Source organism: Arachis stenosperma, chromosome 5, assembly GCF_014773155.1.
Source record: "Arachis stenosperma cultivar V10309 chromosome 5, arast.V10309.gnm1.PFL2, whole genome shotgun sequence".
NCBI lineage: Eukaryota > Viridiplantae > Streptophyta > Magnoliopsida > Fabales > Fabaceae > Arachis > Arachis stenosperma.
In genome coordinates, this window is record NC_080381.1 from 118,460,379 (window position 1) to 118,604,557 (window position 144,179).

The window sequence follows — 144,179 nt, forward strand, 5'->3', positions numbered from 1 at the left end:
AGGAACTTTTAGTATTAACAGAAATCATAATAATTAAAACTAAAAAATAATAACCAGCAATCTACATCAACTTAAAATTCACTAAACAACAGGAGTTAAGTTTCAGAAATTTTTAGCATTAATAGAAATTATAATTATTAAAACTAAAAAATAATAAAAATTCAATTGAACCCACCTGTTCACATTTATATTTGCCTAGATTCCCATTGCCTCTTCCAAATGAACTCTTTGCTAGATTTATACTCAAATTTTTTAATACATTCTTATTTGCTATTACTTTATTTTTCAAGAATCTTTGTTTTCAATTAGTCTATATTTATCTTTTAATCTACTCAATTAAATTTTATTTTTTATCACCACCTTTAATTCCTCTTCTTTTATATTGGCTTCCTCCACATAAAAAACTGAATAGCTATCATAAGTCATAATTCCTTCTAAAATCATATCCCCTCTTATTTTTTCTTGGACTACATCCCCCATGACAGATACCAATTAATTCCCCCTAGATAGTAAGATACCCCAACGACAAAATTGAATATATCTATAACAATATATAATAATAATATATAAGTTTGGTGTCTAAGATTTTTTTTTAGTAATACCTTTTCTATTAACTTTTCTACTACTTGACCACTTTAACATAACTTTTACTCGTTATCTGATCTTTCAGTTCTCATCTGTTCCTCTCTTCTCATCTCATTTCCTATGGGTATTATTTATTGAATACGGATAGAAATTTTTTTATTTAATTTGCTTTTAATCCAATTTATCTTTTTTTAAAGATATCATAAACAGAAATAGACACATACCCAAAATTTTTCAATATTTTACTTGAGATACTCTATCTAAATTAATTATTATAAATTATAAATAATAATATTTTCGTTTAGATCTATGTTTTGATTATTACTATTATATTTTTTTTACCCTTAGTAGCTATGATTCATATAAAAAATTACTTTATTTTTAGTAGAATTTAAAAATACATTAATCTCATGTCAATAATATATTTATTTTTTAAATATTCAGATACTCAAAATAATAGTAGAATTGGTCTAAATCTAAGTAATAGATGGAACAGTAATAATATTAGTGAGTCTAAATTGTCATTTTTTAAAAACTTTAATGCATAATTAGTAAACTTTTAATTATTTCTAATATAATATGTTACATTTGTCTATAATACAATGTGTTATGATTGATAATTGTTCACTTAAAAAATTTACACTATTAATTTAATATTTAAATTTTTTTTATTATGGTACTATTTTAATGTACTCTAGATTTTTATTATGTATTTATAATTTTAATAAAAACTATTCTTAGAAGAAATATTAATCTTATTTCTTAATTTTTTTGGTCCAGGCAATATTAAATTATTTATGTTAAAAAATTTAGATAATTCAAAAATATTATTTATATGTTAGTAATCTGTTTTTTAGATATTCAAGTACTAGAATTAGTCTAAATAATATACTAAATGATGATAACATTGGTTAATTATATATATATTCCATTAATTTTTTAATTTTATCTTTTGAATTATTTTTTATTATGGCAACATTTTAATGTACTCTAATTTTTTATTGTGTATTTATAATTTTAAAAATAATCATTTTTAGAAGAAATGTTAATTTTATTTCTTAATTTTTTTAGTTCTGACAATATTAAATAATTTATATTAAAATATTTAGATATAGGAGTTTGATGTTCAACTCTTTTTTACTATTCAATGAGTTTTGTATAGCAGTTGTTGTATAAAATATTTATTTAAAAATATTGTAATTTTTTATTTAATTTATGCAATAAATAATATTTTATGTAATTTTATTTTATTTAATATCTAACAAATTTATATTTGATTTTCTTTTATTCTTTTCGACATGATTGAACTGAAATAGTACCATGGTATGATTGACCAGGGTGAAGGGCTAACATGTAAAATATAACTAAATAGAGAAAAAAATAAAATTAGGGAAGGGCCAAATTATAAAATTAGAAGACTTTATAAGTAAAATTTATTTATTTGGGAGGGGCCATTGCCCCTTTCATGTATACTAAGCTTTGCCCCTGTGATTGACAACTTTGATTTCTATCATAATAACTATTTTTTTTACTAATTTTTATTTACTATTTTTTTTAATTTTTATCATAATGACTATTTTTTATTTTAATAATAATTGTTCCATACAAAGAAGTGCACCTAGAATTAGAAATAGAAGTAAAAAAATAAAACAAATTAAAAGATAAATTAATAGAGTAAAAAGTTGAAAAAGAGATTACACATGATTTTTCTACAACTTTGACCGAAATACAGATGAAAATGAGATAGAGAATATGAGTTGTCATTCACTGTGGAGGTGGTTTCTTTATATAATGTAATTGATGGAGGTACGAGAGAAGTTATATGATAAAAGATAATATTAAAACTTAAATTTGGACACTAAAATTTTAAAGTGAATCATGCTATGTAAATTATGTGCAATTACTCTCACGTAATCGTAACTATTTTATAAAATATTTATTTATTTATTTTTAAAAATATAATTTTTTTAATCCTAAAAGTATTGGTATTTTTTATTTAATTTATAGTGCAAATAATATTTTATTTTATTTTATTTAATATCTAATAAATTTATATTCAATTTTTTTCACATGATTGAATTGAAAGAGTGCTAATGTATGATTGACAATTTTAATTTTTGCCATAATAACTATTTTTTCCTACTATAATAGTACGGATGAAATATTTTTTAATTTAATTTATACTGTAAATAATAATATTTTATTTCATTAGTTACCTGATAAATTAAAAGAGATATAAGAGTTTGGTATCCAATTATTTTTTTTCATTTTACTTCTATCACTGTAATCCAAAAACAACCGAAACACTTATTATTTTTTTTTACTATCATAAGAGCAGCCCAAAACAACTCATGTAGTTATTATTATTTCTACCGTCATAAGAACAGTTTATCCTCGTAGTTATTGTTATTTCTACTATCTCATATATTGTTTTGTACTCTTTTATTATATTATTATCGTTATCTTTTTTTTTTCATTTTTATTCTCATTCTTTCTTGATATTTTTTTCATTTATATTGACGTAATAGATGTTTATTATAAAAATACAATTAATATTCTCATTTTGTCCATAATTATGTGTTTCATGAACGCACCAAACACATTGAGATTGATTGTCACTTTGTTCGGCAACGTATTCTTATTGATGATGTTCGTCTCATTACTGTTAGAACACTGGATCAAACTGCTGATATCTTCACGAAAACTCATCACCCGACTCGTTTTCAGACTTTGTTATCTAAACTCAAACTGTTATTTTTAGCTCCCATTTGAGTTTAAAGAGGGATGTTAGAGAATCATTAAAATCAATTTAAATCAATTAATATCGTTTATATTTATATAGCATATATGTATATTAATTATAGAATTTTATACGTTTATTACTTTAATTCATCATCTAATACCTATAGATATCCATTATATATTGTACTTTTTATCATATTGAATAATACACAAAAATACTTTCTTTAATTTAATCTCGTATTTCTCACAATCATAAAACTACAGATAATAGCGATTATCAAAACATCTGTCTGCAGATATTTTTCATTTTTGTGGTAGTGGATAGAAGTGGGGTAAGATTATAGTATTAAAGTTGAGAAGAAGATAAAAATAATAAAAGAATAATTTTGAAAAATGTGATTCTTCTTTTTGTTTTATTAAATTTTTTTAACCAATTCGTTACTTATTGGCTAAGTTATTAATTGAATGGTGTTGATTCATAAGATTATTGTAGGAATAAATACTTTGAGAGCGGGAAAAGTATATATGTCACGTTATCTATCATTGCAGATACGACTGATTACGTAAAGTTGGTGGATATTGTCACATATTTTATTATTTATTTTTTTTAACAAAGGAAGTTTAATCTATAACATCTCTGGAGTAGAAGCTAATAAGGGCCAAGGAAGAAAGAAGAAAAAAAAGCTATAATTTAGGAAGCAATATATGTGTGTCACATGAGTGCATGACGCATAATTGATCGTGTATTATTGGTACGTAAAACTTTTGATTTAAAAGATATTAGTACATACGTATATATTTTAATGAAAATATATTTTAATTGTAGCAGATCCATGATGCTTTGAAGCATACATACATAACAAACATCCACATAATATTCATTAGAAGCTTGACTCTAACCCGAAAAATATTTAAAAAACAAATTTGCAAGCTTACTCATGAAATTTGCAAGAAACTATATAAGATAACATACTTTAGGAGACTTCAGGCAAAACTATTGGTTGTTTACAAGCAATAATTGAGAGGAACCACTCAATAATTTATATAAAGGATCACTTCAATAAAGACACTAAAAATATTTTTTTTAAAGATGTTTACATGTGTCATAATATTATTGGTCATTTTTATTAAACTGATTAATAATTTATTTTTTAATAAACTAAAACAAAATCGATTTATTATAGTAACAATAATAAACTCAATTATCCACACTATAGTTATTAGACTTGATTTGATCCGAGCAATTTATACAATTTAAATCGAATCATGTTTAAATTTTTTTATAAAAAGACAAATATATCCCTAATTTTTGTTTTAAAAAAAAAAATAAAAAAACCATAATCCAGTGGGTTATATAAATTAGTTGGTTCGATCGGATCTGATAACAATTGGTTTATTGTTATTGTTATAAAAAAATCGGTTTTATTCTAATCTGTTAAGAAATTTAAAAATAACAAGTTTATTAATACGTCTAATAATAATGCGACACATAAGTGCCTTTACAAAAAGACGTTGTACGCGTCTTTATGGGAGTATTCCCTTTATATAAAACGGGTGCATATATAAAATTTGAGTTTAATTTCTGGTAATTAATCATATGCTAAATTAATTAAGTTAGTTCCTCACATATATTTTGGGAAAGGACAAACTACTAGTCTTTATACTTTTTGTTTTTTGTCTTTTTGAAAAGGAAGAACAAATTAAACTAAATTGTAGAAAATTTCAAAAAATAATAAAAGCTAATTTGTCTTTCTATTTGTGACTTTCTTTTTTTTTTATCTAAAGACTAGTTTGTGTAATACAAAATACACTACAATAGAATTGCTAATTTGCGGCGGTTTATTTAGGGGATTTACCACCAAACGAAATTTCAGCGGTTCCACAAGCGTTGCCTATTAGGGGGTTGAGATTTGATTTTGCGGCGGTTCCAATGAACTGCTGGCACAACCGCAATAAATCAAGTTGACGATTTTGCGGCGGTTGGAGAATCACCACTATTTTAGTCAATGGATTTAAAAATTGCGACAATTTTGAAACTGCCACAAATTTATGTGGGTTTTTAAAAATAATTGCGACGGTTTTGAACCGACGCAATTTCATATACGAGCTTAAAAAAATCCGTCCAACTACAATAGTTTATACTATTTTTCTTTTCTATAACCTATTTTCTTTACATCATATTTATTAAACTTGAGATATTAACATAAAAAATACTAAATAAACAATATTAAACTCAGATAATTTCAAAACGTTAACTAAAAAAAACATTTATTTGTAAATTATTTACTCAAAAAATATTAAACAATACAAAACTACTATGCTAAGAAAATTCTATTATCTCCAAGAATCCCTGCTATGAAGTAGATAATAACAAGAAATCATATTTTTACACCTACAAAAGAATAGAAAAGGCCAAGTTCCACGTGCATGGAATTTGTAAATGTTAGAATTTTTATTCTAACTTTTCAGTACTCGAAAATATTCTTATTCTATATCTCTAAAATAGTAAAATGACCTTCACCCTTAATCTAAACTGTAGTGACAGCTACAATGTTCCATGTTAGGCACAAGGTTAGTCCTGCAAAATCTCACTTTTTATGAATGGCCATGGACTACATATTATCCTTACAACTTCATGGTGAAATGATATAACATGACATGTGAATAAATATAATAATATATATCACAGATACATTCCACAGTGAACCATGTCTTATCAAGTCATTATTTTACTCAAAGGATGGAGAAAATATTTGTTCAAGTCTGACATGTTAACGGTTTTGATTACTCATAAAACTAGCTTATCAGTACCTAACATCTCTACTTTGTTTTTTTTATTTATTATAATTGTTCATTTCAAAAGATTTTAAGGGCAAAAGAATAAAATATTCCATGTTGCCAGCAAAAAAATATTAAGTGATAGCTAATGACAACAACTTTAGAAGACTTTTTTCTTTTCGTTGGGTTCAAAAAATATTTCTTTCTTTTTCATTAAATTTTATATACAAAAAATTCCTAGAACAGAATCTTCTTAAAGAATGGAAATGAAGTAACAAGAAAAATAATAATAATAAACATGCATAAAACACCTTCAAATACTCTGGCAGAGAGGGAGAGAAAGAGAAAGAGAGGAATAACATACCTAACAACGTAGTAAATACAACATATTGCAGTCTTTGAAGATGATTGGAATTTCATTAGCAATATCATGACGGATAATGGGAAAAAAGGTAGCCAATTCTTCTACTCAATAACATTTTCAGCTGCAAAACAGAATCTAATACATGAAGCGCAAAATTTGAATAGCAAAAGAAACATGGAGTTTTTAAAAAGGATAAAACATGGAATTTAATCCACTACCAAAAAATTCATCACTAAGTTTACAAAACAAGCAAACACAGGCCAAAACATTAAATACAAGATGCCTCATAGTTGTTTATTCCAGTAATTTAATCCAAATCAGCAAACATTAAGGTCTTCAAAAAACGGTGCCATAAAAAAAACATATATATACCTCGAGCTCGTGCAACTGCTTCTTCTTTTTTTCTCAGTTCCTATATTTTTGATACATCAAATGAAATAAGATGCACGTTAGTTCCCATGTTATCAGGTTATGGTTACCAATCATGGAAACTCCAAACTAAGTAAAACCATCAAACATCCAGGTATATACATGTTCCCATCTTCTCAATTCAGCCTCCTTGGATTGGAGTTCCTTCTCCTTCTTTTTCATATCCTAAATTTGAAATAGATTCAGAAAAAAACAATCAATCCTAGAAACAATACACAAAATACACATATAAATGAAGCAGGATTTCAAGAACCTAAATACAAACCGTCGATGAATCAAGAGGTACATCGATAGTCGCACCAAAATCATAATTGTAATCAGCGGGTTCCGACTTCAGAGGTGGAAGCCTTGAATTTGTGGCAGGGGCAACAGTTCCAAGATTCTGACAATCATCGAATAATAAGACAGAGCATAAGTTGGGAATTGTTTGTTTAGAATTCTACCCGCAAGTAAAAGCATCTAACAATTACACTCTCCAAAAATAAAGTTTGTCAATAAGCTAGAGATTATATTCCATTCCAATCAAAGATCAACCATACTATCATACAGCTTTAACCTGCACATTTTCAAATTTTAGTTTCTTTGCAGTCTCACAGACTAAATTATTATCATTAGCTTTATAGTTAATACTCAAGACTAATTGGTTTAATATTTCTTTTCTTTCATTAAGAATGGTTTTTGAAAATATCTTCAAAACCCTACCTCATGCATATGGGATGATTACTTCATATTGATTCAATAAAAAAACATCAGTCACTATACCCAATTGCAGAGATAGCTTCATAATCCAAAACTAAAAATGGACATGGATCAATGTCACTTTTTCTCGAATCACTATCACATTACCATACAAATAGTTAGATAGATCATAGATATGTGAAGAAGCACAGACTTCAATGTAGAAGATAGAGGCATAAAGAACATTGGCCTGAGTAGTTTAATCAACAAAAAGGAAAGGAAAGGATCTGAATTCCAATTTCACTCACAGTTTCATTATATATGCAATAAACCTATCACTAACTATTGGTATGCGAAGTCTCTATTACTAACACAAAACAAAACAGTAAATTGATACCAAATAAAGAAGAAAAGGATTAATGTAGACCAATTTGAATTTTGAATCCAAAAAAAAACAGAACAAAACTGAAAAAGGGGTTTTGTACATACTAGTAATCTAAACGAAGAAGTTGATCGACGATGGACCCACTAGCAACGGGAAGCACGATCCAACTGGAACGATGGGTGGAAAGGAACGACGGTAAGGATTTGTGCACGAAGGTGTGTTTCGTGCCTCTGCCCCTTTTGTGTTCGAGTAAAATCACACAAATGATGAGATAGAGAGCTTCAATCACAAAATAATCTAAGTTCATCCCATGACAGGGATGAAATTGCCACACAATGCTAAATGAAACTTTCAAATTATAGAAACAAAATCCAAATTCTATTGGAACTGTTGTCAATAAAATAATAGTTAATTAAATTGAAGGCAAAATCTTCGATCTAAAATGGAAGTGAATTGAATTAAAAAAATAGGGAACATGATGATAATATTTGGAAGGAGAACTATAGCATCAAGAAGAGAGAATAAGAATACATCAAAGACCTCAAAGCAGAGAGTGTCTCTTCTATTTTCTTCTACTTTGTTTAATTTTCTAAATCACAGTTTAGCTTAGCCTCCAGAAAAAGTTCAGCTCACACATAAGGAAAAGGAAGAACCTGTGATGTATGGTGGAGGCGACGAGGGTGACAGCGACAGAGGTCGGAGAAAATAGTGGCAGATTCGAACCACGCACAACGTATGAGGAGATGGCGCTCAGATATGACTGAAGAGACGAAACAGAGGAGCATGTTGTCACAAATTACAGAAGCAGCATTGATGATGCTCGGGAAAGGAGGGTTAGGGTTAGCAGGGTTTGGGGGCTTTTTTTCGAAGGGGAAAAATAGGATAAAGGCGTGTGTAACGAGGCTGATAGCAACAAAGGTTCATAAGACAGTAGCAAAAAATATGGCCATGAACAATGCAAGAGGACTTGGGGAGGAGAAACAAAGATGGTGATGGGAGCTTCTGAAAGAGGAAAAATAGAATCTTAATTGAGAGAGAAGAAAGTGGTCGAATCCTCAGGGTAAAGTTAAATGCAGGCAGATTTAGCATTGGCTCTTATTCCAACCGCCGACAAATCGAGGCATATAGCTGCTCTTTTTAACGCTGTCGCCAAACTACGATCAAATAGCCGCAAAACTGACAGATAGTAGCGCTTTCACTAACCGCCTTGAATTGATCATTGCTATCTGCCGCGTCTCTTGTAGTGATACAAAAGAAACTATTTTAAATATTTACTCTTTTAATTAATATTTACATGATTGATCAATAATATTTTTACTAAAACTCATCACTATTAGATTACCTTTTATAATCATAAAGCCTTTTATGACAAAAAAAATTCTCTACATATTTGTTACCACTACAAAAAAGGCGGTAGATAGCAGTGGCTATTTAGCGGTGGTTGGTCGAGCCGCAACTATCTCTCGATTTTGTGGTAGTTATAGCGGCAAATCTGCTGAACGCTGCCGCACTGTCTCTCAGTCATATTCCCTTTTCTTTCTCAAGACAAACCAAACTTAACCCTAACCTTCAATCATTCTCTCATCCTTAAACCTTCAGATCTTACCAAATTTAGGTTCTCTGTCAGAACCACGAAACCACCACCGCGAACAACCACTGCGAAAATTCTTTCTCTCTTTCTCTTCCCATGTCTCCTGCCTTCTCTGTCTCGCCACCGGCTACCATCCAACGCCGCTGTGACCATCTTCTTCCCTACCTCACAACCCCGCAGTGTGGCTCTCTAGCTCGCCCCTGCCTCCCTCATTCCCAATCGCATAATCAGAATAGAGCCACTCTAGTTCCAGCGAGTTCAGTCACAGCAGCAGCTGGTCACTGCCACTGCATCCCTCTCTCCTGAGTTCTTACTCTGTTCTTCGACTCAGGTTCTCAGATCACCTTTTTTTCTCTATTTTAGTTAATTTAGGATTAGTTATATGTTGATTCTAGTCTTAATTTGATTTGGTTAGGATTATTTGCTGCTGTTAGTTGAGTTTAGGTTAGAATTAGGATTTTCTGATTAGAATTAGTGTTAGCTTATACATAGTTAAACATGCTGTTAAGAGCTTCTTGAGTTTGAATTTCAATCTGTTTGGAATGATTGACTGATACTTTACTGAGTCACTGCAAAATGCTGCTGATTTTTCATGTCATTGGTGCTGACTTTTGATTTGGTGTTGCAAGAATGTTTGTTAGTGCTATTTTGTGTTGTTTATGCTTTTGCATGCTAAGTGCTCGACAATATGCCAAGTGGGGTTGTAGTCAGGGATGCTAATAGATTCCACCACTTCAAAGATGGTGTCTGTTCTTGTGGTGATTATTGGTGAATTTGAATGAATAGTTGTTTATCAGTTAAACTAAGTGGAGCAGAAGCATAACCTGAGCTTTTAGTTTCATATTTTTTACCTTACAATAATATGACGTGGATACCCCACTTGAGCAGCATGACACTGAGTTGATCACTTGAAATATTTTTGAAGCAAGTTAAATTGAGTGATATCTAGGTTCTATTGGTCATTGTATCTTTTAGAGACACATACTAGCATTGCATTCTTTTTGTCCATGCAGGAGGCTGATATCCTCCTTAGCTGTACTATTGTAACAGAGTTGATAGTAAGTTACCATGTTTCACTATTTATCTAGTCATCAAGTGTTCTCAATTTTTTAATTTGCTATTTGGAGTTGCTGTTGAATATATGAAATAATTCTAACAAATTTGCAACCAAAAGAATCTTTTCTTTTCCTTATATACTTACAAAATTAAATATTTTGCTCAGTGCTTCTCATTTGTTTAATGAAGGAAGAAAATTGTTGCTTATAGAAAGTTGTTGCTTTCTGATAAAGAGATTCATGTAATCTTAAACCTATTAGAAAATTTATCAATTGATGTTCAAGCTCAAATCTTCCATGGAGTGAATTGATTCACATGTCGTTACACAACTACAAATCCTGTAGGGCCTAAATCATTCAGAACCAAATCGTAGATCAGGTATATTTGCTATTGCCTTTGCATTCTATTTAATGATTGTGAAAAAATATATGATTATAATTCAATAAAAGATCGATGTGATTGAAGATCAGCATACTACTAATTTGCATGATATATCGGTAAACTTGTAAAGTTCATTTTCCAATTCTTGAGCAATTTAAGCCAAAACATAAGGCTATATGTAGTACATTTACAAAAAACGACAAAACTGCACTTACGCTTGCACTTACGCTTGCACTTGATAGCTTTCAGTCTTTCCTTATTCCTCCATGTGCATCTACATTCATTGGTTAACAAATTATACCTTAAAATCAAGCATTTTCACACACCATCAACATGGTTACCAAAGAATACTATGAAGGGAACACTAATCTTCAACAGTTATTAAAGCTTTCTTTTTAATATTTTCTCACCAGTTCTTGTTGGATCTCCTGTATGATTTTCTGTTGGCATCTTCTAAAAATGATACAAAAATTATATTTGCCTATGTTTTGGACTTGATTATTTGATCAGTATGCTTTTGACAAACATACATGATCCATAGCTAAATAATTTTTACTACTTCATCCCTAAACTATTCACTAGAGCTTGATTGAATTTGACTAGAACCATGCATCCTATAGTAAAATTGAGGACATCATATCTATTTGTTCTATCAAATCTTTAGCTTTCATAATTTTCATTTCTTTGGAAGATGTTTGAAACAATACCTTTTTCTGAAGCTTCCAAGAACTGCAGATTGCTTTTATATATTAAGTCAAATTTTAACAAATTAGTTGTCTGGTTTATTTATTTATACATTAGATCAGCTTGGTAATATATCAATCTAATTATTTGATGATGCAGGTCCCAAGAATAGAGAAAAGGGTAAACACGGTGGCAAAGCTAGGCTACAGAACTTGTGTTGTACCAAAGCAAGCTAAAAAGGTTTTAGAAACTGAAGTTCTAGGAAATATGACAGTTATAGGTTGCAATATTGAGATATTGAGATGTATGAGGTGGAAAGTGAAGAATTCAAATTTTTGTAATGCGTTAAGTTTCGAAGATTATGTTTATATAGATGTTTTGTTGATGTGTTAAGTTAGCATTTTGTCTGTCTTTTGTTGATTGTTGTTATGTAGATAAAATTCATAACCTTTCTAGTGTATGAGGTATTTCACCTATAAAAAGGGGGTTATTTCAAAGTGCTTTGACTTTCAGAATTTTTTTTATAATCATATATAGCAAATTGTGGCAGTTTAATTTTTTTTAAACCAGCGTGCAGGATAGCGGCGGTTAAAAATCGCCACAAATTTTTTTTAAAAAATATTTACCAAATAGCGGCGGTTTTGCAACCGCCGCAAAATTAATTATTTGATTTGCTGCGGTTGTGCCAGCGGTTTTCCAAAACAGTCGCAAAATCAAATCTCCACCCCCTAATAGGCGACGCTTGTAGAACTGCTGAAATTTCGTTTTACGGCGGTTAAAAACCGCCACAAATCCCTAAAAAAACCGCCATTATTCGGCGTGTCTCTTGTAGTGTACATTACAAATAAAATCTTCAGGATTACTGATGAATTCAATGACCGATTTTTCCAATTGGTAATTAGCGAAAAATTTAGACCAAATATTAATGAAAAAAATGAAAAATTTTAGCTACGAATAAAGTTTTAACCACAAAAAATGTTGCTATATCATATCATGCCATATGGTGGAAGCTTTAAAGCCATCTAGTTAGCGACATATTTGATACTAAACTGTCAAACTCAAATGATGTCTTGTAATATTTGTAATAACGAAAAATCTATTTTAAAAATCAGTCTCTAATTAGTTGGTGCCAAAATGCTGTGTTTTCTAAAAAATTAGTAACGAAAATTCTAAATTTCCATCACTAAAAATCCATGGCTAATGCGGTTAAAAGATTTTTAAGAAATCTAATTCAAATTAATAACTTGGGATTTATTTTATTAATTTAGGAACTGTCATATTCTACTTTGGCCTATTAAAGACAGTTAAATCTGATTTATTATAAATTTGTTTAATTTATTATAATATTGATTATTTCATTAATAACTTTATGTTTTATAAAATGATTTTTTGTTACACAATTAAAGGATTAAATTTTTGTAATAAATTAAAAATTTGTTTTGGCTCAAAATTGAAATTCAGAAAGATCATTTTATTCTTATTGCCAGTATTTGTTTTCCCTTATTAACTCTAACCTTTGTAATTGTGAGTTATGTCATAAAATAATTTATTTTAAAATATTAAACTAATTATAGGATCACTACAGGATAAGCGAAGGATAGCGGCCAAAAAATTCTGGCTGTTTATCTAACCGCCACAAATATCAGAGATTGCAGCAATTGACATCATGTGCCGCAGAGTCAGATTGATTAGCGGCTATTTCTTGAACAACCGCCCCTAATCAGGACCTTGATCCTATTATTATTATTATTATTATTATTATTATTATTATTATTATTATTATTATTATTATTATTATTATTATTATTAAAATACTAACACCATTATATACACTACTCCCCTTTCGAAAAGCACTCACGGCGCTCTTCTCCTTCGTTATACACTCCCCACCAGCCCTAACCCTCAACCCTGACTCCCTATGCCTTCCAGCCATCGAAACACTCGCCTCTGGAAGTTCTCACCTTAAGCAACACTCGCCGTCGAAGGTCTGCGTATCTCCTTGCGTCGCCAGAAGGTCGTTTCGGAGTTGCTGGTCGCGATGCCGTCTCTTCCCTCTTCGTCAAGCCCAGACCTGTCGTCGTCGTCGTCGGTTTGGACCGGCTGCTGGCTCGTCTTCTCGTCCCTGGTAAGCGCTCATCCCTAATTCTTCAGTTGTTTTTTTTCTTTCCTATTTTCTTGGTGCGAACAGAACGGGAGCAGAGGCGCTAAACAAATCTCCAATCGTGAATCCTTGCCGCCGTGTAGCACCGCCTGGCAGTACCAGTTGTGTGGCGCTTTCCCCTACTGGTGGGTCCACCGCCGATCTGCTCTCTCCTCCCTTTGGTCACAATCCTAAGTATGCCCATACTCTTGGTTCAGATTATTGGCATATGAAAAATCCCCCTTAATTTTGGTTCACATTATACCTTTTCTTTTTAATTTGGTTTCAATTTAGCCTTCTTCTGCTTATTGCTTGGTGGACAACGCAGGACCAGTAGTAATGCAAATCTCAGCTCCTGTTAATAAGCAAAGGTCATATACGATTGTTTTAAATAATTAATTTTGATAATTTTCTTTTACTTTGATTCTTTTCATGCATGATGAGAATCGCACTTCCCGGTTAGATAGGTTTTCTTTTTTATTATTATATATACTTGTTCAAATGATGATGGGTTTTGTCCTCGTGAGATATAATTGATTAATAAATGGATTAATGAGGTTGAAGAGTTGATGATGGAGGCTTGTCATGGGATTTAACCCACATGAAAAGTAGAAAGCTAGTAGGATATTGTGGCTGTCACTATAACAATAATCACTAACGGAGCTTTTAACACTAATTAATAAGTAAGCTTATCTTTTCAATTAGTACTACTTTTCACACAAAACCACCTGAAGACTCATGTTCTATCAATAACTAACTATACCAAAGAGATATTCTCTTGTGTTTATTTGAATTAGATTTAGATTTATGAGATAACTAATCAACAAAAAGTAAAAAGTAGTTATTGTTGTTGTGAAACTTGTTCAGGAAAAGTCAGGCAAAGAAGTCGATTTGTATTCCAGCAGCAGCATCACCAAGTAGTAGACAAGGTGAGGAATTGTTCTCTCTAATCTATGGGCTTGGAGGAAATACGGTCAAAAACCCATTAAAGGTTCTCCATATCCAAGGTAATTAACTTATAATTAAAAATCTGATCTCTCTTTAATCAATACTTCATTATTATATAGATTTAGTTCACCACAAGTTAAGGTTGTTAATAATAAAAAAATTTAAGTACTTTATTTTATATTTATATTCAATAATGAACAAAATTCACTCACCTTAAGCAAGCAATTACTTTTTTTATTGGGAGGTGTTTGGGCATTAATTTATTTTATTGTTGTGTATGTGTTGTAGGGGTTACTATAAATGCAACAGCACAAAGGGTTGCCCTGCAAGGAAACAAGTGGAGAAGAGCAGAACAGATCCAAACATCACTACAACAAAAGTGGAGGATATCTGCACTGAAGCATAGTTTAAGTTGGTACCTTTTGTTTTCGATATCTTGTTAGTATAATATTCAAATTTTGAGAAATTTTCTGATGATGAGGTTTGATCCCTCAATTTAGAAATTGGTCCACAAAATAGATTCTTTTCTCCTTCTCTCTATGAGGCTGAAACCAAAGAAATTGAAATAGAAATGAGTTCTGAAATAACCTTTTTCTTCTTCTTGCAAGCCATTGTGAGATCTCAATTATAACAGACTCAAGGTATTGTAGTTACATTGTTTAGTAAGCTGCAAATTTTTGTATGAGTGAAAGTGGCATAGAGCCAGACCAACTCAAGTCCGCTAATCAAATTTAAAGACTTTTAGGTACACAAGGTGTTGGAGTGCTGCTGTGCGGGTGAATTTTTTCTCCATTATTCTTATTTATATTATTGAGGTGTCACAGACCACCTACATTATCTTTGTACTTGAGCAAAATTTCGTTCAGGGTTTAAGATAGTTGCAACTTGCAATTTTGCAATAAAAGTTATTCCATAAGAAAAGGTTTGATAACACACGCAAATTTGATGCAAAATTTGTTATATATACTCATATTTTCTTTAACATTAAATCAATATTTTTTTCAATATTTGATTAGGTCTATATATTACATGATATGAATTTTATACCTTATCTAATATTTAAAAAAAAAGAGTGTATCAACTCAATATATATATATATATATATATATATATATATATATATATATATATATATATATAAAAGAGAAATGAAAGTGCACATTGGAGAGCAAAGAAGGATGGCGATGGGGCCATGGTCATCACGGGCACACTCTGATGCATAGTTGGCTGTGGATAAGTCCGATCTAAAGTTGGCGTAGAATAGAATGATTGAAAATGTGTGTGTCCATAAGGTTTGTTGGATTTGATTATTACTTTAATTTCTTGGAATTGAAGTAATCTTAATTGGTTTGCCTTCACAACCCACTTAATCCATCATTGCTTCTTATGGTGAAAGTGAGACCCTTTGCATGATAATTTTACAAGTCCAACCCTGCTTATATTTTCATGATAATTTTGCAAGTCCAGCTCCTTTCTAAATAAACCTGTTTCTTTTTTTTTCCTTTTTTTCCCATTGGCAGGTACAAGGCCTGCTGGCTGTAACTACAACTATAGGACCTTGACAAAAGGTAACTACTTTTATTTGGCTTATACTTTATTGAGATCCATAGTAAGGGGTTTGTTTGCAAATTTTCTTATGGCATAAATGTTTGTGTGGGTGCGTGAGCAAAGAGAAAATATAGAATTTACATCCTTGTAATTTTATCATTTATTATGGATATTTTGTTAATATTCACTTCTAGTTAGTTCTTTTTGGTTTGATCTATTTTGAATTTTCTTTCTATGAATTTTGAAATTGGTCTAGCTCATTTTTTGTATCCATTAATTGTTTTGCTTCATCGATGAAGGAAAAAAAAGCTCAATAGAAAATCTGTCTTGTATATCTCCATTAGTAAGTTATATACCATGATGTTGTTGTGTTATGTTTTGCGCTGCTAAATTTTCATTTCAAAGCTTATGAGATTGTGTTGAATGTAGGACATTGGACAAAACTATTTCAAACTTGGATACGGAGTTAGCTTCTGCAAAGGTAGTTCAGGAGTTAATTCGCAATGGTGCTCCTCTATCAGAAGATATAAAAGCAACTTAATCAACTCCTAAGAGAAGGTATGTCATGGTCATAGGAATCAACACTGCTTTTATTAGCAGGAAAAGAAGAGACTCCGTCCACCAATCCTGGATGCCTCAAGGTTCATAATTTGATCCATCAATTCTAGTATTCTGCCACTATTTTTGCAAAATTCATTGTGGTTTCTGATTATCTATTCTTGTCGTAACAAGAAAATATGTGAGAGAAGAAAGAAGCTAGAGGAAGAGAAAGGCATTATCATCAGATTTGTAACTGGTTATGTGTAAACCATCTCATTTCTATGATTTTGTAATTGGTCATAGGAAGAGAAATGCTTAAATTACATCATGATTGTAATTTCTAATTGAAAAACTAGAGATTGTGTAAAAGAACATTTTGTGGATTGATTTTGTAGGATCATGTTGAAAGATACCTTGAACTATCAGCAAACCAAATGTATCTTTAAAATTAAACAAATAAAAAATTTGCGTTTTTTAAAAGGAAAATCCAAATTATTTTTTTAAATTTTGTATTGAAATTAGCGGCGGTTTTATAACCGTTGCAAACAGTTCTAATAGGAAAAACGTTAGAACATTGCGGCAGTTTGAAACCACCGGTAAAAAATGAACTAAATTCTAATACATATATATATTGCGGCGGTTTAAGACCGCCGCTAAATTAATTGCTGCAAAATACTGATTCAACAATAATTATACCAGCGGTTGTTGAAAATTGTCGCAAAATCATCTCCCGGTATCAATATCCATGGCGGTCTAATAAACCGCCAAAATTTGATTTGGCGGCAGTTTAAAACCGCCGCTAATAGAAAAAAAAAACCGCCGCGATGTAGCACCTCTCTCGTAGTGGATATCTCTAATAAGTTGTAACTACTTGCTTGTGTATATAATTCTTTTCTACTAAAGCATACAAATTAAATCCATACTTATAAAACTATGTTGTGCTAATCGTTATAGACTTAATGTCATTGAAAATTCAGTACAGAAGGGGTTGAAATCGATTGTTTATTACGTGTATACCGAGAGATATTAGGCATCATTATTAATATTTAGTGTGTACGATAAAACTTTGAAGCCAAGTAACAATAATAACCTCATAATATTTAATAACTGAATTCATCAGTAGCCTTTACGTACTCAATTAATAAAAAAAATTAAAATTGAAAAAAAAAATTCAGCAGCCTTAGCAAGTGACAAATTAAGTTGATGATTATATTGTTGGTCAACGAAAAGATTATTATAGTAACTAGTAAGTGCATGGCGGCGTGAACGTAATGTCTCGGTCACGGATTAGTAGTACTGTTAGGATTTTTTATTCACTTAAAATAAAATAAATTTTTTTTTTATTTTTCATGGTATTCTTTAAGGAAAAGTCTAGGGGGCCAGCAGTTTTATTGAATTTTGGCCAGCATGTAATCAGCAGAGGAAGGTGAGCCATTGGATGAAATTTCACACCAATCTCACACCATCAAATTATCAATGATGGCTAGTTAATGGCTAACAATCACAAAAATTGCTGACCCCCTAGTATTGCTCATTTTTTAAACCAACAGATCAAGAACTAATTCATCACATATTTAAACTCTATTAAAAAATTTATCACCAATTAATTACTATATGCACAAGACAAAATTCAAATTCTTAATATTTGTTTAAGTAAATTAATAAACTATCTGCTAAATCAACAAAAGTTAGTTAAAAAAAGACTTATTATTTATCTTTTTTGCAAATCACATCATTGATGATAAGTATGTTTCAATTAATTAGAATCTGAAAAAAAAATCTTAATATTGATTGTTATAGTTTAGGATATTATAAAACCATTATTCCAATAGTTATATATTAGGAGTTGTTAGCACTATCTAAACATTATAAGTTAGTAACCAATTTAAAAAATTTAAAATAATGTGATTAAATAATAAAGAGGTAAAAAATAAAAAATTAAAAAAAAATAGCTTTATAAAGAGCTAGGTAAAATAATTATAAAAAAGAGGCAACTTATAAAAATTTGTTTATTATATCAAGTATTCTAACTTCTAAGTCGTGAGTTATCAATTCTAAATCACCACTTGTAATATATATATATATAGTGTTATGTCAATTTAAAATAGAGAAAAAATAAATATAATAATGAATAGAAAAAATAGCATCAATAATTGGACATCCCTCTTCCTATTGTATGTTGCATACATGCAATCAAGTTCCATTTTCTTATAAATACAGCATCAATTTCCTTCTTCTGAATATATGAAAAACATACACACACACACACAAAATATTCGTTATTCTGTATATAATTATATATCTCTATATTTAAAAAATGAAGTGGGTTGTGAACCAATTCACCTTTGCGTTGATTATTATTGCAACAATAGTGTTTTCAGCCTTTTCTTCAAGCTGTAGTGATGAACATTCATCAGCTGCACCTAACAACTCTGATCCTACCACTTTTAATGTCTTAGACTATGGTGCCAAAGGTGATGGTCATGCAGATGACACTAAGGTAATTAATAAAATTATTTTTGTATCGAATGTTACGTTATTATATGTTCCTCATTAAATTTCATGAGTTTAATTTTTAGAATAAACATATTTTTTATGACGGCTTAATAAATGAAATTTAATAAAATTATTAATAAACCTTTTTCAATACTTCGTTTGAGATAAAAAAAAATTCTATCTATTAATATTCTTTATTATAAAGTTAACCGACATTTCTATTGTAATACCTGGTCTTGTTTAATTTGTAGCAATTGTATTGGTTACAAAAAAATATTTAATGCTATTAGTATTATAATACAAGTGAGACGAGAATTAGCGACTTTTTTAGAATTTTACAGTGGTTTTAAACTAAAATTGTCGCAAAATGGACTACCAATAATTTAAGAATTGTTATTCTTTAACGCGTGAAAATTAAAATTTTTATGATAATTTTTAGTTATTACTGACGTAATTGCCGTAATATTAGAATATCCTATCCGTTTGTAAATAATTGAAGACAATAAATAATGGAATAATCATTAATTAAGAATATATGTAAAAAAATATTTTAAACATGTTAAAAATTAAAAGGAGAACTATTGTATTTTTTTAGATTAATATCTTTTCATATATAGTTCTAGTTTTTCTTTCCTAGTACATGTATATAATTATAATTTAAAATTATAAAAATATTCATGCAAAACATATATCCTTAATCATATATGTTTGCCATCACTACTAAAATTTTGCAGAACAAATTATTTAAAAATTGCAAAAAAAGTCTCATTGATTAAATAGAACTAATTACAAGATTTAGTTACACATGATAAAATTACTAATATAATTAAAAAATTCTTTATAATAAAAAAATATAATATAAAGTTTAAAATTTTAATATATTTATTGTGTATGTCTTAAAATAAAATATTTAAAAAATTTTATTGTTAACAACTTTAAGATGTGTATTTAAGACATATATTAGCTAAATCTTTAATTATATAATGTATGTATTATAACATATATTTGTTATCAATCCTCTAAAATAAAATTATTTTTTAATTTATGGTTAGTTACAAAAATATTCAATGTTAATTAAACATAATGACTAATTTCTTGTTATCTTATAATAGGTCTCTTGATTTAAAACACAATTGATCTGAAATTTTAAAACTTTTTCATACTCAAGAGGCCAGGAGAATCGAATCATCATCAATGCCTGATTAGACTAATAATAGCATCAGTCAATGGGTTAAAATTATATTGTTTAAATAGTAATTTTTGTTTAATTTACAAATAAAACTTCTCATATATTATAAACCATATATTAATAAGTGTGGCATAGTTATTCTATTAACTATCAGTCAACTTGGTATTATTACCACTCCAAAAAAAAAGGCCTTTGAAGATGCATGGGAAGCAGCTTGCAAGATAGATTCCTCAACAATGGTTGTTCCTTCTGGCAAAGTGTTCTTGATCAAACCAATATCCTTTGCAGGCCCTAATTGTAGACAAAACATTGTTTTTCAGGTGATGATTGATGATGATGAGTTACTTTATTACTTTTTTCTGTTGTTACAAATGTTTAAGGTAAAAACTTACATGCAGTTATCTTTATTATGTGAAATTGGTATTTAAAAACTGTTAGATAATTTGATAAATTTGACTAAATTACGGTCTAATTAATAATTTTTAACCATCAATTTTACATAAAAATAACTGCATGTGAACCTTCACCATTGTTTCAATCCTTATTTTAATTTTATCATATATGTAACCCATGCATATTTAATAATATTTCTTTTTTTTTCTAATAAAAAAATAATGAAGTTGGATGGGAAAATCATTGCACCCACAGACCCTAAATCTTGGGGCTCAGGGAGCTTGAAATGGATTGAGTTCACAAAGCTTAATAAGATTACAATAAAGGGTAAAGGTGTCATTGATGGTCAAGGTTCAGTTTGGTGGAATAATGATGATGATTCATCCGTAGAAGAATCAACCACATCTCCTTTTTCGGTAAATAAATTTATATAAATTTATAAACTAATCAAAATTCAAGAGAAAAAAGGGTTTCAACTATATATTGGAACCAAGTTGTAAAATCACATTTTTTAATAGTTAAAAACAAATCCACCCCTAAATATAATAATATGTCAATGGTTAATGTATAAAAAATTAAAAGAAGAAAAACCCTGTCATATATCCTTATTCAAATTATTACTTCACATATAGAGTAATAATATAAATATGAGTTCTTTAATTGATTTCTGGAAATAAATTTTATGATTTTTATAATAACAACTCCATCCGCTCCTTTTGAATTGTCTTTATCGATCTTTCTTTCAGTTTTAGTACTTTTTACTGAATATTATATTAATAATCGCACAATTATGTCAAATAGGTGCTTCCAAGCAGTGGAAAATTACCAAGCACTAAACCAACGGTAAGCATTGCACTTACAATTAACCTTTTTTTTTAAATGGAATAAAAATCCTCATAATGTATGTCTTCTATTTCTTTATATATAATAATAATGGAGGCAGCTAGAGTATATATATTATTATAGAGTTTAATTTGTTGCAAGTTTTATTTTAATTGGGGTTAGTTAGGAGGTTATTATTATAGAAGTTCATTGCATTTTTTATATTCTCTTATTTTTAAATTAATTTAGACTGATTGAGTGATTAATTTATTCATATTTTTAAAAAGAATTAAGAGTTTGAATTTTATTTTGTACATGTAAAATTTATTATTTAGTGATAAATTCTTAAATAGAATTTAAATTCACAATAAATTAGTCCTCAATAATTAAGTTTGTATTTAATCTATTATATTTCTCTTTCTTTCTATTTATTATTTTCAACACATGCATGCAGGCACTTAGATTTTATGGAAGCGACGGTGTAACAGTGACAGGCATAACAATTCAGAATAGTCAACAAATGCATCTAAAGTTTGATTCATGCACAAATGTTCAAGTTTTTGATATCAAAATTTCATCACCTGGTGATAGCCCCAACACTGATGGAATCCACTTGCAAGAATCCCAGAATGTGGTCCTCCATAGCAGTACATTTGCTTGTGGTAATTTTCATGCATTCAAATATTTTAAAGTGTATATACTATTTAAAATTGAATAATTTTACGTAATCAATTTTTTTCGACCAATATTAACTAAGTTTTTAAAATTAATTTATTTATCTTAAATTGACTAATTTTGATTAATTAAAAATTAATTTTTTTTAAATTTAGGTAAAATCTCTAGCATCTTTTATATCTTTACGTGATGAGGATAATTCTAAATATTTTTATCTAGGTTCTTATCCCAAAAATAATAATTTTTTATTTTTATTTTAAATTATTAATTATTTTGTTGTCAATAGTTCAAACCTGCATTATTTTACTCTCTAAAGTACTCAATAACAAGAACTTTAGAAAAGGCATATTCAATTTTCAGTTTTTCATCATGATCCTAATAATAAATTAAATGTGTTATTACAATATAGTTAATTATATTTCAGGAGATGATTGTGTGTCTATACAAACCGGATGTTCCAACATATTCATACACGACCTCAATTGTGGACCAAGTCATGGTATCAGCATTGGAGGCCTAGGAAAGGATAACACCAAAGCCTTTGTTTCAAATATCACTGTCCAAAATATTAATATCCAAAATTCCCTAACTGCTGTCAGAATCAAGTCATGGCAGGTATATATTAATTAATTAATTAATTACCATATACATGCATATATACATAGGTCATTCTATTACGACTATATTACGATAATTATGATATTTTAAAAAATATTATTTAAAATAATATTACTAAAATATAAAAAATATAATTTTAATTTTAATAATATTTATATAATCACTATAATAACCGTAACACATTCATACTAAAATCTACCTACCTACATACATACCCTAGCTTAGTTAATTGAGTGTATATTATTTAACCGAATTTGTTGCATGAAAACCACATACATATATATATATGCAGGGAGGATCTGGGTCATGCAAAAATGTAATGTTTTCCAACATCCAAGTTTCCGATGCTGAGACTCCTATAATAATTGATCAATACTACTGTGACAACAGCAAGTGCAAGAATTCCACGTCAGCAGTGGCAGTATCAGCAATAAACTATGTTAATATCAAAGGAACATACACAAAAGAACCTGTCCGTTTTGCATGTAGTGATAGCGTACCTTGTAGTGGCCTAACACTTGATAACATAAGCTTGGAACCTAGTAAAGGGGTTAAGGATAGTGCTCCATTCTGTTGGAAAGCATCTGGCAAATTGAACACCAAAACGGTACCTCCAATTACTTGTCTACAGCAGAGTAGCAACACATTCAAATTAGGGATTCATATGTTAACCAGCAAAGGTTTTAATTTTCTTAGAGAATTATTATAAAGTATTATTCGTATGGAGATTCGTTTTTACATGAAGATGAAGAATAGTTTTGTATTTATATTTTCATCAAATTTTAACTCATGTTTATGAATAATGTTGTGTATTAAGCTCTTTTGGTATATATACTTTGGCTACTTTATTTTCTGTTGAATAAATTTTAACACAGTTTTTATTTATATAAAAGTATTATTTATATACTAAAATTAATTATTATGTATTATGTATAAATATATATGTAATTTAATTTATTTTTAATATATATTTTATATTTTAATGTATATACTACACTATGATTAATTTTAGTATGCATCTGATGATTGTTTATAAATGTATCTTCTCATTTTAGAGTTGCCAATATTGTACTAACAAGTACCTTAAAAACAATTGTTAAGGTTATTTAAATTAGAAGTTATTATTAATATTATTTGTAATAAATACACTATTAAACCATTGTAAACTTTAAAGTTTAGATTTTCAATAAAATTCTTATAAAATTTACAATAAAATACTTTATATTAGACACCTTAATAAATACTCTCATAAAATTTTCTTTATTTTTATGTACCACAAATAATTCTTATTCGCCATTGACAAAGAAACAATTTATAGTCCTCATTTCTTTCTAAAAGCTAATTTTGTGGATATCAAATTATAAAAATTGTTAGACAAAAAAAAAAAAAAGAAAAGGCTTAATTCACTCTCCACCTCACTTTTCACTCCTCCAATTTTTCCCCAAAAAAGGAATATCATGGATAATAAACCTTTCACTTTTAAACCAAACCGGCCCAATCCCAAAGAAACAATTTTTGTGAATTTTTAGTTAAATAACACAACATATACGAGCGTTTCTTTTATTAAAAAAAAAAGAGATATAGAGAATCAATACCTTGAACCAAAAAAATAAATTTGAGTTGGTTGGATAGTCATTTATGTGTTCGTTCAAGTATTAGAAGTTTGAATTCTATCTTAATAACAATCTATTAGCTAGTTACAAATTTTTAAATAGAGTTTAAATTCGTCACGGATTAGATTAGAGGATACCGTAAGCAAGGAAAAAAACTACCTTCATCCAAAAAAGAAAAAAAAAATCAATACGACGGCGTATTACGGGCAATTGTGATTCACTCAATTAAATAGCGGTTTTAAAGAGAAATTCTCTCTCTTTCTCGTTGTGTGTTTTTCCGTATCTCGAATCGCTCTTCTCTGCAACGCCAAAAGCTCCTTCGAAAACCTCGACTACGAGAAGAGTGATTGAAGCTTTGAAGGGATGGGGTTGACGTTCACGAAGCTGTTCAGCAGGCTCTTCGCGAAGAAGGAGATGAGGATTCTGATGGTTGGTCTTGATGCCGCTGGTAAGACTACAATCCTCTACAAGCTCAAGCTCGGAGAGATCGTCACCACTATCCCCACCATTGGTCAGTTTTCTCCTTTCACGCCGTTTGATCTATGTAACCGATCCCGCCTTTGTTGTTGTTCTTTGTGTGTTTCTGCATCGAATGTTATAGATAGAGAAAGTTAGGGCTTTAAGAGAAATGATCATAAAATTCCTACAAATTAAAAATCTTGCTCACATCTATTAAATAAATAGGTCATGGATATTGTACAAATTACAACACATGCTGTTGTTCGAGTGGAATTTTGAATTAGGTTAGGAGAATTATTGTTAGGCTTAGCATTAGGGGAGGCTATATCAATATTCAATACTTGTACAGGAATAAGTTATATCTCATACTAGATCTATCATCCATCTGGCATGAAAGTGGAAACTTATTAGTTGTGATGAATACATGTGCTTAAGCTAAAGTATCTTATAAAAGATATGGCCTCTGTGGATTTCTGATTAAAATTTGCAAAAGATTATTTACAATTTCCTGATGTATGGGAAAAAAAAATGAACTGTTTGATTAACATTATGGTAGACATTGTTGTATTATGTTTGTTAAAGCAGCATTTGCTCTTGGTAGATAACTAAGGTTGCCAATGTTAGGCTCAAATATATAAGCCTAAAGTAATTGGGACTCATTTCTTTTCTCTCTCTGCAGGATTTAATGTTGAGACCGTGGAGTACAAGAACATCAGCTTCACTGTGTGGGATGTTGGTGGTCAGGACAAGGTATAATGGCTTTCCTTGTCTACTTACCATTTAGGCTTCTTAGTTCCCTCTGGTGGCAGAGAGCTTATTGAAGTTATGTGTTTATGATTTGGAATCATAAACCGTCTTTAAGCCTCTGTTTGATTGTTGAAGAAAATTGAGGATTCTATGCCAATTTGAAGCTGGTTTCTCTGTTTCTTATCAAGATTTGGTCTGGGTGGAAGTGTATTGCTCCTTTATTATTTTGGTAATGCATATTGGGGTTTTAGGCATGGGTATGTGTAATTTGCATGTTTTAAGCCTGTAACTGTTATTGAGTGACAAGGTGAAGAATAAAAATCGAAATGGAAGGGGAGTGCGTCATGGTCATTCATGTTGTGATTGCTTTAGTTCCACACGTTGCTTAATCATATCAGTCTACTAAGATGATGTATGCATTTTTCAGCTGATGGTGAATATTTATCTTTCCAGCAAGTTTTATGCATTAATTATGGATGTGGAATGTTTGCCTAGTGTTATAGTACCAATTTGGAACAGTTTTAACCATGATAGGCATTATATGATTGTTGAATAATATTATTTTCTATCTGTAGATCCGTCCATTGTGGAGGCACTACTTCCAGAACACTCAGGGTCTTATTTTTGTGGTTGATAGCAATGACAGAGATCGAGTAGTTGAAGCAAGGGATGAGTTGCACCGGATGTTGAATGAGGTATATGGTTTTGATAGCTATGGTTTTGGTGCCATTACTCAATATTATCCTTTTTATCTATTTATTTACTCAAAATTATCCTTTGTTATCTATTTTTTCCAATTGTCCTTTTATGCCCTTGCAACTGATGTGGAATGGGGTATATATGGTTTTATGGCCTTTAAAGCTTGTCACACACATACAGACAAAACAGACATTCTTTATCGGAATATTTTGTCACTTGTTAAACTTTGTCCTAGAAATGATTTTTTGGGGGAATTTATAACATTGATGTGTGAATCTGGTTGTTTTTGTTTCAGGATGAACTGAGGGATGCTGTTTTACTTGTTTTTGCCAACAAACAAGATCTTCCTAATGCAATGAATGCTGCTGAAATTACTGACAAGCTTGGACTTCATTCACTCCGCCAACGCCACTGGTATTGAGATCTTACATTTTCCATTTAAATCAAATGTGTAATTCCAAGGAATCACAATTGCAATTCTTACAATCTTTGTTATTTTGTCGGTGTAAGGTGTTTGACTCTGCTCAAACCCTCAAACTGTTGTCTTAGGTTTAGTTTGGTAAAGCTTTTACTTTTTAAAAGTAGTTTATAAAAGTTAACTTTTAAAATATGGCTTTTTTAAAAGTTGTAGCATTTATGTTTGGTAAATCAAATTAAAAATAGCTTTTAATAAATACAAGCAACATCAATTGCATTTGGTAAAATAGCTTTAAAATTTAAAAATACTATAATAGACATAAATGTAAGCATTAAATTTGAAAATTAGTTAACATATGAGGTTATATTAGACTTTTAAATTTTGAAAAGTACAAGTCAACTTTGAAAAGTTCTATCTTAGCTACTTTCAAAAGTACCTTGATCTTTTAAAAGTTGCAAGCATAAACACATGGTTTTTTTTGTTTACCAAACACAAAATAAGGAGTTTGAGCTCTTAAAAAGCACAAGCACCTTTTCTAAAAGCTTTATCAAACCAAGCCTCAGAATGATGATTTTGCTATAAAGTATAAACTACTCATTCTCATGCAATGACATTATTCATTTCAGGTACATCCAGAGCACTTGTGCAACCTCTGGAGAGGGTCTCTACGAGGGTTTGGACTGGCTTTCCAACAACATCGCCAGCAAGGTAAGTCACATTGCTGTAGTGCAATCTTATTAAGATAGAATTATTAACGGCATATATCAATAGAATTATCGGTATTCTCTTGGAAGTTTGTGCTGTAATTGCTTTAGCAGTAAACTCTCTCTTAGATAGTTCGTAACATGATGAGTGATGACTGCTACTCTTATCCGTTAATTTTTGTAGGCATGAGACTTGAAAAATTTTGGTGTGGTCTGGTAATTCCACGCTTGTGTGGCGGTTCTTGGAGAAGGATGGTGTTTACCTTTCAAGTGAATGGATGTAATAGCAGAATGTTTTGTTAGAAATATTATCCACTTCACTCTGTAACTTGGGTTTGTACCTTGTATGATTGCTTAAATTAGCTAATACTTTTAGCTATAATTGGAACTCTTGCAATCTCATTTGGCTACCACCTTTCATCGTCTTTTCATTTGTTAGTTTGATTATCAGTTGCTTATTTCTGTGTTCTTGTTGTGTTGCTGGCCAAAAATAGGATGCTTTAAATGCTCTCGTATTGGGTCAACATCATAGATTAGAGAAGCCGAGTCGCATCCAATGTTATCTTAGAGTGGCAATTTCATTCTTTATATAACTTTTATAAAAAAAGCAATTAGATGAATTGTCATTTCATTCGGGTATCAATACTCATAAATTGACAAATATCTCATATAAAACCCGTCTCTCTTACCAACATAACACACTCTTGAATTGAGTCATCCACGTATGTTCATCTTTCTTTTCCTTCTCTTTTTTCCTTCTTTGCCAACGCCGCCGTATACACCAACCATACTCCTCTCTCATCAAAGTATAGAGATGGTAAGGGGAAGACAGTATTATGGTGTGCTCTTGTTTGAAAATAGCATAATTATCAAATGTCTCTCTTGAAAATTGATATTTTAAAAGAAAAATAATCTGTTGACAGTATTAATCAACACTTTTTTTTTTGTTTTACATTTAAATTAACACTAACTAATCTTCTCATTTTTATATATTAAAAGTATTCGTTTCCTAACATTTTCCATCTTAGTGTACGATGGAATCATGGACATGAGTTGGAAAATGTTCATTTGAAACTTAAAAAGGAGCTAACAACAAACAATTATAAGGGAAGAGAGTGGCAAAAACAATTCCTGTTAGCTGTTATAATTGAGACAATCGCGATTCTTTCACTACTTTTGTGGAAGAAGGTTGTCGATTCACTCGATTGTCTCAATTATTCTTTTTAAAAAAAATGCTATTTTGGCAATCAGATACTACAATTCATTTTATAACATTAGTCATACGAACATGCATGTAAGTTAGTCATTTAACACATTACTTTAGAAAGTTTGTAATATTAATAAGTAAAAGTCTGTAAATTATTTAATAGAGCCTCTTCCATTCAAATTTACACAAACCCATGTAAAGTTTTTTATCTTGACGACCGTACAAACTTACACAAGATAAGCCTTAGGCTGAACTTGTCGAAGTAAATTACAAAACTCTATTGTCAAAATATCCTTTTCCATTGTTTAAATAGCATAGCTGATTCACAAAACTATATAATATCCAACATTTACATCACTAATAGAATTACATAAAAATCAATCCTAGTTTTTCACTTGCTCCTATTCTTATGTTTCGACCTACCCCACGGACACATACTTTGTTTTCCAGGTCCACATTTCGCCACCTATTTCTTTCTCCTAACCCTTGTTCCCTATTGTTACAAAACAGTACTTCATAATATTTTCAAGCGTGAGTGCCTAACTTTTCATTCATATCCCCTTAGCCTTAAGATTACTATTACTTCGAATAGAAAATTAATCTTACTGTTTATCCATGGTATCCCTCAACCCGGTAGACCAATGACTAATCCGTTGCAGATCGGAACTCTATTTAATTTTTCATTGGCCAATAAATTGCTGCATATACAAAGCATGATTCAAAACTCCAATACTTACTTAAGCGGACTAATGAACTAACTATTAAACTAACCCAAATTAGTTAAATTAAGCTTATTGTTAATATACTTTATGCATGCAATATTATGCATGCTAGTAGCTAGTGATCATTCGTATACAAAGTATATCACAAGATTCATATTTCCCAAATATATAATCTAAAAATAGTTTATAAGTAGTGTGAGATAATTCTCACCACTTGAACCACCTTTTGGAGTCAACCGAATTAAGTTCACTCAATCTTAATTCTAATAAAGTTGTTCTGTTAATTATTTTACATCCCTAGGAAATAAATAATTATAAAGTAATGATGTATTTGAACCATCAACCGATTTTGTAATGTAATATAAGAAGAAGGGAAATTAAGAAAAGCAATTGTAAACAAAATTGAAATAAAATTTAACCCATCTTAGTGGCCCCAAAATATGATTTCGGTTCTATCAAAAATCGAATTTGAACCTTAAATTTATGTTATATATGCTATTCAAATACCTTAATTTATCAGTGAACTTTTTTTGGCTGAAGTATTTTTTTTTCTTTTAAAAAAAAATAGTCCTGAATAATCCCCTTCCCAATAATGAGAAGAAAGTTCAATTAAATTTTGTACGCTTTCAGATCTTATATTTTAATTAAGTAATTTCAAATAAAATTTTCTGTATGTATATATCTGATTTTTTTAAAAAATGATTCTATATATAAATTAAACTAAACACATGAATCTACACTATGAAACACTAATTAGTGCTATCACTACAAAGCATGTGGACCTATCATGGTCTTTTAAACTTGAAAAAAAAAAAAAATCAGTGATGACATCTTACTCTATTGGCCACAAAATATGTATGTGGTTGGGAATTAAGGGCCTCTAATTAAAAGGTTTTAAGCCCTAATATAATTAGTGAATTGTAATTTCATTAATTAGTTGTTATCACATGTGAATGCAGCTACATAATTAAGATCCCAAGCAACAACAACAATAATAATAATGGGGACACACTCCTCCAAAGTCTTGCTAGCCACTAATCCCATGTTATATATCTTTTATGCCAATTAACATTTAGAAAGGGAACTAAATAATTTCCAAGTAAAGGAACCCCATTATGGCTCTTTAGCAATGTTTTTGGACTCTAATACTTAAATGATTTGGAATCTCAATACACTAAAGAGGCTTCTTAAATAGCTTACGCGATCTATGGACCAATGCAATAACACAATCCATCCCTTGCTTTTAGAATAATTTTTATACATTCATTGATTAGTCACAATGCAAGATCATGGTACCGAATTTATTTATTATTCAAAGTTAGAATTTAACTTTAATCTTATGCACTGCTAGGTGCTAGCATAAGAATTGTCTCTTAATTAACGTTTTTCCTCCTGCTATTCTTCAACATGACAGATAAGAATTAATTTATGGAGGATCGAAGTTTTATTTAAAGTTTGATTCTAATTAATGTGTTGCTATATACACAATATAATATTTGAACTTTAATATTTACTTAAACAAACAGTAAGTTGAATATTGAATCGATCTAAATTAATTATCTTTTAATTAATGTTCGTGTCGTCATGAATCACCTTTTACAAAAACTGAAGTAATTAATTAAATAGAATTATATGAATAATTTTATATATAAATTACACACACATATACATACGAAACATGTCAGAGTAACTAATGGAGCGAAACGATCATTACCATACATATCCTATATCCAAATAGAAATATGCAGGTTTTACTTAAATCCATCCATACTCGATCAACTGTTAAACAGGACAAGATAAGTCAATTTGAATCGATTTAAATTGTCATCCCTACTCATAAATTCAAACTATAGTCTATGACAAATAAATAAGGTGGTTCATCTATTTTAGAAACCATATTGTAATCTATTTATTTTTAATTGATATATTACTTGAACATTTTGGATCCATGCATACAAAATGGGGTAAAGTGCATGCGCAAGTCCAAAAAATTCTCAACGTCAAACTTGGGAGTGTAGATATTGAAAAATAAACAATTATATTACCTTGTGTCGAAAATTCAACTTTTACTTAGAATAATGGGGATAATAATGATCCAATTCTAGACCTATCAATTTTACAAAAAATGCTACTACAATAACAACTGTCATTAACAAATATATCAACAATTAGAAAATAAGTAATGTGTATGTATAAGTATAGTATATTCTAGAATACATGTGTATGTGTATTTCTCCTTTTTTTTTTTTAAATTGTTGATGTCGTAGTTGTTGGTGGTTGTTGATATATCATTACCCTAGATTTAAAGACTATTTAATACATACCACGTTATAAATTGTTTCAATATATATTTGTAATTTCCAAATTTTAATATAATATTTATTGAGTAGCTTTTACTTTTATCCTCTATATATAATATGAATAACAAAATATTTACACTATCAATTTATAAACTTTTGATTGAGTTTTTAATTATTTTTTTCACATTTTACATAGGACTTAAAATGAACCAAACTCGTTAGGTCAATCTATTTACTTATTTAAATGGATAAGTTTTGTCTCTAAAATTAAATCAATTTAAATTTTAAGCTAAACGGACCGAATCCAATTAACCCAAAAAATGACGGGTTAAACAGGCAAGTCTAAGGACTAAACGAGTAGTCTGTTTATTTTTTTTTTTACGTTTTTTAAAAAACAGTAGTACTTTTAGTCAATATTTTTTTTAATTCGACTCACAAACTAAAAAAAATACTATTTGTTTAAGATTTTTGATCTAAAAGTGATATTTTTGTTAAAATATTTTTAAAAAATAAAATAGAAAGGTAAAGGAGTTAGCCCATTTAACCCATTGGACTAATTATAAACGGTTCAAACTAAAAAATTATGGCTCACGAATGAAGCGAGTTTAAATGAGCCGGATCTAAATTAAATGGATTGAACTAAACCGTTTGACAGCCCTATTCCACAATATTCCTTAATTTAAAAAGTCAAGACTAATTCACTGTAGATTTGAGTTTGATTTAAGAGTTTGTCAAAAGTCAATGAATTACTTAATACACAAAGTAGAATTAAAACTCTAATATCTATTTAAATAGACAAATAAATGAATTAATCATTCGACTAACCAAATTAATTATTTGAGTTTTTAATTAGGGTGTAAATGAGGATGGAATTAATTATAATAACTTATAAGATAGGTAATCCCATGCGCTAGGGAGAAATAGTACGGGTTAAATAGAATCATTAATTAATTTGAAGAGGTACACTCAAAATGAAAACCCAAAACATGGATTTCCCAAAGTAGTAATTCTTTTATGCAACTTTACTTGGTGTCTGAACTAATAAGTGATGCTTATAGGTGTGAAAAATTTAAGGAAGAAGACACACTGATTTCATCAGATAATGAGTGGCTAATACTTGATTCAAGTTAGGCATTGGTCTATTAAAATCAAAGATTATATTTATTTTAGTCTAAACCATGGATCATGATTTGATATACGGCCACTATACTTTTCTCATCCTTAAAGCCACACACGATCTTATATTATTGATTAATAAATTATATAAACAATTGTGGCCACATTTTTCATTTAATTATTCTAATAATCTAATTCTAGATTATTATTTTTGTGGACTTCCTTCCACACTTCTAGAAGAATATCTTATACTTTCCCTTAACTTGTGTTAAGGTTGCTATTAAATATTAAATAATAGAGGATTAAATAAAGGCTAAGCTAAATTATTATAGAGGGTGATGGAACTTATCATGTGCGTACGTGCTAATGTGATAACAAAAAAGCATTCGTCATTCAATTGTCAATCTCTGGTTAACAAAAGGACCAAAAAGAAAAAAACTACTTTTTTTTTCTTTATTATAACTTGCTTACTACTACAACAACTACTAGTTTACTACTACTAAATAAAAAAATTTTAAGGTTAGTAATTTTTAGTATTATTGGTCATTAGTTGATTAGTATAAATATTAAATTATTTTTAATAAATAAATTTTATTAATTTATGTGTATAAATTCTAAAAAATATAAATATAAATTATTTTATTTTATGTACGTAAATTTTGATAAATATAAATATAAATTATATATTTTTTTATACAAAATTTCTGTAAATATAAATATAAATTATTCCTAACCATATAGCATTGCTCCTAATAAATTCAATATAAATTCGAGTGGATATATTACAAACATTTTAGCCTTTTACTTTCATTCATATCAAATTGTGAAAAAGTATTTGTTATAAAATAAAAAAAGACAATAATTTATAGTTTGAAACTTTGATTCATCGAAATTCTTTTTCTTCAGAAAAAAAAGGAGTGGTCAATTATTGAAGGAAATTTTCAAAATTAAATGAGGAGAAACTAAAAATGTATATTTTCTTAGGAACATATAAAAATGATTATAATTGGCCCGTGGGGCCTAAAGTGATATATAGAATGAAACATGAAAGAAATTTTCAATACGAAATTAAAAAGAGGAAGAAGTTTTATAGATGAGTCATGATTAAATGTGTTGTCAGTTTTGTCGTTGTTTTCTAGAATACGTCGTTAAGAGCATTCTTCTTGAAAATATAACGGCAACAAAAAAAATTTTGTTATTCACGGTATTTTTTTGTAATAGTACATTCAAATACTAATTTATCACAAATTTAAATTTTATTTAAAAATTATTATTAATTAATGAGTTGTTACATACATTAAATAAAATTTAAATTATTGATATTTACTTAAATTAATGACTCAATTAGTTCAAATTAATTATGACAACAAAATTATTTTAACAAACTTCAACTTAAAAAATATAATAACCAACAAAATAATTAATAAACGTACTTTTATTCTTAGAGAATATAAATATTCATCAGACTATCTCTATTATAAACATTAAGACAAACCACGCTAATATAAATATTTAAATGAACTACCAACTCAATTTCTGTTTATTTTGTAGAATGATAAAATAACTCCTAACGAATAAAGTAATCTACTTCGGTCTCTGTTCTATATTTTTGTGACACAAGATAGTTCCTGTGGTTGAATCTTTAATAACTATGAATGGAAAATACTGAACTGTCATGGTGAGCATGTGTTAGCTTGCTGATGTGGATGAATGCTGCAGACGTAGACATCTCAAATAGTCAGAGAGTTAATTGTTCCCATCCATGTCAACCAAAACGACCTCCCTTTACTATCTTCGCTCAACTGCTACGCCGGAATGGAGGAACCGCCATCACCGCCCACCTCCGCCATCTCCAACGCCCGCACTCGGAGCTACTGGTGGTGGAGTAAGCAAGACTTTTTCTGGAGCCCTCATTCTGGAGCTTCACCACCTACCGGGCCGCCCTTGCTTCCGCGTGCCCCTGGCTAAGGGATCGCCTCCTCAGCCTCTCTTCTGACAACAATGAGCTCAATGTCCTTCCTCACGCTAGTGAGAATCCCATGTGCCACTGTCTCACCACCTGGGACCTCACTTGGCTCGCTTTCGGCTCCGTCGTCGGCTTCGGAATCTTTGTAATCACTGGCCAGGAGGCCCGCACCAACACCGGTCCCGCCATCGTTCTCGCCTAAGCCATTTCTGGCTGCTCCGCCCTCCTCTTCGCCCTCTGTTACACCGAGTTCGCAGTCGACGTCCCCGTCGCAAGCGGTTCTTTCTCCTTCCTTCGCATCGAGTTTGGGGACTTTATTGCCTTCCTTGCCGCCGGAAAGATCCTCCTTGAGGCCGTTATAGGCACTGCCGACCTCAGCCGTTCGTGATTCTCTTATTTTGCCAGTATGATCAAGAACGATCTGAATTTTTTCCGAATCTGGGTGAATTCTTTTCAAGAAGGGTTCAACATGCTGGACCCAATCATCTTGCAACACGTGGCATTAACCTACCACGTTATCATACCACGTGGTACTTAACATGATACGTTATCATCTAACTAATGGAAGGACCAATTCCACTTATGTTTTATTTTTTAAGAATTAATATAATTAATTTAATCTTTCGAGAACCAACTTAAAAAACAGATAATTAGATATTTTTTTATAATTTTACACTTAAAGTTATTATAATAATATAAAAAAATTTATTTAGAATGAAAGTAATGTGATTAAGTGTAATTTACTTAGATATAATTAAAAAATAATTGAATATTATGTACAGTAAAAAATTGATATTATTAAAGGATAAAACTAAAATTTATTTCTATGTATCATTTATGTCCCCAATATTTTCGTACTATTTAAGTCCCTAACGTTTTAAAATTGTCTCAATTTTGTCCCGCCGTCAATTCTATTAATGAATCCCTAATGGCAGGACAACATTGAGTCAATTTTGAAACATTAGGGACTTAAATAGGACGATTGAAACGTTAGGGATAACTTTGGGACTTACCCCAAATGTTGGGGACAAAAATGATACTTTACTCATTTGATGATGACAAACATTATTTTATTTGGTTAAACACCCAATTAGATTTGATTGCATTAGGTTAAGTGATGCAGGCCAAAAGTCAATGTTGCAGCAGCCCAAATAAATGGAACACAGGATCAAAAGCTCTCAAAGTGTGCAAAACTTACAAGCAAGGCCTAGTTACAATACGTCAAAAGAAATCACTTGGGCTGAATAAAAAGAAACAAACCCAAGCCCATGTATGCTCACTAAAGTTTATTCCACCAACGTGGTACCTTCCAAAGCCAATGTTCACTTTTTTCTTTCGGTCAGATATAGAGAAAAGAGAGAGAAAGCTTCTTTCTTCTTGATCACTTCATCAAAGAAGAAAGAAAGAGAAAGGTTAAGTAAAAAGCAAATGTCTAATTGCCCAAAACAAACCATGTTTAGCTAAGTCAGAAGATAAAGGTGATTTATTTTCATTTGCATGCATGTTAATTTCTTCACTCCTTCTCCAACTTTCTGCAACACTATTTTTGGATAAATGGAGAAAGAAGTCTTTGATCTCTGCTGCTGTAAATCAATGGTTTACAAAGTTTCTTGGAGGCAAAGCACATTCTTAATGGTGCAGATTTGGATTTACCATTGAAACAATTTTTCTTTGCTAATTTGATGTCTTCGGTCAAACAAAAAGAACCAGCTTTAAAATCCCTAGGGGGTTAATTGAAGAAAGTGTAATGACAAGATTGGAAGCACACGGCTTGAGGAGTTGACTTGGTAGAGAGCAACTCAACAACATGCAAGGAGATACAAAAGACAATTTTTTCATTATTCTGAAGCGAATGAGACATAACCAGTGTTTTAAGGTTTATGTTTTGAGAAGAGTTCTCTGAAGAAGTTCATCAACTTGGACAGTGCTTCCTAGTCAAAAGAGCATTCTATCAGAATGAGGAACTAAATTAGAGGCAAACAAATCTGATTTATCACATAGCAAAGAGGCTGTTGAAGCATTAATCTCCTTTATGTTTTACAGATTGTAATTTTCTTTTCAATGTTTATCTGTCTGTAATTTCTTGAGGTAAAAGGCTGAATGAGAGAGTTCTTAAAAGAGCCTAAGAGTGAAAAGAAGCAGAGAGAACACTTGAGTGAAAAGTCTAGAGTGATTTCAGATTTCTTTAGGTTGATTCTGTGTCTTGTATCTTGTACCAGCGAGGTACCCCTTAGTTGGGTGAGCACAAAGAGTGAAGAGTTAGGTATTAGCATAGCTAAGTCAAGTTAGGTTAGAACTTGATAAGAAAAGGATTGTGTCAATCTTGTGGAATTAGTGTATATAATACTTTAACTATAGTGGAAATTTCACCACAGTTGTGGTGGAGACTGGATGTAGGTTGCATTGCACAAGGCAATTGAACCAGGATACATGATGGTGTCAGCTTCTCTCTTCCCTTCTCTGTTCTATTTTCTGATATTCATGAGACAAAATGAAATTGTCTCATAAATTTTTCGCTGTTGAGTTCGAACAGAATCCAAGTGAAAGTTTATAAGTTAAGCCATGTTTCCTTCGAAGTCAAAGAAGATCATAGATTCAACCCCGCTCCTTCTCTAAACTTTCTACAACCTTCAATTGGTAATCAGAGCCAAGGTCTCAAGAATAAAGTTTCACCGCTTGGATCAAAGGTCCAATAGCAAATAACTTGGGCACAACCACAGTTGCCTATACTCTAACTGAAGTCCAGTCAAACAATAGGCATCCCTTCTTCAACGGGAAGAACTATGCCTACTGAAAAGAGAGGATGAGGATCTTCATTTAATCCATTGATTACAACATATGGAAAATTATTGTGAGCGGCCCCAAGATTCCAACAAAAACAAGTGCTAATAGAGAGGTGACTCCAAAAGAAGAAACTAAATGGAACGATGACGACAAGAAGAAAATGGAGTTGAATGCTAAAGCCATCAACCTTTTTCATTGTGCTATCAACTTTGAAGAGTACCGAAAGATGTCTAGATGCAAGACAACCAAAGAAATCTAGGACAAACTCCAGGTTACACACGAAGGCACTAAACAGGTCAAAAAACGAGGATTGATATGTTGCAAAAAGAGTAAGAGATGTTTAATATGAAGGATGGAGAAAGCATTGATGCAGTGTTTGAGAGATTCTCAATCATAATCAACAACCTTGATGCTATGGGTACAACCTACTTAGAACAAATCCTAGTGAGAAAACTCCTTAGAAGCCTCACAAAGGAATGGGAAACAACTGTCACATCCTAGCCGAGAGTAATAACCTAAGCCCTATAACCTATGATGAGCTAAGAGGAAAACTCCTTGCCTATGAACCCACACACATAAACCCGGACTCAAAGAAAAAGGGAATAGCCCTCAAGTCAAAAATAAAATTAAAAGAGAGTGAGTCTAGTGATAGTTTTTTAGATGATGAACTTGTATTTTTTGTTAGGAGACTTAGAAGGATAATAAAGAACAAAGACAAGTACAAGGGTTCAAGCTCAAAAGAATACAAAAAGGACTTGAGCAAGGTGATTTGTCATCATTGCAAGGAGGCTGGACATTTTAAGTTCAACTGTGCGAAGTTCAAGAAGGAGGACAAAGGGAAGAAAGAAAAGAAGAGAGTGCTCATGGCATCTTGGAAGGATCTTGAGAATGACTTGAATGAGGAAGAAGACTCTGAAGGTGAAGATAAAATCTGCTTCATGGCTGGTAATGATCAACTTGATGAGGTAAATTATTATGACTTGTCCATAGATGATTTACATGCTATAATTGATGATCTTACACTAAATTTCTCAAAACTGTTGGATAAGTACAATAAATGCAAATCTGAAAAGGAAATGTTGAAAGTTGAAATAGAGAAAAGGTGAAGGAAACTGAATGTGCCTTGGATATTATTGAAGAAAACAGATTTCTAAAATCTGAACTTAAAAAAACTAAAAGCAAAGCACATTGTGGATCCTTCTCAAGAGCTTATTGTTGAAAACAAAAGATTAAATGAAATGATTAAAAGGCTGAATGGTAATTTAGTAAAATTTGCTCAAAGTTCTAGTAACTTGGACAAATTACTTGCAAGTCAAAGACCATTGTTTGAAAAATCTGGTTTAGGTTATATAACCAAGGAAAGTGCAGTTTTTAATGATTCCTCTATGAAATTTGTGGCTTCTTCATCAAAAACTAAATCCAAATCCAAGAAACCTGGTCTTGGATATGCTCCCACACATGAGGAGGAATTTGATGAATTTCATACTAGTGAAACTGAGCCATCTTCAAAAACCGAACCCATATCAAATAGGCCAGGTCTAGGATACATTTCGAATAATGAGGCTGTTTTAAAAAATCTACCATTTTACAACAAAACCTCACATTTGAAAAGTCCAAAAGCTTTCAAAAATTCTAGTTGGAATGCTTTTGCAAAGAGGAACAATTATAACAAAAATCAGTTTGTCAAATGCACCTCTTCCAAAAACCAAAAAATTTCAATCCTTTAATCATTTTCAACATAATAACTCACCTCAATTTCAGCAATATACATCAGAAAATCATTGTTTTAACTGTAAGAAATTTGGTCACTCATATTCACAATGCTTCATTGAAAAAAGAATTGTAGGAAACCAAATTTACAATATTGTTTGTGATTTCAATGCACTCGGACAACCAAGATGGATTAACTTCAAAGGATCCAAATTAATTTAGATACCTAAGGTTACTTGAGGTTTTTAATGCAGATTTGCCTAGCATCCAAGAACAAAAGGGATATGTGGTACTTGGATAGTGGATGCTCAAGGCACATGACTGGAAGGTCAACTTTCTTCATCAAACTAAACAAGTATGATGGAGGTTTTGTAACCTTTGGAGATGATGAAAAAGGTAAAATAGTTGCTATTAGAAAAGTAGGTAATAATAATTCTACTTTTATTGATGATGTCTTTTTAGTAAATGGGTTGAGGCATAATCTTTTGAGTATAAGTCAATTGTGTGACATAGGTTATTTAGTGACTTTCAAAAGATTAGAATGTTGTGTTGTGAATGAAAAGAAAAATGAAGTATTGTTTATTGATAAGCATTGCAATAATGTGTATGAACTTATCCTTGATGAACTAAAGGATCAAAATGTAGCTTGTTTTCATTCTAAAGAATATGAAAAGTGGATATGGCACAAGAGATTGGTCATGCAAGTATGTTTTAAATAAACAAACTTGTCGAAAAAGTATTAGTAAGAGGTCTTCCTTTGATAAGGTTTGACAAAGACATCACTTGTGATGCTTGCCAAATGGAAAAACAAACAAAGAGTTCATTCAAATCGAAGGAAGACATCTCTACTAAAAGACCACTTGAATTGCTACATATTGATTTATTTGGTCCAACAAGAACTCAAAGCTTAGGTGGTAAACATTATGGTTTAGTAATTGTGGATGACTATTCTAGATTTGGTTGGGTTTTATTTCTTGCATACAAAAATGAAGCCTTTTCGGCCTTTGAAATTTTTGGCAAAGAAAGTTCAAAATGAAAAGGATTTAAAGATCTCCTCTATAAGAAGTGATCATGGAATTGAATTTGAAAACCAATTATTTGAATCCTTTTGTGAGGAATTTGGAATATCTCACAACTTCTCTTGGCCAAGGATACCACAACAAAATGGTGTTGTGGAAAGAAGAAATAGAAGTATTCAAGAAATGACAAGAGCCATGCTTTGTGAGAGTAATGTTCCAAAATTCCTTTGGGCAGAAGCGGTTAACACAACTTGCGACATTTTGAATAGAACTATCATAAGAAAATTTTTGAAGAAAATACCTTATGAACTTTGAAAAGGTCACCCACCAAATTTGAGCTACTTGCATATCTTTGGATGCAAATGTTTTGTTCTAAATAACAAAGACAATTTGAAAAAATTTGATCCAAAGGCATATGAGTGTTTATTCGTAGGATATTCCACAACTACTAAAGCATAAAGTTTATCATCAAGATGCTAGAATAATTAAGGAGTCTATACATGTTACATTTTGTGATACTAATTTGGTTCAAAGTACTTTGGAAGACTATGATGCAAGAAATTAGGTTCAAAAGGACGATGAAACAGCACAAAATCATGAAAATGAAAATTCTGTACGAACTGATCCAGAAACTGCAGCTGTTGAAAATCCAACAAGAGACAATTCTGTTTTGTCTCATGAATCTGGAGAAAATCCTAAAACCACCAATTCCCTGAATCCCTTGGTGACTGAATCTGCCTTCAAGTTCACCAGATCTTGTGAATAGAGATTATTGAAGAATTATTCTGAGAAATTTGTCATTGGGAACGTCTCTCATGGTGTCAAGACTCGTTCTTCAACTAGAATGGCAAATGAAGAATCAAACATTGCTCTTCTCTCTCAAATGGAGCCTCAGAACGTCAAGGAATCCCTTGATGACCCTTCTTGGGTAAAGGCAATGGAAGATGAGCTTCATGAGTTTAAGACGAACCAAGTTTGGACATTAGTTCCAAAGCCAAATGGAAAGAAAGTGACAGACACCAAGTAGATATTTCGGAACAAGTTAGGAGAGGATGGTAACATTGTAAGAAACAAAGCAAGGCTAGTGGCACAAGGATATGACCAAGAAGAAGGAATAGATTTTGATGAATCCTTTGTCCCTGTGGCCCGAATGGAAGCCATAAGACTTCTTCTAGCTTATGCTGCTTTTTGTGGTTTTAAATTATATCAAATGGATGTGAAATGTGCATTCTTGAATGGTGTGATAAATAGAGAAGTGTATGTGGCTCAGCCACCTGGTTTTGAAAATAAAGAATTTCTTAACCATGTTTTCAAACTATCTAAAGCTCTCTATAGTTTAAGACAAGCTCCTAGAGCTTGGTATGAGAGGCTTAGCTCTTTCCTTTTGAAAAATGGTTTTCAAAGAGGCACCACAGACAATACTCTATTTATCAATAATTCTAATGATTCTTTCATTCTAGTCCAAATTTATGTTGATGACATTATTTTTGGATCAGTCAATGAATCCCTTTGTATTGAATTTGGAAAACTCATGACAAGTGAATTTGACATGAGTATGATGGGTGAACTTAATTTTTTTCTTGGGCTTCAAATTAAGCAAACTGAAAATTGTATTTTTATTCATCAAGAGAAGTATGTCAAGGAACTATTTAAGAAATTTGGTATGAAAAATGCCAAACCCATGGGAACACCCATGCACCCTAATTTAAAATTAAAAAAAAAAGGAGAAACTGAGAAAGATGTAGATACGACTAGGTATAGAGGAATGATTGGCTCTCTTATGTACTTAACTTCCTCTAGACCTGATATAGTGCAAAGTGTTGGAATGTGTTTAAGATTCCAATCAAAACCAAAAGAGTCACATCTTTCTGCAGTAAAGAGGATCATTAGATATGTTCATGGCACATCCAATTTTGGTTTATGGTATCCTAAGATTGATAATTTTTCTGCATTTGGTTATTGTGATGCAGATTTTGCTGGTGATAGAGGATAGAAGGAGCACATCAGGCTTGTGTTGTTTCCTTGAAAAGTCTCTAAATGTCTGGTCAAGTAAGAAGCAGTCCACAGTGGCTTTATCCACTACATAGGCTGACTATAGCTACTTCTTCGTGCTGTTATCAGCTTATTTGGTTGAAAACTGAACTTGCTGATTATAAATTAAATATTGAAGATATTCCTTTACTGTGTGACAATATGAGTGCCATTAATATTTCAAAAAATCATTTTTGCACTCTAGAACTAAACATATTGAAGTGAGATTTCACTCAATAAAAGAACATGTTCAAAAAGGGAATATTAGCATTAAATTTGTTAAATAAGAGGACCAATTAGCAGATATTTTCACCAAACCACTAGCTGAAGACATATTCTGCATACTTAGGACTAAACTAAGAATTTTAAGTCATGATTCATTATTTGCGCATTGTTGATGTGTTTGCTCAAGTTTTTGTTTCACAGGTTGGGATGAGACAATTTTGGGCAAATGAAGAACCATCTTTCTGAACTTTATTTTCTAGGCTTTTATGCACGTGCTGAATCAGTTGGGCCAACCTTAAAATTCAGATTCTGTGTGGTCCAATGTGTTTCCTTAAACTAAACCACCTTTGGGCCCAAATGAGTGTTACATTGTCCACATGTCATTTTATTTTGTCTTTTAGTAAAAAGGTTTCATTTTTTTAATTTTAATTTATTTTACTTCTCAATATTTAAATAAAATCAAATTACTGTTTGTGATGTCAAGTCTTTTCTATGTCTAGTTATAGTGATACAGCTGCATGGGTACAAGAAATTTCTATTTTTTGGCAGTTACTAAACCTCTCTCCTCATAAAGCCTTCCATTGATCCCTTTGCACACAAAGCACACTTCATGGCCTCCCATTCAAATTACAACCCTCACCGTTTTAGATATGCCATGAATAATGATTTCTATGAAGGGGTAATTGCTCATCGCACTCTGTGTCCCTCTTTTCTTGTTGATTTACCTAATCTAAAAAGAAAAGGTTTTTCTTTTGTTGATAACTTAATTTTTCTTGACTGAAATTATATTTTTAATATCAAAAAATCTGTGTACCCACTTTTAGTCCAAGAGTTTTATGCTAATATGACTTATCATGAGGGCAGTGTTCATCTTAAGTCAAGGGTCGAGACATTGCGTTAAACAATGAAACTATCAGTGATTTCTTGAAATACACTGATGTTGGGGCTTGTGTTTATACTTCGGATAAGTGGAATGAAGGAGTTGGTATCTCTTTCAATGATACTATGGCCATATTTGTGAACATATTTTTTTGATTGATGGCATTACCCCTACTCACAGAGCCCTAGGTTATAAACGTGCTCAGTTGCACCGTATAGTAAATCGTGTCATCCTTCCTCAGAGTTGTTCATATCAAAGAGTTTCTTACACTGACACTCTTGTTTTGTATGCAATCCTCACTAAAATAGAAATATCCTTTGCTTATTTAATGGTAAGATATATGTTTGATTCTGTTAAAAGTGAGAAAGATAAAGCCCTTCCCTATGGCATGTTCTTAACTTGTATATTTGAACATTTTGGTGTTGATTTGTCTAATGAGTCATATGAGAATAGACACTCTTATCTAAAGGGAGGTGGTTCAGTGAAACAGCAGAAAAAGGGACCTACTCGTTCTGAGAGGGTGGTCCTAGATGATGATGATGATGACTTCATTGCTGAGGAATCTCCTTCTCCTTCTACCGAGGGTACCTCAGTCTCAACTGGACAAAAATCTGCTCTATTTGAGATTGTTAAAGATGTGGTACAAGATTTTGTCTCCTAATCAAATCATATGATTGCTATGAGCAAAGAACATAGGAAGCTAGCAAGCAAGCATGAGAATTTCCTCAAAAAATCAAGAGATGGAGTGGCTATTTTCATGAAGTTCATTGATAATCTCCAATAGGATGAAAATGCTGCCACAGATGCTGAAGAAGCTGATTCAGAAGAGGATGGTTCGGATGCCTAAAATTGTCTCATGTTGCTGCTGCCTTTTGTTCACTTTCATCTTAAGAAAACTGTTGTCTTTTACTTTTGAACTACTTTATGTTTTTTTTTTTGAATGACTGTAATACCTTTAAAAACTGTTGCACTTAGTTTTATTTACCTACTGGTTTTGGACTTTGCACTAACATTTTGTTGCAGGTGTTAGCTCTTTTTGTTCCACCCTTGATAACAAAAAGGGGAGTAGTAGCATAGAATTTAATTTATTTTAGCATAAAAGTTTGCATAGAAGTTTGAATTTTGAATTTTTGCTGCTGCTGTGATTTCCTTTAGCATGTGAATTGGAAACTGCTTTAAATGATTTGCTACTAATTTGCTTTTGTTAGCCCTGATGCTCTGATTTGGTTAAGGCTTGAGTTGGATATTTATCACAATTGCTAATTTGTTATGATTCAGATTTGGGCTAAACAAATCCACTTAGCCATGTTTAATGAGATGTTATAAATATTTGAAACTGTTACTGTTTGCTACATCCTTGGATAGTATATAGCATTTTATTGGGTTTCAATAAGTATATTCAAACAGGAAAGAAAAGAAGAGCATAAATCTAAGGGGAGTATCTCTTGAAAAGGAAAGGGGGAGCAACACAAAAGCAAGTGATATCACTCAAAGGAAAGTTTCTTAACTTTATCCAATTTCAATTCCTTTGATCAATGTTACAATTATGTTTGTCATCAAAGGGGATATTGTTGAGTTAAGAATTTAACTAACTTAATTTGATGACGACAAACATTATTTTATTTGGTTAAACACCCAATTAGGTTTGATTGCATTAGGTTAAGTGATGCAGGCCAAAAGTCAATGTTGCAGCAACCCAAATAAATGGAACACAGGATCAAAAGCTCTCAAAGTGTGCAAAACTTACAAGCATGGCCCAGTTATAATATATCAAAAGAAATCACTTGAGATGAATAGCAAGAAGCAAACCCAAGCCCATGTATGCTCACTAAAGTTGATTCCACCAAGGTGGTACCCTCTAAAGCCAACATTCACTTTTTTCTTTCAGTCAGATACAGAGAAAAGAGAGAGAAAGCTCCGTTCCTCTTGATCACTTCATCAAAGAAGAAAGAAAGAGAAAGGTTAAGCAAAAAGCAAATGTCTAATTGCCCAAATCAAACCGTGTTTAGCTAAGTCAGAAGATAAAGGTGATTTATTTTTATTTGCATGCATGTTAATTTCTTCACTCCTCCAACTTTTTGCAACACCATTTTTGGATAAATGAAGAAAGAAGTCTTTGATCTCTGCTGCTGTAAATCAATGGTTCACAAAGTTTCTTGGAGGCAAAACACATTCTTAATGGTGCAGATTTAGGTTTACCATTGAAACAATTTTTCTTTGCTGATTTGATGTCTTCGGTCAAGCAAAAAGAACCAGCTTTGAAATCCCTAATTTTGGGGTTAATTGAAGAAAGTGCAATGACAAGATTGGAAGCACACAGCTCGAGGAGTTGACTTGGTAGAGAGCAACTCAACAACATGCAAGGAGATACAAAAGACAATTTTTTCATTATTCTGAAGCGAAGGAGAGAGAACCAGTGTTTTGAGGTTTATGTTCTGAGAAGAGTTCTCTCAAGAATTTTATCAACTTGGACAGTGCTTCCTAGTCAAAGGAGCATTCCGCCAGAATGAGGAACTAAATTAGAGGTAAGCAAATCTAGTTTATCACATAGCAAAGAGGCTGTTGAAGCATTAATCTCCTTCATGTTTTATAGATTGTAATTTTCTTTTTAATGTTTATCTGTCTGTAATTTCTTGAGGTAAAAGGCTGAATGAGAGAGTTCTTGAAAGAGCCTAAGAGTGGAAAGAGGCAGAGAGAAACACTTGAGTGAAAAGCTTAGAGTGATTTCATATTTCTTTAGGTTGATTCTGTGTCTTGTATCTTGTACCAGTGAGGTACCCCTTTCTTAGTTGGGTGAGCACTAAGAGTGAAGAGTTAGATATTAGCATAGCCAAGTAAAGTTAGGTTAGAACTTGATAAGAAAAGGATTGTGTCAATTATGTGGAATTGGTGTATGTAATACTTTAACTATAGTGAAAATTCCACCACAGTTGTGGTGGAGACTGGATGTAGGTTGCATTGCACAAGGCAACTGAACCAGGATACCTGATGGTGTCAGCTTCTCTCTTATCTTCTCTGTTCTGTTTTTTTATATTCACGAGACAAAATGACATTGTCTCATAAATTTTCTACTGTTGAGTTCGAACAGAATCTAAGTGAAAATTTATAAGTTAAGCCATATTTCCTTAAAGTAAAAGAAGGTCATAGATTCAACCCCCCTTCTCTAAACCTTCTAAACCTTCTAAACCTTCAAAGGTACATCTAACGTGCCTCTAAAGAAGCTCTTCGATGTTCGACCCAAAGAGAGGCACGTCCAACATACCACTGGTGGAGCTCCCAGGAAATTGCATGCAACCACATGTCTAACATGAAGAGGGGCACGTTCAACATGCCATTTTGAAGCACCTCCAGTGGCTCAACTCCAACCATGTGTCCAACATGCCTGCTTGTTCATCCAATGCACCAGCTAGCCTTCTCACCATGCGTTCAACGCATGGACACTTGCGTCCAATGCATGGGCCAGTCAATCTCCAGAAACTCTTAATTTTTCTCACTAATCACTAAGCCTCTAAGATTGAACGTGGGAGTGAAGATTAAGTACAAAGCCTACGTTATCTAGCATTGATTAAAGTAGATTAGTGAAAAGCATTCTTCCTGAAGTTTTAAACATCTACAAAACCTTAACTTTTCATTCATATTACTTTCTCAACCATTTATAATTTTCCTTCATTTAATCTTCTCTTTTGTTATTAGATGTTACTTAAACTCTAACTTACAATTGTCTAATTAGAATAATCGATTAACTCTTATATACGTAGTCTATTAATTCTCGTAAGAATGATAACTCACTCCCGTAGTATTATTTGATACAATTTGGTGCACTTATCAAGTTGTGATTTTACAAGAATTCACATCATAGATGTAGACGTATGATCTTTAAATTAGTCTTTATGATTAAAGTAAAAAGTCCTAATTTAAACATAATTTATTTATGCCTACTATTATAAAGAATTTTATTGATATTTTTTTAAATAACTAATTTATTTGAAGTATAAATTTTTAAAGACTTATTTATTATTTTATTCTGTTAAAAACTATTTTAAAACACTCAAATATGGGTATGTTGACAAAAAAATACGTACATGTGCACCATAATTTTGGATCCATTCTCACCAAAATTTGATTTTTTAAATATTGCAATGCAAGTCCAACTTGGTGAAATGGTAAAATGTGTTCAACAGATTTTTGCGCACATTATTGGTTTATATGATGGAGAAGATAGAAGAAATAAATGACAGTTAAAAACACATTCAGAATAATAGTAGATTAGGTCTCTTTTAATCATAAATAATATTTATCCAAATATACATATTAAGTAACATCTGACATGATCACATAATAAATTAATACCACATATTATAAAATAATTGGTTCTATATCATATTAATGACACTTAACATACTATCTCATGGCAAAAGCTTATATAAAGCTAAATTAGTATATAAAAATATATACACTAGTCATTTTTATTTTTAAAATTTTAAAAATTAAATAAATTAATTCTTAAGTGTTTTTTTCATAATCATAAATTTTTAATATTTCTAAATCTTACCAATTTAATTTTAATCTCATTTATACCTTAGCAAATAAAATTCTCTTCACATACAACAATACAAAATAATTTCTCGTGATTTCTTAGATTTGAAATTTTCAAATTTTAGCTTTTTGTAATGAATTTTTTATTTAAATAATTGTTAAAATTATAGTCTTTTGAATATTTTTCTGTGAATTATAAATAAGCAATGTGCACTTCTATATTATGGAGTTTGCTAAACTCTTTAAATTTAAACTGAGAATATTTTTATAATTCAAAAAATATAAAAGATTAAAATTTTAAAATAATTATTATATTTATTTAGTAAAATTTAAAAAATTAGTATATAATTAATAATTATCTTATAAAATCTTTAAAAAAATTCTCAATACAAAAAAAAATTTGAAAATGTAAAATCTAAGAATATGATAAAATAATTTTGGAATAATTTAATTTTTTTATTATTTTATATGAAGAGAATTTTGCTTGTTAAGGTATAAAAAAGATTTATATAAAATCTAATTTGATTAATTTTTAAAATTTTAAGAATAAAAATAATTTACGTGTATATTTTTAGAGACTAATTTATTTTAAATAAATTTATGACATGTTAAATAATACGTTTCACTAATATAACATGTTAATTAGTTATTTTATGATATGTGTTATTAACTTGCTATGTAATTATTTCACGATCACTTAATATAATATATCATTATCTAATTAACGGAATGATTAATTTGATAACGAGATTAATATGACTAGTTTAACTATTAATAATTCAATTTAAAAAGTAAATAATCTTTTAAAAATAAATTTAAAAATTAACACTATTTATTTTATATAGTCCATAGTTGTCAGTAAAAACTTTTAAAGTTATTCATAATAAAAATATTATAGATATTAAAATTAATTTTTAAATATCATGTATATATTATATATATATATTATTTAGTGTATATGGAGATAGTATGATTGAAAAAAGAAACTCTCGGTAACTTGAGTTATTACAGCACGTAAAAAAATACAACTTTTTTAAGGAGAGGATAATGTGTTTCGTCAACTATATATGAATCATGAAGTGAGACGTGTGATATTTTTTAATAAATATCTTATATCTCAGTTATACTTACTTTCGAAATATGTTATTACATTCTCCTATATATATAAATGCATGTGCCTCTCTCTATAGAACTTTAGAGTACGAAGAAGAGATATTATATTAGTGATTATAATATATAAGAAAAAGAAAAAGGAATATATATAGTGATGCATGCAATAGCACACTTGCTATCTCATGCATGCACATATTATAATGCCATAATAAACATAGTTAGGTACGTGAAAACCTTTACTTATCACTAATTCAATTACTTTATTACAACTTAAACAACTCATCATCTTCTCCTTCTATTTAAACCCTCCAACACCCCATTAAGATTTCCGTCTCTCTCTTCTCCTCTCTCTCTCTCTCTTTCTCCATTTCTTTCTTCTCTCTCTCTCTTTCTCTCTCATACATACATAAAAATAATGGACAAAAAACCGTGCAACTCATCTCAAGACCCTGAAGTGAGAAAGGGACCTTGGACAGTGGAAGAAGATTTGATTTTGATCAACTATATTGCAAATCATGGAGAAGGTGTTTGGAACTCCTTAGCCAAAGCCGCTGGTAAATACATAAATATATTTATTTAATTTCATTTTTAATAATTAATATAAATATAACTTGATGAGTGTTGTTCATCATATCTAGCTCCTTTTTATTCTTCTTTTTTTTTTCTCTATAAACCCTAATATATAATATTTATTTTCTTTTAGGTCTTAAACGCACTGGAAAGAGTTGTAGACTCAGGTGGCTAAACTACCTTCGCCCTGATGTTAGAAGAGGAAATATCACACCTGAGGAACAACTTTTGATCATGGAGCTTCATGCGAAATGGGGAAACAGGTGAATAATATAATTATAATTATAATAATAAATAATAATAGTAATTAAAAAAATAATATTACATAATGCATAATAAATGTGTTGTTGTTGCTATAGATCTTTAAAAAGAAAACATGTTTTTTTTTGAAGAAATAAATGGTATTATTGAAAATTTTCTTTTGTTAATCAACCTTTTCTCTTTGTGAAATAAAAAAAATAGAAGAAAATGAAGAAAGAAGTTCTTGGCTCTCATTTAATAGTTTAAAGTACTTGGATTTTGGGAAGCACATGTACGGAAGCAAAAGCAGTGTTTGATGAAGAGTATATTTGAGCTTTGTGGTTGAGATTTCAAAGAATTTGTAGCCATGAAGAAAGATTTTGAACACATGGGGGTTTGATGAACTCATGGCTATAAAAAATTAAGCATGCAATAAAATAATCCGTTTTCTACAAGTTTTGTTTTGTTGGAGCCGCCAAAATGATTGTTTGAGATGATTTCATCCATATACAAATATATAATATACATGGAAGAATTGAATTTGAGGGTTTTTCCATTAAAGGTACATGTTATATGTTTTCCTTTTTGTTCCATTCAATCTATCTAGCTACTCTCTTCCTTTAATTTTCTTTCCATGAGCTATATATACTATATTCAAAATCTAATAATGGAGCATATATATATAATAATATATATATATATATATATATATATATAATATATAATATATAAGTAGTAGACCTCCATAAATATGACAAGTGGATGGAGAGGTTTTAGATCTATCAAGAACATGAGGCATCAAATTTTTTTGATGCTTTCTTCTTTTTTTTTTTCCTACCTTCAAAATTTTCCATGTGCATGCTTTTGAAAATTTTCATAAATTCATAATGAATGCAAAGTTTTTTTTTCTTTTTCATTTTTATTTAATTGCTAAAAAGGAACTATTTTATTGGGACTTAGGAGGAAAATTAATCTAGATTATTTGGTATATATAATATAATTTGTATTATATTAAGACATGATAAGATCTATATGGATATACTCACTACATATGTTTCAAGTGAAGAAAATTTGATCATCCAAAATTAAGTGATTTTACAATATAATTACTATTCAAAATTAATCATAGTGTTCATATGTAAATAAAATAAAATACACTTTATATAAGATGAAGCAAGCTACCTAATTATAAGGTAAAGAAGTACATTTGTAAAAATAAAAATTAACAAGGAAAGTGTTGTTTTTTTCTAAAACAAGAAACATAAAAACAAGGAAATATAGCTAGTTTGTGTTTCCCAATAGTACTATTAATTACTATTGCATGTAACTATGAAGCTATTTCTAGTCTCCTATATAGCATATTCATTTTTTCTTTTCAATTGGTGATGCCTATTATATATGAGAAGAAAATAGTTTGGATTGAGAGATAATATAACCTTCTATTTTAGGGTATTAAAGTTCATGGAAGTGGGGTATGCTTAAATAGCTCTATCTCTAGTTAGATGAAAGAGAAAAAAATTTCTAGGAGTTTGTATGAAATAATTCCAAATAAATATATACACCATGCATTTTCTTTATTTTAATTTTAACTCTCCCAAACATATATAATGCACACCAATACATTATAGCTAGCTCCAAATTAGTACCTTTCTCTGCCTCAACTTCATTCTTTCCCAAACAAGAAAATCATCACCCTAGTCACTAAAAGCAAAAAGACATAAATGTAAGAGCTAGCTTCATGTACAAAAAAATAATAATAATAAAGCTTCCATTCAACTAATAATTTCCCAAATATTTCATTTATTTAAATATTTTTTATTTAGGATAGAGTAAAAGTTTGCAATGTAGTTGGTACACGTGGCAAGTAAAAAGTAATAGGGTTTGTACTTTGTAGTAGTAATAATTGGTGTCAAAATAAAAAGGGTTGAGAAATGTAAGATATCAATGATGATGTGTTTATTTAAATGGGAAATATTAAAACTAAAAAAAAAAGAGTTTTAAGAGGAGGAATATGTATAAATATGGAAAATAGAATGAGAGAAGTTTGAATTAAAATAACCATGCTTTCTACCTGTGACACATTGCAATGAGAAATGGGATATTGTGTGATGTTGAATTGGATCCCCAAGCTTCAAAGCAAAGAGGCATCAATTTTTTTCTTCATCAGCATCTTACAATGCTAGTCTTTTTATACGTGTAGTCTAACATGCATAACTTTTATTCTCAGCCAAGGAACATGATCTCAACGAGACACATGATACCTATAATTAATATTTGTGTTCTTACCCTTTTTTTCTTATCTATATTAATAAAATAATGTGACACACCCCATTGGCTGCTTTTATTAATTAAATTAGATGTATATCAAACTTTATCCTTTTCTTTTTCAACGAAAATACACTTATGTTTCAGCTTATATATATTACCATGTAATTGCTAGCTTCACTCATTCATTCACACACACATGTACTCACTTTGTAGCCACACATTTCTTGACCTAATTCTCTCATTTTGTTACCTGTTTTCAACATATCATGTTCAATAGGTTTAAGAGAAAGCTTATTTCAAATTATTATGTCTAGTCATATCATCACTTATTGATAATTATTTAATTGATTGAAAAGACACTTAAAAGAAATTAGTGATAATTCAATTCATATATATTATTAGATTGTAAAAATAAGTCAAAAGAATATATTCATATAAGATAGCCCTAAGTTTAACTATCACACATACATCTTTTTCTCTAATTAATTAATTTAAATATACAATAATACTTGATAACTAGAATTAAACTTTTGAGAAATCTTAAGACGGAGTTACAAATAATAATAACTTATCATTAATTAATTAATTAATTAATTAATTAATTAATTAATTAATCATGTTGACACCATTAACTCATTCCTTCATTCATAAACTTTAGGAGCTTAATTACTCAAGCTACAAGATTTGTTATCATTTCATTTATATATAGTGCCAAGCAAAAAAAAAAAAAAAAAGAAGTACATTATTAATTATTTTTTTAATTTATATGAGAATCTTTTAAGAAATTAATAATATATAATATAATGTTTTATATATGTAGGTGGTCCAAGATAGCAAAACATCTACCTGGGAGAACTGACAATGAGATTAAGAATTTCTGGAGGACAAGGATCCAGAAGCATATCAAGCAAGCTGAGAACTTTCAATCACAACAAAGTAATTCTGATCATGATCATCAGATCAATGATAATAATTACCATCATCATCATCATCATAATAGTTATGCAAGCACTTCTAGCCATGTTTCAAACATGGCTGAGGCCATGGAGATTTCATATTCTTCTCCACCTACATACCAAGGAACTACATTGGAGCCATTCACAACTCATCACAATCATCAACAACAACAACAACAACATCATTATCATCATCATCATCAATACCCTTCAACAATCCCTACTACTGACCAATCTAGTTGTTGTACCAATGACAACAACAACAACTATTGGAGCATGGAGGATCTCTGGTCCATGCAATTACTCAATGGGGATTAAATGATAATAATAATTATTATTATTATCCATAAATATTTTATATAAAAAAATATATGTTATATATATTTTAAGATATATATACATAAGTGCTTATATGTGGCACTAAGCTAGAGTGTATCTGGCTAAATAACATTATCAACTTATTATTTTTAATATTAGGTCTGTTTATATTAAGTAGTAGTTGATGATGATGTTTGGTGTTTTAATTTTATTTGTATTATCATGGGTTAAGCTTCAAAAAACCTAATTAGTTATGGGTTGTAATATATAGGAGCTTCTATGATATATATATTTGCATGCCCTTATTATAGTAAATGAGAGCTAGTAGCTAGCTAGGTGAATTATGTAAGATATGTTTGAGAACCAGAAACTTTGCTTGATGCATAATATATTTTATTTTTAGTGGCTGGATGGCATCATCTTATTATTATTATTATTATTATCATTATTATTATTATTATTTAGTAAATCCTATTATTATCTCAATAATTCAAGGTTGTTTTGTGTCATTTATTTAGTGTCAGTGGGATTTGTGTGGCTTTATGTCTCTAGTACAATCCAATGATTAATTGTCCTAACATAGTTTAAACACAGAATTAGGTAAATCTTTGTATCTAGGGAATCACTGTTGAAACTTCTCTTTTTATCCTTTAAAAACAATTTTAATTAATTAGGATGTCAAGGGAATTCAGAGAATAAATAAAAATAAAGTGAATATGTCTAGGTCAAATATTTGCCAAGAGTCTCAAAGATTGTAATAATAAAAAATATATATACATATAATTCAATTTCTAATGGCTCATAATTATTTGTTTTGAATAACGTTGTTATGTTATTATTTGTACCTAAAATTTAAAACTTTTTAGTTTGGTATAGTGGTTGTATCAAAGCTTTGTCTTTTTCTTTTTCTAGTAACACCCCACTAAAAATGTAGATTATTTAATTACTTTTAAACATCTCAAGTTTTGAAAAATGGAAATTGAAGGTCATGGTTATGGAGTTTTCCATATGATAATTAGGTAAAGGATGTACATGTGTTTGATAAATATGGTATTGTAGAAAATTTGAAACTCAAATAAAATATAAAAATAGAAAGACAACCATGCAAGGATGGGCATCAAGTTGCATTTACATTTTAGAAAAAGGAAGAATAGACCCCATACACTGCCTAACTAAGGCCACAAGGAAATTGACATGTGTCTATGGGAATAGAAATAATCACTAATAAGCTATTTTTGCCATAAATTCACACTTGCTTTTTCTATTAGTACCCACTTTGGTGCATGGCCATGCAACATTTTGGACCCCGACGTTAACCTAATTCTTGTTTATTTGATGATGAGTGCACTTGAAGAACCCCTTCACATGCATCTCTTAAATTCATCACCACCATCTACTATATAGCTACTTCAACCATTATATATAATATATTCTTTCTATTCTATTGCAACACTTCAATTCACATGGTCATCACATACCTTGGTCATTAAGCAACTCAATTAAAGATAATTACTATTATAACAATAACTTGGATATTAACTTGTTTGTTAATTAGTACTCTAATATTACTATATATGAGGGTTTTATCACGTGTAAACTTAACAAGCGTTGAAAGGGTATTCATCATTAGCCAAACCCTAAATATTATTATTAGCAACATTTATTTATTTGATTTTTATCATGGGCATATGTATATGACTCATGATGACATGCATATTCTTGGAGAAGGGAGAAAGAATAATGAAGTAAAATTGAAAGGCTTGTCATTTTGTGAGCACAAAGTTAGGCACAAAGTGATGACATTGGAGAGTAGCTAGCATTCATTGATGGGGAATACCAAACTTTCAACTTTAGCATTCGCCAAAAAAAAAAAAAAAAATCAGACAAATGGATGAGAAGGGTGAGTAAGAGGACATTGTCCTCAGTTTCTTGCCATATCTTAGAATGGAAATGAGGACAATTACTTGTTGCATTTCACTGTGTTTCTGTGTGTGTAATGTTACCTGTATTTTAATATATCAAAAGTTATTTTTATTATTTTTAATTAGCTTGGTTACTACAGCATCTATGTATGTATATATATTTGCCGTTTGATTCTATTTCGTCACGTTTTTTTGATGTGAAAAAGTTAAAGGCTCGTTTTCCAAATCCAAAGGAAAACTCACATGTGATGGATAAGGATTATTCACGTGGGGGGTCGGCCACTTGTGAAAGAAAAACGTGCGTATTGAGCCACAATCGATTTAAGATGAGACAAAATTAATACTATATATTTATATATGGTAATGGTTACAAGTGACATGGTCATCACATACACATACAATTTTAGGGTTTTACTTTTCGTATTTTCCTTATTCTTTAATATTTGTTTCTTTGCTCATTTTAACTCAAATGAATGCATGACCAGTGATGATGATGAGTACGTAGCACAATTGGTGATGAGGATTATGTTAACTTAATTAGATCTCCTAAATTTAAATCTTTGGTATATATATAATATTAACACTTGGAAGGAAGAGTTTTATTTATTACTTAAATGATTGATCATTTTCTTTTTGTATATTATTTTAGAAAGTACTTTTTATGTGTATATTATACGTGATTATTCATTATTTCCTTATATATTATTTGAAACTCTTATTTATCCTATATATATATATATATATATATATATATATATATATATATATATATATATATACAACTAATTAATTTAGTATACTATGCAAAATCAAAATCTAGGGCTAAAGCTCTTCCTCATTGCTTTATTCAAAATTGCTTGCAACCTATTTTCTATATATTATTTATATATTCTTTTCTTATCAATCTTTCACATTTTTGAAAAAAACAGATAGGTTCTCATTCTCTCTCCGCACTTTTATAAAGTGTGAATATATACCCTTTCTCGAAGGTTAGATGGTTTTGAAAAATAAATATGGATAATATTACAATAATATGAGGAAGTAACTTTTGAGTTTTTTCTATAATTAATCTTAAAAGGGATATTTTAATCTTTTTAACATTAACCAAACTTGTATTTATTTTACACGTTTTAAATTAAATCAACTTTTTTTTATGTCTAATACAATTAAACAAGCTTAATCCTAAAAAGATATTTTTATCTTTTAATTAAAAAGATATATTATTAAACTCAAACTTTTCATTTCCAATACAAATTAAAAACCTTAATTATAAAAGGCTATTTAAATATTTTATAATTAATCTTAAAAAAGTATTTTGGTCTTTTTAAATTACTAAAATGTTATTTTAGTCGTCTTTTTATAATCAAATTTTAATTTTTAATACAATTGAAGAACCTTATTCCTAAAAGGGGTATTTAATCTTTTTAAAATCAATTAAGAAAGGTACATTAGTATTTTTAAAATGAAATTTTTATTTATTCATGATGTAAGTAAGCAAAAATTAATACTAAAAGTGTTTCTAATTTTTTTCTTTAAAGGGGATATTTTTGTCTTTTTAAAATTAATATTTGAAAAAGTATTTTAGTCTTGTGATTAACTAAAAGAATATTTCAGTTATTTTAAAATTAAATTTAATAATTTATAATATGATTAAACAAAATTAATCTTAAGAGATTATTTTAGTCTTTTAAAAATTAACTAAAAGAGTATTTTTGTCTTTTTATAAAAATAAATTAATAATTTTTTTGTAAAACAATTGAAAATATATTTGTTTTTTTTTAATTAGTCAAATCGGGACGTATTGTTGTCATTTTATAATTAATAGAAAGACCATTTTAATATAAATTATTATATAAACTTTTAAAAATTAAATAATTAAAAAATAAATATTATCGCAGATATAATACGATCCATGCGTTTACATATTTTCGTCAGCATGCATGTATTAATTAACCACCGTGTTGAAGCAAGTACCTAATTATTATTACTAGATTTAAAAAGAGGTATATATATATATATATATCTTTTTGGATTTATGTAAAAAATTATTTTATTAAATTTAACTTGCAACAATATTTATTTTGTTGAATTTGATTTAGTATCAAAATAAAAATAAATAAACTAATAAAAATTAATAAATATATAAAATAAATAAATTTAAATTAAATAATTAAAAAAGAAATTTTGTTATTATTATATATAATAAAATCAAGATAAAAATTTATTAACATTATTTACAAATTAGTTATTTATATATTAAATTTATTTATTTTTTTAATTCTATTTAATTTGAAATAAATTTAAAAATTTATATTCATATTCAAAATATTTTTTTAGTACATAAATCTAATAAATAAAAAATATTTCTTTAATCTTATATTAAACATCTTTAATTATTTTTAATTTTATTATTATTTTAAAATTATTAATTTTTATTTAGATTATATCATCTCATCGTATTATATACTATTATTTTCTCTTATTATTTTTTTACATGTATAACTATAATTATCTTATCGTCGCTATGATATTGTCTTGTCTTCTCCTTTTTTATTTTCTTCTTCTATTAACTCCGACTACAATCAATTACCACTATATCATATTACCATTATTGCAGCTCTCATTTTTTGTTTATCAATGTGATCCATACATATTCATTATGTTAACTTTTGAGTTGTTAAAGATTTGTTAAAAGATTTTTTTTATTTAGATATCTAGATGCATAACTATTATAAAGATACTTATTTTTCATACTTACTTGTTAAGTCATATTTTATCATTTAAAAAAATTAAGATATCAAGCATTTTAAATTTTGTATAGAATAATTAAATAAAAAATAAAAAAATTATTAGTTATTTAATTTCTTTAATATATAGAATAATTGAATTTAACTTAATTTAGATATAATACTAAAATCATTATGTTGTTACTATGTGTAACAATGAAGATAAAAATTTATAAATATTTATAAATTTATTTATTTCTCAATTATATTTAATTTCAAGCAGATATGAAAATTTATATTTAAATCACTCTTTTTCTCGCATAATTTTATTAGCTAAAAAAATTTTACTTCTTATAATTTTATATTCAACATTTTAAATTATCTTTAGTCTTATTATTACCACTCTTATATTAGCTTGTTCTCTCTTCTTTCCCCCCTTTTTATTCGCTTTCTATCTTTTCTTCAATCACAATTAGTTACCCACATATATTAGTTCATAATTATTACACTCAGAAATAAATACTACTTTAAAAATAAAAGTTCAAAAAAAATCTCGTAACTCTTATATGAATCATTTACATTCCTATAAATGTAACGAATGAATAAATTTAACTTTTTTTTATTATTAATTTTTTATTTTATTATCTAATACCTTCAAAGTCACATATTTTTATTTATGATAAAAGTTAAAAATTAAAGTTAAATGACATTAGTATTTTTTGGTTTAATAAAATTAAAATAAAGTACAAAAATGAGGATAAAAATTAAAAAAATAGATGGTTCTAAAAAATGATAATATTAAATTTTATGTTATTATGTATGAGAATAGTGATTTATTTTATTATATTTTTTTATACCAAATAACAAAAAAGTTAAATTTTATATCCGTTTTTATTACTTATGTTACTTATCTATAGTTGTTTAAATTATACTCTATATCCATTGAGTCATATTTTCTTTCAACAAAAAAAATAGTTATAAAGTCTTTTTTTTTAATAAGAATACATTCATTATATCATGATTTTAATAATTAATGTAAAATTTAAAAAATTAAATAAATATATATTATTTTGATTACATTCAAGAGTGAATTATATATATTTTTATAGTCAAGAAATAGACTTAACTTATTCTATAATTTAATTATCAAATTTATAAAAAAGATCCCATCTTTTTATTTATCCTAAAAGTTAAACATTAAAACTAATGTTAATACTTTTTTATTAACAGAATTAAAATAAAATATAAAAATAAAAATACAAAATTTTAAATCTCAAAATATAAAATGATTATAAGATAAAAAAAATTTACTTAAATATAATTTTTATATGGTACTCTGTGAATGAACTCAAATGAATGAATATTATATGTAAAATGAATTCTGAATTTTTTCAAGAAAATATTGTCTGTTAAAATATTTTACTTTTATTCTTTTAAAAGCATATCTATAATAAAAAAATCTACATGAATAATTTACCTCCAATAAAAAACTCTTGATAAAGTTGCTGTAAAAAAATGTATGAAAGTTTTTTTTATTCGGGTAACTAACGGATGCATGGGAGAAATTTTTTTAATAATAAACTTCACGCCAATTGTCAATATATACTGTGTAGGTACCTAGAATATATTAGAAGAGTATGATAAGAAAAAAATTATTCTATGTACATTTATTTTTTAAAAAATTGTTCTTATTGAACTATTTTATTTTTATTTTTTAAAAACATATTCAAATAATAAAAATCGGCAACAATAATTTATATTCAATACAAAAATTTTAATGAGATTACTGTAAAAATTTGATAGAAAATTTTTTATTTAACGTAATTGATGAAAGAATTTTTTAATAATAAACTTTTTTTAGGAGTAATATTGGAACTTAAATTTAGATACCAATTATTCTTGTATAAAGTTTTATGTTATATTTAAGTTATTTAATATATATAAAAAGTATAAAATAAATAAATTTAAATTAAATAATAAAAAAAATTTGTTATTATTATGTGTAATAAAGTCAAGATAAAAATTTATTAACATTATTATTTACAAATTAGTTATTTATATATTAAATTTATTTATTTTTTCAATTTTATTTAATTTAAAATAAATTTAAAAATTTATATTCATATTCAAAATATTTTTTTAGTACATAAATCTAATAAATAAAAAAAATATTTCTTTAATCTTATATTAAACATCTTTAATTATCTTTAATTTTATTATTATTTTAAAATTAGAGAAAATGACAAATAGGTCTCTGACCTTTTGCCCTGCAGACATTTTCGTCCCTGACCATTAAAAAATACTTTTAAGTCCCTGACCTTCATAAAATTTGGACGGATCAGTCCCTGACGGAGGCATTTGGACGGATCAGTCCCTGACGGAGACATTTGGACGGAGGGACTGATCTGTCCAAATTTTGTGAAGGTCAGGGACTTAAAAGTATTTTTCAATGGTCAGGGACGAAAATGTCCGTAGGACAAAAGGTCAGGGACCTATTTGTCCTTTTCTCTTAAAATTATTAATTTTTATTTGGATTATATCATCTCATTGTATTATACACTATTATTTTTTCTTATTATTTTTTTTACATGTATAACTATTATTATCTTACCGTCGCTATGATGTTGCCTTGTTTTATTCTCCTTTTTTATTTTTTTCTTCTATTAACGCCGACCGCAATCAATTACTACCATATCATATTACCATTATCGCATCTCTCATTTTTGTTTATCACTGTGATCCATACATATTCATTGTGTTCACTTTTGAGTTGTTAAAGATTTGTTAAAAGATTTTATTTTATTTTTTTTATTTAGATATCTAGATGTATAACTATTATAAAGATACTTATTTTTCATACTTACTTGTTAAGTCATATTTTATCATTAAAAAAAATAAAGATATCAAGCATTTTAAATTTTGTATAGAATAATTAAATCAAAAATAAAAAAATTTATTAGTTGTTTAATTTCTTTAATATATAGAATAATTAAATTTAAATTAATTTAGATATAATACTAAAATCATTATGTTGTTACTATGTATAACAATGAAGATAAAAATTTATAAATATTTGTAAATTTATTTATTTCTCAATTATATTTAATTTGAAGTAGATATGAAAATTTATATTTAAATCACTCTTTTTCTCGCATAATTTTATTAGCTAAAAAAAATTTTACTTATAATTTTATATTCAACATTTTAAATTATCTTTAGTCTTATTATTACCACTCTTATATTAGCTTGTTCTCTCTTCTTTCCTCTCTTTTTATTCTCTTTCTATCTTTTCTTGGAACACAAATAGTTACCAACATATATTAGTTCATAATTATTACACTCAGAAATAAATACTACTTTAAAAATAAAAGTTCAAAAAAAAAAAATTTCGTAACTCTTATATGAATCATTTACACTCCTATAAATGTAACGAATGAATAAATTTAACTTTTTTTATTATTAGTTTTTTATTTTATTATCTAATACCTTCAAAGTCACATATTTTCATTTATGATAAAAGTTAAAAATTAAAGTTAAATGACATTAGTATTTTTTGGTTTAATAAAATTAAAATAAAGTACAAAAATAAGGATAAAAACTAAAAAATAGATGGTTCTAAAAAAGAATAATATTAAATTTTATGTTATTATGTATGAAAACAGTGATTTATTTTATTATATTTATTTTTATACCAAATAACAAAAAAGTTAAATTTTATGTCCGTTTTTTATTACTTACGTTACTTATCTATAGTTGTTTAAATTATACTCTATAGCCATTGAGTCATATTTTCTTTCAACAAAAAAAAATAATTATAAAGTCATTTTTATTTTTTTTATAGGAATACATCCATTATATCATGATTTTAATAATTAATGTAAAATTTAAAAAATTAAATAAATATATATTCATTTTGATTACATTCAAGAGTGAATTATATATATTTTTATAGTCAAGAAATAGACTTAACTTATTCTATAATTTAATTATCAAATTTATGAAAAAGATCCCATCTTTTTATTTATTCTAAAAGTTAAACATTAAAACTAATGTTAATACTTTTTTATTAACAGAATTCAAATAAAATATAAAAATAAAAATACAAAATTTTGAATCTCAAAATATAAAATAGTTATAAGATAAAAAAAATTTACTTAAATATAATTTTTATAAGGTACTCTATGAATGAATATTATATATAAAATAAATCCTAAATGATATATTATTGGTATAAAAATTATTCTGTGTAAATTTTTTTAAAAAAATATTGTCTGTTAAACTATTTTACTTTTATTCTTTTAAAAGCATATCCATAATAAAAAAAATCTGCATGAATAATTTACTTCTAATAAAAATTTGATAAAAAAATTTTTTATTTAACATAATTGATGAAATAATTTTTTAATAATAAACCTTTTTTTAGGAGCAATATTGGAACTTAAATTTAGGTACCAATTATTCTTGTATAAGGTTTTATGTTATATTTAAGTAAAGTGAGAAGGATGTAAGAGAAGATGAATATATAAGAAAAGAAAAAAAAGTTTTTTAGTTATGCAGTAACAATAACCTGATATGATAGATAATAAGAGACAAAAAAGATAATTATAGAAGTTCTGTGATTGTGTGAATTAATTAGATAAGAGAGAATGTAAATGTATATGATAAAAGAGTAGATGAAGTAGTGAAAGTTTTTTAATATGGAATAACTGATATACAGTTGGATAGATTATTAAGAAGAGAAAAATTAAAAAAGAATTTTAGACACCAAATTTATGTGTTAGCATTATATATTGTTATAAATATAAATAATAATGTTTACCAAATTTTATTTTAGTATATTTTTGTCTATACTACTAAAATTTGTTGGATCCATTACTATAATGTATATTTCGATTTTAACGTAAAAATTATATATATTGCTAAATAGTAGGACGGCACAGACGGCTGTTTTTATTCCGCGGCAATAAGTGCTTTATTGTAAAGTTTGTACAAACGTGCCACTTAACAATGTTTAGATAGTATAGTGTGATGGATCGATATACCCTTAAACAGTTAAACGTACATATTTAATTTGCTCATCCAGTTAAATTTCAGTTGATGATGATAAAGGTGCATGGATGATAAAAGAAATTATATATTATTTTAGAGAATAAACCCGATTATTACATTTAAAAATGATTAATCCATCTGATCGACATATATATAATGAGAAATAAGTTGATAACCTTGAGGGAAAAGAAAAACTAAATAATAATCATCACTTTAAATAAATTTTATATCATTGTTAGTAAAAGTTTTAAGGGTATGGTGAACATTAAAGATACAATTCCGCTGTATATACACCCTTTATATATAATAAATATTATTTTGACATTAGTATTTTTTAACAATTAAATACGCATTCTATTTTTTTCTTAATTAAAGAAATAATTTAAGATATATATACAATCTTTTGTAATAAATACCATTTTAATATCAGTATTTTCTTAATAATAATTACGATGAACACTACTCACTAATGATATGATGTGGCTGTGGTGCAAGAGTCAAAGAATAACATATATTTTTACTTTTTAATTTATCGTACGTACGTAGCTCATGAGATATACTAAGTTTAACTTCTTACTTTCTTTTAACCTATATATATTGCTCTCGTGATCTAAATATGAGATTTTGATGATCTTTATGAATATATTAGGTAATTTTTATTTTTTAAATTAATTTTTATAATTGATGAGTTAGATCTAATTATTAATTTCTTATATGAGATTATATTGAAGCCATGTTAAAATTGTTAGTTGTTAGATTACTTTATATATATATACCACTTGACAAATCTAAAGTATCAAAGATCGGCTGAAAATTTTGAATATAGAAGTTTTTTTTGTGTTATTTGTAAAAATAGGGATGAAAAATATTGAATAAAAAATGATGGGGTTTACTTTTTGTAGATGGCAAAAAATAGTTTTTCGCATTGAGTGAAAAGAGTGATATTTTTTCTTTTTTAAATGTGAAAAGGTATTTCAGTGTGAACGAAAATTGGATTTTTTTTTTATTTTAAAATTCAATCCCGTTGTAAATGATTTTTTTTCTTATTAGATTAGACCAAACTATATTATGAATGATGCTTAGCTGATCATAGCTCATATATATGAAAGAGGATCAAACAACACAACCTCATCAATTCTTTCAACAATTATGGTATGAAGTCCTTGCTTACCCGTGAATTTTTTTTTTTTTTTTATAATGATAAATATATGCTATTATCAGTATCAAAGTATGAGCAAGTAGCATTTTAAAATTTGTTATACTAGGTAAAGAATTTATAGGGTACCTCCTAGATTACTGTATCACCAAGTAACTTAGATAGAATAATTTTTTGAAAATAACTCTCATTTCTTTTTAAAAATTTTAAATTAGATCTACTTAACTTTTTTTGTCATCATGAATTAGAATACTATATATTCTCATCAAACAAATCACACATATATATTATATTTCACTTTGATTCACCTTAGTATATAAAAAAAGCACACACACGTATATATTATCTTTCACCTTGATAGAAAAAGAAATTTTATGCTAAAAATTTACACAAATCTAAAAAAATATTCTTGCATAAAAAAATATATTAGAGATATAATTATTCATATGTCTCTCCTTATATATAAAGTTAAGTTTTTTTTAAAAAAATAATATCATAATATAGTATCAGAATTATTTCTATATCTAAAATTTAATTCTTATTGAACCTTTTTTGTTGTAAACTTACTCTTTTGCCTTTTTAAAAGGAAAAATGATCTTCATATATTACCACATTAAGAGTGATCATGACTTTTTTCTTCTTGAGTGAGGTATTTGTAAGTTTGTACGTAGCTCTTGTGTGTTGTACCATATCTAATGAATGGTAGCTTTTTAAAAATTATAAAATATATATTTGATAAATCAAACTAAAAATAACTTTTAATAAATAAGCACTAACAATTATGTTTAATAAAATAATTTCAAAATTTAAAAAAATTATAATAGATATAAATATAAAAATAAATATTTTGTATGATATTATATTAAACTTTTTAATTTTAATAAACATAAATTAATTTTTTTTAAAAAATATTTTTTAAAGTGCTTTTAAAAACATACCTATTATTTAAAAACTGGAAGTACATGATTTTTTTTAGTTACTAAATATAAAACGAAATGTTTATGCTTTTAAAAAGTCTAATCATATTTTTAAAAATTTTTACCAAATTAAATTTTAGAAAAGAGACGACAACATTAAAAATCTTTTTTAACTAGTCGTCAAAATATAAATCCATAGGCCATTTCCAATCCAAACCAAATATAATGTCATAGATTACAAGGCACTATAGTATTGCAAGTTGACAGCATATTATAAACACTATAAAGTTTGTAAATTAAACCATGACTTTACACTAGTGTTTACTATATACATAGAAGCAAACTATGATATGTGATTAACAATATAAAAGGTAGGGGTGTACATGGCCCGGCCCGGCCCGGCTCCGAACACTTTAGGGGCTAATTTAGTGTGATTTTATCGGGTCTAGGATCGGGTAAGGGTCTCAAAGATAGACCCGGTCATTATTTCGGGTCGGGTCCGGGCCATAGCTCGGGTCACCCAAACTCGGCCCGATGGCCCGGTCTTCATACACAATTAATATTTTATGTTGGATGATGGCTATTTTTATGTGGAATTTAAATATTGTAAACCTTAATATTTTGTGTTATTAGTCATTTATAAGATTATAAATTAATGTTTTATGTTTAAAATACATAAGACTTTACACTAATGCATAATATTGTGTTATTTGTATTGATTTAAATATTTGGTGTTAGACAATATTAGTATTGATTATGGTTATGCTTTAATTTTAGAGAAGTGTTGGTTCTTGTTATATTTTTTAAAGTGAATTTTATTATGTGAATTGTGAAATAAAGGTTGGAGATTAGGTTATTTTTACATGCTAAAGACCCGGTTTTCACCCGGTTTTTACCCGGTTTTCATCCGGCCCGAATGTGCGTAGGTTTCATCGGGTCTAGGATCGAATTAGAGTCCAAACATTAGGCCCGGTCTATATTTCGGGCCGGGTCTGGGTTAAGCCAAACCCGGTGTGGCCCGGATCATGTACACCCCTAATAAAAGGTATAGATATATAGAGTTGCAAGAAAAACGAAAACCATCTTATCTATACATGGGCTGATTCAATGTTAAAAGTTTATATATAAAAATATAATAATAACAAAAGGATTGTCCATATTTTGTGGAAGGTCATAACTATTTTAAGCCCAAACCAGACTCAGGCCCACAATTCGTTGCAAAAATGTTGAGATGATACGGACGGTAAGAAGACGATCACAAAATAACTTTTTAATTTTTCTATCTTTGCATGTATCGTTTATTTAGAGATAATTCTTTTACTGCATATAATTTTTTATCTGCATCTGTTTGGTTGAAGAGTCTAAAGCCTCTAGATGACTACATGACCAAAATCATACACCGCAAATAAATAAATAAATAAATAGTTAATCCAATATGATGCTGACACAGGTTATTGCCAAATCTTATGCCTACCTGGCTACCTCCCCACTTCCTATAGATTTTAGAAGCTATGATAAGCAAAATAATGGTTATAGAGGAGAAGATTCTAATCTTCTGAAGAGAGAATATAAAATAGAATAGATGATAGATGAGGAGTAGCGGTTCCATCAAATTAATCACGAGGTTATGTAATTCATTGGTCATTACTCGTCGGCATCTAGCTTGTGCATAAAATATGAATAATCATGGACCATATTTAGAGACTTTCAATAGAGTATTTTTGGAGAATTATTTTTTGTATTTTTAAAAAATAAATCAATTTAGAATTAAAATGTATATTAGAATTGATAGATAAAATGAAACTAGTCTCATTTAAAAAAAATTGTTTTATTTTAATATAAAATTCTAATTAAATAAAAATTAAATATTAGAGTAATAAATCTCACTTTTAGTTATACATGCTGCTCATTCATTTTGCATACCTCAATATTAGATTACATGCTGAATTTAGTCATTTATAGAAGCATATTATTCAACACCAAGGCCTAGGTAGGATATATCATATATGTATTCATATTTGTTGTATCTGCTTGCATTTTTCCATACTGAGGAAGGGATATTATTGTTACTTCTTGGTTCTGCCAAAGAGAACATATATATAAATTTGGATTACATATTAAACAGGTAAACTCCATGTCACTGCAGGATAACAAATATCACATTTAATCAAGTTCCAACTTAGCATAGTTAATTTATAGGTATCAATATAGTAACTCCAGAACCATCACCTGGGCATTTGGTCTAGTGGTATGATTCTCGCTTTGGGTGCGAGAGGTCCCGAGTTCGATTCTCGGAATGCCCCTTTTTATCAAAAACCGTGTTATTGAGATATCCATGGGGCAATCTCGTAATATCACTTCACAATTGCACCATCATTTGCCTTATCCTCTTTTATCTTCTTCGGTTCTTCCTTCTTCTTCTGCAAACTCATTCACATTTCCATTATAAAAAAAGAGAACAAGAATTTTTTTTTTTTAAAAGAAAAAGATAATAACAATGGCAGCAACGACTGCACTTTCAACACTAACATTATCTTATCCTACACCCTCATCTCCTTATCCTGCGCACCCGCTCTCCAAAACCACCACCGTCCACTTCCCCTTCGCTACAACAGCCACCACCATTCTCCCCCGCGCCGCCTCACTCGGCCCTATCTCCGCAGTCTCAGCGCCGGAGAAGATCGAGAACCTCGGTGCCGAGATCTCCGGCCTCACATTGGAAGAAGCCAAGACTCTCGTGGACTATCTCCAGGACAAGCTCGGCGTATCCGCGGCGTCGTTCGCGCCTGCCGCCGTGGTGGCCGCACCGGGCGCATCAAGCGGCGGAGAAAGCGCGGCTGCGGTGGAAGAGAAAACGGAGTTCGACGTGGTAATTGAGGATGTTCCGAGCAACGCGAGAATCGCAGTAATCAAAGCGGTGAGAGGATTGACGAGTTTGGCGCTGAAGGAAGCGAAGGAATTGATCGAAGGTTTGCCGAAGAAGTTCAAAGAAGGAGTTTCGAAGGAAGAAGCTGAAGAAGCTAAGAAGCAACTTGAAGAAGCTGGTGCTAAGATCTCAATCGCTTAGTTAGTTTTTTTTTTCTTTTCTATTTCTAAATTTCACATTAATTTTTGTTTTCATAGCTATGGAAAATGATGTTATTTAATAAATTAATCACGGATCATCCTATTTTTCTTATGACTTTTGAAGTTTTGAGTACTTGAAAGAAATATGGCCCACTTTTTTGTTCTTGGTTACGCTATATGTCTTAAATTATCATTGAATTATTTGAAAGAACTACATGCAATGCAATTAGAATGAATTTTACGTAGTGTTTTCTGTTGTGACTGATTATGGCGATGGTAGGTAGTTTGTATATCATCTATCATCCTTTTTCCACTTCTACTATAGTGCTATTATTTCGTCTTTGACTTATCCATGAGTTATATCCTTATCCAAAACTTTAGTCTAAAAAAAATGTTATTTAGATTGCATTTGTTTATAGAGGCACAACATTTAAAAAGTATAAAATATAAAATTATGTTTGACAAAAAAAATATAAGAGACAATATGTCTAAAAATATTGAATTAGTTTATTTTGTGTTTATTTTAACTAAAATAATAATTATTTTTATTATTTTTGTTAATTTTTTATAATTATATTTTTTATTATTTTATTTTTTATCTCAAATTTTTTGAATAAAAAAATAATAAAAAATTAAATTTTCATAATTTATTTTAATTTATCTTCAAATAGAATACAAAAATACAAAATTTTATATTTTTATTATGTATATTTTATTCTTAGTGTATTATTTTATCATATTCTCAAAAATAAATATAGCCTTATATAGATTTATGTTTTTTAACGGGTTAAATTATTTGGAACTAGACCAAGTGTGTTGAGTGGTTAGTTGATTTGGTTCACTTCTCCTCAAATAAGTATACGCTTATGTATATAGTAACTCAAACCATCTTTTAGATTTAGATTTATAAGGAATTAATTTTATTTTTTAAAATTGGAAGATATCACAAAAAAAGTTAAAACTGAAAAATGTAATAGATAAGAGGTTTTTAGTGAGATGCTTTTTAAATACATGTACGTTGGTTTTTTGTTTTTCTTATTTATCATTTAATCAACCAATTATTTTAATGGTTAATGATTTAAAATAATAAATTATTTTATTAGATTTAATTCAATTAGAGTTAAATATAATTTTGGTTGAATTTTTAAAGTTTTTATTTTTAATTTCATTGATTCAACTATTTTTTTTAGAATTTTTTTGTTGTCACATTATTCCCTTGACCTTTAAGGATTAATTTGTTGCGAATTTAAACTCTATTTAAGGGTCTACTTGGCTAATAAATTACTACATATATAAGATGAGATTTAAATCTCTAACACTTGCTTAAGCGAACGAGTAAATTAACCATTCGACCAATTCAAATTGATTATTTTTTTAAATCTTTATTACATTGCGTTAGGGTTTTTAAATAAAATTTAAAAGAAAAAAAGATCCAAGATTCAAAAGGTGTTTTTGTTTTATGGTCAGATGGAGCTGAATGTTGTTTAACTTATTTATATTATTAGGCTTTGTGTATGTTGGGCTTCTTTATTCATTGAATCATGTGATGCTTGTAACTGTAGAACAAGTTAGGTTGACATATCACAAATTCACAATAAAAAAGTAGTCTAGGACCATGGAGTAGAGCTATCACTCTTTTCTCTTTTTTTTTTTCAATGGATTAGATAATTTCTACAAACAATACATCCACACACTCTTCACATATTTTATTACATTTTTTCTTCAATTGTAATTTTTAGAATTTGAACCCTAGACTTTTAAAGTAAAGAAGGGATCGAAAGATATGCCATGCGATCTAAGACTCATTGGCACTCTTTTCTCGTTTTAGAAAGATTTGATTCTGTCAGCAGGCCGGCTATTTTCCTGCCTCTAGGCCTGTTGTCGAAGGGGCTACTATTCACCCTGCTCTTTCATTGGCATGGCCCAACTTTCCTTCTCATTTTTTCCTCTAACTTCTTAATTTTTTTTAGTACCACCTACTCAAAATACCAAAAATACCTTCTCATAAAGATTTTTATTTAAAAGTATGACTTATTTATTTATCTATACTTTAAATAAAGATAACACTTTTATAACTAATTCGTCCATTAAACTGTGTTTTGTTCTGAGAACAAAATAAGATAAAACACTAAAAATAAGACACAAATGATAGAAGAGTTAACTTCTAAAGACAGAAATTCTTTTTCATCTCCTTAAACAAGACCTTGTATAACTTAACGTTTTAACCTAACTTCCTGAGCTCAGTTGATTGTTGAAGTGGTAGCTCTGGATCAAGAGCTAGATGCTTACTTTATTATGAAAAAGGTAAAGACTTTTTTTATAGATTCAAAGGTGAGTAAGGGATGAGAATGAAAGACCTAAGAGCCCTGACTCATATCGTACCAAGAACTTGTCGTTGACCATGGATTAAGTTTGGACACGATCGATTAAGACAGAAGGGAGGGTTGCGAAGCAAGAGGATTGCATTAATCAAGCAATGTCTACAGATAGAGATGAGCACTTATGCGTTGATACCAATACAAAAAGGAAATTCGCTAAACTAGCAGTTTTAAAGTAATGACATCTTGTTGATTCCTAACTGACAAAAGTTCTAAAACTAGTTCCTTCGATATATAAAAATTAATGTTCTTTTATTTTATTTGGTGATCAATTATAATAAATTATAACATTTTAATTTATTCTATTTTTTTCATTCCAAAAATTTGAAAAGAAAAATATAATAATAAAAAACATAATTATAAAAATTAACAAGAATAATAAAAAAATAAAAAAAAATAAATTGTATCTCTTGTTAGTATTTCTGTGTCTTTCTTGTCAGGATGGACATAAAATACAATAATTCAGTGTCTCTAAATACAATACCTTTATCCATATCTCATTTACCAAATATAATTTTGTATATCTATCTATATTCCTGTCTTAATGTCCTGTACTTATAAAAAAACACAACCTTATATCCTATACATGCCCTAAAATCGATTGACTAAAAGATTCAACAAGTAACAGTAATTCAAAATAATGAGCACATGTATAGTTCAGTTATCGAAAATATGTTAGTAACCCCTTCTCACATAACCACTATGGGAGGTTATAGTAAAATATCGAGTCAAAAGAATAATCGAATAAAGCACATTCCAGACTCCACACTTTATATTTTTAAAATTTTGATATTGAGAGAAATATGAAGTATAATCGGGTTATGGGGGTGTATAAGGCTTCACGAGGATGTGACGACTGTGATCGAGAAATCGGACGGTTTAATTAGAAATTTGACAGTTATACAAATCGGACCGTCCGATTTGCGCACCCCCAGCCACGCGTCAAACATGCATACATCTTAGCCCCTCTTGCTTGTATACACTCTCATCTGAATACCCCAACCCCTCCTTTCACTTTCGTTCCGACGCTCTCTCATTCTCCAACTCCACCTTCACTTTCACTCTTCATTGATGAAATCGAATCTTTGAAAAAAAAAAATTGGACCACTAGCCTTCAACAATATCAAGAAGAAAGAGAATAAAAGACATCAATTGTCTGGAGCTCGTCAATTGTCTGGAGCTCCACATTACTAATTATCTTGATCATTCTAATTATGTAAGTTTTTATTTTTAAATATTTTGATTTAATTAAAATAATAGTGATAATGTTAGAGATTAGTAGTTTATTATAGTGATAATGTTAATGTAGTAATAATTTTTATTAAGATTATGGATGTATGATAATAAATTAATTATTGTTATTAATAAATTGTAGTAATGATTTTTATTAAAATGTATAGGTATGATAATAAAATAATTAATATTAATTGTTATTAATAAATTTATTGTAGTAATAATTTTTATTAAGATTATACATGTGATAATAAATAAATTAATTAGTATTAATTGTTAGTAATAAATTTATTATGGTAATAATTTTTATTAAGATCTAGGTATGATAATAAAATAATTATTACGAGTATAATACAGAAGATATATTAAAAATTATTGAATTAATTATTTTTATTATGAGTATAATATAGATAATTAATAAATAATTAATGATTTATTATTGTGTGTTGTTAGAATAGAATAAAATAGAATAATTACTTGAGATTATTTATTATGTTGGAAGTGTAAATATTAGAATAGAATAGAATAGTTATTTAATTAATTATTATTATTATTATTATTATTATTATTATTATTATTATTATTATTATTATTATTATTATTGCTATCTAAATAGAAAATAAGGAATGAGTAAGAGTTGTTATTATAAAATAATTTAGTTTTAGATATTAGAATATATAATTTTAATGTATCTAAAAATAATTAGATTTATATTTAAGAGTCGTTTAAAACTTATTGATAACTATTAGATTGTAAAAAATATAGATGTGAATTTTTTTATAAAATAGAGTTAGTGTATATTGATTAGTTAATAATATAGTTGTTAACATGATTATGTTTTACTGGTTATGATAATGAAAATTTATTTTTGTTAAATTTAATTTATTAATTAAATAAGATTATATTTGTTTAATGTGGTCTATGGCTACATTTTGTAGGGTTCACAGATGTTGCAATGTGACCACTACATGTCGTCGGATCCCTACAATCAAATTATGGAGGAGCATTTACGAAAGACTGGCTTTTATCACATTTTTCAAATTGGAGTTGTCCAATGTCAGTCGGCTATAACGAACAAAGGAGCAGTTATTTGTTTAATGTGGTCTATGGCTACGTTTTGTAGGGTTCACAGATGTTGCAATGTGACCACTACATGTCGCCGGATCCCTACAATCAAATTATGGAGGAGCATTTACGAAAGACTGGCTTTTATCACATTTTTCATATTGGAGTTGTCCAATGTCAGTCGGCTATAACGAACAAAGGAGCAGTAGCAAAAAGGAGAAATAATATAGTGGGGCAAAATGACCATAAGGAGGCAGAGTTTGTTAGAGAAATTGGACACGTGGAGCATGGTCCGAATGTACAAGGTGTGAGACGCAGTAGCAGAAGACGCACTATTAGTAGGAAATGGGAGAATCATGGGCGGTAGATCATTGTGGTATTTACCTCTCTCCTTCCTGAATTCTCACCTCTCTTTTCTACCTTCTTTCCCTCTTATAGTCTCTCCTCTCTTTCTCTCGCGGGTTCTATGCAGGGCAGCCATACCTTTTTTTCAATTGCCTTAATAATTCTATTGTTATAGCTTTAAAATAACTGTCTTACTCTTTCCATTTCTTGCTTATGCTCTGTCACTCAATCCCTACACTTATTAATACAATTTCACTATTATTTTGAGATATTTACCACTACTTACTGTCTATTACATTTGTCATAATTTCTGCACCCTTCCATCAACATTGGTTAATGATTTAATCGAGAGATGGCGCCCTGAGACTCACACATTCTATTTTCTAGTTGGTGAGTGTGCTGTGACGCTGGAGAACGTAGCGATAATTCTTGGTATTTCGACGAATGGTCTGCCAGTTACAGGATCGACACTCAGTAGTTATGAGGCATTAGAGGCTGAATGCTTGAATCAGTTTGGTGTTACACCTAGGAAGACAGACTGTAGAGGAAGCTTCATCAAGTTGACATGGTTTCGAAGACTGAAAGATCGTGTAGTGTTAGTTGATGATATTTACATTCAGAAGTACGTGAAGTACCACATAATGTTATTATTTGGAATCGTTATGTTTGGAGATAAGTCTGGGGCAACGGTACACTAGAAGTTTCTGCAGTTACTTTGTAACTTTGTTGGGATCATACAATTTTGTTGGGGATCGACATGCCTGGCACACCTGTACAGAGCATTGTGTAGGGCAACTCGTATTGACTGCAAGGAGATTGATGGTCTGCTGACACTTTTGCTTACCTAGGCTTGGATCCGTCTACCATTTCTTGCGTCGATTCTTGGCAATCCTCGACTCTTTCCAATTGCAAACAGGTAAATTTAATTACTATCTGATTTGAAAAATTGTAGCACGCTGTATTTTAAATTTGATTGATAAAAGTTAATTAACGAATCATCTGATGTCAGGTGGCGTAACTGGAAACGTGCTGATCGGCCTTACAGATTTCGTAGTCTTGCTCACTTTTGAAAAGCATTGGATGATCGACAAGAAGGACAAGTAATTCATGAGAGCAACCAGGCTGTTGATGATGAGGTTGATGACTATCTCGTTGACCATCCAGATGAGGATGGGGATGAGGATAAGGACGAGGATGAGGATGCAGATGATGCTGATTATGATGACGATGATGGTCCAGCGCCTAGTGGAGGTAAAGTAATTTATTGGTTAGACTGGTAAACTAATTTCCTTGTTAGTTGGTAAAGTAGTTTATTGGTTAGTTGGTGAATTAATTTCCTGGTTATTATTATTGTAAAGTAATTTCCTGGTTAATTGGTAAAGTAATTTCCTTGTTAATTTGATTTGATTAGTTGGTTATTGAATGTGTGAATGTTTTCATAGGTACAACCACAAGCGAAAAAGGAAAAGGATAAAACCTTAGAGTTGATCCCCTACGTCGGAACACTAATCGATATACTCCGTCCGCTTTTAACAGGGTTGCAAAGAAATGCAAAAAATTATACAAAGATGAAAAATTGACAATAAAAAAATGATGTGTGTATTGGACTTCCTTACTTAGAATGTGTTTGTTGTTTATTGTATCCGGTTTGTTGAACTATGACGATGACTATGTTATTTTCTTTTCTGTCATTAACTATGCTAGTGGACTTTATGTCATTAACTATGCTACTTCACTATACGTCAGCATTCACTTTATGTCAATATATAAAAATGCCAAAGTCATACAATAACATTACACACAATGCAATAACATGACAAACGAAAATGAAATTTGGATGGAGCTCTATTGGGTGGCCGGACCTACACTTGCACCACCACGTTGACAATATCAGCTACGGCTGTGGCCCTTCCCCCTACATTGCTTACATCACCTAGGACCACGCAACATCTGAGTGTCCATCTCATTCAAGAAACGGGTCATCCTTGGCCGACCTTTAGATACCCGTCTGAGAAAAAGATTACCTACAAATCGAGGTCCATGATAAACATACCATGTTGTGAGATTTCCTAATGGCCTAAACCTAGCTCTGTACACTCTTTGAACTTGGTCCATTTTGTAAACATCATGAACATACAATTGCCAAACTAGCTGCTGATTTGCATAACAAGCAAATACATGTCGACACGGAAGCCGGTTTATCTGAAATTCACCACTGTCACACCGTTGTCGTTGTAGGTCCACTGCATACTCCACCCAAATAGGACACTCATGCACTTCAAATACCCCATTCCGTCTGTCAAAGCAATTAAATTGGATGTTACCCACTGCCCGCTGATTCACATGCAATTTGGAGGTCACAAGCTCAGAGAATACATGTTCTGCATTAATACGAGCCTCAACCTCGGCTCTTTTTCGGGTGAACAATTCATTAAGCCTGTAAAATATTGCCTTAACAAGTGTAGCGACTAGAAGATTGCACGCCCCTTTCAGTATCGAGGTTTTACATTCAACTAGATTAGTGGTCATATGACCCCACCTGTATCCCTCATTAAATGCCAAAGCATACTGCTCACATGGAATCTGATCCAGCCAGTTGGTATAAGCCTCACCTCGCTCGCCTAAACGCTGATAATGCGTCTCATACGCGCGAACCGTGCTCGAATATCCTGTCAATAAAAAAAGACCAACTATAAACAACATTCATAATTAATAAATGGGTTTAAGAATAACTATAATAGTAACTATGATACTAATGTTGACGATAAGCTTCTGCAGATACGGAGCCTTGAACTTTCTCAAGAAGTTAGACTCTATGTGTCTGATATAAAACATGTGGAAAGCTCTAAGAGGAGACCAATATCCGTTACTACAAGTAATAGCTGACCTGATAGATTTGTGCTGATTGGAGATAAGGCTCACACCATCATGTGTCACGACATGTTGTCGCAAGTTACTAAGAAAAAAATGCTAAGCCTCAGATGTCTCTCCCTCCACTATCACAAATGCAATGTGCACGATATTGTTATTGTCATCCTGTGAAACTTTAACCAACAAACAGCCCTTATATTTTTCATACAAATGAGTTCCGTCTACCTGCACTATTGACTTGCAATGTCTAAATGCTCTAATAAAAAGGTAATAACTCTAGAAGTCTCGGTGTAGTACACGAATATTAGGAGCCAAGTCATCTCTCTGGTACGCAGGCATTGTTTCAAAATGAATGACTATTGATGGCTTATTGTGACACATGGCCTCAAACCATGTGGGCGAAGCTTCGTACGAAGCTTCCCAACCTCTAAAAATTGACTCAACTGTATTCTGTTTTGGCAACCATACTTTGAGATAACTTATGGTGTAGTTAAACTTCGACTGTACTTCTGTAATCACTAATTTCATATTTATAGATGGATCAACTTCTACCAATGGCTTTATTGCTTCTGCAATTATGTTGGAATCCAGCTTCGAATGATTTTGAGAAACAGTGACCCTAGTACAGGTGTGACTACCATTGTAACTCCTTATCTCCCAACAGTACCTCCTGGACATTTTGCTAATGTTGATCAGCCAATTACAACTTGCGCCGTACTGGGTACATTTAGCATAGAATGTCATCGATTCTGACTCATGCACCTGATAATCTACACCTCTACGGATGGTATAATCTTTCATCGCCTTAATTATTGTCTCCCTAGAACTGAATTTCATTCCCACGGTGAATTCACCATCCGTCATAACAGGAAACTGCAATCACGCCACAAAATTTATATTTCCATAAATAATTCTTAAATACATGTCTCATTAATAAAATCTATCTACGATCTGTAAATTAAGAATAAATTATGCAAAAGTTAATAAATTAATCAATTAGGTCATCAAATGCTATTTAATAAATTAATAATCACACAAGAATACGAAATACTAAATTTCTCAACATACATGTTTACTGATAATTAAAAACTAAACAATTACTAATTATATGCTATATTTTATCTATTTACCGTTGCCTTAAATATTTGTCTCAAACTCAAAACCTATGTATAAATCATAATTTAAAATTATTACATACCTGCATTTATATATTGAGGAAACTTCGGTGCATTCATGACCTCCAAATCCAACGATCGCATGAAAGTCGGCTCCTCAAATGGTTGCTGGTTTGCTAATGCATTTACCATATCCGCCACATCTGCCACCATAGCATCGTCAGCTTCATCTTCGACTACACCCGAATCAACGATCTCATAGTTACTTTCAAACTCTTTCTCGCTATCACTGTTGTAATCTTCCAATTCAATATCTCGGTCCGTTGCAGATTGCTCGAACTCAATATATAGTTCGATGAACGAGATTCGGGAACTTTCAAGATACACTGAAAACATTTCTTGCATGCTCACTTCATCGGTCACGTATTTTGTTTCAAATTGAACGAACCCACCAAATATAGATATAGGATATCTATACAGAATACACGATACTCTCCTAGATTTTTGAGAATCCATCTTCTCACAAATCATACTTTTTAATTCTTCAAATGACAGTGTGAATGGAATTATAATATCTAATGGATTTTCACACACAAATTTCACTCCTTTAGATGTTTGTAATAAAATTTTACCATGATAATACACTTTTAACATCACTTTATCATCCATGATAATAGAGAAAAAGAGAAAGAACAGAGACAAGCTTTAGAGATTTAAAGAGAAAAGCGTGAGAAGAAGAAGATGAAGTGGATAGCTCGGTTATGGAGTTGGTATATATAAAACTGAAATAGTGCTGTCCAACGGCTTTCTTGATGGTTCAATTTTTTTTTTGAAAACTTAAATCGGACAATCCGATTAGTGGCACGACCCGCCAATTCTTTTTTTGGCGAGAAAACAGTGGGTCCGATTTCATTGTCCAACAAAAATTTTGTCCTGCAGCCTAGAAATCGGTGGGTCTGATTTCTTTGCAAACAAAATGCCTGCCCAGCACAAATTGGATGGTCCGATTTGTGTCCATTCTCACCTCTAAGAAATCAGACCGTCCAATTTCTTCCTGTCAACTAACCGCCGTCATAATAGTGTAAAACACTCCTAACTTTCATAACTCAGCTTTACATCAATCTAGGTGTCATATAAAAAAAAATTAGCCCCACACTCTATATAATCATATAGTCAAACTAAGAAAAGGTATGTAATTCGTTCTCAATATTTATTATTACTCACTTTATACTTTATTTTATTTGAGCATTGAAGTGTCTTTGTAGGTACCACCACTGCCTGTTCTTCTAAAACCAATGTATATTTCATCCATCTAAGCAACAACAAACTCACTCATGGTAAGACAATCTATACAGTAACCACAAGACTCATTATACCAAAATACTTTGGCGTCCAAATTTTATTTAACCATACCATTACTTCTTCTACTCGACTTTTACCCTTTCTTGCATGCTCTAACTAATGGCAGAAGAGTAAAATCTACCTTCTCTTAATCCTACTCAGACCAAACTGTTAGCTATCAATGCAACGTTACAAGTCGAAGTCCAAAGAGTGACTAACTTGCTGAACCAAAAATAAAATAGGTAGAGTGACGAAGGAGATCAGAAGAATGCTGACAACGGAACAACCGTGATGACCATACTTCGAAGGCCAACATCGTGGTGAAGGTCATTCCAACCAAAAACGATGAAGAGAGCAACCAAAAGAAATCACGAGCTTTCAAATGTCTAAAAATTTTACATTACCAACCACTCTGAAACCCTATGATGGACTTGGTGACCCTAATATACATGTTACCAAATTTTAGTCCATGATGTTATTAAACAACGCTTTTGACCCAATATTTTGTCATTCATTTATGACATGTTTGTCAACAATTTTGCGACATCAAAGATATATGTGAACGACTCTAATTATCTCAGCATAATCAAAGAAGGCTAGCACGAAAGTCTAAAAGACTATATAACCAGATTAGCCAAAATAGCCATGAAAATCCTAAACTTCAAACCAGACGTACATTTACATGTGTTGAAGAGTGGCCTCAGATCTGAAAAGTTCCAAGAAGCTATAGCGATGGCCAAGCTAAAAATCATGGCTGAGTTTAGAAAAAAAACGATAAGACAGATAAAAATCAAAGAATAAGTACAACAAGCTCGAAAATTTGAAAAGACAACCCTAAAACCGGGATGAAGACAGACATGAAAAATAGTAACAAAATCAAGATGACAAAAAGCTATTCAAGTTGACACCCTGCTTTGATATACATCCTCAATACTAAAAGATAGGATATCATTATAGAGATTCTCAATGCAAAAATCATCAAGTCTTCGAATAAAGATGACACTTAGAAAAAATTTTCAGGTTCTCACCCTCTCTTACCCAATCAAAAGAGCCTAATTGTCCTATACTCTTTTCATCCTTAAAAGAGAGATACCATACCCCAAATAGAACACTGTCGTCAACCCATGAATATAGATCCAGTGGGTCTATGACAAACTCTACTTCCTCCTCTAATTCTTTTGCCTTGCCTTTACCATTCCTTGTCTCCATTTTTCCCATGTTCACAACAACTAGGAAGAAGAAAATATCGTAAAAAAATGCGAAAGAATTAATATCTGCTATCAATTTTTTTTTTCTTTTGAAACTTTGATATAAACTCTTGAAGAAAGAGCAATCAAAATGCATAAAAGGCTTCCACTATGTTGCTCTTAAGTAAACTTACAAACCAACAACTAAAGCAACGCTCATAATTAAAAGACTTTTCAATACCAACCTTACCATCACCGTTGATCAAGATAACCCACTACATGTAATCCATTGTCTCGAAAATCATCAATATTAACCTACGTAACTGAAAAAAGTAAATGTAGACATTTATTGCATACATTCTCACTCTATCAAAGGATGACAAATCCAATTCAATTTTTTTATTTATTCTTATTTTTTTCGTAACTATGTTTTTATGTCCGATACATTTTTATATTTTCTTAATCAATATCAGATTGAGTTTGGAGGCTAATTCCCATTATTACAATGTTGATTTATAGTGTAATACCCATGATTGCATGCCAATTTATAGGACAATATATAAAGAGTATTTAATCTCAACTTATCTTATTAAAAAAGTTAATCAGATTAAGCTTAAGGGTTGTGATCCCTCCATTATATTCTATATACATTTCCTATAAATCAACTAACTAAAAGATTCAACAAGTAACAACAATTCAAAATAATGAATACATATATAATTCAATGATCGAAATAAGGTAGTGACCCCCTTTCCATGTAATTACCATAGGAGGATAGCAAATGATCAAGTCAAAAGAATAACTGAATAAAGAAGCATATTCTAGGCTTTACACTCTATGTAATTATATACCCAAAATTATTACTCACTTCATACTTTCTCTTACTTGAATGTCTTTGCATGTATCATTATCGTCTGTTCTTTTAAACTTGACGTATATTTCATCCATTCAGGCAACGACAAGCTCACTCCTGATAAAATGAGTTATACAGTATCTACAAGACTCATTATACCAGAACAATAACATACCAAAATCAAATTTATAATTCACTATCTAATGATTAAAATAAAGCATCATTACATGAATATAATTATAAAATTTTTATTAAAATATTCATTTTTTTCATTAGCACTATCATCTTTTTAAACTTTTTCTTTTTTATGTGTCCATCTGATGTGTTATTCTATTTTCTGTTGAAGTTGATATCATGCTTAATGTACCTAAAAAATTAGTTATCAAATTAATTATTATATATTTATGTATAAATATATATTATTTAATATATTTTTAATTTATATTTTATATCTTAATATTTTTACAAAAAATAATTTTGTTATATACATGTAATAATGTAATATGATTGATAGAATTCCTAGTTTGGTGCTATCCAAAATTTGCGCCGAGTGATCTTTTCTTTTTTCATCTTTAGGACCATGCGCCCATGCCATCGAAGAAGGATTCCCCGGTAGTAATCTTTCTCCACCTTTATCTGCAGTTTGAAAGAGATATAAAATCTAAGATAGAGGTTTTTTACAATTTCTTAATGTTACTAAGGTAATATTTAAGTTGTTGATAATACATAAATTAAGATTATTATTAATAATAAATTTTAAATATTTTATTTTAATAAATACATAATTGATGGTTTTCAGTAGCTAAGAGAAGTGGGGGTTGAATCTTAGTCCATTTTTTACTTAATAACACTTGCTGGTCTTTGAAACAACTTCTGGAAACTTTTTTATTTTTGTCTCGTACCCAGTCACGAGACTTTTTCTTTTTATCTCGTGACCCGGCACGAGATATTTTTCAGTTTTATCTCCTGTGCAGCAGAAACAGAAATGGAGTAGAAGAGAGAGAAAATTACACCCATATATATCCTGGTTCAGCTGCTAAGTGCAGTGCAGCCTACATCCAGTCTCCATCACAACAATGATGGAATTTCACTATAATCATCTTTGATTACAAACACCAATTCTCCCTAGGAACTACCCTTCCTATCTGGGATAAGTTCAGAATCTATTCCCAAAACTGAACTTGACTTGGTAACCCACCAAACTTTCAACTGCAAAGTGCTAACCCAACTTGCAAGGGGATTTTCACAGAACCATGAAACACAACACAGATGTACAAAGGACCTCTAAGGACATCTATGACTTTTTCTTTTAATTTTGCACTCTCTGCCTTTTTCCGCTCTATGGCTTTTTCTTACAAACCTCACTGTTTGTCTTTTTTCCATGAGACTCAAGATAGACAAAATTAAATAGAAAAATACAAAACAGAATACATTGAAGGAGAAGAACATATGTTAGCTTAGGTAGTTCTGAGAACTCTGTGCCTTGCACTCTCACTCATTACCTCAAGTCCTGGCTGTTCTCCCTATTTATAGAGGGAGAAGCCTCCACGGTTAAACCAAAAGAACCAAGCTAATCTTCTTCTTCTTCATGCAAACCAGCTCGGCCAGAGAGAGAGAGAGAGGAAAAGTAACTGAATACAATAACCAATATGCAATTATCTCTGGTTCTTCCTTGGTCACCAATAATCATCAATCCGAGCCTTCCATCTTGTCTTACACTCCAAGATGGACTCCTAGCCCTTGATGCTTCATGATGATGACAGCTTCATCTGCTCTATCCTCTGCATCTTCCATCACGTAGCCACTGTAGCTACCTCCTGTGGTGGTTGAGTAGAATCAGAGACAAGCCATCCCTCCAAGGATCTTCTTCCTCTGATCGATATCTTCTCTTTCATTTTTGGTATGGAGAGGCTGAGATCTCTTCACCAAATCTTACCTTTCTTTGTTGAAGATCTTAGCCACAACATATTTTTTGTTTTCTTTTTCTTGCCATCATTACAATGGTCTTGTTGCTTGTTTCTTCTTCTTTTCGGCAGCTAGCTTTAGCTTCCATGCCTTCTCTGTTGAAATGACCGAAGGAGAAAAAGAGAGAGTAGAGAGAGAAGAAAGTGAAAAAAGCAAAGCTGTGAGTGTTATCACAAATAAATTAATTAGGTGCAACTCTCCATGCTTTGTGTAGTAGCGTGCAAGCTACACTTAATTGCCATCAAATCACTTTGACATGTTCTCTTTCATGTTTCCAAGGTAATTAACTCAAACAAAGAAAATTTTGAAATCCACCACATGATGAAAATAGAATCCATTGAAAGCATGAAGCAAAAACATTTGCTTTCTCTCTCTCAATTGGTTTTGGACCAAGCAAGCAAAATAATTTGGGCTCATAGTAATGATTAAATTCTGGCCCAACTAAATAATTCAGCCAACATAATTATATCAATTTAACATCAAGGCTAAAGGCAAAATGCATATATGGGCTTGCAACAATTTTTCTTTTCTTTTCGGCCCAAACAAAACCTGCATAGCAAAATTAATTTAATCAACATATATGAATTAAAATCATATAATTAATCATATTAATAATATTTGATCATCATCAATTAAATTAGAGTTTTCCAAACTCATCAATCTCCCCCTTGATGACAAATATTATTAAAAAATTAAAATAGAAAGAAATTAAAGATTTGAGTATAGAGTACTCCCTTTTGAATACTTGGATTCCTTCCTTTCCAATTGTTACATGGCTCCCCCTCAATGTATGCTTATTTTACCAAGGAAGCTTTATGCCTGTAACATTTTTATCAAGCCTAAAGCAATAATGTTATTCAACATATTATATGTAGGATGTTGAATGGCTTAATTTATGACCAGATTTGTAGTGTTAAACAAAACTCATTTTGTTATCATAAATTGATTTTCTACTCAAACATTCAAAGTAATCGAATACATATCAACCAAAAATATTTTTGATGCTTCAAGAGGTTGCTATTCAGTCTATTTGAAAATATTTTCCAATCAACATATCAAAGCAAAATAATCAAAGCATGAAAAATATTTTTAATCAAGCATGATTGTCTCAAAACATGGCAACTATCAGAATTTATTTACATATCACAGTTTAAAGGAACTGCCAAAAATAAAATATTCTTAGTCCAAAACACAGCAAACATATTTATCAAGGTAAATCAAATGCCTCCACAAGATAAATCAAATGCATATTTCTAATCCAGAACACAGTAGGCATATTTACAAAGATAAACAAATGCATCACAATCATCAAGCAGATCACCACAACAAGTAATTGAAACAAGGCTGATCATAAATCCACAAAGAATTTCATCCCTTGTTTTCATCCCCTATTTTCTTGATTTCAATTTTCAGCATTTCTCCCCCTTTTGTCATCAAAAGGGCACCTGCAAAAAAATGATATTGGAAGCAAAATATCCAAAATATAACAAAAATATCAAGAGTTTATCACAGTGTCATAGGTCTAAAGTATCCAAGCAGACTACTACAATATCAAATTGAGCCAAAACAAGCCAATATCAATATAAAACAAACAGTGATAAATCATTAGATAAGTTGTACTCAGAGCCAACTGCCTCATCATCACTGGCAGCATCCATCTCCTCCTCAAAACTCTGCAGCATTAGACCCACCCGGTCTTTGCACTTTACCCAAGCCCTTTCATTTTCATAGGCTAGTTTGCGGGCTTCCTTGTATGATTTCATCATTAGCTTTGACATGTTGGAGAACTCAGTGAGAATTTCTTTGATCGATTCTGTTGTCTTGAAAGACTCAGGTCGACTTTCAAACTCACTGTCCGAGGGGACTGACTTCTTCCTTTTGGTTCCCTTCATAGCTCCTCCTCCTTTAATCATTGAGACCTTATTCTCTACAGCTTCATTTATTAAATCAACTTTAAAATATTCAAAGATACTGGTGAGAAACATGCTATAAGGCATATTTACCTTTTTGGTACTCTTAACAGATTCCCACATGTGTCTTATCATAAGGTAACTGAAAGAGATATGAGAGGAAGTAACAAGAGCAAAGAGTACAAGAGAGTCAGAAATAGTTACTCTGTTATGTGAACCACTTTGAGGAGTAAGAATATGGGTGATGATTCGGTGTAAAAGAGAGTTTGTTGGTCCGAGTGCCTTGTGAGTGGGAATAGAGCCATCCAAGCCAGATAAGTTAGCACAAATGTGTTGCAGGGCAATCTTGTGTGTGACTCCAACCTGGGATTTCCATTTCTCAGTCATGTATGCTCTTGGTCCCTCATCTGTATACCCTCTTTACATATGAGTGGATGGTACCATCGATCAGTCTCGTATTAGCATAAAATTCTCGTACCAGTCCAGGGTAAACATGGTTCTGAATATGGAGCAGAGAAGTCCATTTCAGATTTTCAAACAGAGGAGAGACGTTGATTCCTTTTGCTGTGAATGAGTCCAAATTCACTAGGTAGGTGGCACAGAGGTGGCATTTCTCCAACACTTCCTTGTGAAATTCATAGGAGGCACATGAATTGAATTTGGCAGGGTCATAGTGTGAATAGGATTTGTTGAACTTAGTTTTGAAATCCAATGATTCCAGATTGGCCGGTTCCATCGTGTTGTGTAACACGAAACTTTTGGTCTTCTGTAAATTTTTTCCTGATGCATGTGGGGTAGTCCTTTTCGGTGGTGAGGGAGGAGGTGATGTGTGAGACTCTTCTTCTTCTTCTTCCATGACTGGTTCCTTGTTCTTTTCAGATTTTTTTCTTCCTGAGGTTTTCTGGGCTATCACTTTCCTGCACATGGTCTCGATTTGTTTGGATGGAGGTGAATAAGATGAAGAGGATGTGGAGTGTATGTGGACATGTGTGTAGGTTTGAGGGGTTGAGAATGGGGAATTTTTGGCTTGGCTACTCCTTCTTACAGCAACTTTCTTTTTCATGATAATGAAAAAGGTAAATGGAGAAGGAAGATGAAGAGAAGGCCGAAGGTTGTGGTGAGTGGAGGGAGGTTAGAGGTGTATTAAATGTTGATTAGAGAGAGATACTGGGGGGAGTTAATGACCATCAAAGGGTGCGGTTATTAACCAAGGGAGAATTTTAAAAAAAAATAACTAAAAGATTTGTTCCTTGAATCAAGGGATAATGGAATGATGAAGATTTGATTTGACACACAACTTCCTCCTTTGATAAGACAACTTCCAAGATCATGATTAAGGCAATTTCAAACTGAAACAGGCCAGGCCAAGAGCAAAGAGATTTTTGAGTCCTAAGTTATTAATGCAAGCGCTGTCTCCCCCTTGATCATAGCCCTTTCAACACATCTTGATTTTTATCTCCTGCTTTCTAATGAGACAAAACTGAACAGAATAAAAAATTTCACAAGTTATCAATAGAGTTTAAATTTATCATTCCCAAACTTTTTCTCAAAGTGCAGAATCTGTCTTCACGGAGGGATTTTGTAAAAATGTCAGCAAGTTGGTCTTCAGATTTGACAAATTGAATATCAATAGTACCCTTTTGCACATGTTCTCTAATAAAATGATATTTAATTTCTATGTGCTTGGTTCTTGAGTGCAGAACATGATTTTTAGAGATGTTTATGGCACTCATATTATCACAAAATAAGGGTATACTATTGATCTTTAATTTGTAATCTTCCAACTACGTTTTTAACCAAATTAGTTGTGAACAACATGCAGATGCAGAAATATATTCAGCTTCAGCTGTGGATAGAGCCACTGTGGGTGGCTTTTTGCTTGACCACATGTTGAGTGAGCTTTCAAGGAAGCAACACATGCCGGATGTGCTCCTTCTATCCACCCTATCTCCCGCATAATCTGCATCACAAAACCCTACTGCACAAAAATCATCAAATTTTGGATACCATAAGCCATAATCACTAGTTCCCTTAATGTATCTAATAATGCGCTTAACAACTGAAAGATGGGATTCTTTTGGGTGAGATTAAAATCTTAAACATACACCCACACTTTGAACAATATCCGGTCTAGAAGAGGTAAGGTACATGAGTAAACCTATCATTCCTCTATACCTTGTTTCATCCACATCTTTCCCATTATCATCCTTTTTAAGATTAGTGTTAGGATGCATTAGTGTTCCCATTGGTTTAGAATTTTCTAGGCCAAATTTCTTGATTAGTTCTAGTGCATACTTTTCTTGGTGAATAAAGGTGTCCCTAGGAGTTTGTTTAATTTGGAGACTAAGAAAGTGGTGGACGAAATTGTGATCATCAACAATGGCTCCAAAGACTTGGTGCTCTCAAACATAAATCACACTTTGTCACAACTCCGCACAACTAACCAGCAAGTGTACTGGGTCGTCCAAGTAATACCTTACGTGAGTAAGGGTCGATCCCACAGAGATTGTTGGTATGAAGCAAGCTATGGTCACGTTGTAAATCTCAGTCAGGCAAATTTAACTAATTTAAAAGATTATTGGTTTTTCGAATAATAATAATAAATTAAATAGAAAATAAAGATAGAGTTACTCTGGTGGGAATTTCAGATAGGTGTATGGAGGTGCTGTGTTCTTTCTGAATCTCTGCTTTCCTACTGCTTTTATCCAATCTTTGTCACTCCTTTCTATGGCAAGCTGTATGTAGGACATCACTGTTGTCAATGGCTACATCCCATCCTCTCAGTGAAAATGGTCCAAATGCTCTATCACAGCACGGCTAATCATCTGTCGGTTCTCGATCATGTTGGAATAGAATCCCTTGATTCTTTTGCGTTTGTCATCACGCCCAACAATCGCGAGTTTGAAGCTCATCACAGTCATTCAATTCTGGAATCCTACTCGGAATACCACAGACAAGGTTAGACTTTTCGGATTTCCATGAATGTCGCCATCAATTCTAGCTTATACCACGAAGATTTTGATTAAGGAATTCAAGAGATATGCGCCCGGTCTAAGGTAGAACGGAAGTGGTTGTCAGTCACGCGTTCATAGGTGAGAATGATGATGAGTGTCACGGATGATCACATTCATCATGTTGAAGTGCAACGAATATTTTAGAATAAGAATAAGTCGAATTGAATAGAAAATAGTAGTAATTGCATTGAAACTCGAGGTACAGTAGAGCTCCACACCCTTAATCTATGGTGTATAGAAACTCCACCGTTGAAAATACATAAGTGATGAAGGTTCAGGCATGGCCGAGAGGCCAGCCCCCAAACGTGGTCAAAAGATAAGAAAATAAAATCCAAGACGTCTAATACACTAGTAAAAATTTCTATTTATACTAAATTAGCTACTAGGGTTTACAAAAGTAAGTAATTTATGCATAAATCCACTTCCGGGCCCACTTGGTGTGTGTTTGGACTGAGCTTGATCTATCCACGAGTTGAGACTTTTCTTGGAGTTGAATGCCAAGTTGTAACGTGTTTTGGGCGTTCAACTCTGGTTCGTGACGTGTTTCTGGCGTTTGACTCCAGAATGCAGAATGTAAACTGGCGTTGAGCGCCAGTTTACGTTGTCTAATTACGAATAAAGTATGAACTATTATATATTGCTGAAAAGCTCTGGATGTCTACTTTTCAACGCCGTTGAGAGCGTGCCATTTGGAGTTCTGTAGCTCCAGAAATTTTATTTCGAGTGCAGGGAGGTCAGATTCCAACAGCATCAGCAGTCCTTTGTCAGCCTCCTATCAGAGTTTTGCTCAGGTCCCTCAATTTCATCCAGAAAATACCTGAAATCACAGAAAAATACACAAACTCATAGTAAAATCCAGAAATATGAATTTAACATAAAAACTAATGAAAACATCCCTAAAAGTAACTAGATCATACTAAAAACTACCTAAAAATAATGCCAAAAAGCGTATAAATTATCCGCTCATCAAAAAGAAAGTTAGCTCTCCCATTAAACTCATTTCAAACTCACTAGTCATGAGTTTTCTAAACTCTTCACACAAGGACTCATTGGCCGATCCAAACACAATGTCATCCACATAAACTTGAATTAAGAGAATATCATCATTAGATGCTTTAATAAATAAAGTAGTATCCGTGATACCCCTTTGAAATTGATTTTCCAACAAGAAGGCACTAAGCCTTTCATACCAAGCTCTTGGAGCTTGTCTAAGGCCATAAAGAGCCTTAGAGAGTTTGAAAACATGGTTTGAAAAATCTTTATCTTCAAAATTGGGGGTTTGTGCCACAAACACTTCTCTATCAATAAAGCCATTAAGGAAAGCACATTTGACATCCATTTGAAACATTTTAAAACCCTTATGGGTAGCATAGGCAAGAAGCAACCTAATTGCTTCCATTCTAGCTACCGGAGTAAAAGAATCATCAAAATCTATACCATTTTCTTGATTGTAACCTTGGGCCACTAATCTAGCCTTGTTACGAATAACTTTTCCATCGTCACCAAGTTTATTTTTAAAGACCCACTTAGTACCCGTTACTTTCTTACCATCTGGATGAGGTACTAGTGTCCAAACCTTATTTTTGTCAAATTGAGCCAACTCCTCTTGCATAGCTTTGACCCATGATGGATCTTCAAGAGCTTGTTTTACATTGTTAGGCTCCATTTGTGACAAGAGGGCAAGATTGCTAGGTTCGGATCGCCTTTTTGTTGAGGATCTTGTTGTTACACCTTGAGAGGGATCACCAATGATAAAGTCATAAGGATAACCCCTCATAAACTTTCATTCTCTTGGCTTTCGAAGTGGTGTTGAGCTTTGATGAGCGTCTGTAGGTTGCTCTGTTCCAGATTCTCTTGCTGGCTCAGGAGACAAAATAGAAATGTCTCCTCCATTCTGACGAGACAAAACTGGACGGACAGATTCTTCATTTTGAACAGACTTGGAATTTTCTTCATTGGTTTCTTTATTGACAACATCTTCATAATCTGAATCATTATCTATCACAGCACTGGAAATTGAATTAGAATCACAAAATGATACATGTATGGATTCCTCTATGGTTCTACGCTCTTTGAGGTAAATTCTATAAGCTTTGCTAGTGATGGAGTATCCAACAAACGTTCCCTCATACGATTTTGGATTAAATTTACCAAGATTTTCTTTGTTATTAAGCACAAAACATTTGCATCAAAAAACATGAAAACATTTGCATTCAACCCTTTTCTAATTATGGTCCTATTCAAAATATAACAAGCTGTATTCACAACTTCAGCCGATAGAAATTTTGGAACCTCATTTTCACACAACATAGCCCTAGTCATCTCTTGAAGGCTTCTATTCCTTCTTTCAACAACCTCATTTTGTTGAGGTGTCCTAGAGCATGAAAAATTATGAACAATTCCAAAATCATCACAGAATTTTTCAAAGTCTTGGTTTTCAAATTCCTTTCCGTGATCACTTCTCAAATGGGCAACTTTTAAATCTTTTTCATTTTGAATTCTTTTGCAAAGGGTTGAAAAGGCATGAAAAGCATCATTTTTATGAGTAAGAAAAAGTACCCAACCGAATCTAGAGTAATCATCTACCGCCACTAAGCCATAGTGTTTCCCTCCGAAACTTTAAGTTCTTGTTGGTCCAAAGAGATCAATGTGTAACATCTCTAATGGCCTCTTGGTTGAAATTCCATCTTTTGCTTTAAAAGAGGATTTTACTTGTTTGCCTAATTGACAAGCATCACAAGTAATATCCTTATCAAATTTAATATTTGGAATTCCTCTTACCAAGTTTTTCTTAACTAGCTTAGAAATTTGGTACATGCTAGCATGTCCCAATTTCTTATGCCATAGCCATTTTTCTGATTCAAGAGAAGTAAAACACGTTACTTTTTGATGCTTCAAGTCCTCAAGAAGTAATCCATACACGTTATTAAACCTTTTAGCCTCAAACAAAATATCCCCAAATTTTTCACATACAACCAAACACACAAACTTTCTAAAAACAACTTCAAAGCCAACATCACACAATTGGCTAACACTAAGTAAATTATGTTTCAAACCATCAACTAAAAGAACATCATTTATACACGAAGAAAAATTTCTACCAACTTTTCCAATGGCCACTATTTTTCCTTTACCATCATCACCAAAAGTGACAAACCCTCCATCATATTCATCAAGCTTTATGAAGAAGGTTGCCTTTTCGGTCATATGCCTAGAACATCCGCTGTCCATATACCACATATTGTCTTTCCGCTTGGATGCTAGGCAAAACTGATCAATATGATCTGCCATGAGACATGGTTGTGACTTGGTCTCGGATTCTTCATCATCCTCTGATTCATTTTCCAAGTCCTCCCAGGAAGCCATCAGTCCTTTTTTCTTTCCCTTCTTTGGCTTCTCTTCCTTCTTCAACTTGGGACAATCAGACTTGAAATGTCCAATCTCTTTGCAGTTGTAACATGTCATCTTACTGAAGTCTTTCTTTTGCTTTCTTGAGATGCTTCCCTTGCTACTCTCCTTGAACTTCACCATTTTCCTGAATTTTTTAGCAAATAACACAAACTCATTTTCAGAGGAATTATCACTAGATTCATCATCCAGTGGGTTATTCACAGATGTAAAAGTAATTCTTTTTTTTTAATCTTTTTTCAAATAAGTGTTTTCAAAAGCAAGTAGGTTTCCTCTCAAGTCATCATATGTCATGGAATCTAAACTACTGCTCTCAAAAATGATTAATACTTTAGTTTTCCACTCTTTAGTGAGACATCTCAAAACTCTTCTCACAAGCACAGAATCAGGATACGTAATTTCCATAGCATCCAAGCCAACAATGATGATGTTGAATCTTTCGAACAGCTTATCAATAGATTCTCCTTCCTTCATTGCAAACATTTCATACTCTCTGTTCAACATATCTATCTGGGTCTTCTTCACTATGGTGGTTCCTTCATGGGTGATTTGAAGTTTGTCCCAGATTTTCTTTGCCGTTGTGCATCGTGATACCCGTCGGTATTCCTCGAAGCTGATAGCACAGTTGAGCAGATTGATAGTCTTGGCATTGAGCTCTACCTTCTTTCTGTCTTCCTCGGTCCAGCTTGCTTTGGGTTTAAGAGAAACTACTCCTTCAGCACTTGTGGTGGTTGGGAATTGGAGACCCTCCAGGATGATCTTCCAAAGTCTGTAGTCTACTACTTGCACAAAAATCTTCATTCTCTCCTTTCAATAGGTGTAGTTTTTCCCATTGAAAAGAGGAGGTTTGTTGCTTGACTGTCCCTCTGTCAGGTTGTAGGAAACCAGATTTGAGCCACTGTTTTCTGCCATCTGGATCTTTTCTCCAAGCTGCAAAGCTTGATCTCTTTGAAACCAAGCTCTGATACCAATTGATGGTTTTCAGTGGCTAAGAGAAGGGGGTTGAATCTTAGCCCCCTTTTCACTTAATAACACTTGCTGGTCTTTGAAACAACTTTTGGAGACTTTTTTATTTTTGTCTCAAACCCAGCCACGAGACTTTTTCTTTTTATCTCGTGACCTGGAACGAGATATTTTTCAGTTTTATCTCCTGTGTAGCAGAAACAGAAATGGAGTAAAAGAGAGAGAAAATTACACCCAGATATATCCTGGTTCAGCTGTTAAGTGCAGTGCAGCTTACATCCAGTCTCCATCACAACAATGATGGAATTTCACTATAATCATCTTTGATTACAAACACCAATTCTCCCTAGGAACTACCCTTCCTATCTGGGACAAGTCCATAATCTATTCCCAAAACTGAACTTGACTTGGTAACCCACCAAGCTTTCAACTGCAAAGTGCTAACCCAACTTGCAAGGGGATTCTCACAGAATCATGAAACACAACACTGATGTACAAAGGACCTCTAAGGACATCTATGGCTTTTTCTTTTAATTTTGCACTCTCTGTCTTTTTCCGCTCTATGATTTTTTCTTACAAATCTTACTATTTGCCTTTTTCCATGAGACTTAAGACAGACAAAATTAAACTGAAAAATACAAGACAGAATACATTGAAGGAGAAGAACATATGTTAGCTTAGGTAGCTCTGAGAACTATGTGCCTTGCACTCTCACTCCTTGCCTCAAGCCCTGGCTGTTCTCCCTATTTATAGAGGGAGAAGCCTCCACGGTTGAAATCAAAAGAACCAAGCTAATCTTCTTCTTCTGTATGCAAATCGGTTTGGCCAGAGAGAGAGGAAAAGTAACCGAATGCAATAACCAACATGCAATTACCTCTGGTTCTTCCTTGGTCACTAATAATCATCAATCTGAGCCTTCCATCTTGCCTTGCACTCCAAGATGGACTCCTAACCCTTGATGCTTCATGATGATGACAGCTTCATCTGCTCCATCCTCTGCCTCTTCCATCACGTAGCCACTGTAGCTACCTCCTGTGGTGGTTGAGCAGAATCAAAGACAAGCTATCCCTCCAAGGATCTTCTTCCTCTGACCGAGATCTTCTCTTCCATTTTTGGTATAGAGAGGTTGAGATCTCTTCACCAAATCTTACCTTTCTTGGTTGAAGATCTTAGCCACAATATACTTTTTGTTTTCTTTTTCTTGCCATCATTACAATGGTCTTGTTGCTTGTTTCTTCTTCCTTTCGGCAGCTAGCTTTAGCTTCCATGCCTTCTCTATTGAAATGACTGAAGGAGAAGAAGAGAGAGTAGAGAGAGAAGAAAGTGAAAAAAGCAAAGTTATGAGTGTTATCACAAATAAATTAATTAGGTGCAACTCTCCATGCTTTGTGTAGTAGCGTGTAAGCTACACTTAATTGCCATCAAATTACTTTGACATGTTCTCTTTCATGTTTCCAAGGTAATTAACTCAAGTAAAGAAAATTTTGAAATCCACCACATGATGGAAATGAAATTCATAAGCATGAAGCAAAAACATTTGCTTTCTCTCTCAATTGGTTTCGGACCAAGCAAGCAAAATAATTTGGGCTCATAGTAATAATTGAATTCTGGCCCAACTAAACAATTTAGCCAACATAATTATATCAATTTAACATCAAGGCTAAAGGCAAAATGCATATATGAGCTTGCAACAATTTTTCTTTTCTTTTCGGCCCAAACAAAACCTGCATAGCAAAATTAATTTAATTAACATATATGAATTAAAATCATATAATTAATCATATTAATAATATTTAATCATCATCAAATTAAATTATAATTTTCTAAACTCATCAATAATAATTATATTAAAATTAAATTTTGTGTAATTTTTCATAATAAATTTGTTAATTAATAACTTTAACATGTATTCTAACGAAATTCAAAAATTAAATATTATATTTAAATAAAAATACATTTATTTTTACTGTTCAAATAGAAGAAGGACAGTTAAATGTTTAAAATAAGAATAAAATTCAAATTTTGTGGTCTAAATCTGCAAGTAAATTAACATGGAGATTAAATTCTATCATATTCAATCTATTCACATTTTACATTCTATTCGAAATTACTTTTCTACAAATAAATATTGCAATCTGATATTAGAAAAAATATTAATTAAACTCATTAAAATTACTTAACTTTTTAAGAATATAAATAAAATTTTGTTATCATTATATCACATAAGAAATTAATAAATTGATATTGAACTTAGTTCAATCTAAAATTTCTCTCCCTAATTCAAAAAAGGCTATAAGTCTAATAATAAATCTCTGCAAATACCTTCCTGTTGGAGGGAAATTACCATCTTTTCTGATTCTGAAGCCATTAATTTATTAGTTGACCAAAAATGAACAAAACCATTGAGTTACTTGTAAATTGATGCTTTTCCTATTTAGTACAAGAGTAATCAATGAAAATCGTATAAATGAGAGAATGACCAATCAAGAAAGACTTGACTGTGGATGGGGAGAGAAAAATAAGGAGTGAGCAAAATCTATGGATAACCTTGTAATATGATTTAAAAAAAAAAAACTAAATTTTAAGCTATAAATCTTAATATAACATTAATATTCCTCTCTGAATTGTGAATTTAGTTATACTACTATTTACGTGTACGGTGTACCACAATTTACACAGTTTCTATAAATTAAACAGAATGGTTGTGAAACAATAAATGAACATGTAAATTAGACTCTCATATTCTCGTTATTAAAAATATTATTTTAACTCATTTAATTAACTAAAATAAAATAAAAATATTAATATGTACATATAAAAAGCTAGTTATTATATAATTTTTTATATATGTGTTAATTTATATATTATTAATATGTATTTAATATTTCAATATATTTTGTATGAGTGATTAATTAGTAATTAATTTTTTGTATATCTAACTAACTCACATATACAATTTAATTTTTCTTAATTTATGAAAAATAAACTATTATTTTTATTTATAAAATTTTAAATAAACAAAATTAATTTTATATTCAATAAATAAACAATATGTTTTAAATTTATCAAATAAATAAATTTATTTATGTTTTAAATTTCATAATACATATATAAATAATATACGATTAATAATATTTAGGGCAATGTATTTAAATAAAATAAAGGAGAGAAATCTTTCTCTGAATGCAATATTTGCAATTTTTTTGCGTCAATGTCTTTTTTTTATTATTATGTAATCCGTAGGAGCTAACCACGGTTTCGTATTTGCATGTAAACGGTGGAGTTAGAAACGGTTTATGATGGATAAAGAATGAACATAAAATGTGGTAGGTCATCACGGTTTACAAAGGGAGAAATATCACCATAAAACCCTCTAGTCTTCCACGGTTTACGAAAGATTTTTTAAACTCATAAATTCTTATTGGTTGCTACGGTTTATGAGGAGAAGATTTCTATATATATGAGCGAGATTGAAGTTGTGGCTAAAATTTAATTTTTTGTCACAAACAATATTTTTTGTAACTGTACTTCTGTTTATATTAACGTGATATGGTTATTTGAATAAATTATTTTTTAAATAAATTTATTAATGTATAGTATATTTTTTTAAAGATTCTGATATTAACATATATTTATAAAATTAAATGTAAAAATATAAAAAAATAAAGTTAAATAAAATAAAAAAATATAAAAATAAAGATAATATTTTAATATTTGAGTTAATTATAAAGATAAAATTTATTTAGCTAAAATAATATAATTTAAATAAATAATAAAAAGTTCAATAATTTTTAAGTATAAAAAAATTAAGTTTTTATTAAAAATAAATTATTCTATTATTTTTTGAATTTAAAAAAAATGAGAATAAATTAAAAAATATTTAGTTTTTATTTATATGATTTAGTGCTCATTATATATTTGTGTGAGTACCGTACTCTTATTATATGCATAATTATCTTTTTAAAAATTATTTTGTGAAATTATGAATTAAATTTTTTGTTTATACTATTATTTAATTGGTATATTCTATTAATTAATTATTTTACAATTATTTTTAATTATAAAAAAATTAATACTAATTAGAAAAATATGTTATAATTAATTTATTTATGTTCTAAATTTATTTTTAACAATGAAAATTGAAAAGAACCTGAAGGGCAAGGCTTCTTGAAAAGCGCGTAGATTCCAACGGCCACAGTGGCGAGTAGAGTCTGTGAATGAAAGTGTTCTTTTGAGGCTCATCCATTCGCCCACTCCCACCGCCTGCGTGTTGTGTTGTTGCTGCTATACAACAACTATTAATTAATGTAATAATCAATATTACTGTAAGCACTTACCAGTAAAAAAACGAATTAATATTATAATTAATGTAATATTCGACAAATCAATTTTAAAGAATTTTAGATATTTCAATAGTTATTCAACAAAAAAAAATATTTCAACAGCTCATTTTAATTATTAAATTAGTCTTTAATATTTTATTTTAATAAAAAATCAACTTTCATGTTAAATTTTGGTACATTTAATTTTTATTATTATTCAATAAAATATAATAATTTTTAAGAATTTTATAATTATACCATATACATCCAAATAAAATATATATTAAAAATAAATTAAATAATATATATATTTATATAAATTTTTAGTATGCATGTATTATTTTTAAATTTTTTTAAAATAATATTACTCTTTTGATTAATAAAAATACTATGTATATATAAAATATTAAATATCAAATATAAACTATATGTCATTTAAATTATTTTAAATATATTTATATTTTGTATTTTAATGATTAACTGATTTTCTGAGTGAGCTAGGATGATAGTTGTTTAATTAATAGCATTAATGCTTTATGACCATCTCGTCATCTCTCGATATTTTCAACATCTCTTCTTCTCTTTCTCACTCTAGTCTTTTTTACTTCACTACTGCTCTCACTATATTCTTTTCAAATAAAAAATTAAAAAAAATGTTGGTACTATCATTCATATACCCCAAGGAACCAGCATCACATTCTTCTTCATGCTCTTCTTCTAGCTGATCACATATGCTCCTTCAGTAGCGCCAACAATTTCTTCAAAAAACAGAAACTTTGCATCCCTACCTTTTTCTTCTGCAGGTATATATTCTTCTTCATTTTCTATTTTGATATTCTCTCTTCCATTTATTATAATTAATTAATGTGTTTATGCTTATTCATTCCTTTTGAACATAAACAAATACAAATTTAATATACTATACTGTATAGTTTATAGTTTATAGACGTTTATATGTATGTGTTATTTTTTATTTCTTTATATGAACATAAGTTATTATGTGACTACTCTTTCTGTTTCTCATTTCCAAAACCCTAAAGTTGTGTTGAGGTTTTTTGTTTTTTTTTTTTTTTAGTTTTATGTTTTTACTTGTCTTGTTGTGTGCTTTTTACCATAATAGGTTGGTTTTCTCTAGAAAAATTAGATCTTTTTTGATGAGCATGGTTAAAAATGGGCCCGAGGTACCTGCTGAGGGTTCATTACCTTCACAGGAAGAACCCAGGGATCAGGGTTTAGAGCAGGAAAAGGAGGAGGAACTCAAGGAACATTCTTCTGTTGTTGTTGAGAATGGTGGTGGTAAGGAAAATGGTGATGGAGTTGTTGAAGTTCTCAATAGCAGTGTCTTAGAGACCAAGGTTTCAGTAAAATTGAAGGGGAGTGATTCTGATTCTGAGATGAATGGTGTGTCATCTTTGTTGCAAATGAGGGGAACTGGTGAAAGCCGGGATGCTTCTCACGAAGCCGAGAAATTGGATTCGATCGATGGCTCTCGGAAGAGAGTGGCAGACGGTGATGATGGTCTGAAAGAGGGTGCTTCCGTGGGGATCGGCGGTGGTGAAGAGAGAAGTGATGGAAAGAAGAGCGAGGAGGAAGTAAAAGATGATGATGATGGGAAAATTGTGACTAGAGATGTGCCAATTGTGGAGACCAGTGAGAATGTAGATGATGAAGTGGAGGAACTAAGTGATGGAGGACATGTATTTGCTGTTGGTGATTTTGTTTGGGGAAAAATTAAGAGTCATCCGTGGTGGCCCGGCCGGATTTATGATCCTTCAGATGCTTCAGACTTAGCTTTGAAGTTGAAACAAAAGAATCGGCAGCTCCTTGTAGCCTATTTCGGGGATGGAACATTTGCTTGGTGCCATCCTTCTCAACTGAAGCTGTTTGAGGAAAACTTTGATGATATGGCAAAGCAAAGTACCACCAAAGCTTTTGTCAATGCTGTACAAGAAGCTGTGAATCAGGTTGGAATGCTTCTTGATATGAAGATGAGTCGTGCGTTTCTTGTAAATGAATCTATGCCTGGATTCACTCTACCATTGGCAAAGAATGCTGGAATCAAGACAGGAACTCTTGTGCCGGAAAATGGTGTAGAGAGACTTTTGGCCGTTCCAATGGAACCGCTGGAGCTACTTGCTCAAGTGAAACAAGCTGCTGAAATGATCGCTGTTGCTAGTATTCTGGAGCTGGAGACATTAAAGGCTCAGCTTTCGGCGTTTTATCTAGCACGAGGAGGTTATAAATTAGCTCGTTTTGAGGATCCCCAGCCAGTTCTTGGACTCGAAGATAAATTGACGGATGAAACAGTTTATGCAGGCAATGGTAAGAGTGCAGTGGAAGTGCCTGTCCAAGGGCCATTTGGGGAGGACTATTCTGCCTCTCCGATGAGCCTGAAAGTCGGTGCATCTGGTAACTCTCAAGGGCCTTCTGGAAATACACCAAACCATAGAAGGAAGCAGAAAAGCATGGCTGAAATTATGGGGGAGGACAAAGATGTACTTTCCATGAACAAGGAGGGGGACGAAACTGACGAAACTTTAAATGCATTTGTGTTCACTGGTAGGAAAAGAAGAAGAGACCGTGAGGTTGCAATGTCATCGAAACCAGTTCGGGAGAGAAAAGAATTGCGTGTAGATACTGTGGCAAATCTACAGAATGCTGAGAACAAAGGCAGTGGGGGCAAGCAGAACAGCGACAAGGGCTGGTCGCCGAAATCAGGAGAGTTGAAAGAAGCTTTTGATGGTGAAAACATTAGCAGCGGTAGCAGAAAGGAGAATACTACAGAAGGGAATACCAAAGAACAGAATGAGAAGGGTTCTTTGTTAAGAGAAAGGAAGTTAAGCAAGTACTTGTCCCCTCCCTTCACTACTTCCCTTGAACATCTAGCATCGGGCAGGGCTGCTGGCCAGCCTTCTCCTCGAATTCTGAAGTGTAATGGCGAGACGTTTAAGGAGAATCCCACAAAGGATGTTGCTGTTGGGTTCGTGCTTTCTGATGGCCCAAATCACCAAACTCAGATAGATGAAGAGGAGAAGACCATCGATCTTAAGAAAATTCAGGTCACTCCTTTTGAAGTCCTGTCTGAATTCCGGCATGCAGCTGTTAGTCCTCAAATTTCTCGGGACAGCGACTCTCTTGAAGCACTTGTGGACTTCATTTCTGTCTTCAGAAGCTCATTGTATCGCCACGGATCCCTATACAAGGTGTACAAAGAATGTCGACCTGGAAGGAAGAGAAAGAAGTCAGAAACCGATCAACCAGATCACCTGTCACCTAACAATGAGTTTGGGCCTAGGAAGCGAAGAAAGAGGAAGGGAACTGAAAACACTTCACCGGCGGAGCTTATTGTGTCATTCTGGCCAGGGTGCACTCTACCTTCAAAATCTGACATCGTCGCGATTTACAGCAAGTTTGGGGATCTGAATGAGGCTGAAACTAACATGTTCCGAACAAATTACACCGCTAGAGTGTGCTTCCTAAGAGCTTCTGATGCTGAAAATGCCTTAAAGCAATCACAAATCACCAACCCTTTTGGATCCTCTGATGTAACTTTTCAACTCAAGTATCTTTCTTCTTCCAGTGATTGGTCCAAGTCCGAACGTTCAGCATCAACCAAGGAGTACAATACCACCTTGGCTGTTTCACTTCCAAAGGGAAATGAAGCATCCAAATTCAACTACATAAGAGAGAAGCTTCAGGTTCTGACCTCAATGCTGGAAGCATCAGATGGAGAATCACATGAAGAAGCGAAGAACAAGGTTGTTAGTGGGATGAAGGATCTTTTGGACGATGTGGACAAAATTGTTGGATTCTCTTCATCCTAGATATAGTTTATATAACTATAACAATAAACACAAATTGGCAGCAGCAGCAGTAGTAGTAGTAATGATCAGGGGTAGGTTTTTCATTCAGCATTTATGTGGTGTCTTTTCATTCTGAAGGTGTGGGATTTTATATCAGATTAAAAAAATTACTCGGTATATAGCTTATAATATGATGGTAGTGGTATGCATATGCATAGAGTCATTGATGGTTAAGGATGAATGGTACTTTAGTTGTGGTAGTAGATGAACTTCGGATGATTATTGCGTATATGAAATGGTCAATTACTTCTCTTTACTTTTTGTGTTTGATTATATATGAAGTAATTGATATTGAATTTTGTGGGACATGGTGGATGTTTATGGAATAGAAGATTTGGATGCAAGGGTTTTTTACTTTTTTGGTCAACGCCTGGAAGTCAAATACACGTTATGGATGGATTGTTAAAAGGAAGTAATCCAATCCTTAACTATGATTTGAAGATGTTACAAGTATTTAAATATTAGAACTTTATTCTGATAGGTATTCATGGATATAGCACATGCTGCAATGGCTATTTTAGCAATTCAATTCTTGTAACCACGTTGAAAATGAGACGCAACTTGGCATGGCTTCCTTTGTCCAATGGAAAATGCTACATTAAAACAAACTTTGTACATCATGTACTAAAAATCTTAATACTACTTTAAATTAGTTAATATATATTTTGTCTCATCCTGTATCAAATTTAAGTTGGTGAATTTAAATCACACCCTTCCACAAAGTATGGTAATTTTCTCCTAGGCTAACATTCTTTTCCCATTTTGGACTCTACCTATACAAAATGTTTAACCCTTCAATTCACCCATTAGCAATCTTGAGTACAGATTTCAATACATGGTAGGAACTGGCAAGCATTTATCATATTGATGAAGCAAGTTCCCTTTTACAGTCAAATTGAATCTAACATAGTTGAAAATACAGATTCGAGATTAATGCAACAAGTGAAAAGGGGAAAGTAGTAGTAGTACAACATTTTCCATATCCACAGACAAATCTTTGGTGATATATTCCAGCTTTTTGTTCTTTCAACTCGACCAATATATGATATAACATATGATAGATGTGACAAATGGCAATAACGTCTAGTGCCTAACAGACTAATCAATCATCAACCGGATCCTGGGGAGTTTCATCTGCTTTGCGCTTGATAGTAATTACAGGGCACTCAGCATGTTTCACACAGAATTCACTCACAGTGCCAACAAAAACCCTGGATAATATGTTCACAACAATTCATCAATAAAATAAGCAAACTTTTCTTGAAGCAAAAGTGCTACTCTTAAACAATTCAACAGCCAACAAGAAAGGATCAAGAATCAAGCATATCGTATGAGACAATATCCATACTTTTGGAAAGGGCCGAGACCACGGCTGCCAACAACCAGAAAATCGGGATGCACGCGTTTCACCTCATGGCAGATGACTTCCTTCGGATCACCATGCTTTATCCAAGCTTGACAGCCCACCTGCAAGCATTGCAAACCATTAGCAATTATTACCTTTGACCAAAATCAATTACATGGTAAAATTGTTAACATGATTTAAGGTAGAAGAAGAACTATTATTACCCCAATTTCATGACACTTATTGACAAAGTATTCCAGCAGATGAGCCCCTCTAATCCTATCTCTCTGCTTCATCCTTTTAAAATCGTCAGGTGAGGCATAGATACTATCCATGTCATCAAAACCTAGCAAAAAAAAGAGAGCTCCTTTTTTAAATTTGCTTTGTATAATTCTAAACAAATGCTCTTATAATTTAGGTAAAGATTCACCTATTCCATAAACAAGGACAAAGCTCATGGCAAAAATGCATAAAGAATAGGAGTTATCATATCAAACCCGAAGACCTCTCTGTTGAAAATGAGTCATAATCTTTCTCAAATGAATTCTTCTAACTTCTGTTATTGGTAGCTTTTAAGAATAAACATGATAAATCAAATAAAAATAACAAGAATAATAATATATCACCACAACAATTTATAATCCAACTGCTCGGAGAAGAAAAAATCCAAGTAAATTATGAGCTTAACAGAAGAAATCACAGATATCTATGTCTTTCTTTCAGCTCAGACGATAAAATAAATTCAAATTAAGAACATAAAAAAATGTGATCAAGTATCCAAAATTCCAGGGAAACCAAAAACAAATGAATGAATGAATCAAATAGTAATAACGCTAATAATCAGCATCAACAACAGCATGATTGTCATTTCCTTCACTCAATCAATCAACCAAAAACAAGAAGAAAGCACAAGACAGAGAGAGAGAGAGAGTACCATCTTCATCGGGAACCTGAACGTGAAGAAAGAGAAGGTTGAAGGAAGCGACGTTATGGCGAACGATCTTCTTGATAGTCCATTCGAATGCTCCTTTGCTGCTTATCGAAGGGTGCGGGTACCCTTTCAAACTCGACTGGTTCACCGCCACCATTATCCGAGTCACCTCCCCCATCTCGCTCGCTCGCTCACTCACTCACTCACTCACTGAGTCACTTCCACCGAGTCCAACTCCTTCCTTCCTCTTTCTTCTTTGTTTCCCGAGAAATCCAAGAAAAAGAGAAAGAGAAGTGTTTATCTCGGTCTCGAATTATTTGGGCGTGGTTCGCACTGCGGCGCACGATAGTGACAAGTGTGATTCGTGTCAGCTATATTGCGCGGTGGACCGCTTGAATGAAGCGTTGTCGTTTTACTTGAAAATTGGCGGGCCGTACCCGGAAAATGTCCTTTTTTATTTCGTTCATTTCATGTGTTTCGTTTGTCGCGTTCCTGAGACGTCCACCGAAAAGTTCAGTGAATTTTAAATAATTGTAATTAATAATTATTAATTTTATATTGTTAAAAAATAAAATTTAAATAATTATTAATTAATAATAATTTTAAAAATAAAATATAATTTAAAAATATTTGTTAATTATTTGTTGACTTGATTGTAAAACGACAACTTCCTGAATAGCATAATAGTATACAAAACGAGTGACTATTAGGTAAAGATAATTTTATGTCACAATTATTGTAGGAAAATAGCCAAGTGGAACTGATAATTCGATGTAGTTTGTGAAAATAAATTAAATAAAGATTAAAAATAGATAAATTTATGAAAAAAATATTTTTATTATTAGTAAATAAACAATACAAAAATTAAAAATGTAAAATAGGCTTAGAGAAAATATTAAGATCTTTACTAATATCACAAAGGTAGTATTTATTTTCAAAAATTGGAACTGGAATTGAGATTGGAGAACTGAAATTGAGTATTATATTTAGTAGTCAGAGATTAGAATTAAAATTTTAATTTTGTGACACAAAATTTCAATTTCTTTAGTATTTTCAAAAAATAAGAATACATAAAATTAAAATTTTTAAAAATAAAGATAAAAACTTTAATAACATTTTTAAAAAAATATATTTTTATTTAACTTTTTAATTTCTAAATATACCTTCTTTAATCTCTATATCTATCTTAAATTAAACATAATACTAACACATAATTCAATTAAATACATTTTATACTAAATACAACACAAAATTTTCATCTCAATCTCTCAAATTAGCCACAGATAAATTATAGCAAAATAACTTTTTTGGCTTTGCTTAATATCATATAGTCACAATCACTATATATATATATATATATATATATATATATATATATATATATAAACCGTGGCTATGTAAAGATCTCCACAGTTCACAAAATCATGGCTAATAACCTCAAAATCCTACCAAGACGAGAATGCCACATCTTTAATGCCCATGGTTCTTTTTTCGTGGCTAGCATATGTTAGTCACAGTTTTATCAAAGTTTAGCTACAATTTTAATCGTGGCAAATTGTCTTGTATGGTATAGTAGAATGCTAATTTTATAAATTCTCTTGTTTGAATTTGACGAATAAAATGAAAAAAATTAAAAGAGAACAAAAGAAAGAGATGACTTCTAAAACAAAACTTTTTGAAAAAAAAGTGAATTGAAGAAATTCTTTTTATAGTCACAAATTATTTTCGATGAAGAATACGTTGTTTTAAAGTCCTCTTCTACCAAGACTAGATACTAATAGGTAATTTGCAAAAGGTGTTTTTGAGTATTCTTTCATTATGTTAAGTTTTTTTTAACTAAAAATAGATATAAAAAAAAGTTAATTTCTATAAATTAAGGTAACAGTTCTGATATTGTTTCGGATGTTTGTGTCAAAAAAATGTTCAAATAAAACAGTGTTTGTGACACGTAAAATTAGTGAAAAGATATTTAATTAATTTGATTCATTTTTAATTAGATCACATTTTTTACACTTTAAATTCAACTAATTCATTTTCACTAATTTAGTTATCACGCAAAGAGAAATTCAATTTTTTAGAGTATTTTCTTTTTCGGTTTCATCCTTTTGGCTTAATGCCTATAAGAAGAACTTTTTTTTTTGGGTTATGTTTTGGACTATCTCATAATTATTCATACATAATCAAATTACACGTTGGGTATACAATCAAGTTTTTGGAAATTTGGTATAGTGATAATATATAGCTTCTTGATATATTGTACTTAGATTCGAATCTTGGCTAAATAATGAATAATAGAACTTTTAAATAAATGTGTGAATATATAAAATGTGCGTGAATTTATGATATGTAAAATTAAGAGGTATTTAATCATCTGACCAAAAAAAATCTCATTTATTTTCAATAAATTTGTTTCTAAAATTTAAATTTAATTCAGTAAAATTTTATGAATTAACTTAAATACACAAATTGATTCAAATAATATAAATATAATTTATATTTTTAATTATAATTATATATAAAAACTATATATATGTGTGTAAAATTATATGTTATTATTATAAATTAAAAAATAATATATACAGTTAGTTTAGAAATTAATTATAAAAATTTAAAATTGACTTATTTAATATAGGAATTTGAATTTAGATTTAAGTATGATTTTTAAGGTCGTTAATTTATCTTATTAAACTATTAATGAATTGAGCTTTAATTGACTCACAAGTTGATTTAAATTACTTTAATTTCTTTTTTAGTGAAAATAATAGTTAAATTTTTTTTAATAAATTTATATATTTTATTAAATAATTCAATAACGTAATATATATTTATATTCTAATTATTTTATCTCGAGTAGCAAAGTACAAAACAATGATGCAAGGAGCTACATTGCTTCGTACTTCACACTCCTTTCCTTTAACACACACTAGACATTAGAGAACTTTTTATTTTTAATATTGGAGTGATAGTGGTGTTTTTTTAAAATGTGGATTGTTGGGGTGCTATACTCAAATGTAGAATTGTTTAACTAGAGAAGTAGAAATTGGACTGTCCAATTTATTAGAGGTACATAAATTAGACTGTCTATTTTTAGAGGTACACAAATCAGACCGTTCGATTTATAGAAGTACAGAAATCGGACCGTTCAATTTGTGAGAGGTACACAAATTGGACCGTCTGATTTGTGTTAAAAAAAATTTAAAAAATTTGAAGTACAGAATCGGACCCTCCAATTTGTATACTTTCTACAATTTTAAAAAGTACAAAAAATTATAATGTTAAAATATATCACCATTTTTACTTCAATAACAAAAAAAATTAACTAACATTAGACACCTATTTTCTTCCCGTGATAAGTGTTATCACTGTAGCCTACTCCAAAATATGGGTAATTAAAGGTCAAGTTCACTAATGAAAAAATATGATGCATATGTTAGAGTCGTACTTATTATAAAAGAAATTTCATTTGATACATCATTATTTTCTAATGTAAAACATCTCAGTTTTTAGGTATATATTTTTGTCATATTTTTAAATAATTTAAAAATATTTTTATCAATAATAAAATTTTAAATATTTTTATTAACAACAAAATAATTTAAATACATTTTTAATTATTTATCTCAAAATATATAAGCTATTACAAGTATAAATCATCATTTTTAATTATAAAATATTTAACTACTGCGAAAGTTGCAATTTTGTTAAATATTTTAAATAATTTTATCAAAATAATATAATTTTTATAATATTAAATTAATTATTAATTTTTATAATTGAAAGTATTAGTATTTAAATCTTTTTATGGCTAGCTAAAAAGGTTGTTACTTTTTAGCTAAAAACATTGCCTGCTTGGATTATGTTTGAGGTGAAAAGACACGTAAAAATAATAAATTGAGAGAGCAATTAGTAATTACTCAATGATTATTTTGATCAATTATATCCACAATGGAAGTTATTGATTTAAAACCAATTTACTTCTTTAATCTATCAATTATGTTAGATATATACTAAAATTAGTTATAAAAATAAAATATATATTAAAATATAAAATATACATTAAAAATAAATTAAATTATATATATTTGTATTTAAATATATAATAATTAATTTTAATATATAAATAATATTTTTATTAATTTATTTATCACTTTAAGAATATGGATAAGAATGTTAGGTACTTTTATAACTTGGTATCGACGAAAAAAAGAAACAATAGACTTGATGCTCTGATAATTAACAAAAGGTTGATAAAAAAATCACGCTAGGATCAAGATTGCTATCGGAGATTTTTATAAAGAACTGTATTACCAGGAGAGATTACCGGTTGTGAGTTTTAGGGACGGACTGGTAAATTGAATTAATGAAGAAAATTCGATAGCTTTGGAGAGAATACCGAGAATGGAGGAGATTAGAGAGGCTGTTTGGGATTGTGAATCATCCAAGGCTCCAGGAAGTGATGGGTATAACATGAATTTCATTAAGAAGTGCTGGGATGAGATTGGTGCAGAGTTCATGACAGCTGTTCTGAACTCCTTTCGATCGTCAAGATTGCCTTCTGATTACAATATTACTTGGGTGGCCCTTGCACCTAAGTTCATCAGAGCCAAGGAGATCAAGGACCTTCGGCCGATCAGCATGGTAGGTTGCGTATACAAAGTAATTTCCAAAGTGATGGTTAGGAGAATGAGATCAGTCATGCTAAGTCTAGTTGGGGAGACTCAAAGCGCATTTATGAAGGGTTGGAAAATACATGATGTGGCTCTTATTGCATGCGGAACAGTGCACTGGTTAAAGACGAGAAAAAAGAAAGCGGTAATCATTAAATTAGAATTTCAGAAGGCTTATGACATGGTAAAATGGAGTTTTGTGGATATTGTGCTACAGAAGATGAGTTTTGGTTGGGGATGGAGGGGATGGATGAAGGAGTGTATTGGTTCAGCGTCTATGTCGATCCTGATAAATAACTCACCATTTAAACCTTTTAAGATGGAGAGGGGCTTGAAACAAGGTGATCCACTATCTCCATTTTTGTTTGTTCTGGTTGTTGATGCTCTGCATAGGATGGTAGGGGAGGCAGTCAGGAACAAACGTATTTTGCCGTTGCTAATTGGAAAGGACAATATAGAGTTATCACACCTACAGTTTACATATGACACTATATTATTCTGTCCACCAGAGGAGGAGACCATCAGAAATTATGCCAGGTTGCTAAGGTGCTTTAAGATGATGTCAATGTTAACTATTAACTTTGATAAGTCAAGTTTAATCCCAATCAATTGCGAACAGTAGTAGACTTATAACATGTGCAACTTATTGGGATGCAAGGAGACCAGCCTTCTAGTAAGATATTTTGCCATTTTTTTAGGAGCGAACCCAAGATTGGTCAGGACTTGGAAACCGATAATTGACAAGGTTGAGGAGCAGTTCAGCTTCTGGAAGACAAAAGTGCTCAATATAGTGGGTAAGCCCATCCTTATTAAATATGTGTTAAATAGCTTGCCGGTGTACTACTTGAGCCTGTATATGATGCTAAAGGCAGTGGCAGAAAAGTTGATATCGTTGCAGAGGAGATTCCTGTGGAGCAAGGAGGAAGATAGAAATGGTTTGGCGCTAGTTAAGTGGGAGGTGATTCAGAACCCTAAGAGGGAGGGTGGGTTAGGGGTAGGTGCTGTCATTAGAAACACTGTAATTTTTTCAAGTGGTGGTGGCGGTTTTCAAAAGAGGAGTTTTCATTATGGAAGAAGGTTGTGTGCTTTTGCTATGACTTGAACCCCAATGTGATGTTATCGGCTCAGACATTACCTACTAGAGGGGGTCTATGGAAGGATCTCTGTCAGCTGCAGGTTAGGGATAATAATGTGAGAGATAAGATGATTGCGGGGTTGTCTATGGAGGTGGGTGACAGAAGGAGGACTCGATTCTGGGAAGATGTTTGGCTACAAAGTGGTTTGTTTAAGATGAGTTTTCTGAGGCTTTTCTTTGTTTCAAACCAAAAAGGATTTGTCATAGGAGATTGTGGATTTTGGGATGGGTTAGAGTAGATTTGGAACTTCGAGTGGAGGCGAGAGCTATACCAATGGGAGATGGAATTAGTGGATCAATTGTATGAGACTTTAAGGCCTATTAAGCTAGCATATGATAAGCATGACAGAGTTGTTTGAAAGTTTGACAAGGAATGTATATTTTCAACTAACTCTTTTGTGCAGGTGATGCAGTCAGAAATCCTCCCGGAGAAAATAACCAGTTACAGTTTTATCAGAGTCATTTAGAAAGGTTTGGTTCCGCCACGAGTGGGGTTATTTATTTGGTTTACTTTGATAGGAAGAGTAAATACTAAAGAAATACTGCATAGACTGGGCATTATTAGTCATGGTGATAACATATGTATTTTGTGTAAAAAAGATATTAAACATATTCACCACTTGTTTCTGGCCTGTGAGTTTACTTGGCAGGTGTGGTGTCAATGGCTATCTAACTTTGGAAGATTGTGGTCTATTTCGAGTTCATTAAAAGAACACTTTGAGAGCTGGACATGTGTTGCTAACAGGAAAGGAGAGCGCAACAAGTGACAATAAAAAACCAGATACAAATTGCTGAACCGGTCGGTCAACCCGGAATCGAAACCATCTGGTTTGAAAGAAATGGCGCTGTTTCACGCTTAAGGGGAAAAATATTAGAAAAGCCAATACCCAAAAGTGTGCATATCCCTTATCCATCTCCTTCCTTATTCCTCCGAGTGTAGAATAAGCCCAGCCTCAACCAAGGGTAAAACCCTAGCCGCCACCACTACTGCAAGGAAGAGTCGTGTTTGTCGTCGTTCGTCGCAATCAGGGGCTTGTCCCCTCGAGTCTTCACGCGTCACAATTAGGGGAGTTCTCCAAGTCTTCGATCTGTTCGCAATCACCAGTCACAGGAGTGCCGCTTCTTCCTCGAGTTCGGCGGCCGTTGTCTTGTTGCTATCTGTCCTCCTCTACAATCGAAGGGTAGTGGCTCAGAGCTCACTTGTTCTTCGTTTTTTTAATGCTTTGTTCAGAAATCACTGAATGATTATTGAAAATTGTGTTTTTATTGAATGATTATCTGATTAATGATTATTGATTAGTTCTCTGTTGCTGTTTTGTGTTTTTTTTTTACTTTTTTGGATTGTGATGTATGGCTGTCTTCTTGTGATGAATTGCCTTCTATTTACTGTTTTGTGATTTTTTTGGATAGTAATGTGCTGCTACTGTTGATGTGCTATTTTATTTTTTACTATTTTGTGATTTAATTATGCTCAAATTGTGAGTTTGTGACTATTTTAAACTCTTAATGATTCATTATTTTGTGATTTGATTATGCTTAGATTGAATTTTTGCGGATTTTAATGATTGATGACAATTTTTTATGTTGACATTTTATTTTTAGATTTTTTTATTGTAATTTAACTTTCGATTTTATACTTTGATAAGATTATAATAAGATTTTGATTTATGATATTTCATATAATTTTATAAATTTAGAAGATATTTTAAGATTTATATTAAACTATATTCAAGGACAGATCAAAGAATTTAGTAGAGGGCCAAAAATTAAAATCATATGTAATCAAATATAATATCATATATTTGATAATATATAATCATAATTATTAATTAAAAAATATTAATAAGTGCTTGTTAAATAAAAAAAATTATCTCATTCTCAATCTTTATATTTTTTTATTTTAGATCTAATAAAATATAAAAATGATCTATTTTTAGAATTTTTTGTTAATTGATTTATTTTATTAAATATCAAAGTGATAGAAAATTATATTTTTATGTTTTATATCGTAAAAAATATGGGATAAATAATATGATTAATTTCTCAAATAATTTTATTATATAAATTCAAAATATATTCGTGAATAAATATATAAAATATACTTATTTTAATAGATTTACTTTTATGTACTGTCATATATATAGATTTTTTAATATTCAATTAGATATTGTCGTTCTTATAAATAAATTATTTTTATATAATAATAGATATAAAAATTAAGAGAAAAATAATAAAAAAATAAAGATTTAATTATTCTGTTGATTTCTATAATTTTATTGAATTTTCAATTAAGTCTTTATATTTTTTTTCTTTTCAATTGGATCCCTATACTATATTAGATTTTGTAATTAAGCCCTTATTAATAGTTAACGTTTAAAAAAATGTTTATGAAAAGTAAATTTACTAATTTACCCATGTCTTCAACATAGAGGAACCATCCTGCTCCTTATTTCTCTACTCTGCAAACCCAAACACCAGTCTTCGCGAAGCCATCCTCCTCCATTCAATCTAACCTTCTCAGTGGCATTCCAACGAACACTCACCCCCAACCTCTCACATTCCTTTCTTTCTTCCACCTTTACTGCCCTCCATTACTACCTCCACCTTGTCCACCATCTATTCACCCTCTTCTTCTGTCACTACCCTTTCTCTACCAACAAGCTCCTTTTTTCATAACAGAATTCTTACCATAATCAACACATATCCAGAACCAAAATTTTTTCCATAATCAATTTTTAGCATGATCAGAAATAGAATTTTTGCCATAACATAATCAGTTAATTATAGCAAAATACATAATCAAAGTTTTTTGGCACAATCAAATTTTTTTTAACACAAGTAAAACCAATTCAAAAGCATAAGGAGAAGCAGAATGAAGTAAAAATAAAACAAAGTAGAAGCAGAAGCAAAAGTAGAACAAAACAGAAGAAAAGGCAAAAACAAATCGAAACATAATGGAGGTTGAAACTAAGACCGATTCTGAGACGGTGAGTAATGAACACCGACAACGGATGGGAGGGGAGCAGCTCGTCGGCAACTTCCTCCAACTATGATGGCAGCAGCGGTGTCGCCTTCTGCCGCTTCGCTCTTCCGTGACCTCCACTCTTCTCTTTCTCCCCCACAACGTGATCTCTCTTTCGTGGTCTCTCTCGTTATATCTTTCTCTCTCTTCTATCGTTCTGTGTCTTTTTCTCTTTTCGTGGCACTGGCGGTAACGGAGAACAAATTCAGAACTAAACTTTTTGCCTTAATCAAATACAATTAGAAATAATTCTCCACCATCGCCTTCTTCTCCTCCAACCCCACCACCGTTACCTCCTTTCTAATTCTAAATACAATTCCTCTCTCTCTCTCTCTCTCTCTCTCTCTCTCTCTCTCTCTCTCTCTCTCTCAGTACTTTTCTGGATTTTCACATGTCCTTCCAATCCCAAACCCCTAAAACTGCTTCGGTAGGAGTTTCAACTACTCACACCAACCAAAATAACACTCACACCAACCAAAATGACACCACCATTTCCAGCCTTGTGTCTGAGTTGCAAGCCACCGCTCGCGATTTTGACTGAGTCAAACGCGCCATGCTCGAAAGGAAATCACGTCTCATCGTAGCGATTCTTCAAGAGAAGGATAACGAAAGAAGAGAATGTTGATTCTGATTCAAGAGGTGCTGGAAAGTGCATGCATTGTCTGGAAATGAAAAATGAATTGGAAAAAGAGAAAGGTGTGAGTGAGCCTCTTAGGAATAGAAATATGTAATTGGAGTTTGAAAAGTCTAAGCTCTTGGAAGAGAAGAAGAAATGGACTGATCAAAGAGGTGTTGTTGAGAATCTTATGAAAAGGAACATTGAATTGGACGTTGAGAAGTGTGGGTTTTTAGAAGAGAAAAAGAAATGGGATGCTGCCAAGAGTGGGATTGATGGGTTGAGGAGGGAGGAGAGTCGTGACACCTTTGAGTAAAGGGTTCTTTTGTAATTTAGGAAATAAGATTTATATGTTTTTTATTGTATAGGTGGTGTATTTCTTTATTTAACTGAATATTCTGTTAACATTAATATTTTTGTCACTGTAGGAACTTAATTACAAAATTTAATATGATATAGGGACTCAATTAAAAAGAAAAAAAAGTATAGGAACCTAATTGAAAATTTGGTAAAACTATAGGGACCGGTGGAATAATTAAACCAAAAATAAACAACCAAATAAAATAAAAACAATGTTATTATAAATATTAAGGTATTCTTTATATGATAATAGGTGTAAAAATTAAAAAAAGAAAAGAAACTCTAAACTAAATAAAAATTAAATAAATAATACAAATGCATGAGTACAGCCTACAGATGATTTTTTTTTATTTTGTTATCCACCATTATTGGGGTTTTGAGTATTATTCAGGAGTGTGGAAGACGACTATTAACAAATTGGAGGGTCCGATTTAGTATGACACAAATTGGAGGCTAGGTTTTTTTAAATTCTCAATTCTAACTCACCGATTTGGGTTTTCAAATTTTTTTTAAACTATAAAACCTACCCTCCTGTTCATACTCTGGCCCAAAACACAAAAGTCAGGCCCAATAAGGATGAAAGGCCCACCTAAGAGGGTGGCTTCTACCGCATATCCGACCTCTTTAAAGAGGTTAGACACGATGGAAAGGGGCAGCTTATGCTTATCTAAGTAAGCAACTACCTCCCCGAATCTTTCCAACTATCTCTATCTTCCCTAAAAGATAGATCCTAACAAACTCCCAAGATAAAGGGAATGATTATCCATCAATAAAGATAGAACTACTCCAATAAAGGTGGTTACCTACTCTACTATAAATACACTGACACCCCTCAGGTATAAAGCACGTTCTAATCTACTAAAAGCCTGCCTATAGCCTTTGCTAACTTAAGCATCGGAGTCTCTTGTAGGTACCACCTCCCACTCTCATGAGGAACTCAGACAGGCGGCATCTCGGCATCAACAAGTCGGATGCTGTCATACAAAGGGATCTGGACCTCACGTTCAGACCCAAATCAACGTTTCAGGTAACTCTCGGAACATTGGCACCGTTATCGGGGACCTGATATTCATCCCATAACAATGGCGGATAACCAGTATGAAGATGGTCATACAGCATCTGAAGCTGAAGCTGAGCCTCAACCATAGGGCAATGCCTATATACTACCTCCACCACACCAAACACGAGAACCCTATGGAGAAGGGTCATTAGAAAATAACCGACCAAGACGAATTCATTCAGAAATTCACCATCCCGAAACGAGGAGCCTCCTCAAACAGTGGAGATACTAGGCCTAGTCCATGGTCAATGAGAGCAGTTAGAACATCTCGAACACGAAGCTGAGCGACAGCAGGAAGCAGAACGAGAACTGCGTAGGGAAGGAAGACGGCAAAGGGAGCTAGAAGAAAAGCTCCTCAAGTTAGGAGCCGATCTCTGGAACCAGAGAAGCCGAACAGATCGGGATGAAAGCCCCTTAGGTGGAGAAGACTCGTTCATAGAAGAGATCAAGTAGGCTAAAGTTCCCAGAAAATTCAAAACACCCGACATGAATTTCTATGATGGGACGACCGACCCAAGGCACCATCTTAGCAACTTCAAATGCAGAATATACCTGGTGATGCCTCTAATGTTACCCATTGCAAAATCTTCCCAACAACCCTGACCAAAGCGGCAATGAAGTGGTTTGACCACTTGTCCCCCAGGTCGGTAACTAGCTTTGACAACCTGGTAAGGAAGTTTCTAACCAGATTCTCCATCAAGAAGGCCTGCTAGGAATCAAGCAAGAGGTCGGAAAAACCCTTCGAAACTACATAGAGAGGTTCAACAAGACATGCTTAGAGATTTAGAACCTCTCTACTGAAGTCGTGATAATGGGATTGGTCAATGGCCTTAGGGAAGGGCCATTTTTCCAATCGATATCTAAACAGCACCCATCTTCTCTAAATGAAGTCTAAGAAAGGGCAGAAAAATATATCAACATTGAAGAGAATTTCCGACTAAGGGAACCTTTTCCTCGATCCAGCCAGCCTTATCCATCTAGGAAAAAAGAAAAAGAACCCAAAAAGAAGGAAGACCAAAACTCAGAAAGGCCTCGAAAGTACCACAAGTATACCCCTCTAAGAGTTTCTCTAGTAGATGTCTACAGAGAGATATGCAACGCGGAGAATCTCCCTCCTCCTCACCCAATCAAACATAAGAAGGTAGGAAGTTGGATTGAATACTGTGAATACTATAAGATCTATGGACATTCCACCAACGAATGCTACAACTTGAAGAATGTCATAGAAAAGTTGGTTAGGAAGGGCTGACTAGACAGATACCTGGCAGACAGATCGTGCGATTCGAGAAAGAGAAGGAGGGATGAAGAGGAAGAATGATAGGAGCATCCACCTCAGACCCCAAAATGACACATACACATGATCAATGGGGGGCTTATGGGAGGAGGAATGTCAAAATCATCACGGAAACGGCATCTCAAAGAAGTATATCAAGTCGGGGAGGAGACCAGAGCACCCGACTTGCCCACTATCTCGCTCACTAAAGATGACGCCCAAGGGATAACACCTGGACACGATGATCCCGTGGTGATAACAATGATCCTTGCAAACGCCCACCTCTATAGGATCCTGATAGATCAAGGCAACTCGGCAGACATCTTGTTTAAACCCGCTTTTGACAAGTTCGGGTTGGAAGAAAAGAATTTAAAAGCCTACCCGGATAACCTATTCGGATTGGGGAATACGCCAATCCAACCTCTTGGGTACATCTCTTTGTACACCACTTTTGGAAAAGGTACAAGGTCAAAGACACTGAGCATTGATTACATTGTGGTTGATGTAAATTCGGCGTACAATGCCTTAATAGATCAGACAACCCTAAACTGACTCGCAGCTGTCGTCTCAACACCACATCTTTGTATGAAGTTTCCCACGGTAGAAGGAATTGCCACCATTAAGGTAGACCAGAAGCTATCACGGAAGTGCTACAATGAAAGCCTTAATTTAAAAGGTAGTCTTGGGGGGGCAAAGAGGTCAACACGATTGAACTGGGTGGAATCCAAACTCGAGAAGAACTGCACCCCCAATCTGGAGGCAAGATAGAGGAAGTACAAATCGGAGACCATCCTGAAAAAACCACAAACATAGGGTCTAATTTGCAGGAAAACCTAAAGGAACAACTAATTGGCCTACTAAGAAAGATTTTTTATATTTTTGTGTGGAAAGCCTCCGACATGCCTGGCATTGATCCCGACCTGAAGTCCCATAAACTCGTAATATATCCGGGCTCCTGACCTATTCAGCAAAATCGTAAGAAGCTCGGACCAGAAAGGGCACAAGTCGTGGAGGAGCAAGTGCAAGCCTTATTGGAAGCAGGGTTCATAAGGGAAGTAAAATACCATTGTGGCTAGCTAACGTCGTTTTGGTAAAAAAATAAAATGCAAAGTGGAGAATGTCCGCCCATTACACCGACCTCCACAAAGTTTGTCCCAAAAATCCATATCCTCTCTTGAGCATTGACGCTCTAGTTGACTCAACTTTAGGATATCGATACTTATCTTTCATGGAAGCCTACTCAGGATAAAACGAAATCCTGATGTACAAGCCAGATCAGAAAAAGATCTCGTTCATAATTTCAAAGGCTAACTATTACTATATAGTAATGCTTTTCGGGTTAAAGAATGTCGGGACTACATACCAACGATTAATGAACAAAGTATTTTCCTCTCACTTGGGAAAACTCATAGAGGTGTACGTAGACGATATGCTCGTCAAGACCAAGGAGAACTCGACATTACTGTCTGACCTCTCCGAGGTATTCTCTACAATAAGAAAACATGAGATGAGGCTGAACCCCTTAAAATGCATCTTCGCAGTGGAAACTGGAAAGTTCTTAGGGTTCATGTTAACCCAAAGAGGTATAAAGGAAAATCCAGGCAAATGTCAGGCAATACTCAACATGAAGAGCCCGACTTATGTCAAAGAGGTCCAACAATTAAACGGAAGGCTAGCAGCTCTATCCAGATTTCTTGTCGAATCAGCTTTGAAATCACTTCCCTTATATTCAATCCTAAGAAAAGGGAAGCAATTTGAGTGGACCCCAAAATGCGAACAAGCCTTTCAAGACTTCAAAGTGTTATTGGGACAACTCCTAATACTTACCCGACCTATCGAAGGGGAAGAGCTTGTGTTATACTTGGCAGTAGGAAGCCGAGCTATAGCTTTAGCCCTTATCCAAGAAGGTGAAAAGGGACATCAACCTATTTATTTTGTCAGCAAAACCCTACAAGGGGCAGAATTGAACTATCAAAAGATAAAAAAGTTTGTTTATGCCCTTATCTTCACCTCCTGAAAACTCCGACCTTACTTTCAAGCTCATACCATCAAAGTCCGCACTAACCAGCCGATGAAACACATTTTACAAAAGACGGACTTGGTAGGAAGGATGTTGCATTGGGCTGTAGAGTTGTCTGAGTTCGATCTAAGGTACGAAGCTCGGACGACAATTAAGTCACAATACATGGCTGATTTCGTTGTCGAGTACACTGAAAACCTAGGAGATCCAGCTACATGGAGTCTATACGTAGATGGGTCATCAAATAAAGCCGGAAGTGGGGCATGTGTCATTTTAGAAAGCAACCAAGGAACTTGGATAGAACTCTCCTTAAGGTTCGAGTTTCTTGCTTCCAACAACCAAGCAGAATATGAGGCCTTACTTGATGGCTTGAAGTTGGCTAAAGAAGTGGAGGCTGAGAAATTGATAGTGTTCAGTGATTCGCAATTAATAACTTTGCAAATTAACGGCACCTATCAAGTCAAAGACCTTACTATGAAGAAGTACTTGGATGAAGCCCAAGGACAACTGACACATTTTCCAGAATGAGAGGTCCGACATATAACCCGAGAATCCAATGTCTGAACTAATGCCCTCTCCAAGCTAGTGAGCACCAAGTCAGGGGGTAATAATAGAAGTCTTATTCAGGAGACTCTACAAACACCATCAATATCAAAAGAGAGAAGTAATCCAGAGGTATCAATCGTATCCAATCAAAATTTAGGATGGATGACTCCTATAGTCAACTACCTCAAATTTAATGTCCTCCCCAAGGATAAAAAAGAAGCCAGAAGGCTTGTAATAGAAGCGCAAAATTACATGTTGGTCCACAATATTTTATACAAAAGAAGGATCTCAACATCCCTTTTAAAATGCATCCCGACCTCCAACACAAAGAAAGTCTTAGAGGATGTGCACAATGGCATATGCGAAAATCACTTAGGAGCTCGGTCACTAGCCAAAAAGGTGATCCGAGCTGGCTTCTTCTGGCCAACCTTACAAAGGAAAGCACCCGAGTACATTAAAAAGTGCCCACCTTATCAGAAACACGCCAACTTCCATTTGGCACCACCTGAAGAACTTATCAGCGTCACCTCACCATAACCATTCGCAAAATGAGGCCTCAATCTGCTTGGACTATTTTTGCAAACTATAAGACAAGTCAAATACCTTATAGTAGGGATTGATTACTTCACCAAATGGATCGAGGTAGAAGCCTTAGCAACCATCACCATCTAAAGAAGTCGAAAATTCTTATATAAGAACATTGTTACAAGGTTTGGAGTTCCACACTCGATCACCACAGACAATAGGACTCAATTCACTGACTCAACCTTTAGGAATCTGGTGGCCGACCTAAAAATAAAACATCAGTTCACATCGGTAGAGCATTCTCAAGCCAATAGATAGACTGAAGCCGCCAATAAAATTATATTGGTTAGGTTAAAGCGCCGACTACAAGACGCAAAAGATATTTCGACTGATGAGCTCTCTCAAATCTTGTGAACATATCCAATTTGTTCATTAATCAAATTTGAGTATAAATCAGAAACTAAATTTTTTCTCCTTTACAATACCTACCTTTCAATTTGTGTATTATTATTAAAAAAATTTTAACTCCATATCAATATAATACATCCTAATAACTTACAATAACGCATAACACGTAATGAAAATCTATTAAAAAAAACGAGCCACAGATTTGAGCCCTGTTACATTAATATATTTAAGTCCCTATAATATTATTGCACTATTAGCTTCACTTTATACATCAAATTTATTATAACAAGAATTAAAAAATTATAAGGGAGCCAAAATCACTACTTCCTCCCTTTTTTCTAAAGTCTGTTCTTGACTATTTTTATATTGTAGGGTATTTATTTATAATTTATTTATTATTTTATTATAAAATATTTTTTTGTTTAAATTTTAGTTACGTTAATTAAATTAATAAACTAATAAATTAGTAGTAAAAATAGTTCCATAATTGATTCAGTTTCCAAACCTTGGTTTTAACTTTTAAACTAAATCTTCTTGTATTTCTTGGCAGTGTTGCCGCTTTGTATTTTGTATTTTGCTTTCATGATAGGGGTGGTTTTTGTCGTGATTAATTATAACTTATACTAGTCACCAAAAAAAAAAAATATAACTTATAGTATACGTTTCTTCATCTTTAGTTGCCGTATTTGCTATTTATGTATTAAGGATTCGCCCAAAAAATTTTAAAAGTTATTTTTTTAAATTTTTTATTTATAAAAAATAATAATATTAATATTTAGTATAATTTTTAAAATTTAATTATAATTTTTAAAAATATTATTTAAGTGTTTATAAAAAAATCTTTTTATAATAATTTTTTTTATTATATTTCTTTTAAAATAAATATTTTAGAATTAAAAAATTAAATATAAAATAATTTATTTATAAACTATTTTTAATATAAATATTTATTATTTAAATTATTTTTTTTAAATTTAATTAAATTATTTACTTAAATTAAACCAAAGTCTATTAATCAAAAACAAATTTTTAAATAAAATTTAATATTACGATAGATTAATTTTTGGTTTGTCCAATGAAAAAATATCAGAAAAAATAAAAAAATAAATAATGAATATGCCTTTCTTCTAGACAAGTCGAAAATGTTATAGAAATATGTGATTACGTGGATACAACAAAGAATTTTGGATCATTTGAAATTTCCATTAGTATAGGCTCTGAACAATTGGACTTGAAATGTTTGCAGCCCCGTGATTGAAAGACGTGTTTTACAGCACTCTCCAATTACTCAAGTGGGGGATTAAACTTAGGGTAAAAAACCATATTAAGCCAAATAAGTCAAAAAATAACGTAAATACGCCAAAGCAAAAATCGTTTCAGCAATAAGCCAGAAGCTATTTTTATATAATTCGAACCAGCTTGGTTCGAACTCCATTTCTACATAATTCGAACCAGCTTGGTTCGAATTATATACAAACACATACACACACATAATTCGAACCAGCTTGGTTCGAATTACACATAATTCGAACCAGCTTGGTTCGAATTACACACAAACACACGCACACACTAATTCGAATTACACACAGTAATTCATGGTATAATTCGAATTATGCTGTTAAAAAATTAATAATTTATTAAAAAAATTTATTAAAAAATTTATTAAAAAAATTAATAATTAAAAAATTAAAAAATATATATTTTTATTTCATACGTTAAAAAAAAGTTAACAAAATATTTAATTACGAGACTTCTTTAAAATATTAATGAGCTATCAATTTGAATTCCATACAATACTTTTCTGTCCATTTTTAATAGTTCATGAATATTTTTTAATAAATTTTTTTAAATTATACTACAAAAAATATTTTATCCTATGCAAAACAATTTAAAAAAAATGGCTTAAAAATGTTAGGAGTACTATAAAAATTTGTAATGTTATAATAACTTAGGTAAATACATGCATGTACTCAAATTTTAAATAAAATACTCTACATAGTCAATAATAATTTAAAAATGAAAGAAAATATTTTATTCCATACAAAATAATTAAAAAATATATTTTATTCTATACAAAATAATTTTAAAAAATGGCTTAAAAGATGTTATGAGTACTATAAAAATTTGTAATATTCTAGTGATTTAGGTAAATACATGATAAAAATATTTTTTCTTTAATTTCTAAATTATTAGTGACTTCCACATTTCTTTAATGTCCTAAGTCATTAGGACATTACAAATTTTTATAGTACTTTTAACAGCTTTTAAGCCATTTTTTAAATTATTTTGTATAAAATAAAATATTTTTTTGTGGTATAATTTAAATAAATTTATTAAAAAATATTCATGATAATTTTTTAATAAAATTATTTAAATTATGTGGTGAGATATTACATGATTCGAATTACGCATAAGGAAGTTCGAATTACTCTGATTCAAATTATATGGTGACCAATTCGAATTCTATACAATACTCTTCTGCCCATTCTTGATAGTTCATAAATATTTTTTAATAAATTTATTTAAATTATACCACAAAAAAATATTTTATTCTATGCAAAATAATTTAAAAAATGGCTTAAAAGCTGTTAGAAGTACTATAAAAATTTGTAATGTCCTAATGACTTAGGACATTAAAGAAATACTCCACATAGTCACTAATAATTTAGAAATTAAAGAAAAAATATTTTTATCATGTATTTACCTAAATCACTAGAATATTACAAACTTTTATAGTACTCATAACATCTTTTAAGCCATTTTTTAAAATTATTTTGTATAGCATAAAAATATATTTTTTAATTATTTTGTATGGAATAAAATATTTTCTTTCATTTTTAAATTATTATTGACTATGTAGAGTATTTTATTTAAAATTTGAGTACATGCATGTATTTACCTAAGTTATTATAACATTACAAATTTTTATAGTACTCCTAACATTTTTAAGCCATTTTTTTTAAATTGTTTTGCATAGGATAAAATATTTTTTGTAGTATAATTTAAAAAAATTTATTAAAAAATATTCATGAACTATTAAAAATGGACAGAAAAGTATTGTATGGAATTCAAATTGATAGCTCATTAATATTTTAAAGAAGTCTCGTAATTAAATATTTTGTTAACTTTTTTTTAACGTATGAAATAAAAATATATATTTTTTAATTTTTTAATTATTAATTTTTTTAATAAATTTTTTAATAAATTTTTTTAATAAATTATTAATTTTTTAACAGCATAATTCGAATTATACCATGAATTACTGTGTGTAATTCGAACCAAGCTGGTTCGAATTAGTGTGTGCGTGTGTTTGTGTGTAATTCGAACCAAGCTGGTTCGAATTATGTGTAATTCGAACCAAGCTGGTTCGAATTATGTGTAATTCGAACCAAGCTGGTTCGAATTATGTGTGTGTATGTGTTTGTATATAATTCGAACCAAGCTGGTTCGAATTATGTAGAAATGGAGTTCGAACCAAGCTGGTTCGAATTATATAAAAATAGCTTCTGGCTTATTGCTGAAACGATTTTTGCTTTGGCGTATTTACGTTATTTTTTGACTCATTTGGCTTAATATGGTTTTTTACCCTTAAACTTATGCAACTATGAAAGAGTTTGAGGTATTCCAGTAATTTTAATCTTTTATTTCAATGGTATATAAATTTATAAATTATTTTATGATTGAATATCTAAAAGGATAAAAGTTTTTCTAAACTTTCAGACGGAGACAGACTTATAATTATTCACTAGTTACATATAAGTGGTATCTATAAGAGAAATTTTGCCATCAAGTCAATTATCGTCTAACATATATAAAGATTAAAAAGTTAGCATATTCTAGGATAGATGGTTTATTTTATATTTATAGAAAAGTATATTCTTTTAAATTATATAAAATTAATATTTAACGACTAAAATTTTATTAATTGTCAATTTTTTAATAAATCTAATTTATATCTTTTTTTATTATTGATCAACTTTAATTAATATAATTTGCAAATAAAACATATATATTTCGTTGTTTGAATTAATTAATCAAATATTTATCTATCTATTTACTTAATCTATTAAAATTGATTTTTTAATTAATAAAAGTAAAGTGTCAATTTTTTATGAATTTATTCAAAAAAATATATAATTAAAAAATCGTAATGCAATCAATTTGTCTTTTTATTTAAAAAAAATGAACTAAAAATGTAACCGATATACAATAAAAATAAATACCAAGTATATACATTTGAAGAGGTAGAGTTTGGCAAAAAACTTGAAGATATAGAATAATTTGATACAGAATTTTTAGTCGATTGTTTCATATTAATCAATTAAAAAAAAATCCATTGTATGCTATAATTTAAAAATTGAAATGTAATGAACTAGAGATTTTATTTATAAAAAGAATCAATCAAAAACTATATTGAATATAGTGGGAATATATCAATATAAAATTTTGAATATTGAATATAGTGGGAATATATCGATCAATCATGACTATAAAATTTTGAATATATAAAATTGAATGAAATTCTGCCTATGTTATACTTACGGTACATAGTCAGTTCTAAGTTCGGATAAAAAGGAAGGGTTGTGTTAGGTTTTCGACAACCAATATAAAAATATAGTCGAATTCCCATGACATGAATCAAAGACATTATTGCGCTAAAGTTAGGTCGTTGTCCGAAAGCAACGCGCTGTATGGCTCGAGTACGGTGTCAAGTGAGCAAGAACCGCTGCATCGGTGCCCGGATGTAGTGTTAAATGAGCAAGGGTTCTCGCATTTTTGTGAATGGACAAGGGTAAATAAGCTAGTTCACAAAGTAAAAGGTAAAGGTCGGAGCGATAGAAGGTTGAGATTTGGAACATAGAACATAGGCACTCTAACAGAAAAGTCCATTGAGGTGGTGGACACCATACAAGGAGGAAGATTAACATTATTAACATTATGTACCTACAAGAAACAAAATGGGTTGGTGCGAATGTTAGGGAGTTGGATACTTCTGGTTTCAAACTTTGGTATACAGGAAAGGTAAAGAATAGGAATGGGGTTGGAATTATTGTGGATAAGCAGTGGAAGAAGGACGTAGTGGATGTCAAGAGGGTGGGAGATCAGATAATCTCTATCAAACTTGTGGTGGAGGGAGGTGCTTTCCATGTGATTAGCGCCTATGCACCGCAAGTGGGTTCGGACGAACAACACAAGATAAGGTTTTGGAGGATCTAGAGAGTTTGGTTCAAGACATACCTTCGAGAGATAAGATTTTCTTAGGAGGAGATTTAAATGGCCATGTTGGGAGAGAAGTGACTGGGCATGGGAGTATTCACAGAGGCCATAGTTTCGGGGTGATCAATGTCGAGGGTAAAACTATTTTGGACTTTTCCTCAACCTTTGATCTTCTCATCGTAAATACATGTTTTAAAAAGAGAGACGAACATCTTATAACCTATAAGAGTGGCATAACAAGCTCTCAAATCGACTTCTTCTTGTTGAGGAGAGTCGACCAAAAATTTTGCATTAATTGTAAAATTATCTCGAGAGAGAGTTTGACAACACAACATAGGGTGCATGTCATGGATTTTTGCGTTGAGCAAAAGTTGAGAAAAAGACATAATACGAAGAACCCAAGGACGAGGTGGTGGCAGATGAAAGGTGAGGAACAAAGAAGCTTCCTAAGACGAGTAGGAGAAGAGGCAAAGTGGGATGGGAATGGATGCACGGAAGAGATGTGGAGGGAGATGGCAAAAGTTATTAGAAGAATAGCAAAAGAAAGCTTTGGTGAATCTAAAGGAATAGGACTAAGAGATAAGGAGTCCTGGTGGTGAAATGCGAGTGTAAAAGAAAATGTAAAGATAAAAAGGGAGTGCTTTAAATAGTGATCTTTATGTCGCAACGCAGATAACTGGAAAAAATATAAGGTGACTAAGAAAGAGACAAAAGTGGCTATAAGTGAAGCAAGAACAAGAGCATATGAGGGTCTCTACCAGTCTTTGGGCACGAAAGAAGGAGAAAAAGGTATATATAAAATCGCAAAGAGCCGTGAAAGAAGAACGAGAAATTTGGATCAGGTTAAGTGCATAAAGGATAAGGATGGAGAGGTTTTGGCTCAAGAGGAGAAGATTATTAAAATGTGGAAGAGCTACTTCTACGAGTTATTTAATGAGAGACAGAAGACTCTTCCGAGCCTTGGTCGGTTATGCACAAGGGAAGAAGATCAAAACTTTGACTACTATCAAAAGAATCGAGACTTCGAGGTAAAAGAGACTCTAAAACAGATGAAAAATGGCAGGGCAGTAGGACCTGATAATATCCCAATTGAAGTTTGTAAGGGCCTTGGAGAAAAAGGCATCAACTGGTTAACCAAGCTTTTTAATGAGATTTTAAGGTCAAAGAAGATGCCTGATAAATGGAGAAAGAGCACCTTGGTACCTATCTACAAGAATAAGGGGGATATACAAAGTTTCGAAAACTATAGAGAGATCAAACTCATGAGTCATTGGTGCGGTATTTTATAACCCACAAACTAACCGGCAAGTGCACCGGGTCGTACCAAGTAATACCTTACGTGAGTAAGGGTCGATCCCACGAGGATTGATGGACTAAGCAACAATGGTTAAGTGATTGGCTTAGTTAGACAAACAGAAAAGAGTGTTTTGGTATTCAAATATCATTAAACAGTAAATTAAGAATTTCAGAAGCAAGCAGAAATGCGTTGAGAATAAAATATGGAGAAAACAGTTAAGGCTTCAGAGTTATCTATTTTCCGGATTGATTTTTCTTACTAACTATTTTAATCATGCAGGATTTAATTCATGGCAAACTATATGTGACTAGACCCTAATACCTTAGACCTTCCTAGGCTCCTCTAAAATTCATTAACTGCCAATTCCTTGGTCAATTAAATTCAATTAGAAGGTGATGATCGAATTCCAGTTTATATGCCACAAGAATCCTAATTATCCAAAAATAAGGGGATTATATGTCATGTATCCCGTTAAATACAAACAATTAGAAATTCAGGATAATATGTTTTCAAGCTATTCAAGTAAAGAACTTTTCCAAGTTTTACAAGAACTCAAATAGAACATGGGTCATGCTTCCTTTCCACCCAAATTTATAAAATAAAGAACGAAAACAATTATTGAAATATAAATCAAAACATGAATTAAATTAGAAAGAGCAAACGAATCAATCTATAAAAATAGACAGAGCTCCTAACCTTAACAATGGAGGATTAGTTGCTCATGGTTCAGAGAAGAAAACTAGGATTGTAAATTGGAATGGAATAATGTTGTGTTGGAATAACCCTGTTGGCATTCCTTTTATAATTAATCCTCATTAATTTAAAATCTATCTAAAATAATATCTTTTTTTAAAAATAAGATTTTGAATTTAAATTCGAATTAATTAACAAGTTGGTGCACGAAATTGCAATCACACTTCTGCAATTCCGCACAACTAACCAGCAAGTGCACTGGGTCGTCCAAGTAATACCTTACGTGAGTAAGGGTCGATCCCACGGAGATTGTCTGCTTGAAACAAGCTATGGTTCTCTTGTAGCTCTTAGTCAGGATATCAATAATTATCAGGTTTAATTGTGAAAAGTAAAAGAACATGAAATAAGTACTTGTTTTGCAGTAATGGAGAACAGGTTGAGGTTTTGGAGATGCTCTATCTTCTGAATCCCTGCTTTCCTACTGTCTTCTTCTTCATGCACGCAAGACTCTTTCCATGGCAAGCTGTATGTAGGGTTTCACCGTTGTCAATGGCTACCTCCCATTCTCTCAGTGAAAATGTTCAACGCGCTCTGTCACAGCACGACTATTCATCTGTCGGTTCTCAATCAGGTTGGAATAGAATCCAGTGATTCTTTTGCGTCTGTCACTAACGCCCAGCCTTCAGGAGTTTGAAGCTCGTCACAGTCATTCAATCATTGAATCCTACTCAGAATACCACAGACAAGGTTTAGACCTTCCGGATTCTCTTGAATGCCGCCATCAATTCTAGCTTATACCACGAAGATTCTGATTAAAGAATCCAAGAGATATCTACTCAATCTAAGGTAGAACGGAGGTGGTTGTCAGGCACACGTTCATAGGTGAGAATGATGATGAGTGTCACGGATCATCACATTCATCAAGTTTAGGAACAAGTAATATCTTAGGATAGAAGCAAGCGTGATTGAATGAAAAATAGTAGTAATTGCATTAATCCATCAAGACACAGCAGAGCTCCTCACCCCCAACCATGGGGTTTAGAGACTCATGCCATAGAAGATACAATAAGAAACGTGTAATGTGTCATGAGGTCCAGATACAATATCAAAAGGTCCTATTAATAGTGAACTAGTAACCTAGGGTATACAGAAATGAGTAAATGACGTAAAAATCCACTTCCGGGGTCCACTTGATGTGTGCTTGGGCTGAGCATTGAAGCTTTCATGTGTAGAGACTTTTTCTGAAGTTAAACGCCAGCTTTTGTGCCAGTTCCGGCGTTAAACGCCAGGAATTCTGAAGCTGATTTACAACGCCAGTTTGGGCCATCAAATCTTGGGCAAAGTATGAACTATTATACATTGCTGGAAAGCCCAGGATGTCTACTTTCCAACGCAATTGAGAACGTGCAAATTGGGCTTCTGTAGCTCCAGAAAATCCACTTTGAGTGCAGGGAGGTCAGAATCCAACAGCATCTGCAGTCCTTTTCAGCCTCTGAATCAGATTTTTGCTCAGGTCCCTCAATTTCAGCCAGAAAATACCTGAAATCACAGAAAAACACACAAACTTATAGTAAAGGCTAGAAAAGTGAATTTTAACTAAAAACTAATAAAAACATGCTAAAAACTAACTAAAACATACTAAAAACAATGCCAAAAAGCGTATAAATTATCCGCTCATCACAACACCAAACTTAAATTGTTGCTTGTCCCCAAGCAACTGAAAATAAAATAGAATAAAAAGAAGAGAATATACTATAGACTCCAAAATATCAAAGAAAATTAGCTCCAATTAGATGAGCGGGACTAGTAGCTTTTTGCTTCTGAACAGTTTTGGCATCTCACTTTATTCTTTGAAGTTTAGAATGATTGGCATCTATAGAAACTCAGAACTCAGATAGTGTTATTGATTCTCCTAGTTAAGTATGATGATTCTTGAACATAGCTACTTTATGAGTCTTGGCTGTGGCCCAAAGCACTCTGTCTTCCAGTATTACCACCGGATACATACATGCCATAGACACATGACTGGGTGAACCTTTTCAGATTGTGACTCAGCTTTGCTAGAGTCCCCAATCAGAGGTGTCCAGGGTTCTTAAGCACACTCTTTTTGCCTTGGATCACTTTAAAATTTTTTTTTTACTTCTTTTTCTTGCTTCAAGAATCAATTTGATGATTTTTTTCAGATCCTCAATAACATTTCTCCTTTTCCATCATTCTTTCAAGAGCCAACAAGTTTAACATTCTTTAATCAACAAATTCAAAAGACATATGCACTGTTCAAGCATTCATTCAGAAAGCAAAAATTATTGTCACCACATCAAACTAATTCAACTAGTTTCAGAGATGAATTCGAAATCCTGTACTTCTTGTTCTTTTGTGATTAAAGCATTTTTCATTTAAGAGAGGTGATGGATTCATATGACATTTATAGCTTTAAGACATGAACCTTAAATTTTATTAATCATGAATTAAGAACAAGACTCAAAAATAGATATAAGATAAGACTAATAGTAATAGAAAACAAAATTTTAAATGACTCTAAAATAGACTCCTAATGATAGAGATTATCACAGAGTTAGGACTCAACAACCTTGATCTTGAGAAGTGGATGCTCCCTCAACTTGTGGGGTATTTGACCCTTCAAGGGAGAGCTTCTGGCGCTTCAGCTCCTGTAGCTCACGCCCCTGCTTCTCTTGTTCCTTCAACAATTTGCAGAGCATGCAGTTTTGATTCTGCTGTTCTTCCTTAATTTGTTCCATAGCCTCTTGCAGCTTGGCAACAGATGCTTCTAGGCGAGTCCAGTAGTCAATTTCAGGAAGTTCAGGGAGGAACTCCTGCGCCCTCCTTTTGATAGAGTTATCTTTCATTTGTCCTTCCATTGACTTCTTGGTGATTGGGTGCTCAATTGGGATGAATTCATCTACTCCCATCCTCACCCCATTATCTTTACATAGCAAAGAGATTAAGCTTGGGTAAGCCAGTTTGGCTTCAGTGGAGTTCTTGTTTGCAATTGTGTAAATCTCACAAGCAATCAGATGATGAATCTCCACTTCTTTTCCAGCATAATGCAATGAATCATCACTGCTCTCTTGATAGTAATCTCAGAACGGTTACTAGTGGGCAAGATAGAACGCCTTATGAAGTCCAACCAGCCTCTTGCAACTGGTTTGAGATCTCCCCTCTTGAGTTGGTTTGGGACACCTTTTGAATTGGTCATCCACTTGGTTTTAGGGAGGCATATGTCCTCTAGAACTTGGTCCAACCCCTTATCTACTCTCACCATTCTCCTATTAAAGGATTCAGGATCATCTTGTAGTTGAGGCAATTTGAAGACCTCTCTTATTTTGTCCAGATGGAAGTAAATAATTCTCCCTCTGACCATGGTTCTGTAGGTATGAAAAGCTGTTCCAGTCATTCTCTGCTTATCTGTCAGCCACAGATTTGAGTAAAATTCCTGAACCATGTTTCTTCCAACCTTTGTCTCAGGGTTGGTTAGAACTTCCCATCCTCTGTTTCGAATTTGCTCTTGGATCTCCGGATATTCATCTTCTTTCAGATCAAATTTAACTTCCGGGATCACTGACCTTAGACCCATTATTTTGTGGTAATGGTCTGCATGTTCTTTGGTTAAGAACCTCTCTTGACTCCAAAGATCCTTTGGAGTATTCTCTTTCTTACCTCTAGAATTGGCTTGTTTTCCTTTGGGAGCCATGATCTTGATGAGCCTTAGCTTAGTGATCACGGAAAAACACACCAAACTTAGAGGGTTGCTTGTCCTCAAGCAAAAGAAAAGAAAGAGGAGAGAGAGGAGGAGAGCAAATTCGAATGGTGGGGAAGGGGAGATGGCCGAACGTATATTTATAAGGGAGGGGGAGAGATTTCAAAAATTTTGAAGGAGATTTGAGAAGATATGGAAAGAGTTTGAGAGATATTTGAGTTTTTGAAGAAGATTTGGAAAGGATTTGAAAGAGATTTGAAGAATGATTTTAATTTTGAAAATTTGAAGGTGAATGATGAAATTTTGAAATGTGTTTATGTAGAAAATTATGGATCAAAACAGGAAAGTTTGAAAAAATTTGAAGTGGAAAGCAAAATCTCTGTCCCCCACCTATCTGGTGTTAAACGCCCAGAATGGTATCCATTCTGGCGTTTAACGCCCAAATGTTGGCCATTATGGGCGTTTAACGCCCATCCAGGTACCCTGGTTGGCGTTAAACGCCAGAAACCCCTTCATCACTGGGCATTTTGCTAAACGCCCAGGATGCTGCACACCTGGCGTTAAACGCCCAGAATGGTGCCCATTCTGGCGTTTAACGCCCAAAATGGTACCTTTACTGGCGTTAAACGCCCATAATGGTTCCCATTCTGGCGTTTAACACCCAGAGTACCCCTTACTGGCATTTTTTCGCCAGCAAGCTCCTTTTCTCTGCTTTTTGCACTGAATCCTTCTGTGACTCTGTGAATTCCTTCAATTTTGATGATCGTCCTTTGAGAATATGTATCAAACTTTTATTAAATAAAACAGATAACCTGCTAATGACTGGGTTGCCTCCCAGCAAGCGCTTCTTTATTGTCTTTAGCTGGACCTTTACTGAGATTCATTCAAGCCTCAGTTTTGAGCATTCTTGCTCAAAATTGCTTTCAAGATAATGTTTGATCCTTTGTCCATTAACAATGAACTTTTTGTCAGAATCAATATCCTGAAGCTCAACATATCCATATGGTGACACTCCTGTAATCACATACGGACCCCTCCACCGGAATTTAAGTTTTCCTGGGAATAGTCTGAGCCTAGAGTTGAAGAGCAGAACTTTTTGTCCTGGCTCAAAGACTCTGGATGACAACTTCTTGTCATGCCACTTCTTTTCCTTTTCCTTATAAATTTTTGCATTTTCAAAGGCATTGAGTCTAAATTCATCTAGCTCATTTAGCTGGAGTAATCTTTTTTCACCAGCTAACTTAGCATCCAGGTTTAGGAATCTGGTTGCCCAGTAGGTTTTATGTTCCAGTTCCACGGGCAGATGACAGGCCTTGCCATACACAAGTTGGTATGGAGAGGTTCCTATAGGAGTCTTGAATGCTGTTCTGTATGCCCACAGAGCATCATCCAAGCTCTTTGCCCAATCCTTTCTACGGGAAATTACAGTCCGTTCTAGGATTCTTTTTAGCTCTCTGTTAGAGACTTCAGCTTGCCCATTTGTTTGTGGATGATACGGAGTTGCTACTTTATGGCTAATTCCATATCGGACCATAGCAGAGTACAGCTGTTTGTTACAGAAATGAGTGCCCCCATCACTGATTAGTACTCTGGGAACACCAAATCTGCTGAATATGTGTTTCTAGAGGAATTTCAACACGGTCTTAGTATCATTAGTGGGTGTAGCAATTGCTTCTACCCATTTAGATACATAGTCCACTGCCACTAGAATGTAAGTGTTTGAGTATGATGGTGGGAACGGACCCATGAAGTCAATACCCCATACATCAAACAATTCAATCTCTAGGATCTCTTGTTGAGGCATGGCGTATCCATGAGGCAAGTTACCAGCTCTTTGGCAACTGTCACAGTTACGCACAAACTCTCGGGTATCTCTATAGAGAGTAGGCCAGTAGAAGCCACATTGGAGGACCGTAGTGGCTGTTCGCTCACTTCCGAAATGTCCCCCATACTGTGATCCATGGCAATGCCACAGGATCCTTTGTGCTTCCTCTCTAGGTACACATCTGCGGATCATTCCGTCTGCACATCTCTTAAAGAGATATGGCTCATCCCATAGGTAGTACTTGGCATCTGAAATTAATTTCTTTCTTTGCACCCTGCTGTACTCCTGGGGTATGAACCTCACAGCTTTATAATTTACAATATCTGCAAACCATGGAGCTTCCTGAATGGCAAAGAGTTGCTCATCTGGGAAGGTCTCAGAGATCTCAGTAGAAGGGAGGGATGCCCCAGCTACTAGTTCTATTCGGGACAGATGATCAGCTACTTGGTTCTCTGTCCCTTTTCTGTCTCTTATTTCTATATCAAACTCTTGCAGAAGCAACACCCATCTTATGAGCCTGGGTTTTGAATCCTGCTTTGTGAGTAAGTACTTAAGAGCAGCATGGTTAGTGTACACAATCACTTTTGATCCTACTAAATAGGATCTAAACTTGTCAATGGCATAGACCACTGCAAGTAACTCTTTTTCTGTGGTTGTGTAATTTTTCTGTGCGTCATTTAGAACACGGCTGGCATAATAAATGACGTGCAGAAGCTTGTTATGCTTTGATGATTGGATTTTTGACGGTTTAGAATTTCACAAATGAATTCTCGTTGCAAGTATAGTTTCTAAACCAACAATAATCCTTTCATACAAAAGATTGTTTGTCACAAGTAACAAACCCCTAAAATTAATAACCGAAGTATTCAAACCTCGGGTCGTTCTCCCTAGGAATTACAATAAAGTGTCTTGTTATTGGTTTGAGTTGTTTTGGGGTTTTGGACAAGAGGCATGAAAGTAAATGGCAATGAAAATAAACTAACGACTATAAAAGGCTCTTGGCAAGGTATGAAAATTAGAAGTCCTATCCTAGTTATCCTTCTCAATTGTGATGAGAATTGTTCATTGCTACCACTTAGTTAACCCTTACTAAATAAAGGAAAGTCAAGTGGATGAATTGACTTGAGCCACAAGTCCTAGCCAACTCCCAAGGAAAGACTAGCTTTAGTGCACTCTAAACCAATTAGCAATCTCTCCAATTACCAATCAACAAAGGAATTATATAACTCAAGTGTCACTAATTACTCTCCCTAGGCCAAGAGGAACAAAATCTATACTATATCTAGAAGAGGCATTTCAACAAACACATAAAAGGCAATAAAAGTAAACAATATAAATTGCAAGAATTAAAGAGAGATATAACTATAAAGGCAAGAGATCAATAATAGAAAAGCAAAGAAGAACAATTATTATGAATTACCTCTTATTGAATTGAAAGAAAATTGAAGAATGTAGAAGGAGCAATACTAGATCTACAACAAAATATAAGAACAACATAAAGGAAATTACAACAAAAGAGTAGAAGAAGATGAATGTAGCAACAAAGAATTGAAAGGTAGAAGTAGAAGAAAGCAAAGATTAAAACCTAGATCTAAGAACTAAACCTAATCCTAATCCTAATTCTAGAGAGAAGTGAGAGCTTCTCTCTCTAGAAACTAACTCTAACTACTAAACTAAACTAATGGTAACTAACATATGTTTCCCTCTTCACTCCTTGGGTTAAATAGCATCAGAAATGAGTTGGATTGGGCCCACAAGGCTTTAGAATTCGCTGGCCACGTTTTGCTTTAAGTGAACTAGGTGGCAGCAACAGCGCGTGCGCGTACTTTGCGCGTGCGCTCCACCATACGTGTAGCAACTATGGCAAATCTTATATCGTTTCGAAGCCCCGGATGTTAGCTTTCTAACCCAACTAGAACCGCATCATTTGGACCTCTTTAGCTCAAGTTATGGTCATTTAAGTGCGAAGAGGTCGGCTTGACAGCTTTCCGGTTCTTTCATTTCTTCATGAGTTCTCCAACTTTTCATGCTTCTTTCTTCATTCCCTTGATCCAATCTTTGCCTCCTAAACCTTAAATCACTTAACAAACATATCAAGGCATCTAATGGAATCAAGGAGAATTAGATTTAGCTATTTTAAGACCTAAAAAGCATATTTTCACTCTTAAGCACAATTAAAGGATAAGTTATAAAACCATGCTAATTCATAGGCTAAATGTGACAAAAGGTTATCAAAATACCCTAAATTCAATACAAGATAAACCGTCAAATTGGGATTTGTCAACCTCCCCACACTTAAACCAAGCATGTCCTCATGCTAAAACCAAGAGAAAGCAAAGGGATCAACATTTATTCAATGAAAACTAACTAAATGCAATCTACCTATATGCAACTATCTACATGAATGCAATTGCTTGGTCAAAATAAATTAATTCCCAAGAAGCATATATAAGCACAAGGGCAAAAGGTATTAACAACCATGCCAAACCACAATTGAATTGAGCTTATTAAATATTTTTACAAACTTGCATGAAAGGAGATGATCATTAGTGGAAACATGTAATTGAGCATCAAACCCTCACCGGATGTGTTTGTGCTCTACTCACTCAAGTGTTTAGGGTTGATTCTCTCAATTCTCTCCTAATCATGCTTTCTAAGATTTTTTTTTCTTCTAACAATCAACATATATTTCATGCATGCATACATCTATTATGAGGTCTTTTCTTTAGGTTGTAATGGGGCTAGGGTCAAGGTAGGATGCATATTTGGTTAAGTGGGCTTGATATTTGAATCTTTGATTAACCTTGACTTCCCACCTAACCTATGACAACCTATGCAATTTAAGTTCTAGCCTAACTACCCATTCTACTCACTTTTTCACATAGTCATGCATTTTCTTTTCTTAATTCGTAACACTTATGGATTGATTCCCTTTTATTGAGCTTCACTTTGGGGCGTTTTGTCCCCCTTTTTTATTTCTTTCTCTTTTTTTTCTTTCTTTTTCTATTTTTTTTCTTTTCCATATTATTTTTCTTTTCTTTTTTTTCTTTTGTTTTTTTTTCTCATTTTTTTTATATACAAGAACCTTAATGCATAAGGTTTTACATTTGATAAATACATGAGTATGTACCCAATTCCCAATATTTTCAATAACAATACAAAACTACCCTTTTATTCACCCAATGTCCCAAGGTTCCCACACTTGAATGATACTCACACACTCTAGCCTAAGCTAATCAAAGATCCAAATAAGGACATTTATTGTTTTTCGCTTTAAGGCTTGTAATGTGCTAAAATTAAGAACAAGCGGGCTAATCGTAGGCTCAAATTGGCTAACAAAGGAATATAAAAGGGTTGGCTATTTGGATAAGTGAGCTAATGAAATGATGGCCTCAATCATATAAATGCATGTATACACAAAATAATGGACATAAAGAATCAAACAAATCAAAGATTACATTCATAGAAAGAGAATAATGCACACAAGAAGGAAAGTAAGTGGTTATAGGATGTAACCATACCATTAGACTCAAATCTCACTTGCTTGTGTTCTTAGCTCAAAAATATGATCCACAATACATATATTTCAAGCAAGTTCTATGAAAAGTTTTCACTCAAATCAATTAAGGTGCCCTATAGATAGAAATCTTGAAAATTTTCATTATTTTGACTAAGCTTATTGTGTATACATATGCAAAAATTAAGAGAATGCAAGTAAAAATCCTAAAATCCTAGAATGAAATGCAAAAGTGTTGGGATTAGAAATTTGTCACCCAAAATCGCCGATTGGTCGGACGACCTCCCCACACTTAAAAGTTTGCACCGTCTTCGGTGCATACAAAGAAGAGCAGGGTGGACGGGTTGCTACAATTGATGAGCTCCTTCAAAAGGTTGTGCGGATGACTTGTTTGTTGCCCCATTTAGAAACTTTCCTTTCCTTCCGTATTGGTGGCCAACCCAAAAGGAAAGAAAGAAAGAAAATGAAGCCTATAACAAAGATATCAAGGCAATTAGAACATAGGCGGGGGCTAATGCCAAATAAGAGTATGATTCCCTACTACATGTTAGCTAAGCATGTGAGTGAGAAAACAATGTAAGCTAAGGCATATCATTAAGCTTGATGCAAGAGTAAAGTTAAAGCATGAAGAGTGTATTGAGCATCAAGTTCAAATGAGAAGAAGTGGGTCATGAAAGACAATATGATGTCATATCAATGCACAAAGACACAAGAGTCATACAAGATGAAGCATTGATTTAAAATTTTCATCACCCAACAATATCAAACAAGTCAAGAGGCACCAAAATAATGCAAGAATTTCTCAACAATTGAGTGTAAGAATCCAACACCATTATTGAAATGACACTTAGAAAAAAACTGAAAACATGCTATAGAAACAAAATGAAAATGGAAAGAGTGGAAGTATGCGAATGCAGTGAACAAAAGAAAATGGAAGATGAGAAAAAAAACTCTTTTTTTTTTTACCGACGCATGCGCGTCATGCACGCTTACGCGTCGATGTGCATATTGGTTGAAGGACGCGTACGCGCCAGGTGCGCGCACGCGTGTGTCGAGTTAGGCCGTAGGCATAGTGTCGGCCCAAGTCTGGCACAACTCTCGGGTAAAAGTACCAGGAGTGCAGATTGTGCAAACGACGCGCGCGCGCACAGTGTGCGTGCGCTTGCATTGCGAATTTAGATCATGTGCGCGTACGCGCCAGGTGCGCGTACGCGTGCATAGACTTGTGCCTTAGGCCCAATGTTCGCACAGCGCATGCCTAACTCTCGGGTTTTTGGCTGGGGTAGAATTTTTGCATCCACGCGTACGCGTACAGTGCGCTTGCGCGTGGATGGTCGAAAAATGCTCAAGTGCGCGTACGCGTTATGTGCGCGCACGCGTGGATGGTGTTTTGTTTTTCAAAAAATATTTTTCTAAGTTCTTACACCAATCCAAGCCTTTCAATCCTCCAAACAGCTACCAAAACACCCTAGAACCTTATTCAACATACTATACTACTAACTAAACTCAATAAAACAATAAAACAAGAAATTAAACTAATTCTACCAATATTTACAAAAGATAAAAATGAAAATGAGAATCTACCTACAATGGCAACTCAATTCACTTATTAACAAACTAAAAGAGTATGGAAAGAGTTTACCATGGTGGGGTGTCTCCCACCTAGCACTTTTATTTATTGTCCTTAAGCTGGACTTATGGGGAGCTCCTCATCAAGGTGGCTTGTGCTTGTATTCATCTTGGAACTCCCACCAATGCTTGGTTCTCCATTGTGCCCCAAGATTCTTCATGGATTGAGCCAAGTCTTGATGGAGTTCTTCACAAGCTTGGGGCTCCCAAAGTTGATCCTCTTCTTGTAATCCGGGATCCGACACTTTATTTTTACACCCGTCTTGAAGTTGATTATCATTATTAGTCCATCCGGGTGGTAAGTAAAGTGAATTCTCTATATAGTGGCCAACAATCCTCTTAGACCCATCTATTTGAGCACTACTCCAACCTTTATATCTCATGTTTGATGCATCAACCATAATGAGCCTTGATTTGCAACGCCCACCACAAAACCTTTTTCGCTTACGCTTCATCCCACAAATTTCCCTAAGTTGGCCATCCGTTTCAAGCAAACCATATTCAAGTGGGATAATAAAGCTAATAGAAATGAATTTTACCCACTCAAATGAAGGTATAGATGGCAACCTAGGCAAGGATGCTTCCAAAGATCTTGACAAAGCATAGCCAACCCTCGTTCTTCTATTTCTAGGGACTTCCACCTCTTCACAAGATCTCTTGATCTCAATCCTTTGTTCAACAATTTTATCTAAACCTTTTCCTTTACTCAAATCATAATAGGGAGGGTGAGAAAGATTTACCTCCTCAACGCTTTCAAATCCAACCGGAGAAGGTTCTTCATGCTCAAAGGATTCTTCACCACTAAGACTTGATGCTTGATCTTCATCACCAAGGGAACTCAATTCTTTCTCTATCCCATCCAAGTCTTCATATGGAATATGCTTTGGAAGGTGTGCACTTTCCTCCCTAGCATCAATTTCAATCATCTTGGAGGGGTTTTCTTCAACTCTATGTTCCCATGGAGGCTCCGCATCTCCTAAGTCTTCTACCACTTCTTCCTTGTCTTCAACAATTAAAGCTTCCTCCAATTGTTCCAATACAAAGCAACTTCCCTCATTTCCTACCGGAGTTTCCAATCTCTCCTTCATGCTATGTTCTTCATTTGATTCTCCACATGTGGCCATGGGAGTTCCTTGAGTATTCAAGCATTGGGAGGCTAATTGATTTGTTACCGCATCCAAGGCGGCCATGAAATTTTGCACATCCCTTTTCATCTCTTCTTGCCCTTGAACAAGAACACCAAGGGTTTCATCCATTAGAGATTGGGGTGGGTGGAAGGGTTCATCATTTTGGGGGAAGGGTTCATAGTAGGAAGATGGTTCTTCTCGGTAGAGTTGTGGTGGTTCAATATTTTCCATTCTTTCCACTTGTTGCACAACACACTCCATGGTTGCTTGAAATTGATCCAATGCTTCCTTGAGATGATCCCTTGACTCATGTTCCTCTTGGATAATATGATTAGGATCATGTGGCTCTTGGATCAATGGATATGAGTATTCTTCCATGGGAGGTTGTGGTGGAAAGTAGTATTCATCTTGTGGTTGAAAATTTTCGTATATTGGAGGTGGTTCATCTTGGTAATAATATGGAGGGGGTGGCTCTTGAAAATGTTGATGTTGGGGTGGTGGTAGCTCTATGTGTGGTTCATATGGCTCATATGGTTGTTGGTAGGATGGATATGGATTAGGGTCATATGAAGGTGATTGGTGAAAAGAGGCTTGTGAGTATGGTTGAGAGTTATGTTGAGGATATGGTTCATAGGCATATGGTGGTGGTTCTTGAAAGTCACAAGGTGATTCACCATAGCCATTGGATTGATATGCATCATAGAATGGCTCTTCTTCATAGTGCATTGGTGGAGGTTGTTGCCATGAAGATTGATCATATGCATATGGTTCCTCCCACCTTTGATTGTCCCATCCTTGATACACATTCTCATTATAGTTCTCATCACCTACAACATAATTGTAACTACACTCATAGCCAAAGTGAGAATTCATGGTAGCAAGAGAAAATAAGAGACAAAAAACTAATAAGAAATAATGAAACAAAATACTAAGACTAGCAAAAACTAACAAACAATCCAAAAATCAAGCTATTCACAATATTCACATATATACAATAACCAATAACATAACACCATTGCAATTCCCTGGCAACGGCGCCATTTTGATGATTGGATTTTTGACGGTTTAGAATTTCACAAATGAATTCTCGTTGCAAGTATAGTTTCTAAACCAACAATAATCCTTTCATACAAAAGATTGTTTGTCACAAGTAACAAACCCCTAAAATTAATAACCGAAGTATTCAAACCTCGAATCGTTCTCCCTAGGAATTACAATAAAGTGTCTTGTTATTGGTTTGAGTTGTTTTGGGGTTTTGGACAAGAGGCATGAAAGTAAATGGCAATGAAAATAAACTAACAACTATAAAAGGCTCTTGGCAAGGTATGAAAATTAGAAGTCCTATCCTAGTTATCCTTCTCAATTGTGATGAGAATTGTTCATTGCTACCACTTAGTTAACCCTTACTAAATAAAGAAAAGTCAAGTGGATGAATTGACTTGAGCCACAAGTCCTAGCCAACTCCCAAGGAAAGACTAGCTTTAGTGCACTCCAAACCAATTAGCAATCTCTCCAATTACCAATCAACAAAGGAATTAGATAACTCAAGTATCACTAATTACTCTACCTAGGCCAAGAGAAACAAAATCTAACTAATAGCTATAAGAGACATTTCATCAAACACATAAAAGGCAATAAAAGTAAACAACATAAATTGCAAGAATTAAAGAGAGATCTAACTACAAGGCAAGAGATCAACAATAGAAAAGCAAAGAAGAACAATTATTATGAATTACCTGTTATTGTATTGAAAGAAAATGGGAGAAACAAAAGTAGATCTACAACAAAACACAAGAACAACATAAAGGAAATTACAACAAAAGAATGGAAGAAGAATGAATGTAACAACAAGGAATTGAGAAGATAGAAGTAGAAGAAGATGAATTAAAATCTAGATCTAAGAACTAAACCTAATCCTAATCCTAATCCTAGAGAGAAGTGAGAGCTTCTCTCTCTAGAAACTAACTTCTAGAACTAAACTATGACTAATGGTAACTAACATATGTTTCCCTCTTCACTCCTTGGGTTAAATAGCATCAGAAATGAGTTGGATTGGGCCCACAAGGCTTTAGAATTCGCTGGCCACGTTTTACTTTAAGTGAACTAGGTGGCAACAACGGCGCGTGCGCGTACTTTGCGCGTGCGTGCCACCATACGTGTAGCAACTATGGCAAATCTTATATTGTTTCGAAGCCCCGGATGTTAGCTTTCTAACCCAACTAAAACCGCATCATTTGGACCTATGTAGCTCAAGTTATGGTCGTTTAAGTGCGAAGAGGTCGGCTTGACAGCTTTCCGGTTCTTTCATTTCTTCATGAGTTCTCCAACTTTTCATGCTTTCTTTCTTCATTCCCTTGATCTAATCTTTGCCTCCTAAACCTTAAATCACTTAACAAACATATCAATGCATCTAATGGAATCAAGGAGAATTAGATTTAGCTATTTTAAGACCTAAAAAGCATGTTTTCACTCTTAAGCACAATTAAAGGAGAATATACAAAACCATGCTATTTCATTGAATAATGTGGGTAAAAAGGTTATAAAATCCCCTAAAATCAATACAAGATAAACCGTCAAATTGGGGTTTGTCAACCTCCCCACACTTAAACCAAGCATGTCCTCATGCTTAAGCCAAGAGAAAGCAAAGGGCTCAACATTTATTCAATGAAAATTACTAAATGCAATCTACCTATATGCAACTATCTACATGAATGCAATTGCTTGGTCAAAATAAATTAATTCCCAAGAAGCATATATAAGCACAAGGGCAAAAGGTATTAATAACCATGCCAAACCACAATTGAATTGAGCTATTAAATATTTTTTACAAACTTGCATGAAAGGAGATGATCATTGGTGGAAACATGTAATTGAGCATCAAACCCTCACCGGATGTATTTGCACTCTATTCGCTCAAGTGTTTAGGGTTGATTCACTCAATTCTTCCCTAATCATGCTTTCCAAGATTTGTTCTTCTTCTAACAATCAACAAATATTTCATGCATGCATACATATATCATGAGGTCTTTTCATAGGTTGTAATGGGGTTAGGGTCAAGGTAGGATGCATATTTGGTTAAGTGAGCTTGGAATTTGAATCTTTGATAAGTTTAGACTTCCCACCTAACCTATGACATCATATTCAATTAAGTTCTAATCTAACTACCCATTTTTCACTTTTTCACATACTCATGCATTTTCTTTTCATTTCACAACACTTATGCATTGATTTTATTGAGCTATACTTTGATTTGGGGCATTTTGTCCCCTTTTTATTCCTTTCTTTTTTTTTCTTTCTTTTTTTCTATTTTTTTTATATTGTTTTTTTTTTCTTTTCTTTTCTTTTTCTTTTGTTTTTCTCTCTTTTTTCTTCTTTCTATATACAAGAGCATCAATGCATAAGGTTTTACATTTGATCAATACATGAGCACGTACCCGATTTCCAATATTTTCGATAACAATACAAAATTACCCTTTTATTCACCCAATGTCCCAAGGTTCCCACACTTGAATGATACTCACACACTCTAGCCTAAGCTAATTAAAAATCCAAATAAGGACATTTATTATTTTTCACTTTAAGGCTTGTAATGTGCTAAAATTAAGAACAAGTGGGTTAATCGTAGGCTCAAATTGGCTAACAAATGAATATAAAAGGGTTGGCTATTTGGATAAGTGAGCTAATGAAATGATGGCCTCAATCATATAAATGCATGTATACACAAAATAATGGATATAAAGAATCAAACAAATCAAAGATTACATTCATAGAAAGAGAATAATGCACACAAGAAGGAAAATAAGTGGTTATAGGATGTAACCACACCATTAGGCTCAAATCTCACTTGCTTATGTTCTTAGCTCAAAAATATGATCCACAATATATATATATTTCAAGCAAGTTCTATGAAAAGTTTTCACTCGAATCAATTAAGGTGCCCTATAGATAGAAATCTTGAAAATTTTCATTATTTTGACTAAGCTTATTGTGTATACATATGCAAAAATTAAGAGAATGCAAGTAAAATTCCTAAAATCCTAGAATGAAATGCAAAAGTGTTGGGATTAGAAACTTGTCACCAAAAATCGCCGACTGGTCGGACGACCTCCCCACACTTAAAAGTTTGCACCGTCCTCGGTGCATACAAAGAAGAGCAGGGTGGACGGGTTGTTGCAATTGATGAGCTTCTGCACAAGGTTGTGCGGAGGACTTGTTTGTTGTCCCATTTAAAAGCTTTTCCTTTCTCCCTCCTTGGTGGCCAACCAAAAAGGAAAGAAAAAGAAAGAAAGTTAAGCCTATAACAAAGATATCGAAGCGAATAGAACATAGGCGGGGGCTAACGCCAAAGAAGAGTAAGGTTCTCACTACATGTTAGCTACGCATGTAAGTGAGAAAATAATATAAGCTAATGGCATATTAACTAATACTTGATGCAAGAGTAAAATCGAAGCATGAAGAGCATATGGCACATCAAGTTCACATAAGAAGAAGTGGGTCATGAAAGACAATATGAGGTCATATCAATGCACAAAGACACAAGAGTCATACAAGATGAAGTATTGATTTAAAAGTTTCATCACCCAACAATATCAAACAAGTCAAGAAGCATCAAAATAATGCAGGAAAGTCTCAACAATTGAGTGTAAGAATCCAACACCTTAGAAAAAAAACTAAAAACATGCTATAGAAACAAAATGAAAATGGAAAGAGTGGAAGTATGCGAATGCAGTGAACAAAAGAAAATGGAAGATGAGAAAAAAAACTCTTTTTTTTTACCGACGCGTGCGCGTCATGCACGTTTATGCGTCGATGGGTATATTGGTCAAAGGACGCGTACGCGCCAGGTGCGCGCACGCGTGCGTCGAGTTAGGCCGGAGGCATAGTGTCGGCCCAAGTCTGGCACAACTCTCGGGTACAAGTACCAGGGGTGCAAATTGTGCAATTGACGCGCGCGCGCACAGTGTGCGTGCGCGTGCATTGCCAATTTAAGATCATGTGCGCGTACGCGCCAGGTGCGCGCACGCGTGCATAGACTTGTGCCTTAGGCCCAATGTTCGCACAGCGCAGGCCTAACTCTCGGGTTTTTGGCTGGGGTAGAATTTTTGCATCCACGCGTACGCGTGCATGGCGTGCTCGCGTGGATGGTCCAAAATGCTTGATGCACGCGTACGCACGGAGTGCGTGTACGCGTGGATGGTGCTCTATTTTTCAAAATTTTTCTATGTTTTTGCACCAATCCTAAGCATTCCAAACCTCCAGACAGCTACTAAAACACCCTAGAACCTTATTCAACATACTATATTACTAACTAAACTTCAATAAAACAATAAAAACAAGAAATTAAACTAATTCTACCAATATTTACAAAAGATGAAATTGAGAATCTACCTACAATGGCAACTCAATTCACTTATTAACAAAACTAAAAGAGTATGGAAAGAGTTTACCATGGTGGGGTGTCTCCCACCTACCACTTTTATTTATTGTCCTTAAGTTGGACTTATGGGGAGCTTCTTATCAAGGTGGCTTATGCTTGTATTCATCTTGGAACTCCCACCAATGCTTGGTTCTCCATTGTGCCCCAAGATTTCTCATGGATAGAGCCAAGTGTTGATGGAGTTTTTCACAAGCTTGGGGCTCCCAAAGTTGATCCTCTTCTTCTAATCCGGGATCCCACACTTTATTTTCACACCCGTCTTGAGGTTGATCATCATTATTAGTCCATCCGGGTGGTGAACAAGATGAATTCTCTACGAAGTACCCAACAATCCTTCTAGACCCATCTATTTGAGCACTACTCCATCCTTTATATCTCATGTTTGATGCATCAACCATAATGAGCCTTGATTTGCAACGCCCACCACAAAACTTTTTCCGCTTACGCTTCATCCCGCAAACTTCCCTAAGTTGGCCATCTGTTTCAAGCAAACCATATTCAAGTGGGATAATAAAACTAATAGAAATGAATTTCACCCACTCAAATGAAGGTGTAGATGGCAACCTAGGCAAAGATGCTTCCAAAGATCTTGACAAAGCATAACCAACCCTCGTTCTTCCATTTCTAGGGACTTCCACCTCTTCACAAGATCTCTTAATCTCAATCCTTTTTTTAACAATTTTATCTAAACCTTTTCCTTTACTCAAATCATAATAGGGAGGATGAGAAAAATTTACCTCCTCAACGCTTTCAAATCCAACGGGAGAAGGTTCTTCATGCTCAAAGGATTCTTCACCACTAAGACTTGATGCTTGATCTTCATCACCAAGGGAACTCAATCCTTGCTCTATCCCATCCAAGTCTTCATATGGAGTATGCCTGGGAAGGAGTGCACTTTCCTCCCTAGCATCAATTTCAATCATCTTGGAGGGGTTTTCTTCAACTCTATGTTCCCATGGAGGCTCCGCATCTCCTAAGTCTTCTACCACTTCTTCCTTGTCTTCAACAATTAAAGCTTCCTCCAATTGTTCCAATACAAAGCAACTTCCTTCATTTTCCACCGGAGTTTCCAATCTCTCCTTCATGCTATGTTCTTCATTTGATTCTCCACATGTAGCTGTGGGAGTTCCTTGAGTGTTCAAGCATTGGGAGGCTAATTGATTTGTTACCGCATCCAAGGCGGCCATGAAATTTTGCACATCTCTTTTCATCTCTTCTTGCCCTTGAACAAGAACACCAAGGTTTCATCCATTAGAGATTGGGGTGGGTGGAAGGGTTCATCATTTTGGGGGAAAGGTTCATAGTAGGAAGGTGGTTCTTCTCGGTAGAGTTGTGGTGGTTCAATATTTTCCATTTTTTCCACTTGTTGCACAACACACTCCATGGTTGCTTGAAATTGATCCAATGCTTCCTTGAGATGATCCCTTGACTCATGTTCCTCTTAGATAATATGATTAGGATCATGTGGCTCTTGGATCAATGGATATGAGTATTCTTCC

The 144,179-nt window shown here is 32.0% G+C and overlaps 7 protein-coding genes and 1 non-coding gene across 10 annotated transcripts; 7 read left to right on the top strand and 1 right to left on the bottom strand.

Moving 5' to 3' along the window:
• The first annotated feature begins 19,111 nt into the window (after positions 1–19,111).
• LOC130980162 (polygalacturonase At1g48100-like) lies at positions 19,112–23,768 on the top strand. Of its 3 annotated transcripts, none has more exons than XM_057903807.1 (7): positions 19,112–19,349; positions 20,723–20,854; positions 21,155–21,343; positions 21,729–21,770; positions 22,204–22,411; positions 22,849–23,039; positions 23,335–23,768. In XM_057903807.1, exons 1-7 carry the CDS (start codon positions 19,167–19,169, stop codon positions 23,749–23,751), a joined length of 1,362 nt encoding a protein of 453 aa, XP_057759790.1. In that variant the 5' UTR covers positions 19,112–19,166; the 3' UTR covers positions 23,752–23,768. The 3 variants fall into 3 exon arrangements, with proteins under 3 accessions (XP_057759790.1, XP_057759792.1, XP_057759791.1); XM_057903808.1 differs by having other exon boundaries at positions 19,218–19,349; positions 20,689–20,854; XM_057903809.1 differs by lacking the exon at positions 21,155–21,343.
• A 1,136-nt stretch (positions 23,769–24,904) lies between these two features.
• Positions 24,905–28,107, top strand: LOC130980163 (ADP-ribosylation factor 1). The gene is made up of 6 exons (XM_057903810.1): positions 24,905–25,166; positions 25,794–25,864; positions 26,437–26,556; positions 26,856–26,974; positions 27,605–27,686; positions 27,867–28,107. The coding sequence occupies exons 1-6, from the start codon at positions 25,019–25,021 to the stop codon at positions 27,870–27,872; spliced, it is 546 nt and encodes a 181-aa protein (XP_057759793.1). The 5' UTR covers positions 24,905–25,018; the 3' UTR covers positions 27,873–28,107.
• A 21,599-nt stretch (positions 28,108–49,706) lies between these two features.
• LOC130982850 (MYB-like transcription factor EOBII) lies at positions 49,707–53,643 on the top strand. The gene is made up of 3 exons (XM_057906970.1): positions 49,707–49,845; positions 49,995–50,124; positions 53,190–53,643. Exons 1-3 carry the CDS (start codon positions 49,707–49,709, stop codon positions 53,641–53,643), a joined length of 723 nt encoding a protein of 240 aa, XP_057762953.1.
• Positions 53,644–67,644: 14,001 nt separating this feature from the next.
• TRNAP-UGG (transfer RNA proline (anticodon UGG)) lies at positions 67,645–67,716 on the top strand. Its single transcript has one exon. It is a non-coding gene; the product is annotated as a tRNA-Pro (tRNA).
• Positions 67,717–67,773: 57 nt separating this feature from the next.
• On the top strand, positions 67,774–68,665 carry LOC130982960 (50S ribosomal protein L12, chloroplastic-like). The gene has a single exon (XM_057907113.1). It carries the CDS (start codon positions 67,911–67,913, stop codon positions 68,478–68,480), a length of 570 nt encoding a protein of 189 aa, XP_057763096.1. The 5' UTR covers positions 67,774–67,910; the 3' UTR covers positions 68,481–68,665.
• A 28,449-nt stretch (positions 68,666–97,114) lies between these two features.
• On the top strand, positions 97,115–100,568 carry LOC130980104 (PWWP domain-containing protein 6-like). The gene is made up of 2 exons (XM_057903746.1): positions 97,115–97,252; positions 97,570–100,568. Exon 2 carries the CDS (start codon positions 97,604–97,606, stop codon positions 100,271–100,273), a length of 2,670 nt encoding a protein of 889 aa, XP_057759729.1. The 5' UTR covers positions 97,115–97,252; positions 97,570–97,603; the 3' UTR covers positions 100,274–100,568.
• A 550-nt stretch (positions 100,569–101,118) lies between these two features.
• Positions 101,119–102,875, bottom strand: LOC130980105 (universal stress protein A-like protein). The gene is made up of 4 exons (XM_057903747.1): positions 102,592–102,875; positions 101,882–102,003; positions 101,661–101,779; positions 101,119–101,523 (listed from the first exon to the last, which is right to left on the bottom strand). The coding sequence occupies exons 1-4, from the start codon at positions 102,764–102,766 to the stop codon at positions 101,415–101,417; spliced, it is 525 nt and encodes a 174-aa protein (XP_057759730.1). The 5' UTR covers positions 102,767–102,875; the 3' UTR covers positions 101,119–101,414.
• Positions 102,876–116,906: 14,031 nt separating this feature from the next.
• Positions 116,907–117,269, top strand: LOC130981225 (uncharacterized). The gene has a single exon (XM_057904835.1). It carries the CDS (start codon positions 116,907–116,909, stop codon positions 117,267–117,269), a length of 363 nt encoding a protein of 120 aa, XP_057760818.1.
• Positions 117,270–144,179: the final 26,910 nt, after the last annotated feature.

What these genes read in the sequence shown, in the direction of transcription:
- LOC130982850 (XM_057906970.1), top strand. Translation starts at nt 49,707, where the DNA reads ATGGACAAAAAACCGTGCAACTCATCTCAAGACCCTGAAGTGAGAAAG. An exon ending in CTCCTTAGCCAAAGCCGCTG is followed by an intron (nt 49,846 to 49,994) that starts GTAAATACATAA and finishes ATTTTCTTTTAG; the next exon opens with GTCTTAAACGCACTGGAAAG. An exon ending in CATGCGAAATGGGGAAACAG is followed by an intron (nt 50,125 to 53,189) that starts GTGAATAATATA and finishes TTATATATGTAG; the next exon opens with GTGGTCCAAGATAGCAAAAC.
- LOC130980105 (XM_057903747.1), bottom strand. Translation starts at nt 102,766, where the DNA reads ATGGGGGAGGTGACTCGGATAATGGTGGCGGTGAACCAGTCGAGTTTG. An exon ending in TCAGGTTCCCGATGAAGATG is followed by an intron (nt 102,004 to 102,591) that starts GTACTCTCTCTC and finishes TTTTTTTGCTAG; the next exon opens with GTTTTGATGACATGGATAGT. An exon ending in GGTCTCGGCCCTTTCCAAAA is followed by an intron (nt 101,524 to 101,660) that starts GTATGGATATTG and finishes CATATTATCCAG; the next exon opens with GGTTTTTGTTGGCACTGTGA.
- LOC130982960 (XM_057907113.1), top strand. Translation starts at nt 67,911, where the DNA reads ATGGCAGCAACGACTGCACTTTCAACACTAACATTATCTTATCCTACA.
- LOC130980163 (XM_057903810.1), top strand. Translation starts at nt 25,019, where the DNA reads ATGGGGTTGACGTTCACGAAGCTGTTCAGCAGGCTCTTCGCGAAGAAG. An exon ending in ATGTTGGTGGTCAGGACAAG is followed by an intron (nt 25,865 to 26,436) that starts GTATAATGGCTT and finishes TTCTATCTGTAG; the next exon opens with ATCCGTCCATTGTGGAGGCA. An exon ending in TGCACCGGATGTTGAATGAG is followed by an intron (nt 26,557 to 26,855) that starts GTATATGGTTTT and finishes TTTTTGTTTCAG; the next exon opens with GATGAACTGAGGGATGCTGT.
- LOC130981225 (XM_057904835.1), top strand. Translation starts at nt 116,907, where the DNA reads ATGGCTGATTTCGTTGTCGAGTACACTGAAAACCTAGGAGATCCAGCT.
- LOC130980162 (XM_057903807.1), top strand. Translation starts at nt 19,167, where the DNA reads ATGAAGTGGGTTGTGAACCAATTCACCTTTGCGTTGATTATTATTGCA. An exon ending in GACAAAACATTGTTTTTCAG is followed by an intron (nt 20,855 to 21,154) that starts GTGATGATTGAT and finishes AAAATAATGAAG; the next exon opens with TTGGATGGGAAAATCATTGC. An exon ending in TACCAAGCACTAAACCAACG is followed by an intron (nt 21,771 to 22,203) that starts GTAAGCATTGCA and finishes ACATGCATGCAG; the next exon opens with GCACTTAGATTTTATGGAAG.
- LOC130980104 (XM_057903746.1), top strand. Translation starts at nt 97,604, where the DNA reads ATGAGCATGGTTAAAAATGGGCCCGAGGTACCTGCTGAGGGTTCATTA.